Source organism: Ambystoma mexicanum, chromosome 11 (assembly GCF_040938575.1).
Source record: "Ambystoma mexicanum isolate Mex_15411 chromosome 11, UKY_AmexF1_1, whole genome shotgun sequence".
NCBI classification, from domain to species: Eukaryota; Metazoa; Chordata; class Amphibia; order Caudata; family Ambystomatidae; genus Ambystoma; species Ambystoma mexicanum.
In genome coordinates this window covers 117132947-117277125 of record NC_090934.1, presented here as the reverse complement: position 1 = coordinate 117277125, position 144179 = coordinate 117132947, and positions in this window count along the sequence as shown.

Below are 144179 nucleotides of genomic sequence, written 5' to 3'. Positions count from 1 at the left end.
CTCTGATTCATTGAGTAAAATACTGAAGGAACTGGTTGGGGTCAGCTTCAAGGTAGAGGCTGCTAGTTCCGGGTCCTCAAAATCTATCTCGGCTCTGTTACCTGATGAGAATATTGTTATTCCCGCAACCCAGGAATACCCAGCTGAGATAGGCTCGGATAAAATAAATAACGACCTGGCTGAAATCTTACAACCTGGTCAGGGGGTGAGTGATTGCTTGAATATGAAGGGATCGGGAAAGTCCGAACCTAAAATATCTAAAAGACAAGGGAATAAATTAGCTAAATTGAGGAAAAAAAACAACAACAATAAAAATGGGGCACTGAAGAAATCCTCAAGAAAGTTCTTGAGGGAATGTAATTCAGAGGTGGATGACGAGGAAGTGATAGTTGTTTCTGAAAACAATAGTTCACAGTGCAATGATCCCATAATTTATAAGGACCCTGCCGTGAAGGTTAATAGAGGTATAGATCAATCAACACAAAGCACATATACGGAGGGGGAATATGCGCTTTGTGAAATTATGAAAAAAAGAACCAAAGGGATGATATGTTTGAGATCTTTAATGTTAATCCGGCACAGGTCATCACTGCTGATTATAAGCCCCTAGACGGGGACGGTTCTACTCACCTAACTAGTCAAGTGGTAGTCATGTCAGAAAGTAAGAACAGATCGGCTGGTGAAAGGGGGATTGGTTCTGACCCGGTGAGGAGCCATGTAGGCATTACGGTTAATACTGGCCTGGGCAGCACTGATTGGAAGATCGCATCTGGAAAGGTGTCAAATGACACTCATTCAGGCACCAATCTAAAGGCTAATACCATAAATCAAGAAAAACAGGATATAGACTCTATGAGTACGACCAAAGATCACTTCATAAAACAGATTCCTAATGATGATGAGTTATACCATTCTATAATAAGGATTCTTAAAGATAAGCACTCACAAGAAGCTCCACAACCTTTGGCTGGACAACACACGGATAAGAATTTGGGGGGGACATATGTGGAGTATTTTGTAGATTCTGCCATTATAAGCAGGTAAATAAGCCCCTGAAAGAGTACTCTCACGGTGGGGTTAAGGAACACTCCAAGACCACCGGTTGCTTGATCTGAGGGACCCTGTTCGCCCAGATTTACCTGGGCTTATCCTGACTACCTTATTCAAGGATTCTGCTAACATATCTTTAAATAGGCCATTCATATTATGCTTATTGAGTCAAATTACAGACCTAAGTCTGATCACTTCTGCAGATATCGAGCTAGTTGATTATATACATAGGCCACGACTAGACTATGTTCGACTAGTGATTCCTTCACCATTGGTCAGAAATGTACTTTTGAAAGAGGCCGAGCAGTTACAATGTAGAGGGTATGATATTTTTGAATTTGTGAATACTCAATCTCAGGTTAAACATACTCTGCAGAGTAATAATAAATATGTGAAAGATGTCCTCTCCTTTAATACGGCTAGAGTAACTGAGGCTTCAGTTGACAATTTGGAAAAACAGGACTGGAGGTGGCTTGCCCTGTTGCTTCGTGAGTCCATTGATACCCTCAAACAACTGGGGAAGCCTCTCTAGCTCCCCATAACATTTTGAAACTACTGAGTTGGAATTCGAGAGGATCGGCAAATTTGTTGCATAATGCGATCCTCATGAGTGAACTTTCACAATTCAACTTTGTTTGTATCCAAGAATCGTGATCGAGGGTTCACTTATGTTGGGAGGGTTTTACTGTTTCTTCTCTATGTGCACAAGGGGGCAGGTTAGGCCGCCCGAACGGCGGTCTTATCACTGCTGTGAAGAATGATACTAACCCAAGAATTACTGGGGAATGGGTATTCTCTCATCACTTTTTAGTGGTGGGTTACATATTGAAGTTCAATGCAGCTGATGCTGCTTTTTTGTTTGTGAAGACATACTGGAATCCGGCTGCATATCCGGATCACCAACTCCGGTTAGAATTGTGTAACCTGGGCTCATTAATGGAAACTTGGTTGGCAGTAAATTCAGGGGGACATATTGTGATTGTTGTAGATCTTAATGCCGATTGTCTGGAGGATCCTTTAATCGGTGACCTATATATCTCTAACCTTGATGCGCTGCCATCTGCAGGTGGTAACTCCAAGCTTCGGGGTAGAATTTGGTCACGTTTTGCTGAGGTCTGGGGGCTGGAAATACTTACCAACTACTTGCCTACTTGGAAAGCCAGAGGCCTGAAATCTACTATCGATTATATCATCTGCTCGGTGGGCTTGTTTAATTGTACGGGAAAGTTTAACATTATCGAGACTAACCTCAGTGATCACTGCATGCTTACCTCAGAAATGTACACTTTGGGAACACAAAATGCAAAAATGAGTTATAACCATGGCCTGGTAACCAACTCTGCAGGCAATGGAATAGAATGGACCGAGGAAAAAAACACCAGTTTTACTGCCACTATGATAAAAGATCATGAGAGTTTTTTCTACTTCCAGCGGGAGGACCATTATTTGTCCTCTAAGTTAACAGAATACATAAGTAGTTCCCTTACTAAAATGGAGGAGTCTTTCAGTCACAGGAAGACTCCCAATTATCACAAGACACACATTTTTGATTTGGAAGTGCGGGTCCGTAAACGTCTGACGAGGAAAGATATCAGAAAAATCCCAAAGCAGGGTATTCCATTCTATGAACTGTGGTTATGAAAAAGAAAATAAAGCAAAGTTATAAAAACAGGTCTATTCAACACCACATTATTAAAACACAGCGAGATGATGAAGTTATCTTAAACTCTTTTTAAGAAGCTTACTCAGCCAACTTCTGGAATCTAATTAATGGTTTGGACAAACCACAGAAAGAGGTCTTCCTTAACCCTATTAACGAATCCACCTGGTTGGGGCACTTTGCCAATCTGTATCGCACCGATAAGGGTGAGGTACCGGTAACTTCGAAAAGTAAACTCCAATGGCTTCTGAACTATAACATGAGGGACATTGCAGATTTAATTTTCGAATAAAAAAATTCAGGGGCGCCTGGACCTAATAACCTATCTAACAAAATTCCTAAGTTGGACCCGGTGATTTGGGCAAAAATATTGTTTGTTCTGTTTAATAACATTCTAATGACTACAGTTATTCCTCAGTCTTGGAGGGTTTCGATTATTATCCCTATTTTTAAGAAGGGTTCACGACAATGTCCCCCCAGTTATAAGCCTATTGCCATTGCAGACCCAGAGTCAAAATTGTTCTCGTCCTTGGTTCTTATAGATATGCAGAAGTGGATGCAAGAGAAACAAATCTTGGACTTGAAACAAATAGGATTTAGAAAAAATATGGATACCGACTGTGGTGGGTTGATAATTAATAGCCTAAGAGCCAAATCCATGAAGAAGGGTGCCAGTTCAACTTTTGTCGCATCCATGGATCTAAGCTCTGCTTTTGATCTTGTTGACAGAACAATTCTCTGGGATAGATTGAGAGAACTGAAAATGCCTCCTATCCTTCTGGACATTGTAATGGCTATCTATTCAGACACGGGAATGAAGGTCAGATTGGACTCTGAGGGCACTCTGTCGAAAGACCTTAATATCCATAATGGTCTCCGTCCAGGCTGTAGGTTGGCACCCACGATTCTTAATTTGTACGTTAGTGGTGCAGATACCGCCCTGTCCAATAAAGGCTTAGTCTCCCCCAGAATACTGAACACTTACCTTTCCCGGTTGGCCTATGCAGATGATTTCCTTCTTATGGACAACACCAAGGTGGGTCTCCAAGGAATGCTTAAAGCCTTAGAAGAATTTATCAGCTCTCTATCTTTCAAAATGAACCCATCAAAAACGGTTATAGTTCATCTTGGAAGAACAAATAAGAAGCAAAATGCCTATACCTGGATATGTGGTAACAGACTAAAAGTACAGCCAGTTTTCAAATATCTGGGTTTTGTTATATCTGGTACATATTCTAGACCCTTATTTAGGACACAACTTAAACTTAAAGTGGATATTGCCATTCGACAAATGCGTGCTCTTGAATCTAAATTTGGCACATTCACAATGGTTCCACTGAGGGAGTTCTATTTGAAAAGAATCATTACCCGTTTAATCTATGGGGCGGAACTACAATCAAGTATATGTGAGGGGGATTGGTCATACATTGAGAGCTACATTTGGAAATCAGTTTTGTATTTTTTACCGAAATGCATTCCATTTGAACTAATTAAGTATGAATTTGATTTAAACTCCCTTAAGGCTTGGGCAAAATGGAAAATACTTGTGTTGTGGAGGAACTATAAGTCAACAGATGAAAGGTCTCTGTATTTCTGTGTAGGTCAGGATACAGAAAATCCTTTCATTCAAAGTATGTCGGTAATCACATTACTGAATAAACCTTCTCGGGTTAAAGAAAGTATTATAGGTTTTGATTGGTTACACACCAAAAACAAAATTGTAGAATCGATCTTGTACCATCAAGTGTGTTCACTGAACAAATGGTTTCCGGCTATGGAAATCTATTCATCTAAATATCCAAGTAAAAGAATTCGAAATGACTTCATGCGTTTTAGGTTTAATGCTATTATAACAAATCAGATTAACTCTATCAGAATGACTCTGTCAGGTTCTTGGAAGTGGTGTAGATTTTGTTGTGTTGAGGGGATGGTTGAAACTTAACAACATATCCTGTTGCTATGTCTGGCACTTAAGGCCAAAAGGCTCCTATTTTTCGGTCAGTATGTACCAAACACTGCAGATGTTAATAGGGAATTTATTTGGATGAAAATGTTACACAATAGCAATGGCAACTTAAACATCCGGGTTGCTACTTTTCTGAGAAATGTTTGTGCTCTTTTTTAATTGATATAAATTAGATTGTAATTTTAATTTAGGTTTAATATTCATTTTAGTGTGGGTAAGAATTAGTTTGGTTATGTTATGATTTGATGTATCTCTGTTCTGCGCACTAGTGTAATTATATTTCATATCAAATTATTTGAAGTGTATATTTCTTCATGTATTGTATAATGAACTTTAGAAATTGTGTTTTAATATTTTGTAAAGGTTTATATAAACCAAAACAAATAAATAAAAAAATAAAAAATATATGCTGTGTCCCTATCATGAGTGGCAAATCTTTTGTTATCAGAATCGTGACAATAACCCCAGAGAAGCCCTGCGTGTCCATAACTTTGTTTGTAAAAGACAATCCACCCTTCCTTATGTATGTCTTGGTGGCCCCTGTGTCTATCACAAAATAACATTCTCTTGGTCCTATCTTCACTGATATCTCTAGTCCCTCTTCTGGCTCTTCAGTTTTTGCTAGGACTGGACACACCCGCAACCCCTGTGGGCTTTCCTATTGGAAAGCTGTGTTTGACGGGAACGCGAAAGGATTCTCTGCCATAACGCTGACCCCAGTGTAATGGGGCACCACATTCTTTCCTAGTACCATCGCATTTCCATTTGTCTTGGGTGGTGCTGACGACAACCCTTAAAATGTCACTCTGCTCTCTGTTTCTCCTGCTGATGCGTGTAAATGTACCTTTGGGAGCGGTTGTAGTCCCTATTGCATTTGCGCTTGTTCAGTCAGTGCCTGCTGGTGCTGAAACTGCTGCACATAGAGACCTTGCTGCTGAGCCATATGGTATGCCTGTGCCTGCTGCTCACAGGGGCCCATGCGCGTGAAGTGCCCCAATGGCCCCGCATATAAAACACGGGCCCCTGAACCTGTATCCTCTCCCATATATCCTCCTAATCTCCCTTGTTGCGGTTATCCTCTTCCTGTTTTTGGAAATATCTAATTGGTACTGTAAGGAAGGCATGGTATCAAAGAGTGAAGACACCCACAAGCGATCTCAGTTCAAGGGTGTTTATTAAACTTCAATGGGTTGGTTGAACACCTGTCTAACCTAAATCTAAGGATGGTAGCAAACTACGACCATCAAATAATGATAAGGTAGTACTAGTCGAGTCTCGTATTGACGATATTGTATCTTTCCTTCTCAAGATCAAACATTCATCAGCAGTTTACCTTTACTTGTGTCTTTCACCACACGCGTTTAACAATGTTCGCTCCAGCACTCGTTATACAATGTTGCCGCTTGCAACCTTGACTTGAACACAGATGGGTCTTGCATCAGTCTCCCCAACTCACCGGCTGTGTTAATCTCTCTAATGCTTCTTTGTTTTTGGAGCCAAGGACGATAACCCGGCGGCTGCCTACCTTCCCACCTGGGATGGTTACGCAGGAGAGTCTTCAGTATCTCTGACACACAAGGCAGGAGTCTTCAGTCTGGTTTCCAGGCCTTATGCTTTCTGGTTTGAAGGTTTCTGGAAAGTAACGGTTTCTTGACAAAAAGGCCAAGGGTATTTCCCTCCTTGCAAACCCTTCTTGGTTTCCCGTCTTTCTCCCTTTGGTCAGCTGCCGACTCGAAACTGCTGTTCCTTCATGTGCTCTGCTTCGCTCAGATTGTGCTCTTGCCCTATGCTTTTTATCCGTGGGGGGAAGTTTAATGGAAGTCAGTTGTGAGTGATTGTTAGTAATTACCTGACTTCGCCTGGCCATAGTAGCAGGACATGTCAGGCACACTGCTCGGGTATGAGTCTGTTTTCTCCCAGAGTGGGCTGTCCATGTGGTAGTGTTTGTGATCACTCAGGTGATTCTCCCACACTGGCCCACCCCCAGGAACTGGATCCAAAAGCGTTGTCTGTGTCCTGGACACCGGGATGACAGATCCCTGGGGACTAGCTGGTGAGACACCTTCTGGTTTCTCACATACCCTTCCCCTTTGCGAGGTGGATATGCTAGGTCTTTTCTGGGGTCCTTTAATTTTAGGACCCTGGAGAGAGCAAGGAAAAGATATATCCTGGTGCTCTCGCATATTCCACAAGTTTATTTTCCTTCAGTTTGGTAAAGGCAGGTGTTCATATTTGTCTCCCTAATGTATCCTATACATTGGGATCGAGGTGGCGAACCTGTTATTAGGTGTTCTTTATTCCTTGTGGTAAGCTTTGGGTGAATGGTAGGCTCATGAGTTTCTGTTTCCGTCCATTCCCACACCATAGAGGTTTTGGAGTAAGTCAAGGTGCCAACAATCTGGGGGTATACATTCTCTGTGGGGATTTGGTTGATCTTGTAAGAGTAGAAAATGCAGGGAAGCCTCTTCCCACAATGACTTTTTCAGAGCGCCCAGGAATAATGGCAGATGACACCAGCCGTGATTCTCATCTGATGTTAATGTACACTGGTATCTTGGGATAGAATTCATTATCTCTGTGTACATATGTGACTAACTAGAGTTGCATTTTCTAGGTTTGCTGTTGTCACCAAATCAGCCCTTTTGGTGGTCTGTTTGCTGCCTGAATCAATCAGTGCCTTTACGGGCCTTCCATTTACTAGGACTATTTCATATGTAAACTAAATTGAAGACTGGCATCGACATATGCTGAAGGTTTCTGGATCAGCCTCTGGTCCTTCCCATTCATCCCATCTGAGGCACCCTATTTCCATAGGGTTTTCTTTGAGGGTTTTCTTTGAGATTATCAGGGTAGTGTTGAGTTAGATGGCTAGTTTTTTTACAAGAAAAACAAATTAGGGGTCACGGTTTCATTGCTTTAAGTTCTTCTCTCCTGCTTTCCTCTCTACCCATCGCGTCTGGTCTTCTGATTTCTATTCTTTCCTTCTGGATTGACTCTTTGGGTTTAGAGAGCCCTCACCCTCTATCTAGCACCTGGGATTGGGAACAGAATGTGGGTTTGTGATTGCTCTGTTCTTCACCTCTGTGTATAGAGTGAAAATGTTTTACTGCGCGATTGCAGCCAGTTTCAATAACCATGACTAGGGTAGGTCGGTTTAGCTGCAATACTGCTTTCAGTAAAAAGGGAGGTAAAGAATTAGTGAATTGCTCCAGAATGATCATTTAGATCAAGCCTTCCATGGTCTTGTTGTTAATCCCGATGGATACTGTGTTCTTAATTTGTTCCCCCAATTTGAGGGGGGTTTCACTGGGATTTATTCGAATAGCCCTTAATTTCTGTTGATAGAAGTTACAGGTTTGGCCTACCCTTTTCAGAAGTCCCTCTTTTATGGATATAAAAGTAGCCCTTTAGGTAGCAAGGTTACTTAGCTGGTAGGAGGTTTGTAGCTCACCTTTTAATAGGGGTCACAGATAAGACAAAAATATAATCTTCCCATCCCAGTTGCTCAGCTAATCACTCAAAATTCAAGAAGAAGTTCCCTAGGTCTCCGCCCTCTTGATAAGGTTGTAGTATCCCTTGAGGTTGTAGGGGTATTGTCTGTAATTCGACAAATTATAGTAAAATCTCATGTAGACGGGCTTCGGCCTAAATCTGATGGGCAGCTCGTTGGACAACTTATCGAAGGAGGAAGCCTGGTATACAAAAGACTAAGGGTAGTTAGCAATGTATACTTTGTCTGTGCCCGGGAGGACAATGATCCATATTTATAGAATGAGACAAAGCTATAATATAGATGCCAGAAAACACAGAACTCCCAGGATTGGAGTACCACAAGGGGACCAGTCACAGTTAAAAGATAAGTATCAGGTTTATTAGGTCACAAAGGTAAAAACTAATTAAATAATGCGGTCCACAGTACAAACAATTTATAACAAAGAACAAACTCGAACAGACGTTACGTGACAAGCTTGGCTAGCTAGTTAACAGTGTATCAAAATAAACACACAAAACACAAAACGGTACATATCAAATCAAGGGTGTAGTACCCTACAATAGTTAGAGTCAATGTGTCATAAATTTGTATCTCTGGTTAAAATACAGAGTATTCTATACAATAATACACATAAGAATACACATAATACAGCATCTATATTATAGCTTTGTCTCATTCTATAAATATGGGGCAGCTCGTTGGGCCATGATATCTTCGAGGTTGGTCATGTCTTCCGGGGGAGCAAGGTTTCCCTCCGTGACACTTTTTGAGCCAGAAAATAAAAGGGTCTCAACTTTTTCCGAGAGGGTTTTGAAGTCTTCTGATTCCTCTGACCTTGATCCTGATGGAGGGGAAGACCTGGGTAGTGTAAGGAAGGCATGGTATCAACAGTAAAATGGACACAAGTGACCACAGTCCAAGGGTGTTTATTGAACTTCAAAAAGGGTTTGAAAAAACGCATATCCAATCCTAAATCTAAAGATGGGAGCAAGCTACGACCAACAAATAATAATTATAATAATACAGTCCTATTGGTGTCTTGTCAAAAATAAAAGGGCCTACACTAATAAACCTATTGCCAATCCTTACTTCTAAATACAAATAGTGTGGGAAACAATGTTACGCAAAAGAAAAGTGTTCAAGAAATGATATGTCTGGATCAGTGGTTGAAGTGAGGGGGAGCGGCTGGGAGCAGTGCTCCTCTACTTATTTTCTCTCTGTTACCATTCCTATACTTTTACATTAAAAAGAAGCCATCCCTGTCTCCCGAGCATATTTTTACTGCAGGAAATGCGGGGCGGGAGGTCAGCGGACTAGTAGGTCGGGAGAGAAGGATGGTCCAGTGGACTGTTCAGTGAAGTCCACTGAACCGTCCCTCTCTCCCGACGCCGAGCTGCATAGCATTGTGGGGAATGCAGGCGAGAGGTCAGGGGACTGTGACTGTCAACTCTCAGCCTGCCATGCATTGCTTTGTGCAGAAGCAGAGCAATAATCCTCCCATTTGGTGGTGTGCAATAACGAGGGCATATCTTCCGCACTAAAAAGCGGACGACAGGCCCTCGCCTCGTTATTGGCACCAACAATGTTCTAGTTGTTATTTTGAATTTGCATTCAGCGGGCACACCACACTGTCAAGTTGACAGATTTTCCCTGCTGAAAACAAAGTCAAAAGACCAATGTATAACACACACTATCAGCCTGCCTTTCATTGCTCTGCAGAGCGTTGCTCAGGACGTGTTTGGTTGGCTGTTAATCTTATGATGACGTTTTGCAATTCGTTCCTTACAAAAATCAAGTTCTATTCAATGTGTTTGTCCAGGGTATGGGTTGGGCTGGTGGTCGCTTGCTTATATTCAGGGTGGCGTTGGGGGTATTTCTGCCTCTGTAGTGAAAATCAAAAGTTGGCACCCATGAACCCCACAGTTAAATTTCCTAATAACTGCTCAGCACAGCAGAAGCATTTATTTGCGATTAAGCAGTTTGACAAGAATATATAACATCTTTATAAATATAACCGGCTGTGCTAAAACACAAAGGAAGGGGCAGAAAAATAACGGGGTATTTGTGTGGTAGTCCGACAAAAAAAGGAACACATTTAAAAGAAAACTAGTGAATGAAAGTTTAAGCAGCATTTTTGAGTTTGTAAATGACTTTTTTTTCTATGAAAGTGTAAGATGCACATTTGGAAAACAATAGTGTGCCCAGCAGGTAGAAGGCCTACTTTTAACAGGGCTGGCCCCCACCCCAGTGATGGCCCATTAATTCTCGTGGTGTCCCTTTCAGGCCAGAAGAAGAAAACAGGCTGAACAAATAAAGCCTGCAAACACACAAATGAAGGCTGGGCAAAGGAGCACAGAGCAGATTTGTGTGTTAATTGTGCATTTGTAATGCACTTATATATCAATTAAAATGTGTTTTAAAGCGCCCACAGGGAAATGGGGAGGGAACATGTGAGTGAAAATCAAATATAACAGATCACCAAGCTCCCCGCTTCACTGGAATTTACACCATGCAGTGCTTTCTTTTGCATGTTCTCCAGGCACTCATGGTCTCATAAAAGAGATGGCGCGGTTTGGTTCGCATGAGGAAAAAGTCTAGATTGCTCTGCTGCTGCGTTCATGCATGCAGACCCCAAATGCCCTGAGCCCTCCATTTTGCATGTTTCAGGTGCCTTGGCCACCATGTACTCAGGCACTGTGCTATATGTAGCCAGTGATGCAACGGCCTAGCCATGGCAGCAGAACATAGAAAATAAACCTTGCTTGTGACTGCACAAAGGCCTGGTAATACTAAGGTAAAGTGTTTCATTTTAAGCAACTGCATTCGTGTGCACATATTTTTAGGCAATTTAAATCGTGATGGGGTGTTAGTACTTGTGTGTCAGGGGAGCGATTGGATGCGTAGGGGACAGGAGACACATTCTCATATAAGTTCTTACGTGTGTGGTTCCAGACAGGAAGAAGAGAGTCAACTACTTGTAATATTATAGCTGCACCTGAAGAGTCTCATTAGAATGTGTAAAGACGTTGGATGCCCTTACACACGTAGCTTTGCCCATCCATCCACCACTGTTTCTGAAGTTAGCCTCTCACCTAAAATGTTAATGGCTGGGCCCGCCCTGAAACTTTAGTCTAGTTGCACCTCATTGGCACTCTCACACAACACGTTCTAAAAGGACAGCAGCCTACAAAATGGAGTACTTGCCTAAATAATAAAATAACACATAATTGAAAATGGATGCATGCAGCAATGTGCTGATGTGAGTCTCATCAACGTGCAAGCGGAATACACCACTGCATGGTCCTGATTGCAGCCGGGCAGCCCATTACTTAAGAGTGCCCCCAAGCTATTGTGCACCTTCTTTTATCTAGAACTTCTTGTTACTTTATTGGGGTCATGCACAGTCGAAGGTAATTCACATGAGCAATTTAGATATGGGATTTCAGCTTATGCTCATTTAATTTATTTATTTGTTTTTTGTAATGCACTACATGCTTTGTGTTGCTCCAGAGTGGTTTGCTGGGAGGAGGGAGAGTTTCTGGGGGTGATTCTTTGGGAGAGAATGTAATGTAGGGGGATACACACCATGGATTGATATCAGTGCATTATCTACCTCGACACAACTCTCTCTCAAAAAACAGGTAAACAGCGTAGCCTCCTCCACGGCCTATACCAACAAATTGATCTATAGCTGCAAAGCTTACCTCTCCACAAGCAGCTGCTTAAATCTGGCTAGAGCACTCGCACTATCTAAACTCGACTACTGCAACACTCTCTTCATGGGCTCTTCTTAACACAACCTAAATAAACTCCAGATACTTCAGAATAACTCTCTGAGAACAGCCCTCAACCTTCCCAGATCCTACCACATCTCCTCTCACAAACAGTACGCCAATTGGCTATCTATCCGTGACAGAATCACATTACGCACCTTGGCCATCACACACAAATGCCTCACAAACTCGGCTCCGAAATACCTGGTGGACAAATTCTGCAAACACCAACCTACACGCACTACCAGATCATCTCATTCCCACAACCTGATGGTGCAGAGATTCAATCTAAAAACAGCCAGAGGAGCCAGCTTCCCAGTACTTGCCGCCAAATGCTGGAATTCCATTCCCATCCCCTTCAGACAGGAACCGTCCTTCCTCACCTTTAAAGCCAACATAAAAAATTAGCTGAGCAAGAAGTCTCTCCACTAAGATACATCACCACGTAAACTTACCACTGCTTATTTATGATTTGCCACTCTTTTGTCTGTCATGACTTATGATCCGTTAATCATCTGTCTGTCATACCAAACTCTATGCCTTTGATCTCATACCGGACCCACCTGTACCCAGGATCCCTCTCTGTTTTTTTATATTTGACTGTAACATGAATATATTGCACCTCTCTGTATGTCAGAGTTTCTCAAGCGCCCAGTTACCCCAGGGATTGGTGCGTGATACAAATACAAAATACAAAAAAGATGCGTTGGTAGGGATGGGTAGGGGAGGGGAGGATAACACTGGAGCAGTCGGTGAAGAGCTTAACCTTGCATTTTGCTGACAGCAGCACCATATGTCCTGTAATGTGCAAAAAAAAAGGATTTTTGTACTCATCATTCCTTATTTTGTATACTAGTCCATTGTGATTTACTTCCATTCATCTTTTCTTTGGCTACCACTGTTTGGAAATATATGGTAATGTCTGCTCCCTGGCAGGCACTGCAAAGTGACCCCATTCCCCTTCTTCCATTTACATTCAGACTCAGCTACTTAACATTGCAATGGCAGTAGCACCCACCTACTACACTACTATTTCATCTTTGCTTTGGTGTGGATAAGATGGTCAGCCAGGGAAGGGCCACTTTGGCCCCTTCATCTGGAACCATCATTCTCCGAATTGCAGAGCCATGCCTTTGCCTCTCGCAGCCATGTGGATGTACCACAAACAATATATTTGTATCCTCCCTGGGTCCACCTGTGGACAGGTCAAAATATGCACATACTGCTAGAACACTGACAACGGGCTGTGCAGAGCTGCAAACAGTAAAACACCCTCTGCAGGATGCCTAAAGTCTTGCATTTGCTTCAGACCCAGCCTGATAAAAGCATTCCCGGACCCGCTCTTTTGAAAAGTGTGAAGAAGTGCGAACTCAGGCTCAGCAGGGCAGCAGAGCGACTCTCCCTGGTGCAAAACAATTCTGTAGTAATTCAGATGTTTACTGAGGAATGGAGCCTGCAAAGGGTTGGTTGCAATGCAATCTTAATAAATAGGTTGAAAGAGGTTAATGTGTGAAGACTGTAGAGAATGTTATGTAATCCAAGGCTAGCCTCCCAATATCACCAGTACACACTTGTATTCGTCTAAAGTTAACAAAATGAGTACTTTTGAATAGTTATATTAATGTCATCCATTACTGCAGGATCTGGAAGCACCCTATGTTTGAACAATCTATATAAAAAGCAGTATTATTTGTGTTACCTAAAAACATATTTCTTTTCAAGTTGATGAGCTTTGGAAGCTGTGATGTGTGGGCATTTCACCAGCTTTCTACCCAACCCTACAAAAGCAGAAAAACAAAGTTGAACGGAGGGGAAATATTTGTGGTAGAACAGTGGAGTTCCTAAATAAAACACATTGAGTTGTGACAGTGACAGCATCAGGGCCTTTCAACCTTTTCATGTCAAAGGGGCCTGAAGCTACAGGTGGGCCCCGAACAGTAGCCCCCATGTTGCCAGTAATCAGTTTTGTAACACTGCAATATATTAATTTCTCTATTTTCATTCTGGGCTTAAAATGTGTACTTTGCAGAACTAGCTGTGTTTTCTCTTCCCACGGGATATACAGAAGTGTTATTATATAACTACGTATCCATTTGGAAAATGGCATGCTGTATGTGTGCAATTGAGGTGGTAAGTGATTTTATATGACTGGCTAGTAGTTTTCAACTTGAAATGTTCACCCCTGTATTACTAGCCAATGCCCCCAAGTAGCTCATAACACATTTTTAGGCAAGGGATTTTCATAAGACCGAGCAATGTATAAGAGTATCTGTGTAAAGTAATGTCTAGGAAAGGGTGTGAGTTCCCCAAGCATATGAAGAATACCGTACCCGGGATCCCACTCATGTGTGCATGCTCCTCGTAGTGCCCTAGTTTCTTAAATGCTCGACTTCCTAGCCTCTTAGATTGAGTGTGCCCTTATTAGTGTTCCACTTCTTCAACCTCAAGCTTCATTTATTTCTGGATGCATCCTGCTCTCAGTAACCTACCTGATGCAAGCTTTGTATACATTCTCTAACATGTGAATACCTGTTCTTCATTCCCTAGGGATTAATCTGTCCACAAGAGAACCAGGTGACTGAAATCCTGCCCAGCAAACCCAGGGCCAGAGGCATCCAGGAAGTATCTTTTCCAGACTGCTCAAGGTAAGAGAACATGGTTGTATATCTTCCATGTTATTATTGTTAAAGCAATTGAAGGAAGATACCCTTCAGTCTGTTCACATAGCTACAAGTCCGTCCCACATGGCTCCTGAATGTGTAGAAAGCAGCTGCAGATTGTCCACGGTGTAGCTGTTGGGGTGGTAGATCCGCTTGCCTCTCAGATCATATGTACTCATTTACCTGACATGTTTTTGTGGGCTGAGGCCTGTAGGCTGAGATTCAACACTCAATTGTTTCCAAAAGAGTACACATATGGCCACTTGGTAAGGCAACATTTCACACAAAGCTGCAGAAAAAGCAGGGGTTTTCATTAGCAGGGCCATAGCTTGCTGCAGCCATCCCAAATCTGACTCAGAGTCTATGAAGTCTACCACTATTGTAACCAGCCTACTGGAATCACTGGTAAGGTAAAGAGAAATAAATCGGGGGGAATCAGACGTAAGGGTAAATCCCTTTGCCGTGCAAATTGGTCTGCATATCTCACCCTTACATAAGAATAGGTATTTCAATATCTCAATCTGACATATATCACCAAGAGGTGGGGCTATCTCTTTCCTGAATAGTTCGACTCAGACCTACATTGTACAGGTGAATCCCAGACAGGTGAAACCCCTAACACAATCATACAATGGATTAATTAAACAGACAATAAAAACATTGTGAAATGCAACTTCAATCTCTATCCTGCTATGGAACATTAATGTATTTTACAGAACTGGATGATTCTTTTATTGGAAAAAACACATTCATGTAATAGACCACAAAACATGAAGGCATCGTTCGCCTGTGGGCGAGTGAATATTCACTCTGGGCGGGTAATAAAGGCTGTGTTGTTTGAACTTGGAGAATTGCCTTACATTAACAATGGCAAGTTACATTTATGCCTAGCTAGTAGCTTATAACGACCGTTTATAAAACGATCTTTCTTTACAAAACTATTTACATAGGATGCTCCAGTGACATCTATGGAAACAGCACAAAAGAGCTCAGATGTCAGAGTAGAAGACCCAGCAGTGGCAGAAAACCTAGGCGGGGAAAGCAGCACTAGTCCAGTGCCTGAAGGAAGAACAGATGAAAAGATTAAGGTACCTGAGAAGAAAAGAAAAATACCCTCTGAAGATGTTATGCCAGTGATGATAGAACCTTCCAATGAAAGAGACAGTGTAATGGACTTGGTACTTCCTGAAAAGGAAATGTGAGAGAGGAGGAGGGAAGAAGTGAGCCCCCTGATTGTTGGTCATGGGAACAGTATGAAAACAAATGCAAAGAATACCTTTGGCTTGCTTCTTCCAAAGGGAAGCTTGCATGCAAAATCTGTAGGGAAGTTAAAAATCTTAGAACAGAAACAAGTCAAGGTGTGCATTCTCTCTGGAATGGGTTAATTCTTCAGCCATCTTGTATGGTCCCATTAAAGAGAAACAACACAGTGCCCTGCGTAAACATTTTTTCTCCATAAGAGCAGCGCTTGCCATTTGAAAGCGATAGCAATTTTAGATGTAAGCACTTGTGAAACCATTCCTACAAAATAGGTAAACATGAATGTCCTTTCACTGATCTACCACTGGATGTCGATGTTCAAAGAATGAAGGGTGTAGATTTGGGAAGAGTGCTGCATTCTGACCACAGCTATGCTGAACTTATTGAGCACATTTCAACCACAATGTGGGCAAAACAGGTTCACCATATCTTGCAAAATGAATCAAAAATATCTGTATTATAGACAAATCCACCACCTTCAGTAAACTACTTTATTTGTATACTAGCCTGCGGTGAGAAGGAGGATGCGCCTTTGACCCTTTTCTTGGACCTTGTTGAGCTGCCTGGCAGAAATAATTGTGGATAGGTTATTGACATGCTTGCAGAGTTATGGCTTTACAGATGACTATCTAAGAATGAATTTGATTCAGCAAGTGACTGACAGGGCTTCTAACATGATAAGTCTGGTGTAGCAACACTACTTAAGATTAAGTATCCACAGTGGTCTATTTGGCTCTGTGCTAACCAAAAATTTGAGTTTGAGGTTGGCGATGTTTCAAAAGAAGTCACAGAGATTAATCAATTTAAGATTTTTTTTGACAAGCTATATGCAACTTACCATGCCTCCCCAACAAATCAACGCGAGCTAGGTGAATGTGCTTCACAAAACAGGAAATATTTGGGTGGCGTCCAGGGAAAGGTCAGTAAAGGCTGTGTGGAATAATTATAATCATTTATATTGATATAATTATAAAAACAAATTATCTGGCTTGAACAGAATGCTAACATCTACAGTATTTGTGGAAAACCTGGGGATAATGCTTGATGCCCTAACAGAACTGGGTGACTTATCCAGACAACTGAAGTGTCATGACACGATTATATGAGGCAGACCGAATAATCCAAACGCATATTGAATCAATGGCATTGTCACCTGAGGCTTATGTTACAGCTACTGCTGTCAAACAAATGCAAGTCAATGGGATACAACTGCAGCAGAGTAACACCAAAGTTTGTATTAGCATATCAAGAGCTCACTTCTTTAGGAGTTTCACAAATAATATTTACCAAAGAATTACAACAGCCATAGCATAAAATTGTTTAAAAAATACCTCCACCAGAGAGGGAGAAATTGAGTACAAACAGCTGATAGATGCAATCAAGCTTCTGAGTCCACATTATTGGCCAGTTCCTGTGGATATTCAATATGGTGATGCTGATTTGCAGGCATTTTGTGATAAGTTACATGTCTGTGATGTCCGACCGTACATCAACGCTTTTAGGTATTACAAACAAAACAAAGATTGCATGATACCTATACAATTGAAACCTCTAGCAAGTATTGTGGAATTATTTTCCACATCCACTGCTGATTGTGAGCGTGGCTTTAGCGCGATGAATGATGTGCTTACCCATTTGCGCAATAGGATGTTTCTTACTATATTGTACTGTTTAATGTTCTTAAAAATTGCTGGGGTGTCCTGTGACAGAGTTGATCCCAGACTTCATTGTAAAGACTTCATGGTTGCAAAAAGGCAGGGGAAGCGCTGATGCCACAAACTGTATGGTTCACAGAAAAGCGGTTAATGAATCAGTTTATAAGCAAATCTGGCACGTTCTGGCCAGTGAATACAAAAATGTTGTTACAGTTTTGCATTCTAACCATTTACACAACAGGTGTAAACTTTCATGATGTAAGTTACTTTCTGAGCACAAATTCCCTTTGCAACAAGACAATTGTGAATAAAAGTCCCTTAGCATCAGCGTACATGGAATACAACACAGTATCATTGCACTCTGTACCAATGCTAAATACATATTTAAATGTAAATTACAATATTTATTTTATTCGTTTTGCTGTATATATTTATGTTAGTACTACTGCCTATAAGCTTAATTAACTGCTGCCTCTGCTTCAAGTGTAAAATAAAATTACATTCAACTATTTAGTTAATATTTTTGTTGAATGAACCAAGTTCATATGTATTGTTCAGTTGCTACAGCTTTAGGTTGACAAGGCATTACTTGCCTGTAATACTCTGAGCAGTACCAATCAATGCAGCCAAACCTACATGCTTTCTCTAGAGCCAGCCGGGCAGTTCTTAGCATCCAAAATCAAGCCCTAAATGGTTTTATAGTACGATCTGTTCATTTTCTTTGAAAGGATGCCTACACATCCCTTATAGTAGTTATAGATAAGTGAAATATTGCTAAAAATCACTAGAAAGATAGGTCTGAATGATTTAGCCATGCCCCCAACAGGCCTCCTGCAAAAAACAGGAGCAGACCGTCTTAAAAGGGAGTCAGGGTGTGAACCTGCCGGATGCCACACATTATAGGCAATCCACCAAAATGTAATGGGAAAGACTGGTTTCCCTTTAATCTTCAGTCCCCCAGCTCGCATGCCCAATAAGCAAAGCAAGGCCTGGGTATTCTGCTTCCCCAGTCTTGTATGGCCCATTCGGGATGCAGGCTGGCAAACTGCAAGGTCAAATATGCCGCGAGGGTGCTCCTGCGCCTCAGTGCGCTTTTCAGTCTCTGTGGCTGTGAGATGTAGGTACTATGATTCTATCACATATGTCAGGATCCAGGAAGCTCACCCTGCTTTCTGTTTCCTATCTGTGTGAAATCCTGGAGCCAGAGGCCTTGATTGAAGAGCCTCGTTGAGATCGGATCTGCAGGAAAACAAGTAATGGGTAAAAAAAGCATTTTTGCATTTGTGTATACGTCAGATGTGAATGCATGTCTTTTGGTAAGAGGTGTCTGCGTTAGTGGGTATATAAGAATGCAGTGTGACTGGTGGGTATGGGTGCACATGCACATACAAATGTAGTGCAAATATTCTGTGCGTGTGTGAATGATTGAGAGAACCTGTCTGGGTGCATGCCTACTGGTGTGAATGTGGATGAATATGTGTTTGCGTGGAAGGTTGGGGCTTAAGTGGGTAATGGTGCACTGAAATGTTTTCTCAAGTGACATTGTGGGCAAGCAAATCAGATGAACATTCTTACATGCAGTAGCATTTATCCATCAAGATGAAACATTATTTATTAATATAAATTGGTGTTAAGCGCAAAGCCAATATAAGTGTTCCTATGAGGCCGAAATGTAAAGGTTTTCTTACTATGACATGGCATTTTGAACTGAGTTGCGAGGGCAAAGCCATCATGAAGTACATTCATAATGTGGGCGGTGGGGGCATTTGTAATGTGTGCTTCCACCATGAATATGTTTTATTACTGTGGCATGCCATCTTAAACGGACGTTATGGGCAAAGCCAACATGATGAGCATTTTCTATGTGGCCTCACCAGCCAACACGGTGCAGCCAGTCAGGACATGTTTCAAGTGTATGAACATGTTTTCCTATAGTATCTTTACTGGTAATATGGACAAAGCAAACACTAGTAAGTTCTTACTTGTAAATACTAGCATACAATGTTTTCGCCAGCATGTGCATGTATGGAAATAGTCAGCATTATTATTTATTTTTTTACAGTGGCACAAAATTGCATTGTAGTGGGAAAAGGCATCATGTAAATGGGTTGGGAAATGCTCCTGTACACTGTTAGTGACCTGGCATCAAATCTATTTTTCATGACTTACCCTAGAAATCTGTTTGTAAACTTTGTATTTTCTTTACACAATTTTATCAGAAAATGTGCTGTAAAATGCACATTCTCATGGGGAACACTCCTCATTTATTTAAGGCTCACTCGCTATGTTCGGTCGCTACCACGTATTTATGGCAAATGTTTATTCCCAATCTCGCCCATTTATAAATTCATCAGCCGCCACTGCAAACAACACCAATTTTTCTACAAACTCCATATCTCCACTACTATTTTTCCCCCACTTCGACGACTGGTCAGGATATTCGGGCTGTTGGCCTCCTTTCCCCACATTTTCAGCACGGGACAAGGCGGTACACCTAAGCTTAGCACAGTCTCTGGCATCTCTAGCACGAGGGTACAGTTCAAACATTAGCATCAGGGCCTTCGGTGCCCAAGTCGTTTTGCCTTTCAAAGTCTCTTCTCTCTGAGGGCGTGATCCGACAAACAAATAATAAGTTCCTTTCTCTTAGGATTTGACACATACTCAATTTCTCAGATGATTCACTATTCACCTCGGATCCCCCTCATCCGGGCTCAGATCCTTCTTTACACAATGCTCGTGGAATTTCCATATATCCAATTTCTTGGATGATTCATGGCTCACCCTGGACCTCCCTTAGGCGGGCTCAGATCCATTCCAACACAATGTTAACATAATGTTCAATCAGTCTCCCTCCACCGGGTTTGGCACAATCTTAATTCACTTTAACACAAGCTTACTTTTCCAAAATCTCTCAGCTGATCACCCTCGTTTGGGCTCGGACCAACATTACCTACTTTATCGTCAACTTCCTTTACTCTATTAAAATAGAAGACTTTCGTTTGTGCACAGGATTTTGCTTGACCCATTGCAGGACCACTTCGATTCACAATCCTTTGTCACTCTTTTGCTTTTTTCACCTCTCAGTTGGATACCTTACAGAGACCTTCGAAGGAGCATGCACTTGGTGCTCGACCACTCTAAGATATCGTATCTTGGATTCAAAGTTCAATCACTGTTGTCCAATTTTACTTGCGTTGGTTATCACATGCACTTCATACACTGTTTGCTTCAGTTTTCACCATCTAATGTTGCTGCCTGCAACCTAGGCTTCAACACAGACCGGTCTGGTATCAGCCTCCCCAAGTCACTGGATTTGTTAATTTCACTGGTGCTGCTTTGTTGTAGGAGCCAAGGACAGTACAACGGCAGCAGGCTATTCCCCCTGCCTTGAATATTGACACAGGAGTACCTCCGACACACAATGCAGGATTCTTCAGCCTGGTTCCCTGGTCTTATGCTTTCTATTCTCAAGGTTTTGTGAAGTAACAGTCCCTCATCGAAAAGGTCAACAGCACTTCCCTCTTTGCGATCCCCTTCAGTTTTGCAGCCTTTCAGCTCACATTAAACTGCCATCTTGGAACTGTGGCTTCCTCGTGTGCTTTGCCTTGCTCAGAGTGTGTTCTAGTGCACCACCTTTTATCCGAGTGGGGAAGTATAATGGAAGTCAGGTTTGTGTGATGGTCAGTAATTGCCTGACCCTGCCTGACCATTGTATTGAGAAGGTGTTTGTGTTTTGAAAGGGGGGGTTAGGTTCCTAAGTATCCTACCTGGTAGGATGGGGTAAAGCTGTTACAGTGGAGGGATACTGCGTCTCGCCATCTGGTGTCCCACTCCCGATCCCTGAAAACCCCTCACCCAAGTGATCCTCCCGCACTGGTCCACCCTCAGTAACTGGATCCAAAAGCGATAGCCGTGTCCTGACCACCTGGATGACAGATCCCCGGGGACAAAACCTTCTGGTTTCTCACAGTACACTCCCGCTTGCGGCTTGCACCCCTCTGCTGCCTCCCCCATTGTGAGGTGCATGGTGGCACGTGGCCCCCAGGCGGTGGCACGTTCCCCACTGGAAACCTCCCTGCTTGGGCGCAAGCCACTGCAGCAACGTTGGGTACGAGCATAGCCATCTCCATTGTATGCCTCACCTGAACCAGATGAGTCTTTTTCTCTGCCTTCGCTCCCTCTGCTTTATCTTACAGTAGAGTACTATTGTTGCGTGTATCTCTGACATCCCTTTTTGCCTCTATTCCCACTATTTCATTCAAAAGACACCTGCACGTCTGATGGCAGTCCTATAACAAATATATGGTGGAATAGTGGTATGAATTTGTTTCACGGTTTCCACATCTCCTGCGTCCAGAGCTCCTGGACCTGTTTTATATACTCTGATGGGTCTTCATCTGGCTTCATCTTACGGGACATGGCGGCACCTAAGTCTCTGAACTGTCCAGATACATTTTCCTCAACACCTTCCACACGTGAGCCTGGCAGATATTGAATGGCGCGCCATCTTGTGCATTCGTGTTTAACCTCATCCCTTTATATCCCGCTTGTTCCCATATCTTGTCCCCTTGTTCTTCTATTATCACTGCAAATAAACCTTTCATATCCCCCATTGGTAACGTCACTCTTGCAGTTTCTTTTTCGAGTGTGTATATCCATTGACTAGCCCCTTTATAAGGGAGGGATGGCTACATATTATTTATCTCTGCCCATTGTCTGCAATGGTACATAGTGTGTGTCTAAGTGTGTGTCTCCTGCTACCTTCTGTAGCAATGGAATCTGTGTCACCTATGGGCCTGTCTCTAGCCCCCCACTTTTCACCTGTGTCCCTCCTGTCTCTACCTTCTCCTTCCAATTGTGGAGGACACTTGACCAGTCCCTTCTCGACTCCTCACTTTCTCCTCTACGCCTCTGCTTCCACCCCTTTCTCCTCTCTGTCTCTGGTCTCCATTGCTGGTCTTCCCAGTCACTCATTACATCCTCCTCTGACTGTCCTCATCCCCTATTTCCATCTCCCCGTCCTGTGCTCCATCATCCATTTTACATTATATCCTTCCTGAAGTCCACCCTTTTTTGTCCGCCGCTCCCCCATCTTTGTCTTCCTACGGACTTCCTTCTTGATAGCTCTCCCTGCTTCATTAAACAGTGCATCCACCTGTTGCCGGGTGCTCTTTGCTATGTTCACTAGATACTTCCACTTTTTCTGTGGACACCCACTGTGGGTTTGTATATCCTGCTGCAGGTCTCAACGCTGGGTATATTCCATATGGTGGGGGTAGGTTGCTGTGTTTATTCCTCTCTTCTTCTTGTTTTAGCCTCTCCCCTCGTCTGCTCCTCCCTCTCTTCTTCTGGTTTTAGCCTCTCCCCTCGTCTGCTCCTCCTTTTTCACCTCGCATAACTTCTTGAGGCCCAAAATACTCTGCTCACTCTTAAACTTGTAAAATTATATTTTCATATTTCATCATGATATTGGGGTCGTTTTTCACAAATGTGATCAAGGGGCTATATTGAAAGCCATTATTCACTCTCTCCCCTCTCCCTTATGTTGTATCCTAATGGTCCCCCCTTTTTCTCCCACTCCTCTATACCCCCCTTTTCCTTCTTTCTTCCTTATGTTTGCACCCACACCCTCATTCACCCCTCAAGCGCACATGCTTACCACTCTTGCATTCTGGTCTTCTCCACAGACTCACCCACACACTGTCTGCCATGCACACTGGCCCTCTCCACAGGCCCACCGACTCACTCTGTGTTAGTACATCAGCGGCCCTTTCCATAGGGTCACCTTTACCTTAGTTAGTGCATCCATTCGCCAAATACACCCTCTACCTTTAGTGTTGATGTCCACCCCTAAATATGCCAAGCGCAGTATCATACATCGGGTACCCTTCGGTGTTGACACTTACACATGCCACAAGACAAACAAACCAAATACTCTTTCCTTACTTCAAACCCACAAAACACCACTTGAACAAATTCAAAAACAAGCAACACCCTTCTTCCCTCAATGACGCTGCAATACAATTGCCTGCACTATGCGAAACTCCCATCTAGCAAGACCGCCCCTTGGTTTGCACCGTCCCTACTCAAATCTACGACTACTACGGCTGATCGTCCTCACACCTTGAGAATGCATCCTAATCACCATAAAAAGATCCCTGCCCTCGTGGGCATGCAACCACGATACAGCAAGTTCATGCATGGGTACACTCACGTGTCCTAGAGATCCTTGAGCCCTCTTGGCCTGAACATTCCTCCACCTTCGTGGACTCAGCGCCTGTAGTTCCTCCTCAGTGGTGCACGCAGAACTGGTCTGCAGTTGCCAGACCCACGCCCCCAGGAGAGCGGTCGGAATACCCCTAGTTGACAGAGGGAACTAAGGATCTTGCTGGAGTCTCCAAAATATATCCGGGGGCCTTTGTGAGCATGCAATCAGTAATTTGCCCAAAGTAGTCCAAAAAGGAGCGTACACCAGGCAAGAAGTAACACTGTTTTTTACAGCTGGTGAAGCACAAATCAAACCGCACAGTGGAACATAAGTCGTTGATGAGAGCCGACAAAACCTCCCACTATAGCTGGATCTTTTATGCTGCAAAGACAATATTTGTATAGTGAGAAACAATTACACTCAAAGTTATGAAATGGCTTGTGTCCCACAAAGCTAAACAGTGGCGCTACGTCAAACCCCTATAGCTTAACATAGGTTTGTAAAAGATTATTGGAGGAAATTATCCTAACACCCCCTGACTGTACCTTCCCAGACATATTTCTGTGAGCTTAATTCCTCCCCAGTCCCGGTGAGTGCCTCAGTGCTCTGCTCGCTGTCCTTGTATGTATCAATTGGTTTTGTTCCCAGCGGCTACTGTCTCCTGAGAACAGTCAGTTTGTGTGTCCCTTCCCCCACCCCAATGCAGAGAGAGGTCCATACAGTTTTCTAGGTGACCTACCATACAGGTTCAGTATGGGCTCTCCCACTGCAATCTACTCACTTGTCATTTTCACCTGATTCGAACAGGGTGGCAGCGTCCTGTACAATTGCGAAACCCTACACATCATGTTCCCCAGGTCTCCCCTCAAGTACTTCCAACCTCCTTCAGTCCCCTAGAGCCTCAGGCTACTTGCGTGCATGAGGCACATATGGCGCAGCCGTCAATGGTGTCCTGTCTCCTGCCAGGAGTTCCCCCACGATCCACCATTATTCTCACAACTGGTAGATGGGCCCCTCTGGACAGCGCTGTATCAGAACTTTTATTGCACATGTATCTATCCAGACCTTAAGAATGTTGTTGTTACATTCTCTCTTTGTCAAAAGTTTAAAGTATCCTTGAACAACGCGCCCGGTTACCCTCGGGTCTGGTGCGCGCTATAAATAATAAACAAACAAACAAACAAAAGACCGCTCCACATAATCCTCCTTCTCCATTACAACTATTGCCTATAATTGAAGGGATGGATATAGTATGCCCATTGGAACCATCTAAATTTGGGAATAGGTATATGTTTGCCATTCTTGACTACGCCACATGTTACTCTGAGGCCTTCCTGCTGAGGAACAATAATGGCAGCAGATCTTAAAACAATCATGGGTGGGCTTCCCAAAATAAATCTTTGACAGACCAGTGAAAACATTTATGAGTAAGTTCATGGTGGAAGTAAAATAGATTCTACAAAATAAAACTTTGAGGACCTCCGCCTATCGCCCCCAGATGAATGGTTTAGTTGAACTCTTTAATAAGACCTTAGAAAGTGTTCTGAAGAAATTGGTAGACCCCGACAGCCATAATTGGGATATGATGATTCTCTGGGCGTTATTAGGCATCAGAAAAGCCCCCCAAACTACTGTTGGGTTCTACCCATTCCAGCTCCTATGTGGACATGTTCCAAGAGATATCTTAGACATGTTGACAGAAATGTGGGGGGAATGGGAAGAAGCCACTGTACCTCTGTCTCAAACTGCACAGCGGATTAAAGAACATATGACCGATGTGAGAGATATGGTACATTCCCACCTAGCGAAAGTACAGGAAAATCAAAAAGCCCAATACGATAGAACGACAGTAACCCAGTCGTTTTCTGTTGGACAGAAAGTATTGGTACTTTTACCCACCTCAGAACACAAAATACTGCCCAGCTGGCGTGGCCCATATGAGAATATAGAGATAACTGACCCCAGTAACTATCGAGTTGCCCAAATCGATAGACAAAATAAGACCAAAATATACCATGTCAACCTTTTGAAGGATTGGTAAGAGGACTTAGTTGAATCTTCCTCTGTGGTAATGGCCATTTTATTGTCAGAATAAACAGAGGGAACCCCTTGACCTTCCACTACAGCAACAGCAAGACATCCAAGTTATTTTGACCCAGTTACCAGATGTCTTTAGTTGTGAACCAGGAAGAGTGAAAGGAATCCAACATCACATCCACACTCCTCCTGGAAACATTCTCAACTTAAAACCTTATTGGATCCCAAAAGTAAAGAAGGAAATAGTCCTCCAAAAGGTGGAGAAAATGTTGGCCCCCAACAATATTGAACCATCTCCTTGTGGCAAATTCCGAACAATAGTGGAGATTTTGTATAGACTTTAGAAAACTCATTACTATATCCCAGTTCAATAATTATCCAATGCCATGGATTGACAACCTTATTGATCAGCTGGGGTCAGCAGTCTACCTCTCCAAAATTTATCTTGGCAAGCGCTATTGGTAGGTACCTTTAAATACCACAGACAAAGAAAAAATGGCATCCTCCACTGCTATAGGACTAATTCATTTGAAAGTCCTACCGCTTGGGGTACATGGTGCTCCTGCTACTTTCCAATGACTACTGGACCAGATTTTGCTACCATATTCCAGCTTTTGCAGCGCATAGTCATTCATAGTCAGCCCTGGGAAGCACACAAATTCCATCTTTACTAAATTACTAAACCCTTCAGACACGCTGTCCTCACCGCTAACCTCAAGAAATGGGACTTAGCCCAGTTAGCGTTGAAAAACGTGGGATTTTTCGTGGGGAATGGGTTAGTCCAGCCCCAGTTAGAAAAGGTCTGTGCTGTCCAGGAGTCACTGGCTCCAAAAAATAAAGGCCTTCTACTTACTGGATATTGCAAGAGGTTCATCCCCAATTACTCTGCCGTCACCTCCTGTCTTACCGATAAGTTAAAGAATGCAAGGAACCCAAAAGTTTCACTGGCAGAAAGAGGATCAAGACAGTTTCAACACCTTGAAATCAATTATGTGTAGTGCGCTAGTCTTAAAGGTCCCCAACTTTAATATGGAGGTCATCCTTCAGACTGATGCCTCTAAGGTGGGAATAGGTACAGTGTTATCTCAGGAATAAGATGCGTTATGTTATTTTGCATTTATATAGTGCCTTATATACCATTGGTATGGTCTGAAGGCGCTGGTAGGTTGAACGCCCTTGGGAACCGAAGTTTGAGTCAGTAGAGAGAGTAGAGAGTCCAAAGGTGCGTGTGTGCACCAGGTATGTGTGCAGCTGGTGCGGAATTCGTGTAGTAGCTGCTTCATAGCGGTAGGTGTGGTGGTTGAGATCAGGAGTATGTGTTCGCTCTGGCAGGATTAATCCAGACCGAGTGTGGCTGCATTAGGCCTGAGGGGAACGCCTGGCTGGGGGGGGTGTAACCAGCGGTGTTTACATAGCGTGATGGGGAGTGAGAGCAAAATGTTGATATGAGAACATTTATACCGAATGGTGTCATAGTATCTCTGTGTTATAGTTGAGTGGTGGTGTAAAGAGGAGAGTAAGCGTGGGGTGTGGTATGATGGGATGTATGCTCCTTCAAATGTTCCCTGCATTCGAAGGCAAATTACGTACGTCACGCAATTCTATGCGATCAAGTCCGTTCTATGCACTTTTATTCGTTATAGGTGTTCGAGATCAGGCGTTTCACTCATCCGCTCTGTACACTTGTCCGCTCTGTACGCCCATGCAATCTAAACGCTTTTCCAATCTACACACACTTCCAATCTACAAGCTCATCCGGTCTACGCGCTCATCTAGTTTACACGCTCATCCAGTCTACACGCTCAACCAATCTACACGCTCATCCAATCTACATGCTCATCAACTCTACACGCTCATCCAATCTACATGCTCATCAACTCTACACGCTCATCCAGTCTACACGCTCATCCAGTCTACACGCTCATCAAGTCTACACACTCATCCGCTCCACACACTCATCCGCTCCACACACTCATCCGCTCCACACACTCATCTGCTCCAGACACACATCCGCTCCACACACATGCGCTCCACACACATGCGCTCCACACACTCATCCGCTCCACACACTCATCCGCTCCACACACTCACCCATACTCCATACTCATCTGTACTCCACATTCATCCATGCTCCACGCTCATCTGTACTCCACATTCATCCGTGCTCCACGCTCATCCGTACTCCACACTTATCCGTACTCCACACTCATCCGTACTCCACACTCATCCGTACTCCACACTCACCCGTACTCCACACTCATCCATACTCCACACTCATCCGTACTCCACACTCATCTGTACTCCATACTCATCCGTACTACACACTCATCCGTACTACACAATCCTCCGTACTCGACACTCATCCGTACTCCACACTCATCCGTACTCCACACTCATCCGTAATACACACTCATCCGTACTACACATTCATCTGTACTACACACTCATCTGTTCTACACACTCATCTGCTCTACACGCTCATCCCCTCTACACGCTCATCCGGTCTACATGCTCATCCGCTCCACACTCATCTGCTCTCCACACTCATCTGCTCTCCACACTCATCCACGCTCCACACTCATCCACGCTCCACACTCATCCAGGCTCACACTCTTCCACTCTCACACTCATTCGCTCTCACACTCATCCGCTCTCACACTCTTCCGCTCTCACACTCTTCCGCTCTCTACTCTCATCCGCTCTCTACACTCATCCGCTCTCTACACTCATCCACTCTCCACACTCAACCGCTCCCTACAGTCATCCGCCCGCCACGCTCATCCGCTCTCCACACGCATCCAATCTCCTCACTCATCTGCTCTCCACACTCATCCGCTCTCTACCATCATCCACTCTCCACACTCATCCGCTCTCCACACTCATCTGCTCTCCACACTCATCCTCTCTCCTCACTCATCCATTCTGCACACTCATCCGCTCTGCATACTCATCCGTTCTGCACACTCATCCGCTCTACACGCTCATCCGGATTCCAACGTTCGTCTGGTCTATATGTTCGTCCGTTCTGTATAGTCATCAGTTCTATGCACTCCTGCGTTCTATTTGCTTCTCTGTATTCACGCACTCATCGGCTCTACATGCTTGTCCGCTCTATACACCTAGCCGCTCTACACACTCATCCTGTTTTGTATGTTCATCTATTCTGTATACTCATCCGATCTCCATATTCATTTGATCTATCTAGTCGTCTGTTCTTCCACTCATGCACTCTTCCACTCAGTGCATTCATCAGTTCTATACGCTTCATCCATTCTAACTGTTTCATCCACGCCATTCACTTTGTTCTTCCTCATTCAGTATGTACATTTCAGCAGTTTTGATCTCTTTATTTTCCCAATGATTTATTCAGATTATCCACTTCACTGTTTTGATCAACTTTACTAGTTTATTTCGGTTTGTCTTTCTAGTTTACATTCGAGTTTATTAGCTGTCAATTTCTCGCATCAGGTAGTTTGTTGGGTCGGTGTCATTGTGATGCTGTTAGTTTGGAAAACCGGTTGATTTTAGGGGAAGAGCCAGATTTCCAGTAGTTTGCGGAAGGACGCTAAATCCTCAGTTAGGCGGATGTGGGGTGGGAGCGAGTTCCACAGGGTTGGGGCCAGGGCTGAGAATGACAATCCGCATAGCCTGACTGAGTTTGTCTTAGGAATTACTAGGAGGCCGGCTGAGCTTGATCTTAGGGTGTGAGTGGGATGATAAGGTTTTAGTTTGTCTTGAAGATATTGAGGTCCAGTTTTATGCAGTGCTCGATGGGAGAGGCATAGGATTTGAAAGCCACCCTACGGGCTGCAGGAAGCAAGTGCAGTGTCTTAAGGGCTGGGGAGACATGGTCTCTTGGACCGAGCGCAAGTAGCATTTTGGCCGCCGCGTTTTGTGCCCTTTGGAGTTTATTCAGTTGGTAGGCGTGGATTCCAAGGTATAGGGGGTTTGCGTAGTCTAGTCTTGATATAACGATTGATTGGACCACGGAGAGTCTGTTGGGAAATGAGAGATATGGAAAGATGAGCCTAAGGGTTTTAAGGTGGTAGTGGCAGGACTTTGAGACATTGTTGACTTGGCGCGAGAGTGTTAGGTCAGAGTCAAGGGTACATCCAAGATTTTTCACTGAGTTGGAGGAGGTCGGTGAGTTGCCCATGGCGGGTGGACAGGGTAGTGGGTGCGGAAGAAGTTTGTGGTTGCCACAAACCATGATTTCAGTTTTGGAGGGGTTTAACAGAAGGTGGCTTTGGGTCATCCAGAGTTCTATGTCAAGGGGGCAGGATGCCAGGTCAGGTCGGGAGTTGGGTTTCGAGTTAGGATTTTTAGAATTAGTTGAGTGTCATCGGCGTAGTTGTAACATAGGATGTTGTGTGAACGAATTATTGGTGGGAGGGTGATCCGGTATAGATTGAACAGGAGGGCGGATAGGCATGCTCCTTGTGGGACTCCCGTGGCGACCGGTGAGGCTTGGGAGGTATAGGTCGAGAGTATCGTTATTTGGTGCCTATCTTTGAGGAATGAAGCTACCCATTTAAGAGCGGTTCCACAAATTCCTAGGAGGATTGAGTGATTGATTGTGTCAAAGGGGGCGGATAGGTCCAGAAGGATTAGTGCGGCGCATCCCGCTGAGTCTGCTGTCATCTTAAGGCCATCCCAGATTGAGGTTAGGGTGGATTCAGTTCCGTGACGGGCTCTGAAACCTGATTGTGCGGGGCCTAGGAGATTGTTGGCTTCCACAAAGGCATTTAGTTGGGAGTAGGCGGTTCGGTCAATGAGTTTGGCAAGGAACCTGGTGTGAGATGGGGCGGTAGTTTTTGGGCTCGAGAGGGTCGAGGGAAGGTTTTTTAATTAGAGGTTTAACATGAACAGTTTTGAATGCGTCGGGAAAGATACCGGAGGAAAGGGAGGCATTTATGATGGATCTTGCGTGTTTTCCTGCGCAGGTTGAAGCAAACATTTCTTTCAGTGTTGTGGCTGGGCAAGGGTCTAGGGGAGAGCCAGATGGTTTACGGGCAGATAGAAGTTTAAGAAATTGTTCTGGTGATATTGGACTAAAGGATTCAAACGTTGGTCGCGCAGTGGTTGCAGCTGGTCGAAAGGTCGGATTGGGGGGAGTATTGCCTGGCAAATGTAGGAGAGCAACTTTGGTGGCTAGAGTATTTGTTCTTTCGAGAGCTGTGTTGCAAAAGTGGAGGGAGAGCGAGTCGCATAGTGATTGTGAGGGGGTTGGGACGGTCGTGGTGCAGGCCGGGTTGGTGAATTCAGAGATGATTTTATGGAGTTCTTTGCTCGGGTTTTTGCGGTTTCGGATTCGGGAGTTGTAGTGGGCTTTTTTTGCTTTCCGGATTTCGGCCTTGTACTGATAAAGGTGTCAGGCCAAGGTGGCCCTGCTCTCCTGGGTTTTGTCTTTCTGCCATCTGCGTTCTAGGTATTTATATATTTGTTTGGTAGTCTTCAACTCGAGAGTGAACCATTTGGGGAAGAGTCCACAACGCTTTGAGGGTATGGAAGGGGGTGTGAGCCGCATAAGAGATGCGTTGAGCCATGAGTCAAAGGCGTCTGGGGTTAGTTGCTTATTGAGTTGGCAGGAGGGTGGTGGAGATTAGAGGAGCGTGTCGGCTAGGTCCGGGACGATAGTTCATTTTTTCCAGCATTTGCGGAGATTCGGAGGTTCGGATTCAAGTCTGCGAGGGGGGTCGGGTGAGCTAATGGCGAACGAGAGAATGAAATTATCAGACCAGATGATGGGGGCCTGGGGGTTTAAATGAATCCGAGTGTTGGAGCTGAAGATGGCATCAAGAGTGTGTCCTTTATAGTGAGTCGGGCCATTTATGTGGGGTTGGAGGTTAATTGCGTCTAAACCGTCAACCAGAGAGTGTGTCATAGGGTTGGAGGGAATGTGGAGCCATATGTTGAAGTCTCCAAAAAGTGTGAGGTTGGGGTGGTTTAGTTGAAGGGTGGCAATAGTGTCGCAGAGGTTGTTTGCGAATTCTCTATCATAGCCAGGGGGCCTGTAGATTAGGAAGCTGTGGGAGAGCGACGGGGAGAGGGATAGTTTAACAAGGAGAGATTCGCAGGAAGGAATGGAAGGTTGGTTGTCGATGATTAAGGCGTGGAAGAGAGACTTGCAGATGAATGCTACTCCCCCTCCTCTGGAGGGACGGTTTAGTGGGATGAGGGAGTAGTCCGGGGGAAAGGCTTCATTAGTGATTGGGCCGAAGTCGTCCGAGAACCAAGTTTCAGTGATGAAGACTAGGTCTGGTTTGTCTGCGGCGATGAGGTCAAAGATGCAGTGTCTGTTTTTTGCTACGATCGGAACCTCCCGTGCTATACATCAGCCAGAAGTTATTTCCTCGAGAAAGAAATTATGCCACCATCGAATAAGAGGCACTGGCAATAAAGTGGGCCATTGCATACCTGAAATATTATCTCACAGGAAGAAAATGTAATCTTTTCACTGACCTTTCACCTCTTACTTGGCTTAGTGTCCGAAAGGATACCAATCCGAGGATCACGTGCTGGTTCTTAGAACCTACAGCACTTCTGTTTTTGTGTAGCACATAGGATGGGAAAAGAGCAGGGGAACGTAGATTTCCTATACCGTGTTCCTATGGAATGAGATGGGGAAGCCAGCAGCATTAGTGGAAGGGTATATGATGAATCATTAAATGTTGTCACTTCTCCACGGGAGGGAACCCCTTCCCATGATGCTGCTATTTGATAGTCCCCATGGGGATTGCATAATGAGGGAGGATCTCATGGGCAGCATGACCATCTAAGGCGGAGCCCTTATAGGAACATTGTGGTTTTGAGATGAGACGAGTCAGTGGGCTTGACGGCGTGACGAGGTTGCGCAATCTTTCCTCTGCATAGTTTTGCCGAGCTAAGCAGCAGGACCCATGTCTTTCCCCCCCAAAGCAGCTGAGTAGCCGCGGAAAAAGAAAGCTGATGGACGCGGCGAAGAGAGGTGTGGAGAGGTCTTGAACTGTAAGGGGATTGACGCTCTCCTGCTCCGAGGTCTCGGTCCCGGCCCCATACTGTGCTCGTGAAACAGGGCTCTCAGAAAACGCTCAGGAGTGGGTAAGTGCGGTGGGGGAGTGATTGTCAGCAAGGCAGTTTTTGACAACTGCTAAGCCCCTGAGCCCCGGAGCCTCTGAGCTGGAAAAATGCAAATATAATTGCAATTGCGCATGTGATATTTTTATGTCGCACCTGAGGAAAACACCCTTTATTCGGTATACATAGGAAACTGTATACGGTTGAACTTGTCTCTGACTGACTCAGCTGAGGAGACGTTTGTGATATATTTTTAATACATTTGTTAAACCCTGGAGGAGTGAAGGGCGTTTGCAAGACATTGTTAGTTGCTGATTCGTCTGGAGGCTGGAGGACAACCCAGTCTACCCAATACCTGCTTGCAGGAGTGTAGAGTCACCCAATTGGTTGCAGGGATTGGATAGTGACCCAGGACTAAGGCATGCAGCAAGTGCCTATATGCACTGTTAAGTGATCAGCTACTGGGAGACTGTTGAGCTGCTCTCTTTGATCCCAGGCTGTTATCACTCTGCATCCCCAACTAATGGGCTACCCAAGTGAATACCTGTTCCAGCTGACTTTCTGCCCCTGATACTATTGGGCTTGCCTTCATTATATGTAGCGGAGCTTGCCGTCGGATATGACAAAATCTAAAGCAATTAAGTCTCGCTACAATTTGAGGAAGGGCAACATCAATAAGGAAACCACTGCACCTAAAATTAAGAACAATATGACCACTCCCATGGCAGATAAGATTGCCAAGGGCACAATTCCTGCACTTTTTCAAAAAGTGGCTCCCAAAACTAAAAACCTAGACAATTAATCTGCTGGAGACAATCCCACCCCAAGTACCAATGGAAGTCAAGTACTCGATGTGTCTAACTATGACGACATTGATAACAATTCTTTATTGGTCTTATGCCTGTCCATTCAAAAATCCATGGCTTCTACTGCAAGAGACTGTATGCCAGTAAATGAAAGAGGACAGTTAATTGAAGCTCAGGTCCTCCATGCCGATGACAGCATGCTAGCTACTTTGGAAAAGGGGCAGGAACAAGAAAACAGTAAAAGTACCTCAGCTGTTTTGCCTGAAGACACTCAATTAAACCTTCCATCTAGTTCCTCATCAGCATCTGGGAGGGTTCGCCTCTCAGTATCACCAAACCTTTCTATTGATTTAGAGGGGTCGGCACCACTGGATGAATGTGGGACTACTGAGCAGTCCCGTATTAATTCAACTCTGATAATGGATCTCCAAGCCTCGATGGGAACGATGCAGTTTGCTCTTAGAATTCTGTTGCAATTATGTGGGAGAATACATGTTAATTCTGTTCTTCATTTGGGACTGCCTGACCCAAGAATCCCACAAGAATCTCGACAGTTGGAGGATAAAGCCCAAGGTTCATCCCTTGAAGAGGAGGTCCCTCCTGCAACTGAAGAAGTGGATCCCGTTCCGCCAGCTTTCTATTCAAGGAAGCAGCGGCGTACGGCCAGGCGAGTGGCAAACAAGAAGTTACCAGTGATTATAGCTTCACCACTTCCTGCAATGGCTCCACAGCCAATGAAATCCAAAAAAGCTAGGAAAAGAGCCTGCAGAGCAAAGAAACGCCTAAGTAACCAGGCAGACACTCTGAGTAGTCGGATTCTTCCTGAAATATCTACTGAGATTTGATATGTTAGCAGTAATGATCAGGACTCAGCTTCTTCAAGCTACTCAGAGGGTGAAACAAATAAATATTCAACCCCCCAAAGAAGAGACAAAAAGCAGGCTCAGAAACCCCCCCTGGATAGAGAGGTCCTTGAGGGGCGGGATCCTATTGATCATAAAATCTGCATCATTAAAAATCTGAATCAAAAATTGAATAACAAATGGTTGACAAGGCAGCAGGTGTTGGCTAAATTACACCTTATTCCACAATTGAGTGTGATACGATTTGAGGACTTTACCTTTGTGGGTCTGGGAGTGGACGTGAATAAGGAGGATGAGGACCTATTAATTTCCAACAACTCAAAGCCAACAAATACCAAACATCCTACTAAACCTGATCTGCCAAATGGAAAAAAGGTCCAGTTAAGTGATATTAAAAACACCTTGAAATGGCTGGCAGACTCTCTTCCGATGGTTCTTCAGAAACCCTGAATCTGTACTTTGCTGAGTTGGAATACGCGTGGGTTTAACCATCTGTTGACTACAAATGGATCCCTTTTACTCATTGACAATCAAACATTCTTTTTACTCCAAGAGACTTGGCTCCTGCCCCCATTATTCTTGGACGGATCTTCATTGTACAATTCGCCGGCCAAGAAAGGGACCCGTGGACGGCCTTCCGGTGGTCTCCTAGTTGGGGTTAAGAACTCTGTTCCTAGCAGGAGGATATTGACCATCTGTGAGGAGTTTATTAGTGCAATTGAAGTTACTATAATGATAAAGCACTCTTGGGAAAAAATGCTCTTAGTTAATGTATATAACCCTCGTGGGGCCAACCATCGTGAATTCATCCAGGATGCGCTCCATTAATTATTAGGCCAATGGAAAAGTGATACTAAGTCACACTTTATTATCCTGGCTGGAGATCTAAATTGTTATATCAAAGTGGGAGGATGTACGGCTAATAATGTCTGTTTGTTCCCACATAGTGTGATGTCTAATGAATTGGAAGATGTTGAGGGTGAATGTTGGCGAGCATTTTTCAGGTGCTGGGACCTGGAAATAATAAATGGTCAAACTCGGGGTGATGGCCCGGGGAGGAGTACCTGGCATAATGGCCCGCACCTGAGTACAATTGATTATATCTATACGAGTGCAGAAGTGGTATCTACTATCCAGGTCAGAGTTCCTGGAGTGACCATGATCCTCTGATTATGAGTATGGATGTGGTTCTTGTTACCACCCCAAAGGTTTCCTGTGGCGAATTCAATGTAAACCATGGGGGCAGTCGCATTATTTGGTCTGATAAAAACATCATGAAGGCAAGTTTTGGGATTGGCCGGGGTGACGACCTCGGACCGGAAATTTGGAGATATGACGCCTGAAGAAATTGAAAGTTGGATTACTGTGTTCTCAGGTGATCATGCCTCAAGTAGACTGCCCCTCATCCATAAGGAGGCAGCTACAAATATATCCTTTGATAAGGAAATACGGTACACCAAACGTAAGCTTAGGGGTGACATACGAAAGCTTAGAGCCACTACTTGCTCAGTAATTGTAATGCATAATAACATCAGAAAGCTAAAAAATAAATATTGTACCTGGTTAAAGTTTTATAAAAAAGCTCAAAAATTGAATAGGTGGCAAGAAACAGTGAGAATATTGTGCACTAAAAACACCCGGAACATCTGGGCTTTACTGGGGGAGGCCAAAAGTAACAGGAAATTGTCAACAATTAACCCTATAGGTACTCAAGAATGGATATTTTTTCTTGCGAGCTGCAACAGCAATAGGGATTCACTGGAAGGGGTGAACAATAGTGCTTTGCAAATTGTTCCACCTTTTGAAGTTACAACTGAGGAGCTAGTAAGTACAATCAAGTACCTAAAATTGTCTCGTGCACCAGGCCCTAATGGTCTTTCTAATGCGGTAATACGAAATAATCCACAGTTCTGGGCGAGTTTTATGAAAATATTATTTGAGAAGGTTCTGGCTTAGGGCAGAATTACAACTTCATGGCAAAGGTCCATTCTGAGCCCAGTCTTTAAAAAAGGCAATAGAACTGACCCTGCTAATTATCGCCTACTTTCCATGCTGGATAGTACAGGAAAGATGTTTGCATCTCTTTTACTAAAAGTTTTGCAAGCGTGGGTGGAAAAGGTGGGGATCTTAGACTGTTTTCAGAGTGGCTTTAGGGCTGGGTATTCTACAGCACATAATTTGTTTATTATGGACTCATTAAGGAGTAAAACATTACAACCTAATAAGCCCCCTCTCTGTGCCCTTTATATCGATTTTAGGGCAGCCTTCGACTCCGTCAATAGTTGCTTTCTATGGCATAAACTAGAAAAGTGGTCTTGCCCTCCTGCTCCTATTTACTCTCTAGAGCTTCTTCACACAAACACTACAGTCCTGCTCAGACTGGACAATGGAGGTAACATGACTCGTCCTATCATACAGCGGAGAGGTGTAAAGCAGGGGTGTGTTACAGCCCCGCTGCTCTATAACTTATTTGTGTCGGATGTTCCGGAAAATCTGCGGGTAATTTTGAACTGTCCCTCGAAGGTTGGCAGGACTCACTGTGTGGTATTGGCATATGCTGATGACATTGTGGTCCTTGACCATACCTTTAGTGGGCTCCACAGATCGGCAGAAAAGCTATGGAAATAGGCAGAGGCGAACTAATTAGTTATTAATCACAGTAAAACTGAAGTACTCTTGTTCACCTCTGGCAAGGTAGCTCGCCCCTGCATGTAATTGGGTATCCTTGAAATCAAGTATACTCACTCCTATAAATATCTTGGAGTGGAATCCGATGGCAGGGGGAATTACCTGTTAAGCATCCAGGCCCGCAAAGTAAAAGCTGCCCAACTAACGGCTTTGATATATAAATTCACATACACCAAGAGTGGCTACTCCATCTGGGGTGCGCGGCAACTGTACTTACAATGTTTTGTGCCAATGGTTGTTTATGGCTTAGAATCCCTGATTAATATGAACTTGGAATGGTTACAGATCCTTGAGGGGAAGTTTTGGAGGTGAATTTTGGGGCTCCCACAATGCAGCCCTATGGCACTCCTGAGATTGGAGTTAGGGATTATGTCGCGCAAGTCTATTTTCTTGCATAAAAGAGCAGAGCTCTATATCAAGATCCAGAATAATCCCTTAAACCCTTTGTTGAAGTGTGTGAAAGAGGGTATGGGAGCAATCAAGAAATGTAAAATTGAAAGGAACATGGGTGCTTTGAGTGAAGCAAGGGGATGAACCCCGCGGTGGGGACAAGATAATGAAAGCATGTTTTACCATCTTCAGAAGAGCATCTCGCTGTGGGATTGGCAGAATAACTACGTACACTTGGTAACCTTAAAGAATTATACATTTGTGACTTATGTCCTCTATACTTTCAAAAGGAGCCAACTGTACCTAAACATCTGTCCTTCTGCAGCATTAAGACATTTTATCTTGCTAATGCGCATAAACCACCTTCCTATGCTAGTCACCCAACTATGGGAATCCGTACTCCTGGGAATTGCAAGGTATTGCAGAATACGCAGAGATCCCTCTAAACCTGAAACAGCAAGACATGTACTAACCTTATGCTCGCAGCTTTCTGACTGCTACAATAATTACCTTGGGAAATTTGTGCATAATCCAGAGTTCATGGGAACTGATGAATTCTGGTATTATTGCATTAATATATAGCACTTTTCAGAATTTGGTCCATTGTACAAAAAAGAATGGGGGACCAGGAGTAAGGGGAGGTGCCCTATAACATGGAGGAAAAGGAGTGATACTGGATTAATTTCGGATTAAGGTAACAGAATACAAACAACGACCCTGGGAGAGGGTATTCTTTAGGAAATGTAGAGATTGATTATGAGTAAGATCCTGGCCCGCTATGAGCCATGTAGGGGCTATTTGAATTTTTCTTATGGTGCTATATACCTAGAATCTGCCATTTTGTAGAAGTTGCCATTTGATTTGGTTTGGATACACGTTCTGTTCTTATTTTTATTTTAAATATGTATGAATTTGATTTTGAGATATTGAATTCCTGCTGATTAGATGAGCGATCGACTGATTGAAATAACGGATATTAATTAATGATGTAAGGAATGATTTACTTTTGCAGGAAATGTTATGTTTGATTGAATGTGTAAAGTTTTGTTTATATAAAACTGTATCACATTAAATAAATAATAATAATTACACCCCCACACACTCTAGCCTCTTCTTCCTCTGCTGATCTCTTTGTAGAGACTAGACCTATGTGTTGTTGTAAGGTAGACTAATAATAATAATAATAATAATAATAATAATAATAATAATAATAATAATAATTTAGCATTTATATAGTGCTACGAACCATCAGGCATTTGAGCGTTGCTTGATATTACCCACCGTGTGTGGTGCTCATTTATCGACCTCGGAAGGATGAAAGGCTGAGTTTGGCCCTGCCGGGAATCGAACCTGCGTCAGTAGGCTCTGCACAGATGTCAAAGCGAGTGCTCTAATCGCTGTGCTATTGAACCAGACCACTACCTTAAGATCCTGGAAAGTACTGAGACGAAGAACATCAGTATCATGGCCAACTCAAGTACTGAGACGATGTAGCACACAGGAGCAATGCTGAACAATGCTAAGATGGAACTCTAGCAGTATAGACCTCTGCAAAGGCTTGGTCCTGCTTATGGGATGAAGACTGTTGGGCAAAGTTTGTATGCAGTACCCTCTGGGAACACTACAAACAACTCTGATTACAGGTATAGGAAACCCAACCTTTGGTATAAGGTTGTACTACACAGTTTTGGTAGTGTGTTGAGCAGCCAGGCTTATCTCAAGAGGGGTCAATGTGAGCTGTAGTATAGTTACACAGAGATTTACAGTTACAAGTATTCAAATAAACTATTACACCCAAGGTTTCATGAATAAACCATTATTAATTTATTTATCAGTCAGTTAGAATAAGCCTTCTTCAGAAGGGAGCAATATAAAAGTAACACACAAATACACTCCAATACTGTACACTCTTAGTTTCTAAATCAGTAAAGACCCTTTTGGGATGGCCCACAGACACAACCTACACCCACAGGTGACTTCAATAGCTAGGGTGCTGGGGACATTAATATCTTACTGTTGGCATTTAGAATACTCTTAGAAGTTGGCAAAAGGAAAAGGTTATTAGAACAACAAGAGGCCACAAATATTCTTAAGCAGGCAAATACTTTTGGATCCCCCAAGAAGAGTCACTCAGTTCAACAGGCTAAGCCAAAGTCAATGGGCAAACGTCTTGTATAGGATGAAGCACTTCTGGTAGGTAAATGGAAAAGTCTTTGCACAATGTTTTAGAAGTCTTTGAAGAAAAGAAGAATCAAATGTAGGGCCACAAGCTGCATAGAACTTGTGAGTAGTAGAAGATGCAAGCAACTCTACAGTGAGAGGCAAGTTCTCTCAGACTTTACAGTGCCTGTGTATTGAAGAAAAAGTGCAGCAGATGACTTCTGTTCTGGTGCAGCTCTGCAGATCTCTCTGTTCCTGGGCCTCAGTCGTGGGGACAAGAGGGAGGACTTCTGGGGACTCCTGCACTGCAATGGGATGGTCACTGCTCACAACCGGCAATCTTCAAATCAGTGGCTGTTTAGTGTTTCAGCTCCTCGCGTTTACCGCAAATAGCAACACTGCGGTTCCTAGCTGTCGATATGGACTTTCCTTGCTTCTGGGGTCCCACACTCTGTTGAAGGAGCTCAGACTCGGTCAGTCCTGCTTCCTGGGAGTCCTGCATCTTTAGGCCAGCTTAAAAGCAATGCCCCCATCTGGTGTTCCTCTCCCTGGCTATACGGTTTCCAGCAGCAACTCTGTGGAAATTCAACGAGCTCTGAGATGGATGTCCAGGTGGCTTACATTGGAGTTGATTGTTCCTTCCAACTCAAAGGGAGAAGTCGTCCTTGCAGGGGCTTCTCTGTCGATACGAATTTGGAGTTTGAGCACAGCAGCAGGGCTTCAGCGGAAAAACCAACGGTCCAGGAGTTGCAGCAGGCGTCCTCTTCAAGTTCCTCTTCGGTTCCTTCATCCAGGGGTCGACTCTGCCTTCCAAGCCAAAAGCCTCGCCTTTTATTCAGTTCTCTCCCAGTCATTCCAGCCTAGCTGTCAGTCATCCAGCAAGGTGGCTGTCATTGCCATACAGTCAGCCAGCCAATCACCACAGAGTTCATTTGGGTCTCCTAGGAGACTAAGCAGAGAGAGTTTCGGGCACCTCCCTCACTTCCTGCCTACCCCAGACACCCTAAAGCCAGAGTCTGGCTTCACTCATGAATCCTGCCAAAGGCAAAGCGAATAATGAGACCAAAGCTGGTTTGGCGCGCAGAGTAAATCTCAAGAAGGACCTTTACACAAAAAAAGGAGAAATCCTGACCGGCAAACCAAAGAAAGAAGCTGCCACACAGTCGAGGACGCAAGAGAGAGCCTTCTGCTGTGGAGCCACAGAGAGAGAGCAGGATGCTGTTACACTCACCTGGTATCCATGGGGGTGCCACACGATACTGGATGGAGGTCTAAGCGCTATCCCGGACCCCTATCTGCTCGGTTATGTGCCAGACGTTCGGTAGTGCCTATAACAGGAGAATGGAGGGTTAAGATACTGGTTCTGTGATGGGTGGACTCCCACCTCCCTCTGGTCCAAATCCCCTCCCTTGGGGTTATTGCTCACCTTAGGCTTTTGTGCGTTGAACTGTCCGTCCTCTGTCTCTGTGCAGGGGTGCGTGGTTGGAGCGGGTGTTCCATGGACCTAGTTGCTTCACTGGTTCGTGTGCCCTTATGTCGGGTCGAGACCGGCTGTGACTTTGACTCTGCTTGCTGTCTTCCAGGTGAGTTATAATGTCTTTTCCGTCTTTAGTCTGTCTCTTTCTTTCCCTCCGTTCTTTCTGTCTTCTCGGCGTCTTGCTCCACTACGCTGTTCCCTAACAATGTCTCTTTTGTTTTCACAGGGATGGTTGCGATCTTGGAGTTGCCCTGCCGATGGCGAAGACCACAGTGAGTTATTGATGCGCGGAGCGCTGCGCTGTTTATTAGTGTTAATTGCTAATCTGTGTTCTCTTCTCTTCTTTGTACAGGTTGCAATGATGTTCCGGAGTGATGAGAGATCGAAGCGCTGCTTGCCCAGGTAAGTGCTATGTTGATGTTGATCTTGTTCCTTCTCCCTTGCAGGTTGCGGTGAAACCCAGAGATGGGCGAGGTAAGAAAAGCGCAGGGTGCTGCCAGGACTCGCTGCTTGCCCAGGTAAGAATTGTTATTAATGCTGTCCTTGTTTCTTTACCTTTGCAGGTTGCGGCGAACTCCGGAGATGGGCGAGGTAAGCGAAACGCAGGATTGATTCAAGGCCGGTTACTTCACAGGTAAGTGTTCTTGCTCACTAATGCTGTTCTTGTTCTTCCAGGTTATAAATGGAATCCGGATCTAGGGCTTCAGGATCGGGCCGCCGGAGAAGTTGATGAGCAGGAGCTGGACACAGTGAGCATTACGCTGCAGGAGTGCAGAATAACGCGAAGCACGTTCTGCTGTTTGGGGTGGTTTAAAGAGCCCAGGTAAAGTAGTTCCAGGCCAAGTAGTTCCAGGCCCAGCCACACCCAAAACACTAGACCGCATGGCTTGGTTCTAAAGAACTGAGCTGTGTAATAGCCCTCCATGTTGGATTAAGGTCCAAAACTGGTATTGTTTTATTCCTGATAATGAGCCTGGCGCCAAAGACACCAGGACTGACTCCATGTATGTTTCTGATGGAGTTTTAAGGCCCTTGGGGCCAGTGTGAAGGGCTTAAGCCCCACTGCTGCCAAGGGGCAGTTATACCTGAGGGGGTCAGGGGCATGGATCATGACAGATGCTGACTGTGGAAGCACAGGCAAAGCCACACTCTACTCCTAGGACAGACCGCAACAGCATTTCCCAAAGGTAGGGAATGGGTCGGGCCATTTGGTAGGACACAGAGGGGGCCAAAGAAAGTAAAGAGACACATACTAATAACCGGGGAGAGAGAAATAGATTAAAAGATAACTACAAATCCCGAAAAGAAAGTTAAGACACATTCTGTGTGGAACAGTACCTGGAAGGAGAGTACACCCAGTCTGTTCAGTTGGTCATTAAGTGAAATAGAGACGGTTGTCTCACAGAAGCAACATATCAGTGTTTGGGACCCATATGAAGTCGGGAAAGCCCTGCCAGAACAGCATTACAGGGTCTGAGATCTACATTATTTCGGGTGAGGACCGCCAAAGCAGTACACAGGGCTCAAGGACCCACAGAAGTCCGAAGAAGCACAGAGTTACAGGACTGAGGCCCAAACCAAGTTGGGGAGGTCCCAAGATAATATGAAGGTGTCTGGGACCCACTCAAAAGAGAAACACACAGTGGAGCAAGTCAGGCAAATCCCAAAACAGTCTTGTAACCATATAATAAAAGAAAGGGAGGTGCAAGAAGCCAAACCAAGGGGTCGAAGACCGAGTGCTTGGAAAAAAGATATTTTCTGGAATTCTAAGCGCTACAGTCAAGCCTAGCCGGATAGTGAACCAGACTTGAGGCGACAGTTGTGAACTGGAGAAGGAACAGGGGAAGAGACTCCCCCCTGATGCTTGGGAATTGTGTTTTGTTTGTGTTTTTTTGAAATTTACTGTCCAATCTGGCAGAATAGTGAACCAGACTTGATGCTGCATTTGTAAGTGGAAGAGAGCAGGGTGTAAGGAAGACATGGTATTAAGAATAGACAGGCACAAGTTATCACAGTTCTAGGCTGTTTATTAAACTGTATAGGTAGGTTGGAAAAACGCCTAATCTAAATCAAAATCTAAAACGGGAGTAAGCTATGAGCAGCAAATAATAATAAAGCAGTCATAGTGGTGTTTTTCAAATAAAAAGGGCATATTCTAAAAAAAAAAAACAATGCCAACCCTTACAACTAAGTACAAAAAGAATGTGGTATAGGGTTCACAAGAAAGAAAGAAGTGTTTATAAATGATAATTTAGGATGTGTTAGCTGGGGGTCTCCCTTCCCCATATTTTGAGCATGGGACAAGGTGGGACTCCGGGGCCCAGCACACACTCGAGCTATCCCAGCACGAGACAGCAGTTCCATTCTTAGGTATCAGAACCTTTGGTGGTTACATCTCTTTTCTACAAAAATTATCCTGCCTCCGAGGACCTGATGTGTTCAAAATTAACAAACAAAAAGTACCTTTCCAAATGTACGTTGGTTGATGACTTCACCCCTTTAAATCCCCAGTTCCGGGCTCCGATACACAAAGGTTCTTAGTGATATCAGGACCTTCGAGGTGAACTTTCTTGCTTCCGAGTGTCTGAAAGGTTCAAAATATTAAACAAAAGTTCCTTTCGGATTGCACTTGGGGTGATGATTCTTAACCCCTGGATCCCCCTCTGCCAGGCTCAGACCCCTCTTGAATATCAGCATCCCTCCATTGGGTTCACTCTGGCTTGTATTCAAAATATGTCTCTGTTGCTTTCTAGTGTTGGTGGAGTGATGGTTTTCCAGCCCTGGATGCCCCTCTTCCGGGCTGAGAACCTTCTCCAATGTTTGCCTCCCTCCATCGGTTTCACTATGGCTCTCATTCACACGCTTGCTCCTTTTTGCTTTCACCAATCTTTGGATGACGACTTTTCACCCTTGAATCCCCCTCTTCCGGGCTCAGACCCCTCTTGAATGTTAGCCTCCCTCTGTCAGGTTCACTAAGGCCTGGTGTTCAAAACAATTTCTCCTTTGTCATTCACAAGTCTTAATGTCTTCTTTAAACAGTTCACTGTGGACATCCCTCTGTTGAGTTCACTCTTGTCAACACATTGTTCATTGAGACCGCAGGCTTCGCCCTGTTCTATCTGCATCCCTCTTTATCTATTCTCACTATGCAGGATTCATCTCCCTTAGCTTCCCAATTACGTGCAGGTCAAAGACTTTTGACTGTACAGAGGGATTTTTCTAGACCCCTATATGTCTCGGGAGGATAGTTCAGGGGCAATGTGCTGGCCTTGGAAGCAAGACAACACAGAGCAATGCAGGATCGATCCCCAGGTCGGCGCTTAGAAATCTCTGGGTATTAAGCGTTTTACTAATAACCAATCATATCATATCATATGACCACTTTGAACTTTTCCTGGAAGCTCGCCTAGGGCTTTCTGGTATTGGTAGTTCAACAAACGTGGGCTCAGCCAGAGTCTCTCGAGTGAGCATGCACAAGTTGCCAGACCCCTCTGCAGCTGGATTTCCCTCTAGGTTCACAGTTCTTTGGACTTTTCTTAACTTGCCACTTTGCGACTTTCATTCAACACAGTTCGGTTTCTTATCGGTTCTCCCCTCGACTCACCAGGCCGTGATGAACTGCTTGGCTTTTCCTCATTTCCGGAGTCAAGGACGGTATCACTGTAGCAAGCGTCTTTCTCTGTCCTGCTTATCAGCGTTGGCATGCTCTGTGTACCGTTGACATCTGCTGCAACACACTCAGGCTATTGTTTGCAGTCTTCCGATTCTTTCCACTGAGGCTTTGCGGGTCTGTGTCGGAAAGGGCAAGGTCGCTTCTCTCTTCGTTAACCATTTGCTTCTCGCCGCCTTTCTCCACTTGAACTGGCTCTAGAGTAAGTCTGTTGTTTTCCATGGTATGGGGAAGTGTTTGCATCGGAAAAAGGGGGTGGTAGAGGTTCTGAGTCTCCTACGGGGTAGGATGGGGTTTTGGTAAACTCCGAAGGATGAGATTGATAGGATTTATGATATGATATGATATTTATATAGCGCAAAATATCTGGGTGATTGTGAAATAGACAGGAATGACAGTGATTCCTATTGTGAAATAAACAGGGTGGGATGTGGGAACGGAAGTGTTTTGTCACCGTAGACTGGGTGTTCGGAAAAGAATAATCAGAGGAATGTGGAGAAAAATAATTGGGAGTATTTGGGTAGAAAACCAGAAAACAAGCATTCTGGGAGTTGTGGTTTTCGGGTGTAACAGGATGTGGGCTCCTACTTGGTTTACCAGAGGTGTAGGGGTGGTTGGATTCTATTAAGGGAGCTCTATTCGGAGGAAGAGTGACAGATTTGATACAACCCGCACAGGTTTCAGGGATCTCGTTTTCCTCTCCTTCTTCCCTGTTATAATACTGCATCTCACGTGGGGTATTTCCCCAAGTACAACCCCGGGCTCCCCCGCCCAGGTGTTCCTCCCTCGTTCGTCCATCCCCAGGGTTGGGATCTGAGAAAGCCAGCCCTTCCCTGGTCAGCTGGAAAAGGGATTTCCGAGGTCTACTTGGGAGAATACCCTCAGGTTTCTCGCAAGGGGAGGCGACTCCCCTCTGGCATTTGAGAACTGTGTTTTGTATATGTTTGAAAGAACAGTTAAAGAGCAAAAACCTTAAAGTTAAAGGAACACTCCTTGTGTTTTCTCATCAAGAACTAAACAATTGAAACCATATCCAGAGTGAAAGAAGCCTCCTTCTGGATCAAGAAGATACCCAGTTTTCCTTAGTTAGTATAGAGTGTGAGTGTTGTATATTATTTGTACATATAGATTAATATATATAAAATACATATATGGCCTTGCTACTGTTTAACTGACATTGTAAATAATGTACATTTCTGAACACGCCTGCAGTTAACTGTAATCATAAACATGTTTACCATGTGCATTGTTTCAGATGTGTATTTGTTTACCCTGTTGCTATGTGTATGTCCAATATCAGCATGACATGTTATTGAGTTTCCATGGCAACAAGGAATCACCCAGGGTTCTAAACCATTATGTATTTAAGGCTTGGTGATTGGTCAGGGCCTCAGTTCACAACCTGGACAGGGCCTCCTTTTGTAAATAAAACTTATTTGAAGAAACTGACCTGGCTTCCAGCAAATCTTTGAGAATACTTCAGTAAGGGACAGAAATAGGACACTTTATTTTATACGACATCCTGACAGAGTGCTTAGTATTTTGGTTAAGGAAGGGCAACCCTTCATAGAGAAAGGGAAAGATAGGTTTTCCTTTTCTTTTAGTTTTACAAATAAAAGTCTTTGCCAACAAACATGCCACCACTGTGTCAGACTCGTACTTCTACACCCTTACAGCTGCCTTTGCACCTTTTGTCAGGGGTTTCTGCATTTCTTCCTGTCACACGTGGAGGGTAACCAGTCTACAGCATAATTGCTTTGGTGTCTTTGCCTGTTTCGTGCTCTTCTTCAACTCCTCTTTCGCACTCAGTCCAGATACTGCACTCCTCTTCTTGGAATCAAACTGCAAGATAGCCAGAGTGAACAAAACCAGAAGGGAGTGCCACGTAGACAAATAATACAGAGTCTTGGCACAGCAGGGTGTGGAGTAGAGGCAAAGGGGGACTTTTGCAGCTCTGACAAGTTGGGAACTACCCAGGATTTCAGAGCTCATCATATTCAGTGTGGAGAACTGTAATTATTAACGTGTTTCGACCATTTGCTCTTCTTCATGACAGGGCTGCTTTTATATATATATTTACTCTCGGATGTGATGACAACATTCACTCACACATTCAGCAATCTCCTACATCCACATACTTTATTTTTGGGGAGGGGGGTCCCCCTCAAACCCATATATATATATATATATATATATATATATATATATATATATATATATATATATATATATATATTCATCATGTTGTTATCATAGAAATTATATATCACATTGATAATAAACCAATACAAAAATTAAAACCACACAATGCCTCAGTTTTGTTATCCATTACAACACCAAATTAATATCGTCCAATGGTCAAAAAACAGAAAATGTAGGGTTGGTAAAGGGAGGATTGGTAGGGTAGGAGAGAGAGAACATAATAAAAAGGATAGAACAATACATACATTCTCGTTAGCATTGGCTGACCTCCTACTGGTAGTTATTCACCACGTGTGTGCCCTTGGATATCGGCAACCTGAAGAGTGTCTCCTCATCAGTTTGTGCATGTCACCTTAGTGATTGTCCTGTTTTGATTACCATCTCTAATTCATGTGGGTTACTTATTCCAAACTGTGATTGCATCAGGTGCTGTGATTATGGCATGCCTATCCATGCCCTAATAATATTCCCCCTCACTTTCTATAGTTATCAATTATTTTAATGTAATATGAATTACAGGCTCCATGCCATGGGTTCCTATTGTCAGAATGATTGCTTGTGCACCCGGTGCTTAGTGCTACAATCCCATCAAAGTCGCTCACCTTAATATTCGCGCTCAATTCATGGACACATATTAGGGCTCAGTCATCTAGATCACGATTCCATATTGTCCTACTATATCGATTTGTTGCTGCCTCCTGTGGGGCCCAATTAATGATGCCTTAGGTTACACTTTTAAATTTATCCTACGAGAAAGTTTCAATCCACTTTGCCCTTTTAGTATTCATCATAATCCTGTTATTGTAATTGCTCACATTTCATCGCTCCTATTGTGGCTTTTATATATGTGATATGATAAGATATGATGTGGCATGTAGAACGTGCCTGGACACAAGTGTTTCTAGGCGCTATATTTCAAGACTCCCACAGCACACAAGAGTGAATTGGCGTTCATGCAGAGGCCATGCAGGTATGGACCTGAGCGGGCGATTGCATCATATCCTTCCTATTAACCCCACTTTCCTAGCTCAACACATTCACTTTCTCATGTAGCCCACCTTCTGGCTCTGTCACCTTGGAACGTTAGCCTGGCACAAACACACAAGAAAAGTTGATCATTGTGACTTCGGCTGTCCTCTACCTGTGAAACACGTGCCTTTGGTCCTTCAGCACGAAGTGGTTGGTGCAGCCTGAATTTTGATGAATTGACAATTTGGAAAGGAAAGCTTAAATTGAACAACATATATCGTATATGTCGGGACTGGAGTCGAATTCACAAACAAAGTAAAATCGCATGTTCTGATCGCTGTACAATGACCCTTCAAAACAAAACTTAAAGTTCCAGCTCCACCAACATATGGAAGTATGCCCACATAAGAACGAACACGCTCCTGTGGGTCCTGATAGGAACATCTCCTTCATTCGTCCAAAGGATCTGGGATTCCCCAGGACTCCCTCCGGTCATTAGTCTGTTCACTGAGATGTTTCTGCACAGGCTGCGTTGAACAATGCATTTTAGTAATTGCAGGGCGTATACGGTCTTGTGTAAGGTATTTGCTGTGGTTTGCATGCCGCCGGATTCAATTTGAGTCTTACCTCTGCGGCCCTAATCCTCCGGATTCCCCGCCACTCCTGGGACTTTCCGTTAAGAGACGCTCTTTGTAGACGCTGAGTCACAGACTTGTCAACCCAACCCGTCACTTTCCACTTGTTCCTGACACTTCATTCATACCTGGTGCAACCGCGCCCAACCAATATGAACTCTCATAACCTTTGAGGGCATTCCAAACAGGGCGGTCACAGGGTTTAGTGAGGCCCACGGCAAAAGATTTGGCAAAGCCCCACTACTGTTTTTGGATCTATGTCCTTTCATTGTCAGGCATTTCAAAGCCTGCAATTTAAACGTCTATGATAGATATGATATGATTGGTTAGTTATAACGAGCTTAATACCCATGTCAGGGATCGTACCTGTGGTTCTCTGTGTCGTCTTGCTTCCAAGGCGAGCACGTTGCCCTGAGCTATCCTCCCGAGTATGAAATACTTTTTTTTTGTGGGGCCGGGTGTCCGCCTCAAACTCCTCTCATGCACCTATTTTTAACTATACCTGACGCCCCCCACTCATCTGCTCTTTCCCACCCACAAAAAATAAATAAAGTAACTTTCCTGTTATTTTGTACACGTTTAATATTGCAGGCTTTGAAATGCCTGGCCATGAAACGCCGTTATACCCTATTTTTTTACCTTGGACCAATGGCGCAACCAGCTAGAGACTCAAGGAGCCTCCTTTCATTTAATGCATCTAAGAAGCCAAATTTGGTGTTTTAGAACAGAAAATAAAAGAAAACAATTCCTGCATCTCTGTGTGAGACCGATTTAATCCTAAGGGGGTTATTCCGAGTATGGAGGTAACCATGCCGCTATTAGCGGCATGGCTACCCCCATACCGGGTACCGGGTCCGGGTTGATTGAATGAGCAATTACCAGGCCATTCCGACCTTGGAGGGCCCGGTAATTCCTCATTCATGAAACCCATCCCCATTCCCATTTGAGCCCCCATTGGGCTCAATGTGAATGAGGAAGGTGCTAACAACGGGCCCGTTAATAATGGGCCCGTTGTTAGCACCCTGGTCTGCTCGCGGGACCCGCTAAGGCCGCCTGGTTCTACCAGGCGGCCTTAGCGGGTCCCTCAAGCAGAACTCTTAATGAGGTGGTAAGGGGTTGGCAGCTCCGGCACCTTTACCAGCGCCGTTAGCCCCTTACTGCCTACCTCATAATGACCCCCTAAATGTTGTATTTTATGCAAATATATTTGTACACTTTACATTTTAAAAGGGACTTATCTGAGATACTTCCTATTAAAAGTCTATGGCCCTCATTACGAGGTTGGAGGTAACCATGCTGCATTTAGCGGCATGGTTGCCTCCTTACTGCATACTGGGCCCGGGTTCCTCAAATGAGGACTTACCGGGCAATCCGTGGCGGACCCGGTAATTCCTCATCTGAGGAACGCGGACCCGGTCCATCCCCATTCCCATTTGAGCCCTCATAACGGGCCCTTAGCTCCCTGGTCTCCTCGCGGGACCCGTTAAGGACGCCTGGTTTTACCAGGCGCCCATGGCGGGTCTAGCGAGGAGACCTCGTAATAGGGCGGAATGGGTTTACCGGCACCAGCACCATTACCGGTGCCCGTAAACCCATGCCGCCAACCTCGTAATGAGGGCCTATGTATCAGACACATGTTTTAAAGATTAGAGCATATATTGTGCATCTGAGCAGGGGCGTGTCTCCAGAGTTGTTCCCTCTCTCCATCCTCTCTGTTCAGGTTCTACTCAACAAAAACAATTGGGATGAGAAGGGTGTTGCGCAGTCCCTCTACCCCTCCCTTTCTACTCGTTCTGACCGGGTGGCCTTGAACAACATGAGCCATTCTTACAGAGCAAGGTAGAGACACAAATTGGCAGAGCTGAAAAATGCGGCAGTAACACTATTACTGCCGCATTTACCCCTCTGCCCAATCTCGAGTTGGGTGGAAAGTGTGAGTTTTCCAGATTTTTGCTCAAGGTAAAAATGTCACCCTTTCCACCCATTTTCGGTGCTATTAGCACGCGGCTAATTGCACCAAGAAACCCCCATTGGGTCCAATGGATCCAATGGGAATGGGGATTTATGTGCCCATCGCAACTCGAGATCCGGTGCAAATTGCGCCAGACCGAGTTGTGGTAACTGTTCCGCACAAACCCTAAAATATCCTTTCTGCCAACAAACGACTCCACAAAATACCCTGCTTGCACAGGACCATTTTAAGGGTTTGTGGTGAAAAAAGAAACATTTGGGGCTGCTCACAAACCAAAAAGGATTAAGGAACCCTACAATCTGTGTTCGCCAGCACCCTCGCCCCTATTACAATTCATAGCTTGACATCTCCACTGGCAGTCATCAACATCCGCATGGAATCTCCTTTAGAGCAACCACTCACCTTTATAGGTGCTAGTCTGAATAAACAAGTGCTGTTTCAAGGGCAACATGAGCAGCCCACGGGAGGCTGTGTTCTAGCATACAGGTCTCATTATGACAATAACAGCTGAATGGGTGCATAAAGAGGAGACTGACACACAGGTGGCATGATGATTGCTATAGTCTTTCATCAGTCAAAAAAATAAAGAGAAAACCTAACTTTCCCCATCTCTAAGAGGGGTTCCCCTGCCTCTACTTAAATACTAAGGGTTTGATCAGAATGTCTGTTTAAATCAATAGTCCACCGACGTGTGTCAGAATCCTACTGATGTCCCTTACAGTTAAAACAAAACTAAAGATAAAGTAGACTTTCTTGGTTCAGAAGAATGACTCCCTTCTTTTTGACTAGGGATAAAAGTTCACTTTCTGATGTTGTTTTTTTCTTGGGGGAATGGTTCCTTTCCCGTGTCAACATTGTCCTATAACACACTTTTCTTTGCCAGACACACTGATTTTCTTTTAACATTTTGTATCAGAACGTCTTTTCAGCTTTGGTTACCAGGCGAATGACTCCCTTCTCCTGGTATCTGGATTGTATAGGTCAACACAACCAGTGGGGGATGATTCCCTTCCTGTGGCCTTGGTTACCAGGAGAATGCCTTCCTTCTCCTGGTATCTTGATTTCAGGGTTTAACAATGCCAGGGGAATGCCTCCCTTCCACCAGCCTTTCTTCCACATTTACCATAATTCACAATACCAGGGGGAATGACTCCCTTCAACTGGCTTCTCTTATACTTGGTTTCCTAGTTCACAACACCAGGGTGAATGACTCCCTTCCCCTGGTTTCTCTTGTATTTGGTTTCACAGTTAACACCAGGGGGAATGACTCCCTTCCCCTGGCTGCTCTTGTATTTGGTAACACGGTTCACAACACCAGGGTGAATGACTCCCTTCCCCTGGCTTCTCTTGTATTTGGTTTCACAGTTAACACCAGGGGGAATGACTCCCTTCCCCTGGCTGCTCTTGTATTTGGTTTCACAGTTAACACCAGGGTGAATGACTCCCTTCCCCTGGCTGCTCTTGTATTTGGTTTCACAGTTAACACCAGGGGGAATGACTCCCTTCCCCTGGCTGCTCTTGTATTTGATAACACGGTTCACAATACCAGGTAGAATGACTCCCTTGCCCTGGCTTCTCTTTTATTTGGTTTCGCAGTTAACACCAGGGTGAATGACTCCCTTCCCCTGGCTTCTCTTTTATTTGGTTTCGCAGTTAACACCAGGGGGAATGACTCCCTTCCCCTGGCTTCTCTTTTATTTGGTTTCGCAGTTAACACCAGGGGGAATGACTCCCTTCCCCTGGCTTTTCTTATACTCTAGTTTTGGCAGACCTGGGTCACTCTCCTGCCAGGTACTGCCACAAAGAAGATGCCTTTGGATGGATCTTCCTTTGTGGGTGAGGGTCCCAGACCCGTGGGTGTGCTGTTTTCCAAGGGTTTCCCTCCTCACCCCTGTTCTGTGTGTTTGGAGTCCTCCACAACCCCCTCACACACTCACCAACCATCCCAGCAACCCTGTTACCTTTTGGGTTCTTGCTGGCTTTCTCCGGGTGGTCCGGGCTTCTCTGGGCTTTAGCTTAAGTCTTCCGCCAGTTTATCTAGTTCTCTGGCAGGCTGCAGCGACTCTGCAGCATATAATTTCTCTCAGCGGCATGGTCACATTTGCATGCACCGTCCAGGCTCTTCGCATGCCTGGACCTTTGGTTTGCCAGTTTTCCGTGTGGTCCTTCCTCGTTGCACCGCATAGGGACGTCCAGGCTCCCTTGTTCATGTCCCGATCAGCGGTCACTGGTCTGTTCTCCGCCAAGCAACTTCCTTGCTCGTGGTTCCTCCAGGCAGGGCTCCACAGGCAAGTAAGTCCTTTCTTCTTCTTTATTCTTAATGGATACTGACAACTAGAATGCCCATTCAGGTTCTCATCATGGCTCTTGATTGTTCCGCATCTCCTCTTCGTCTCAGTACTTGTAATGGAATTCATCCTTAGGTAGCCCCTACTCTTCCTCATATCAGGGGATCTTATGTCACTATCCCTACACAAGTACATGGGGTGGTCGCATATGTTATTGGCGTGTACCACAGGTGTAGGTTCAGGGTGGGTAAACTGGAGGGGGTCATACTGCATTCTCCCTAGATGTCTGTTCTTGTTCCCAGAGGGGGAGCTCAGCCCATGAGCTCCTCCTGCTGTTTAACCCCCCCCCCCACTCACCCCTCCCAGTAGGACTGTCGGGTAGCGGCCTTATCTCGGAATCCGTCACACAGCCAAGAAGAAGATTTACTATCTGTAGTATGCATACAGAACACAGCTCAGTAGCCATATGAAAGAGGCACATATTCCCAAGCATGGATGAAGAACTCACATTATCAGCCTGATAGAATGCACAAGTGCTCAAGCATGAATACAGGTGGGAGACTAGAAGCAACAAGGAAGGTGCACATATCACAGCATCGCCGTGGAAACTGGTGCTAAGTAACCAGGAAGGCGCATGAATCTGAACATACATTGAGAATAGAAGAGGTCTGTAGTTTTCAAGTGCTGTTGCCGTGAGGAAGTCAAGAAACAAATGACTCTGTGGTGTGCAATATATCAATGGTCACTAAAATAATATATGACACACTACACTACAGCCAATTATCCCATGAGTGAGTCTTGTTTTAAAAGTCTTCCTCTAAGAATGAAATCACTCTAAATGACTGCCAATTTTGAAAAATTTAGGTCATGGTATTTACACACTGGGATTACATGTGTTGGCCAGGATCACACACTTTGTGTTAAGTGATGAAGCTGGGATTTGAGCCCAGTTCCTTAACTACATTATTTCCCATACAGCAAGAATAAAATGTCTGTGAATATTTGAAGTCCATGAAATAATGAAAACCATGTTTTGTAGACCGGGCAAGGAAAGTGCTCAAATCACATGCTAAACCAACGTTATTGTAGGTTTAAAAAATCGTTTGAGAGGTGTATTATGCAATAGGAACATATTCATTGTTTCATTTGTCCATTATAAATGGAACTCCACATGGATACGTGAATAGACCCAACAAAAGAAGTTGTGTGATAAGGTCAACAACCCATAGTCATTGTTTGGCACAGGCTTGCACATTGCTATTCGTGACATGAAGAGGAACATTTGAAATTCTAGAAAACAGCAAAGAGTTGGTGTCCTCCTGTCTAGCACCCACTCTACTCAAATATGCTATTTGCATGTAAAGCACAGGCAATGGGCTAAAGAATGCAAACAGAATATGAGATGGCAACCCTTTTCACTAATGATAGTGCAGAACTATATTATTAATGGAGATGATCTGTTCAGGATCAGGGTAGTGTCTGGCGGTGAAACCACCCCTCTGTGGTTTCACCAGACATACTGGTCTCGACATGTGTGTTTTGCTGTCTCCAATTTGACTACCTAATCACATCTCCCAAACAATGCATCATGCTCTTCATTAGGGATGTTAAATAGACATGTGCCAGATTGATACTCTTTGCATTTGAAACTAGTGGTTTTTCTTGGGGATATGTTCTTTTGTAGTGTTACTATCAACAGTGTTTATATGCACACATTACCTTAAAGAGACTAAAGGCTAAGTTGGCCTTGCCAAGGTTGGGTACTGTGGTACAGCATATGAATACAAATCTCTGCAATGACACACTGAGCTATCTTCTTAACCATGGTGTCACTCAAACCCATCCATGTGCCTTTCAACCTTAGTCATTGCATGGGAACAGTGTTATTACGTATGATCATTATATTCAAAAGAAAGATGAAAAATCTATATAGCTTGTCCTATGGTGAATGGACAAATTGGAGTTGGAGACCTGGGCGGAGGGTAGTGGTATCCTGGACAGGGCCCAAATCGGTTTCAGGAGGGGTATATCAACCACCCTAAATGGTCTAGTGGTGAATATGCTAAGATATCATACATGGCAAACTAGTAATCCCCCTCTATATGTTGCTCCAATAGACCTGAGCAAAGCCTTTGACACCGTTGGGAGAAATTAACTACTTGGGGTATTCCCCTAGGATTATTGGCGTTTTTGATGCACTTACACGACAACACGACTATTCATATAAGACTAGACACGCAGAGCCATCTTACGCGAACAATATGAACGGAGAGGGGGGTGAGGCAGGGCTGCATACTTGCTCCCCGCCTCTTCAACCTATACCCATCTCACACAACCAATACGAACGGCGAGCGGGGTGGGGCAGGGCTGCATACTTGCTCCCTGCCTCTTAAACTTATACCTGGCTGACTTGAATAATGCATTGAGCAAGCATGAAATCATCACGCGTAAGGTCAGCTGGGTGGCCTCTGCAAAATGACGTCTTGTTATTAGATTTTGCTCCACGAGGAATGCAGCAACTGTTGGGGGCAATGAACGACTATGCATACAAGAACAAAATGGTGATTAGTCCTAGTAAGACCAGCATCATGATATTTGGGACAATTAAGAAAAGGAGGTGTTCGTTAAGGTGGCCCATGGAGTCAAAGGTTATCGAACCAGTGTTGGAAACTATTTATCTGGGCTTTAGATTAACATCATTTCCTAATGGATAGAGGACGCCTTGAAAATTAAGATCGACCAATTGGCTGCCTAGATGAAGAATATCCAGAGCAGAATTTGTAGATTCTCGCTAATTACCTTGATAAAATTCTATACGGGTAAAGTCATACAGTATCTATGTGCAATCCCAGGCATAGGCTCTTGATTGGGATTTTTTGGAGGGGAGGTTATGGGAAAATGTCCTGGGGCTGCCATTATCCTTACCAATAGCCTCGCTCCGTTCTGAGCATGGTCTCAACTCACTAAGGGCTTGTATGGAGTGGAGGTTGCTACAACTGTAGAGGTTAATTCAGATGCCGAAGGAAAACTCTCTATATATGAATATGCATGAGGAACAGTTGAGACAATCAAACTATTTTATGAGGACCCTAACTAAAAAAGTGTTGGGAATTCTAGCTAGTACTTCTAGAATAGTGGACGCCTTAATGTAAGATCCGGTACAAATGAAAAGGCAGTTAAATGAAGGAGGTTGGATTGGAACAATTGCAAGAATGCGAAAGTCAAAGTTTCATGGTAGTCTTTCTGTGTTGGATAAACCAAGAGGGGTGGTGCCTAACTATCTGATTAGATTTCCAGATTGTCGAGGAAGAAGAGCCATTTTTAGGCTCCGGTTAAGGGTTCTTCCAGCTGGGGGGAAATTTTGGCTGGTAGATCTAGGATGAGACCATTAAAGGTCTTGTGCCCTGTGTGTAAGAATGATATTCCTCAATCTCTGTTGCACATTATCATTGAATGTCAAGGACTAAGAGGAACTATGACTTCTGCATTCAGTCGATTCCCTGGAGTGGCTTCAGACGATGGACTTCTGGCACCGACTCTCATCGGAGGCATGAGACCTCTGTCACTTGAACTTGTAAAAGTACTGAAACTGCGAGATTTGCAGAATGATTATCCCTGAGGGCTGGATGGAACATGTATTTCTTTTACATCTCTTTCTGTGATAATGATTTCAAATGGTCAAGAAATGTTCTCTGATTATTATGTCTGTCCTGGTGATATATGAAAAGTCAATGTATTGACTATGGCATATTAAAAACATTTCAAATTAAAATAGTGAATGGACAAACAGGACGTGATAGAGGGAACTTCTATCTATCATCTGTATTTTTCTATAACACCACTAACCTGGAGGCTTCAGGGCGCTTGGAATGCATTACATGCTCGATGAATTTGATAGTTGTCATACCTTCATCAGCGCACAATGCATCATCATGACTTAAGATTTGTAAAAAAAAAAAGTTCAACACCATCTCTGGATGTGTCAGCCAGGGCGGGGCATCTCTGCGCGTTCAGTCACATGCACTAATGGCGTGCATAATTTCAGTGTGCAGGGCTAAGCTGAGAGGGTCGCGATAGGAGCGCCCCTTAATGACACCCCTTCTGTAGTCAGCCAGCACCCTAATGCTAATGAGCATCAGCCTGAGGACCCCTGCATCCTCCCCATAATGTGAGTGCTGCAAAGCACACATACATAAAAGAGTAAAAGTGTATGTGTTTTATTATGTGACTGCCCAACCCTGCGAGGCCCCTGTGACCTGCAAAGCCTGGGGGCAGTTTGCCCTCCAAGGTCCAGATTACAGAAACGCTGCACCGGTGCAGGTGCAAAGTTTGCACGGTAGTAGCACTAGCGCAAGGCTTGCCCTATTTTTTAAAAACACTGGGACACATTAAAAAATCATTGCAACTCGGCAAGTGAAGTTTGGCATATTAAAAGCAACAGGGCTAACATTGCCAGAGTGCCAAAAAGATGCATTTTCACTACATTTTTGCACCAGGGCAAAGTTTGCCCTAGTGAGAATACCGTGCAAACTTTGCACGTGCACCGGTGCAAAGTTTCTGTAATATCGTCAGATGCATGAGGAAAATGTGGGGAGGGGAATTCTGTGCTTTTCTCCCACATCTGTCGATTGCACACAATGCAGGTGTCCGGTTGCGATGTGTACCATGCAGATTTGCGGTGCCCGTGGCACATGACACTGCCAGAGCACCACTTAGCTGGCAATCATGCCTGTTATGTGGAAGCGGAACCTAGGGGTGGACTGGCCTATAGGGAACTCTGGAGATTTCCTGGTAGGGCCAGGGGTGGACTGGCCTGTAGGGAACTCTGGAGATTTCCTCTGCACCCTGGGCCTCTTCTGTGTGGTATTTTCACATTTTCTCATAGGAAAAGGGTTGGGCTTGCTGAAAAAGTGTGATATGGGCCACTTTGCAAGCAGTAGTGCTGCCTTGGTTCTGCCTGTCCGCGACAATACTGCATTGAAGTTTCCGAACAGCAAGAGTACCTTTGTACTACGCGCCAGCAAAAGTACTGCACCACAGCCTCTTGTAATTAGCAATGCAGCAGAAGTTATTTGGTCAGCAAGAGTGGTGCACGTATCTTTCCTGCTGCAGGAGTGTTGCATTAGTTCAGACTGCCAGAATTGTTGAATAGGGGAGCTGCCTGCCTGAAGGAGTCCTGCGTTGGACCTGCATAAGAGCAGGAGTATTACAGTGCAACTGCTTGCCAGCCAGAATTCTATATTGGAACTGCCTGTCAGCATGGGTTCTTGATTGGCTCTGACTGCCAGCAACAAAGATACATTGAAATGTCCTCATTGCAGCATTACTGCATTACTGCATTGGTTCCGCCCCCCAGAAGAATTGCTTCATTGGAGCTGCCTGGCAGAATGAATGCAGCTGCCTTTCATCAGAATCTGTGCTTTGGTGGTGGTTATTATCACTATTAGTAGTAGTATCATTATAAGGATATTTATTGAGCGCGGACCTAGCTTCGGGAAGCAACCAAGCACTTTTCAAGTTATGAGGGGGTGGTGCACAGTGAGAGAAGTGGAGCTTCAAAGGAGCAGGGAGCCAACAACAGGCAGGTATCTACAAGCCACCAGGACAGGAAACAGTAAGGGGCAGATCGCCTCTGCTCAGGTTAGGTGGGAAGTGGACAGTGTGTGTACCTAGTTGTCAGAGCGGAGCCGTTCCTTTAGAGGAGGGTCTTGAGCCCCTTGTGAAATGTCAGAGCGAGGGGGTGAGGCTGGTGTTGTCAGGGACTGTGGGCGCAGGGAGAGAAGCCCCGTCTTCTGGTTCTTCCCTTCGTGCACATGTCTTTATTTCTGGTGGATCATAGGTTTCCCGAGACACTAGCTTGAAGATATGAGGGCAACGGTGCTGCCCGAAGAAGTGCTGCATTTTAGCTGATTGCCAGCAACAATGCTGAATTGAGATGTCAACTTAGTAGGTGTGCTGCATTGGTTCTGCCTGGTACCAGAAGTGCTTCACTGGAGCTGCGTGCCCGAATGAATGCTGCACTGCAGCTGCTTGACAGCAGCGGTGGATAGGTGGCGTGCTACCTGCCAGCAGAAGTTCTGCATTGGGGCTGTTTGCCAGCAAATGTTAAGCATTGTTTCTATTTGCCTGACACAATTATGGCTTCTTTAGTGGGAGGATTGGCTCCTTTTTTGGGATATTTCCTGAATTTGGTTTGGTCTTCCATATATATTAGCTTTTAGAGGAGACTGTGTCCCCTCGTGGAGTTCCATTAGTTGAAAACATTTGTGAGCAATCTTAGTTTTTATAACCAAAATGGTATTGAGTACCACTCTGTGGGATAATAATGCATTGTTATTTCACTGTTCTGAGACCCACGGGTGTGTAGTGCTATATAAGAGATAAATTGTTATTATTATTATTATTATTATTATTATTATTATTATTTTGGGGCAGTGTCTATGTTCTTACACTATCATTATTCGCCTTTGCCTGTCCTAGATCTTTTACACTTCTGTTGCAGACCTTTCCCCAGCCCTCTTATCTGCCTGACAAACTCAATCCACCACGCCTGCAGACAGGAAAATACAGCACTACTGCTAGCCAGGGATGTCATTTCACCGAAATGCCAGGGGTTGCGGAAGTGACATCACACAACCCTTGACCTCTGATGACATCACAGGAAGTGATGAGATGTGTCCCTGCCCACAAGTGACATCACAGGAAGTGATGGCACACAATCTTTCACCCCTTGACAAAACAGGAAGTGGCATCACATAGCATTGTTCCTCAGTACACTAAGAAAAATATGGTTACGCTATCACTGTAATATGATATACATTACATACAAGAATGGGTCACCATATGTACTGTTAATATCAGTGTGTATAAACCCATATTACCGCCATCTCCTATTTGAATGTAATGCATTATCAGCCCTACGAGTAAAACCGACCACAGCGTTGGGCTTTGACTTGTCTGTTTCCACTGATGTGCTTTAGGAAACATTTATGTCTGGTAACCACGAGGGATGCATCATATTTTTTACCAAACTTTGGAAAGAGTTATATGAAATTATAACAGCTATAGAGGTGTGAATGCCTTTTTAACAGATTTTAGTGATGAAACAATTTTATGGGATGAGGTTCAATGTATTAAAAGTTATTCATTTAACTGTATGATACTAAAAGTAAAAAAATACAAAACAAAATGACCAAATTACTGTGAAAGTAAGGAGACGTCCAACACAACAACCTGGACTATTGTACATCACTCGGGCTAACCTGTAAACAGAGCATTTTGAAGAGGCCTAAAACCCAAAGTGCAGACATCCTGTGCCTGCCAAGTGTCTGGCCACAGTCTGCAAACAGCAACTGACCAACACAAGTCCAACCAGAAAAACAGAGCTTTGCCAGTGGTTATGAATGATTGGAAACCTTCCAACCATCACCTTTTGGTTTTGCTTATTTGGTAAGTAACCCATAGCTTTTTTGTTAGATGGGAAATAGAGGGTAAGGATGTGCTGCAGGTCACAGTAATTACATGTTTTTTTTTATTTTTAAATGTATACAGCGCAAGCTTCATGACATCACCCCTAGAAAAGGCCCATTTTATTATTGTCTTTGGTCCTTCACATCTTGCTTAGTGCCAGCCTCCTCCAGCTTCTAAGCACTGGAACAGAAACTGAACCCAAAAGAAGAAAGTCCAGTCACTCAGATCTAGTGCTCCAAAATGGTTTGGTAGTTTAATTTCTTTGGTTGACAGTGTTTCTACAAAATATTTTCATCATTGCTTGGCAATATCGGTCCCTCGACACGTGTTTCCCCATAGTTTTTGTGGTTACTCAGGAGGGTTACATTTTTCAATGACAATTTCTGTAAGTTTACAGTACTTGGAAATGAAATGGAAAATGTAAAAAGGAAAGGAAAGAAAAAGAAAGAGAGAGAGATGAGAGGCAGTTTCTCGGTTCATTGATATCACTTCTACTGATCTTGAGTTTGCATGTTCTGAATCATACCACACAATTTACCAATGTTAATTGCTATGGTTGCGCACATTGTCAAGAGTTAAATGCTACGTGCTTTTTTGATCCTTGGATCCTTTTGCTCTGTACATTGTCAATCAAGTATACTTTCAGTCTGTGTCAATATGACTGATACGCAAAAACAAATCAATTTGTGCTATGTATCCACTTACTATACTGCATGTGAATGTGTTGTATTCTTGTAAAGATGCGATGTTATCTCTTAGGGTTCCCCCTCTCGGTTGGCATTGCCCAGTACACAAATAAATTAGAGAATTTAAATATTAGAATTTAGATACATTGCGCAAGTTAGCTGGATCTTGCCTTGTCACTTGTAATCTACTACTGTGTTGAGAATCCACTCAAATTTTATAATTGTGCTGGTCTCTATGGCCTGCATGCTTACCTGAAGTCAATGTCTCTGTTCCTTTCGGCGGTGGTGTTTATCCTGTGTGGCTAACTGTCATGATCTCTGCTTCCAAAAGGTCAGGACTTACCCAACTCCCTTGGAAGCAGAACCATAACCCAGGTTCCGAGTGCCAACCAGTCCCAATTGGGACCTTTTGGACCCTGTCCTGGCGCCAGTGGCACCAGGCTCATAAATATGCCCAGTCCCAGCGCTGGAAGCACCGGGCTCATAATGCTTGGGTGGACTTACCTGCAGCAGACCATGCTGCTTACTTACCTGCCAGTTGAGCCCCTGATCCTCTTCTGTTTGGGACTACTTTTCCTGTTGGGTGGGGCAGGAGCCACTCCCTAGGTTTAGAACACTGGAACTCTTCTGGAAAGCAGGAACTCTTTTCTTCTAGGCGAGGCTGTGGAAGGAGACACCTAAGTACTACAGGAGGCTATTTAAACCACACCCGATGGATGAATCTCGCTTTGCGTTATTCTGCATCCTCTGCAGCAGAACGCTCATCGTGCCTTCTGCATCTGATCCTGGGCCTAAGGGAAAAAGGCTTACCTTCTTGGAATCCAGTCTTCAGCAACACCTATAAAGACAAGAAAGAACAGGTTAGCACTACGGTCTTCAGTGGCAGCGCATCTCTTACCTGGTTCATCGGCTGTCACCAACGCCTCGCGCTGCATTCTGGCATCTGAAAGACAAAGGCTTACCGACTCTTCGCATGCTCCGGAGGTCTTCGCACTGCATACCGGCATCTGAAAGACAAAAGCTTACCGACTCTTCGCACGCTCCGGAGGCCTTCGGCGCTGCATCCCGCATCTGAAAGACAAAAGAAGGTGCGTTTAAAGACGTTGGGCAACTTTATTACTCACGTGCCATTACTCCTTCCCACGCCGAATCCAGTGGGTATTCCAACACCCTTCAGCAGCTCCGAACTTGTACCTGCAATATAAAGAGACAGTTAGTGCGCTTCGTGAAGCAGACAACAAGCGCTTACTTACGTGCTTCCAGGCGCTTCTATTCTTCTCACGGGTTCGATCCTCAACTCTCTTCAGCTCGCCATCCGCCATAGCCGGAACCCTGCAAAACAAGAGAAATCATTACAAAAGACTTTTAAAGACATTTGAAGTATCTTAAACTTACCGGTCGTGCAGTAAACGGCGGACAGCAGTCCTCTGAGGTCAAGAGGCCTGCACCCTTATCCAGTGAAGAAAACTGGTTACGGCACCCTGCCCCGAGGCAGATGGAGAGCTCGGCGTTCACATACCTAAGGTGAGAGCGTTAACCTTTGGGGTTCTACAGGAGAAGAGAAAGGGAGGAAGAGAAAGACACCCAATAACCCCAGTTCATTAATCCCATATTTTCTATCTGCAGACATCTTACTCTTCGAGTCAGGCATACAGTGCACAGAGGTCCAGCCCAAAGAGCCAACCGTGTGTTACACATCACCTTTGAAGATACGGTATTCGCCCAGTCAAGACCGGCGCCTCTGCGGGAATCAGGTGAGCGTTACAATAACTCTGACTGTTCAAAATGGCAGGATTAAAATAGAGCGGCATGACATCAACACATTTTTACGTGCGTGTGATGTTACAGTGCGTGGGTTGCCATTTTGGATTGGTTAGTGTATTTGGAAGCACTAAGACATGTTTATATGTGTCAGAACTATTCAGTGTTGGTATTGAATACATTTAAAGAATCGCAATGTTATACAACATTACGTGTTTGCGAAAATGAAAAATGTAACTATCTATTGGGATAATCTGGATGTCCCATGGAAAAAAATAGTTTATAGCGGAGTACATAGCACACGTGAAGTGTATTTTGTTATCTTTAATGTAAAGTTCCAAATCCAAGAAGTGAATTCTTTCATTGCCTTCTTCCATTGTCAGCTTTAGGTTGAAGCTGTTATTGTTAAGATGTTTATGAAATTCTTTCAATGATTTTTTGCACCCTTTCCAGATTAATGATAATAATGATAATAATGTGTTATTTGTATAGAGCCTCAATCCAAAGCGCTTTACAGAGCACATATTTACACACAATATCACGCAACTGAAATTGGCACTCATTTATTGACCTCGGAAGGATGAGTTGGCCTTGCCAGGATTCAAACCTGCGACCTGCAGATCATGCTCAGATCACAGCAGCGAGCGCTCGACCCGCTGAGCTATTTTACCAGCTAGATTACCAGAATATTGTCTATGTACCTGTCCCAGTAGATTATTTGTTGACTTTCTGAAAATGCGTTGTGCACCCATGAATGTTGTAGTTCGTATGCTCCCATATACAGATTGGCATAGCATGGGGCGAATTTAGCGCCCATGGCAGTTCCTTGTTTTTGTCTGTATGGCTGTTTATTGAACAGAAAGATATTATTTGTGAGCGTAAACTCGAGCATCTGACAAATCATTTCAATTTGATGTAGGTATGATAATGACCTGGTCTGGAGAAAATGTTGTGCTGTGTGTATCCCTTTGTTGTGCAGAATACTTGTGTACAATGTAGTTACATCGAAGGTAACTAATCTGAAGTCTGATTCCCAATTGATGAGTGTTAACTGCTGGATAACATTCTTTGTATCTTTGATGAAAGATGATAAATCTTGAACTAATGGCTGTAGATAGGAGTCTATATATTCTGATATTGGTTCAGTCAAAACACCTATGCTGTTGATTATTGGTCTACTTTTGGGCAGTGTGTCGAATTGCTTATGAATCTTGGGTAAAAAAGAGATGCTTGATATAATTGGATGTTGTTGTTTCATGAAGTTAAATTCTTCATCAGAGAGAACTCCCTCATCATTCCAGTTTTTACTTAATGTGTTCCATTCCTGTATTAACCCCGGGATGGGATTATCATATCAGTTTTTCATAGCATTCTTCATCATTGATATGCATTTCTGGCATTTTTATGTAATCTTCTGTGTTAAGGAGGACAATCGTTCCTCCTTTATCTGCTTGTTTGACTGTAATAGTCATCTTTGCTCAGATCTTGTAATGCCTTTCTTTCGGAAGGTGTTAGAATGGATTTCTTGGTCTTGGATTTATTATATCTAAGATAGTTTTTCCGTCTTCTGTTACTGCCCTTTGAAAGATGTCAGGTTATCTGCTGGCAAATGCAGATAAAATGTTGATTTAGGTTTGAGAGACGAAGTTTATGCTAACCCTGTGTCTAAATCTAGGTCTGCAGCCAAGGTTTCAATTGTGTGCGTATCTTCTAATTCTTGGATGTTTAGTAGTTCCACCGTGCCGAGAGAATGGGAAATACTTAGAGCTGAAGGAATCTCCTCTTCTGATATCTTTTTCATTTTGATTTGAGTTGAGAAGAACTTTTTAAGTTTTAATAGTATGCCAAATTTGAAGTCTATATTTTCTTGAAAGTAATCAGTATGAGAGGTGGGATTGAAGGATAGTCCTTTGTTCAGTGCTGTTATCAATGTATCAATGCATGATTTTTTTGATAGATTTAATACTAGACTTTCCTCTTTTGGTAATTCTTTGATTTTGTTGAGATTCTTTGTTCTTTTCTGTCGTCTCCTGATGCTCCCTCTGCCCCTGTGATCTCTTTTTGTCAGTTTCCATCTTTGTCATTGGTTGGAAGACTTGCACTGCTTGCTGTTGTCTGTGATCTGGTTGTTATTTGTGATTGCCATTGTCTGTGTTTCTTGTATACCTCTAAAAACACTGGAACAGAAACTGAACCCATGTTGCACTGCATCCTCTTGTGCCCAAAGCAAGTGCATTGTCCCTGAGCTATTCTTCCAAACATACATATGTTTTGTTTGAGGAAGCAACAGATGGTTTACTTCAAAGGCAGAGGGCAACTTCATGTAAATTAATTATCTCACCATGCTTCTATCTACAGTGATACAGGTCTGGCAGATCTGGGTCAGACCACACAGTGCCCAGGCAGGATTGGTGGCAGACGCCACTGGGGCACACTCCTCTCAACTCAATCCCAGTGGCTCACTGGATGTGCAAAGTAGACCACAAGAAACACTGATGAGATTTGTGTTTTTGCTGTGATGTCCTTGAGTACTGCAGGCTCCTCTTACTCATTCCCAGCTAGCTAGATTTGCTACAGTACTGGGTATGAGCAGCACAGACAGCCCCGCCTCTGAGCCCAACCATTCAGGCATTCTTCACTATGGACTGCCAACCTGCTATTGGTGGTGGCTTCATGTTTTTTGCTGCAACCCTGTTATTTCTCTAGCTAACAAGATGGAGATTCCAGGTGAAAAAAGCGGCGGCACATTTAGCTGCATGTACAACCGCCTTGTTCAGGTGCAACAGAGATATCTGCTCTTGGCACTGCCTCTTTGCCCAGTGGGCCAGGGCTAGCAAGGACAGGTCTAGGGGTAGCAGAGGAGTAGTACCCTGGCTACCCTAAAATGACATCCCTGCTGCTAGCAGAGCCCTTTAGTGCAGCACCCTTTCTATCATGCAGCTCGAATGCAGCCCCCCTGCTGCCAGCCGGCTCCAATTCAGTGCTGCTGCAAACTTGCCAGAAACACCCCTGCCGCTGCTACTGGAAAGCAGCTGCAGTGCAGGACTCATGCTCATGCTGATGAACTGCTCCACTGCAACACTCTTGCTGGCGGGCAGCTCCAGCAAGCATTTCACTGCAGATGCCGCCCAGTGCTCCTGCAGACTGGCACTTGCTAATCACCAACGCTAATCATGCACCCACTCCCCCGGGATGTAATACTCGTGAATTTACCATCCGCCCAACTTTCCTTCCTATTTTTTGCAGTTTCAGAAATGTGACCTTGTATTTACATGTGACTGAAACATCTGGATGCCTTTTTTGAATATTATTTTCGAAAACATTTTGCTACTTAATACGTTTTTTGGGTAATTGAGTTTGCTTTATGGATGGTTGTATGGGTCAGAAGGGGATGGATTAAGGGATTTATAGAGGGATGAGTTAGTACGGATTGTTTTTGTGTGGATGGAATTATGTGGGTATTTGCAAAGCGCTAGACTTTTGTGGGTGTGGCCTCTTGGCTCTGATTGACGTTTGGTTGCATACTACTGCTGCGTAGGTTTCTCGTAGTTTGCATTCTAATCTAGCACACCGGGACAGCACCCATGGTCTTTTAATCATTGAAAGGGTCCCTGAGGCTATTGAGGGCCCCTGACAAGTGCCCCCGTGTTGGCAGTCTTATAACAGAAACATACTTCTTTAGTTTGGGACATTAAAGTGCGCAGCACTGCGCTTTACAGGTATCTTGCGCTTGCACTCCCAAGTGGCCACCTTCCTGTCCAGCACCCTTCTTATCACCTCGTTACCTTTTAACTCCAGTGATAATTGGCAGCTATTAAGCACCTTGCAGCAGTCTTTTGACTATTACAATTTAAGCACCGCGTGGGTGCCTCGGATTGTGTCCCCTAGCTGCCAGGCAATGGGGTCCCCAAACGTCATGTTGAAATAGGCAGAGCAATTGTACCGTTGAGAAACAGTGCTAAGTCTGTCCAATCATTTTCGCAATATGCTAAAAGCAGAAGCTATGCGTAGGGTTGTGGTGCACTGTTTGAGGTTTAGTCTGTGGCCAGTGTCGTTTGCATGAGGGATTTGAAATGGTCTGTAATGATAGCCCGAGGGTAGGTAGCACAGTGCCAAGGGGAGCCAGAAGTAGGTAGGTGCTTGGTACCTGAGTGTGGGCTCTACTTTTCTTCACTTATAATAATACAATAGTAAGAGATGATAGCAAGGACATTGCGTACGGGTTAAATGGTCCTGGTCAATCGCATAGGGTGTGAACGAGGTGCAGATTGGAGTGGAAGCCTGGCACTTGCGATAGGTTTTAAAGAATAAGATGCCAGATTGGAAGGTGTGTTTATGGGAAAGGAAACAGATAACTGTAAACTAAAAGAGGCATTTGGCAGTGGCGACAGTGCAATACTCTCTCATTGTGACGTGCTGCCATTGCTTATCATGAAAAGTATTCCCAGTAAGTAAATCATGTTCCCTAAGCAGTGTGCATGTGCGCTTGCCCAGCTTCCTTCCGATTGCCACTCAGAAGAATTTTATCAGCGCACACAGACAATTGCCATCTTCTCAAGAATGAATAAGGCACAAGCCACAGCAGTTAACTGGCATTTGCTTTCTCGCCTAATAAAACTAGATTATTCAAACTAGTCTTAATATTCTGGGAGCCTATTTCCATTACACTACTATGAAAGCATGACCTTAAAAACCTAAAAATCCTAAAACAAAACACAGCCTCAAGAGGTTAAAAAAATATGTAAAAGTGGCTCCATGAACAGAAGGTATAGCTCATATATGCCAACATATATCAGTCAAATAGCCTTCCCCCCGCCCTCCCATGACTCCAATATTTGACTCTACCACACTTGTACCTTATGGCTCCAACATCTGCCTCAATAGACATTTAGATATTACAGGACAACCTTGACTCTGCCTAAGTTGGCTCTGAGAAAGGTTACCAGAGTTGTACCTACATTCACTTGTTTTATGTTTGTTGTAATATGAATAACCTTCAGGCACCAGAATTTGTGTTACTCATGGGGCCTTAGCAATAGCGTCATCCACACTATGTAACCCAACTGTGAGCTCAAACATCTGATACTGACTGTCAGTAACCAGGCACACAAACTCTTTGAAACAGTACTCTTGCAAGTTAATGTGTTATTAAAATCATATATGAATGTGTCCGCTATGGATTTTGAGTAAGCAAATGTAAAAACTCTGTCTCCTACTTTAGCATTGCTAACATTACCCTACAAGTAGAGAGCAACATTGTAATATCATTTACCTGGCCTGCAAGGGACAAGGGATATTAACTATGCCTGGCATTACTCTGTAAGTGACTTCAATCCAGCACTCCAACTAAGTCAATGCTTAGGATGGGATGCCCAATGGAAGCCCTTATTTATATATGTTTATGTCAAAGTTCTTTAAATCTGGATGATGAACCCTTATATAACGCCCCTCTCTTTGAATCCCCCTGAACTCACTGAGCCAAGAAGTAGGTTTGTTTTGCAAATTAAAATGTTTATTTGAAGAATTGAACAGTATATATCACCCTTTTATGAATAACATAATATCTGAAAAGCACACTTATGAATATGTAGAGTGAGCAGCAATGGGTAATATTACAAGATCAACAATCTCTTTAATCAGTTAGGAGTAGGAATAGGAAGGATAAGGAAGCAGAGAATACTTTATATGATTCAAGGAAATGCAAGATGGGAAAGAATGCAACACGGAAATAAACTTGATATGATTTCAACAAAAGACAATATGATCACTCTTTCCGCTGTGATTACTGACCCTCCCCCCCACCCCCACAGTATGCAATATGAAGAAGTGGAAATGAGGGCACAAATGGTTCAGGAATACAATCAATAATGCAGTTCAATTCCAGTTCCCCCCAGCAAGCTTAGAGAAAACAGTTATAATTTTAAAACACAGGTCAAACATGCTTTTGAATGTGATTGCAATGGATGGGAAAATATGCTAAAATTATTTTAATTCACTAAATGGGATTCAGGATAAGTGAGAGTTACTTTGGATTAGTTCAGGTCAACACTAGCAATGATTCATGAATGAATGAAAACAAGAAACAGCTATTTTGACAGAAAAATGAAATTGAGCCAAATTGCAATTCGCGGCAACTTCTTCGCTTGTGTGAATCGCGATTACAGAAAAACTATAATGAATTGGAATGTCGTTTTGGGTATGTTAGAAAGCTTAGGATCTTAGCTTTCCAGGACGTGCGGTTAAAAAGTTACAGAGGTTTTTGTGAAGGTAGATTTTTCAGAAATAAAGTCAAGATTTCAAAAATGACAGATCGCGCTTTAAAGAGTAGGAATCAATATGGACTTATACTAAGGAGCTATAAAGAAGCAACACACTCAACGGGCAGCCACCAGAACCGCGGCGCCAGAGCTCTGATCTCTGTCCATCAAAACACCTGTGCCTCTTCAGAAAATATCAGCGCAGAGATGATTAGTGCTACAATTATCACAGACTTATGTGGAGGAGAGAAGAATTTAGGATAGACACAAGAGATTCTATAATGCAATTCTGGACAGGTTGAAATGGATTGAATATGATTACTTTAAACTAAGCGATGACTATGTACAGTTCTAGACTAAATACTCACTCCTAGGCTTTGGGATAGAATGGAATGGACCTCGTCAAAGATCTGGTCAAGGGTTTGGCTTCACTCGCCATCGGATGGTCTCAAGCACTGGGTTCTGCTCACAGAACGGCTTCTGGTCTGGGTCCGATGGGTTCTGTATACAGCACTGCTCTCTCTGGGTCTGGATCTTGGTTCTAGCACAGGGTTCTTAGCTAGAAGCAACACAGCTCAGCCAGGCTGTTGAATGGTTTGGTTAGGCCCCGTGGAAGTTTAGGGGTTAGAATCAGGTTTGCAAAAGATTCTGAAGCCTGCTGAAAAGGGTTCAGCTTGTGGGTTAGGCCTCTCTGCTTCAAGGTTCTAGAGTTTGGGTTCTAGAGTTTGGTTCTGGAGTCTGGATCTATCTGGAGTCTGGAGTCTAAGTTCTGGAGTCTGGAGTCCTGCAGGGTGCTTCGCCAAGAAATCGGATGATGAGTGGAAAAAAGTGTCTCTCTGGGTCTCAGTAGTCCCTATTTATGTGTTTCCAAAGTGGGTGGGGAGGCTGACTCTCTATGCCCAACCCTCTAAGGATCCTGATAGGTCAGATCATTTCCTGTCCCCTGATTTGAGACAGGAGCAGTGTGTCATATGTGTCAGATTGATCCTGTGTTTTATGGCTTAACTGAAATCCCTCCCCTTTGATTTTACATAGAAAATCTATTTTTCCCAAAAAACATTTTTCCCAGATACCCAAGTTGTTCATAATACATATACACATCAAAGATTAATTAAGGCATGTCTCTGTTCAAGTCCCATGTTCCTACGAGCTTGAGTTCAGAATTGACCACTTTTTCACGCTTTTGGTGGGTTCCCCAATATGGGTTCTGCACCAAATTTTACACAGGCATACTCACTCCATCTGAGCACATCTCTGTAATTGTTCATGTCCCTAGCATAAACATAGCAGCTACAAGATGAATACATTCCAGGGTTTAGTCTTTGAACATTGCACGGAATCCAGCTTAGTCTTAACTTGTGAGTGAATTTTCATTTCAAGAACCTCAAAGTTTCCCATTTTTGTCAGCTTGGTACAATTTGTTATAAGCATTTTTATAAAATATATTTTTGCTTTCAATTCAGTTCACATCTCAGTCTGGTCCGCCCCTACAGCTGGGCTGAGTCAGATGGTCACATGGCCTGTCTTCCTGCCAGAGCAGTTGTTGGCCAGTCACACCCAAATTAGCATCTCTATTCAGCTATAATACTCTGTCTCTTTCTCCTGCCAGCAGAGGAATCTCCTCCCCATCTGATTAACATGTCCATGCGACATCCTCCCTTTTGGTGGGAAGGCCCAAGGTGTGAAGGGTTCTCAAGGGAAGCAAGCCTTTTGGAGTTTTAACTGCATCATGTTACTTTCTGATCTATTGCAACATAGTTTCTTGTAAAAAAAATACATTTATACATTTAAAATAAGCAACATATCTTTAAATCCAGTCTTTTTCCACATTAAATCAATGTGTGGCACTCTATATGGCATTTTGATGGAATTCTCTTCTTTGGCATGGTTTGGGGTTCAATGTACAAGTTTACACCAATGGTTTTAAAACGCTGGCTTCTTGGTAGAGGCGAGTACCGGTATTACACCCATTCTTGACAGATTTCTTCCAGCAAGCAATCCTCAAAATACACTTTGTTCAGATATAGATACACTTCTGTGGACCTTATATTATGTAGATTCCTGCGGGAGAATGATGTTGACCACCCAAAAAGGAGGTTGGATCTTTTTGGTGGTTTTGTGAGCCATGATTTTAGCACATTTTTGACGATCAAGAAAACGGATTCCCAAACAGCTCTGTATTTCTTTTGGCAATCAGCATTGCTTTTTCCAAGTGGTTTCAGGCTGCTTGGTGGGTAGCCCAATGGTGGGTTTTGGCCAGTAATCTCCTGTGCTCACTGATGACATAGGCACAAAGTAGATGGTGGCCTATTTTTCAGGTTTTCACTGCGCACTTTCTGGTGATTTCTGGCGAGCAGCATGCTTTCCGGCAGCCATTATGATGTTTCTGCTGACCTGCAATGCACAGTGATGTTGCAGGGCTTGGATGAGTGGGTTGATACATCCCACAACTCGTACATTGTATTAGGGCTGCAAATATTCAGGCAGCTAGCATGCCTTTCACAGAGTATGCATCCTTTCAAAGTTTTCTGAATTCCCTTGGGCATGGGCCTTAACAAATTATACGAAAACTCTGTTATAAAAGAGCGGGTTTCACTGAGCACTTGTATAATCCTACCCAATAAAATTATGGTGGGGTATGTTTTGCTTTCAAAGTATTGTGGGTATGCAAATATCCCAGTGAGTGTTTTACTGCTGAAATCCTCACTTGTGGGGCTAGGGGTGGACCAAGGAGAACACTCCTTGCGGGTGAAGCACAAATCAGCAACTTTCAAAAACCAAGTCAGATGTTCAGCAGAACAGCACAGTGAATGAAATGTGGTGGTTGTTTGCTGAAGGATAGGAAAATCTAGGAGCAGTCCAGGAATCTTTTCCATATAATCAAGTGGTCTATGTTTAGTGCCCTTAGCATCCCCCCATAGATTTTGTTTAACTGATAACAGTGAATTGCAGAAGAGGGGTCCCTAGTTACGAAAGATGGAACACAAACTGCTGTACCTCTGATAATGCTGATATTTACAGAAAAGGAAAATGCATGTGCTTCCCTTCCACACGCTCCATAAGAAACCTCAGTAAGGCTCTTGTTGAATTTTGTCGAGGCTGTCATGAGGAAGGTTGGGAAAACTATAGACTGTATTACGTGCCCTGCCATTTCACTTTCTATGTCAGGGTTGCAAGTAGCGCTCTGATCATCTTTTACTCCCTACATGGAATCAAATGATTTTTCAGGGAGTAACAAAGTAATTTGCTTTGCCAATAGGGATACTTTATGCCTATTAAAAGATGTTCTTTTCCCTTGAAATTCCTCCTGAAGTCAGATAGTATTATTAGTAGTGTTCCATCCTATGCCACTGCTGTGCTGGCTAGTGTTTCAAAAATATCAATGGAGCTTTGTTGGTAGAAGCAGGGGGTAGGCTCATATATGTTTGTTTACTGTTTTTGTTTGGCACATTTTCCTGTTTTTACGGAATAAATATGGGTGATGGTATGCCGCTTAGCTGCAAGACTGGTTTTGAGTAAGTTTTGTCACAGCTCTGTTCACAGGACAATGTAATGTGGATGGTTACGCAGAGGCACAGGAATTCTCATCGTATTCTGTGGTGCAGTTAATCTAATGTCTTTTTTCATTCTTATATAAATGATGTTCTTCTGGCCTTTAAATTACTTCATTATAGTGGAGGTTCCTTTTATTTGCCATTAATCCATCTGGAAATATTTTATCCTGTCTAAATTTGTTGCAAGCCACATTAGTTATGATGAGTGATATTAGTTTTTTTTGTAATAAAGATTCTTTTTTTTCCAGAGGAATAAAACTCTTTCTGGAGTACTTTTGCTAGGTATTGTGACTGATCCCTTATAAACGCTTTGGGAATGATAGCTCACCAAGTATGCATGTTCACAAAGTGGATTACCTCGTTAGTCAGTTGTGCACATGGAAAATAATATGTGCACAAAGGCCAGCCATTTCTGCACATGGAGAACAATATTTAGAGGGAACATTGATGGGGAGTGCTCTGTTTTACAGCGCTACCTAGTGCCCAAAGGTATACAGCCCTGCAGGCCCCTATGTGATATAGGGCTCCGCCCTTAACTCTTTTCCTGCAAGCAAAAGGATGTGGATTGCTACCCATAGCGGACCTATCGGCACTCTCATGGCCTCCCATGTACCACATGGAGGTGGGATTCAGGGAAGGAACTTGTAAGCCTGGTCTTTCCCAGGTTCCTGTTGCCACGTGCAGTGGAGCTCCAGAAAAGGATCCGAGCCATAGTGGGTTGTTTATCAGAGGGACAGTGCAGGGAAAAGGGCTCTTTAAAAATGGTGTTTGCCTGGGAGCATGAGTGTTTGCTTGTGTGCGTGTACAGGGGTTTGCTCATTGCTTAATTTGTGGAGGTGTTTGCCAGGGCTCAGCCCTGGCACTTATTCTGAGACTCGACACTTATTGTCTCTGACTCAAATGGATTATGAAGTAATGACAGCCAGAGTATCCATCAACCCCAATGAGCAGGTGTGAGATGTAGTTTAACCCCAAATGTGTCAACACGGTGAGGAGCAGCTGTGGTGTGGTGGCAGCAATGGTGGGGAACTGCCCATCCGCAGTGTGACAAGCGTGCTAGAAAATATTTGGGCCATGTCACTTATTTTCTTACAAGTTAAGCACTGGGTTAGCTATTAGTGTGGGAATCACAGGGGTGTAGAGAAGCAGGTGAACACCTTCTCGCTGGTCTCGGCCCCTTTGCAACATCCTATTGGAATGACAGACGCAGAGCCACAATTGGGAACCCATACATGAATCCTTGCAATATTCCTGTACCACGTCGAGTATATGAGAGACGATCTGCACTCACAAGCTGACATAATGGAGGAAAGTTACCAAGAAGAATGCTCATTGCCGAGCTATCGAAAAGCAGCCATGAACAGAATGGATGTACGTGAAATTAAAGTCTGACAATAGCGAAAGAATGTCATAAAGAAGATATAAGAACATATGTTGAAACAATATGAAAATATTTAAGGATGGCGATGTAACTAAAGAACATGTATTCAACAATAAAGTAATCATAAACACGAAGAAGAATGATGTGATTCACTGGTCAATAACTGTAAATACACTGAAAGGCAAGGTACAAAAAACATATAGAAGCATGCTCATGAGAGGTATATATTCAACGTTTAGGACGACCATTAGAACAAGATGGACGATGGCTCATATCAATCAACCCAGCTACCCCAAAATACGAGCCCAGGATTTTAAAGTAAAAAGATGTTGAAGAAGTTGTTTTTTTGTTGCAAAATAGGGGAGTATGTTGGCCTAGGACCTAGGATGCTATTTCGAGAGATGAAGGAAAAGTACAAATGGAGTCCAATGAGCAGACCATGTGCGAAGAACATATGTTTCAAGATTAGGAGGAACAAGAACGTTTACAGATGCCAAGTATTGGATAGTTAAAAGTGCACAAAGTTTATATGGGATAGATTGAGCAAGTCTCTAAAGGCCAAGAAGAGCAACTGCACCCAGTATAATTGAATTAAATAGGGTTGAATACACTGTCGAAATTGACAAATTCGTGGTCTTGTAACACGTGACAAAGATTTTCGGGGACAGAGGGATCACATGTGTGAAAATTGGGGGCACATTGGGACAGAAAAGTGAACTGGGACATCCACGTTACGGAACTGGGCACTGAGAGCCACATGGGATCAACTTTTGAGAACTGAGAGCATCATGGAGGCAATACTGGTCATTAAAGTTCCATCGGAAGAGTGACATTGTTGCTGATCTGGACACTAAGAGACACAATGAGGAATGACTGAGCACTGGGAGCCAAAAAGGGCAGCACTTGGACAAGCCAGGCCACACGAGGCCCAACCTGCGAGGGATGGAGATATGAGCACAACTTGGCTAGGGAGTAAATGTGTTTCAAAGCGCACATGCTGGCATATCATTTTGAGAAAGGCCCCCTCATTTTCTTGGGACACGAGCAGCATCAAAGTTAGATTACAAGTGGCAATACTGAAATATGTTAAGATAAAACTCATCTTTTTTTAATAATATCAGCAGGAAAAGGTGTTTTACAAATGTCATATAATTATACTGTTATGTTAGCAGGATTTATAAAGCTCACGTACGCCCGAAGGCATCATGGCGCTGAGGGAGCCCCGGACAGTTTGATACCAAGGAGGAGAATTAGAATAGCAAAGTTTTCAGTTTACGCCAAAGTTACAAGTCCCAGGAATTTCTTTGGAAACAGGGTGAAAATGTGTTTTCCTTTGGGAATGTTGGTCTGTAATGTTGAGACAAGCCTCCTCGTTGCCTTTGAGCACAAGAAGCACTATATGGTATTTTTCAGTGACAACACTGGCATATATCGTTGTCACAAGCAGCACAATTTTCTTTGAGCACCACCAGCTTTGAAGGAGGTGTATTGCTGACATTTGGTGTTTATTTAAGGCTTTGAGCACTACCAGCTTTAAAGGTACTGTACTGCTGACATGCATTGTTTATACAAGCCTCATGCCTTTAAATGGGCATAAAACAGCATTACAAGGGGACAAAGCAGCCAACTGTTGTCTAGACAGGCCAGATGACTTTCTTTGGGAATTGTGACACAGTTCCCTTTCTGGTTCTGGGAATTCCTAGGTCATTGACTGTTGGGGTCAGGTGTCAGCCCGAGCCAGTGGATGTTGGACCCAGGGGTAGTATGGGCAGCGCTTAATTTGTGGGGGAGTTTGCCAGGACTCAGCCCTGTTACTTATATCTCAGCCATGGCACTTGTTGCCTCAGACTGATTATGAAGTAATGATAGCCAGAGCATCCATCAACCCCAATGAGCAGGTGCAAACTTAGTTTAACCCCAAATGTGTCAACACTGTGGGGTGCAGCTGTGGGTGGTGGCAGCAAGTGCGGGGAGCTGCTCACCCTCAGTGTCACAAGCGTGTTAGAAAATATTTGTGCCCTGGTACTTATATTCTTACAAATTAAGCATTTTATTTTTATATAATGTTTTAGTTTTATTCAAAACTTTTCATTTATCCATGACATCATACAGTACTAAAGTTCATAATACAAAAAAATCAAGGTTTAGCACACAAATTTCCCCGTTGACCATCCTCTTCAAAGTGTCTATGGTAATTTCCTTGATACGTTGAAATCTGCTGTGAATCGAGGTTATGTCGTCTTCATCATGATTATGTGATTCCAAAATTGAATTATAACCGTCGTGAGGCTCTTGTTGTTCCCTGACAGTATTAGATTCCATCTGTCCTGGCAAGTGAGTTCGTACCCATGTTTTGTTATCATTTCTCGAAACCAATTTCTTTTTTCAGTTAACGCAGGGCAAATCATGATAATATGATGGATAGTTTCGAGCATCTGTTTATTCTGACAGAATCGACAAAACGCTTCCTCTCTCAATATCTGCCTGTTACTTGCCATCAGTTCCCGGGTTGGCAGTTGGTTTAGTCGTAGTCTGGTAAATGTATCCCTAATTTGCCTATCCGGAAACTGCTTCAAATACGCAGGCAATTCATTGATAGCGCGGTTGTCCAAATCACAACGCAAATTCATCTGATATCTTGATTTCTCTGTCAGAGTGGCTATCCAATCATTTCGTTGTAATCTTTGTTTGGCACAATGGGGGCACTTCACGAGCATCTCTGTTGTTATACTGTTTAGTGCCATCACGCTTTTCATTGCATCTTTCCATAATGCTAATGCCATGTTAGCCACAGCAATGTTTCTTTGTTGGAAGATTTTGTATGCTGGGATTTCATCCCCATTGATCATTTTCCTGTAAAGATCGAGTTTTTTCCACTCGACTATTGAACTTAATGATTGTGTGGCGATCTCATGTCTAATTCTTTTAATAGGGAATGATTTCGAGAGTCCAAGGATTTTCCTCCAAAAGAGGCCTTCCAGGATATCCCAGATAGATTGGTCAAGATTAATCAAAGTCTCACTCCCATAACTCAGGATCGCAATCACTTTTTGGCGGTAGAATATGAGAATTGGTTGTAATGAGTATTTTCCAAATTGTCTGTGTATGTAAAGTCCTTGTCTCACGAATGAGGCTGTTTTGGTTCTTAGATGGGTTATCCAAGGAGTTTCAACTGCTGATTGGTTCACTAAGAGTCCTAAATATTTGATTTCAGTTACTCTGATTAGTTTTTGTTCGTTCATGTAAAACTGAAAGGGTTGTTGTTTTCTTTTCTGTCCATTCTTTACTGTGAGAGGCATAATTCTTGTTTTGGTGGTATTTATTTCTAAGTCATTATCCAGCATGTAGATTTCCAATTCCCGGAGACTCCTTTGTAACCCTAGCTCTGTTTTATCTAAGATGACTATGTCATCTGCATACATCAAGTGCTGAATCAGCTGGAGGTTTAATTTGGGTGGATTTGCCTTCTGAAAGCGAGGGGGCTCTGGAAGATCCATGGTGTACAACTTAAACAATGTTGCTGCAAGGGGACACCCCTGTTTGAGTCCATTTTCTGCTTCAATAGGTGCCGACAATTGACCTCGTTGTGATAATCTGATTCTTAGAGTGGTATTGGAATACAGTTGTTTGATGGGTTCCAATATCGTCGATGGACAGTTCCACTTCTTTAATTTAACCACAGTATTGTCCTGTTAACCATATCAAAGGCCATATGCAGGTCTATGAATGCTGCATATGTCGTATAGTTGTTGACCAAAGCCTCCTGTTTCAATAAATTCTGGATCATAAGGTTTACATGCGTACCAGTGCTTTTTGTAAATCCCGTCTGCCTGATATCAAACTGTTCAGTTTCTTTGATCCACACATTAAGTTTGTTCAAGCGAAGCATTGCAAAAATCTTTCCAATCGGATCCAGGAGAGCAATTGGTCTGTAGTTTTTCGGCTGTTGTCTATCACCTGCTTTGTAAATTGGTATCAGGATAGCTGTAGTCCATGTCATCGGGATTTGTTTCACCTTTTCAATTGCAGCAAATGGATGGATGCAGAATTTGGCCCAATCCTCTGGATGTTTCTTTATAAGCATGTTACTTAGGCCATCTAGCCCTGGGGCCCTTGATGAGTTGAGCTTCCCGATGATTGACAGTATATCCTCTAATGTCCAGTAGTGTGTCCAAGGAATTGATTCACTCTGCTCCATTCTGATAAGTTGATTTTTCAGAGTTCGTTCATAAATGGTCTTAAAATGTTTAGTCCATGCAGATTCTTCAATCCCTTGGATTAATTTGTGTTGATTTTTCATTTGCGGATTTAAAAGGTTCCACAACCCTCTCGTGTTGTTATTTTTCAAAAGGGCTAGGATTGCTTCTGCATCTTGTTGGACAAGCAATGCTTTTGCATTCTTTATCCAATTTCTATAGCATTGTTTTGCTTGTCGCATGGCATTCCACATGTTACCCTCGTTCTTTCTTTTAATTTCCGTGAGCGTTCTCCTCAGTTCTTTTTTTTTGTTTACTATTTGCAGATTGTATGCATGGGAATGACTTTTGTTCGAGGATTCTTGTTTGTGGATCTTTTGTAAAAACGGTAACAAAATCCACTCATAGTTTATTTGTTCCATGCCAGACACCTCAAGACTGATGTATGTACTAACTAGACTCTTCATTTGGTTGTCACTAATACGTAGTCGAGTGACTGCCGTATTAGTTTCCATGGGGGGTAAGTGTACTTTACTACTTTCACTATACGGTGCTTTCCATGTAATGCTGATTATTTGATGATCACTATTTTCTGATCTTGTAATATCTTGTGTCATTACAAGAGACAGTAAAGTTGATGACGTATATATATAATCTAGGGTCGCTGAAACCTTCCCATTAGTCCAAGTATGATTATTTGCGCTGGGGTGCCTTAGATTGGTACAGTAGAGCTGTCGCCATTTGTGGTTTCTTTAATCCAATTTTTCGCTGTCGGTGAGAGGAGTTTTTCCTCCATTGCTATTCCCTGTTGGTCGAATAGATGAATATTCAAGTCTCCACATAGAATTATTTCACTGTCCCTATAATCCAGCATTACTTCGTCTACAGCTGAAAATAAGGTATCAATAAATTCTTCCATCTGAATTGCTGCTTGATTCAAGTAAATGTTAAATATAGCTAATTTCTGCGCCGGTGTTTGTACCAGAGATCCCGATGTCTTCTTGGTGTTCATAATTTCTACTTTTGTTAATTGAATCCATGGTGACATATTAGTAAAGTTAACCACTTGAAAATTCTCTTCCATTTTAATCAGCGTTAGTAACCCCGCTGATGGCCGTCCTTTTGTATGGGATATTGCAGGATTCATGATCACAGTATAACCGTTGCATCCCGGCATGATGTCAATCCATGTTTCTTGTAAACATATGAACTTGTGTTTCCTTAGGTCATCCAAGTTTAATCGAAAAAGATGCGAAAATCCTCTGGTATTCCAACTACAGAGAGATAATGTCGTTTTGGCTTTTCTAATTGATGGTTATAAATTGTTTTTTCTCATCGCTTTCGTCTTGTTATTGAGTGACTCCTCCTCTCTCCAAAAAGGCGTGTGGTTGAGATTTGCTTGCTTGTATCTATTTATCACTCTTTCTGCTGAGCTGGACATTCTGGATTTAGTGTAGTTCTTGGAGAATGCACACCATCATTCGCCTGTCTCTCCTGTTTTATTGGTCTGTGCACATCATGGTAAAAGTCCTGTGAGGGTTTTCTCATAGTTGTTGATACAGCAGTACATGAAAAACCTAGTTTCGAAAAGAGAGGTGCCTCATTGATGATCTTTTCAATATTCTCTGTATTGTGAAAATGTACCAGAATCGCACCTGGATGCTCTTCCTCCATGAATTCTACTACTTTTATGTGATCTGTGGTAATCCATCTAAGCGCCGGTATTGCATGCATCAAGCGCAAAGTATTTGTTCTGTTAAGGATCAGCTCACGTTGATAGTTGTCAGTTTCCAGTTGCTCAATTCTCAATTTTGTATGTTGCTGAGTTTCCATAGGACTAATGAAAACGGGTTGCCGCAATTTAGCTCTCGGATCTGTATCTAGGCTCTTTTCTGAATGGTTGGTTCTTTGACTCCTCTCCGAATATTGCGATGTAAAGTCTTCGCCATCTGAGATTGATTCCATACTAAATCTCGACATCTCCAACTCTGAATCCGAAGTGTCTTCGCAACTAAGATCTGTATGGATAGAATCTATGGTAAAGCCTTCTTCGTAGCAGTCAACAATAATTAAGGATTGATCATTCGCTGATGCTTGCGAATCCCAGTTCCTATCTTGCTCTTCTACAGAGTAAGTTGAGAGGTTCAACAGCACTTCTTGGCTGAGTACATCTCTTTGCTGTCGGTCTACGGTTTGATCTGGTATCACATCTACCTCCGTGGTCAGATCTATGTATATCGGTTCCGTCCTCTCAACTTTTTGTGGCTTCGTTGTCTTCCTTTCCATACCAGCTTTTTTTCCTCCCTGTTGTATGATTTTGTTCTCTTTCAGAGTTGTCAAGTTTCGTAGGAAGGCTCTCGAACCATTTGTTTTCTTTTTCTTAGTTACTACTATTTTTTTCTGTGATTGTAGTGGGACGTTAATATTTATCTTGCTGTTATCAAAGATGGCAAAGTTTTCCATTAGCTTTTCAGGCAAGAAGGTCGGAGGTTCTATGACTTCATTTGAATTCCCACCTCGTTGGGTGTTGTCCGCCGTCAGTATATCTGTACTGCCGTGCACACTTTCCACCTGTGCATGCGTTATTGCTTGTGACTTAGTTTCCTTTTGTCCATTTTCATCTTGTAATTTAGCAGTCTGGGGCAGGTGCCCCTTTGCTATGATTTCCATCATACCTGCTGTCAGTGTAGCCTTTTCTTCATGATCTCTTCTCGCTATTTCAAATAGCCTCGACTGCCATTGGGCACTTGTTTCAGCCTCCTGGTTTAGACGGTTATGTATCGTGTTCATGAAAGATTCCACAAAAATCTGCATAGAGTGGATGAGAGCCAGCAAGGTCGCTTGATCTTTTTGTACATCACGATTACTTTCTAGAAGCTTCATAAACGGTATCATTGCCTGTGAAGTTACAGCTAGCAGCAGATTTTGCAAGTCTATCTTAGTCGGTGGTGCCTGCAATTGGGACTCACAGTACTGCTTGTTGTTCGGATTATTGTCTGGCCCACACAAGCCTCCAGGTCATCCACTGAATTCTATCAGCAAGACGCAGGTACAGGTAGGGGATCCTCTCCTACTTTCACCTCCTTTTTTATGAACATGAAAGGAAAGGAGAAATGAGACAAAAAAACGAAGAAAAAAAACGAATTATTATCCCGTATTCTGGTAGCTGATCCCACTAATATACGATTCCTACAATATCGTTGATATGTTGGAGGTTTCAGACTAACTCCTTGATTGAACCAACAGTTTTCTGCTGGTTAGCAGCAGGGGGAGCATCCGCAGAGAGATTCAGGGGCGGGATACCGTTCCTGTGTCTGCTGTTTCTTCGGGAGTTACCTCAGTGTCTCCACGTCTCCTCGCCTTGCAGTCGCCGTCCTCCAAGCCGGCTGTTCCACGTGTGTCCTGACCAGCGAGCAGGTAAGAATGGGGAGAGGAGAAACGTAACTGGGAGAGAGGTGGATTGCGGTGATACGTATCAGCCTGTCAGCAAAGAATCGTGAGTGCAGCAGACCAACCCGGCAACCGTTATTGCTAGCGTTGCCGGGTGTCCACACTAGAAACAGACTTTTGTATGCTGATGCCAGGCAGAGATTATTTATTCCTCATGGGTGCCAACCACGGGTGATCAGCATACGCACTGCCAACCCAACGCAGACCCAACGCTCAAGGGACAAGCACAGATGTTGGTGTGTGCGCTACCGCACGCACAGATTGAGGAGTTATGCAACAGTTATGCTCCTGAGTTCTGCCATCTGCGCACAAGTTTAAGTTAATGTTTGAGGCGTCTTACCGTCAGCCCAGAAGCCCAGAGACAAGACACTCTGCAACCCGAGTCCGCGGCCCGCTCTGCGGCCAAGTCGAGGTTATGTAGAGTCAGCTGATGAATAATTGCAATGGGAAACAGACTGCAGCTCCTCACAAGAATGCCAGTACTCCAGTGCAGACAAGAGACTCTGCAACCCGAGTCCGCGGCCCCCTCCGCGGCCAAATTGAGGTTATGTAGGGTCAGCTGATGAATAATTGCAATGGGAAACGGACTGCAGCTCCTCACAAGAACGCCAGTACTCCAGTGCAGACAAGAGACTCTGCAACCCGACTCCGCCCATTGGGTTTGGGAGTATCCCCAAGTCACTTGTGCCTGCTCACTGGCACATGGCAGTCACACTGACTGTACTCCACACAGACACGTGTCCAGTCCTATCCCACCCAATGGGCCAAAAGGACAAACCACCCCTATCTCTGATCTAGACCTTTATAATATTGTATGAGCAAGTGGAAAGTCTCCCCCTACTTAATTGACAGAGTTTAAAGCCCCACTTGACCAGACCTAAATCTTCAACACTGACATCAAAGTCTTTTCCTTTATAGGGAAACCTCTCTGTGTGACCAGAAAGGTAGCAAAGGCAGCACTACTTGAACTAGATCACCTGGCCCACTGAAGGGACTTTCTCTCAACGTCTTCAGGAACCATAGAAAACAAAGCTGTCCAGTAGATACATGGGTTTGGGTCCACGACTCTCCGAACACAAAGAAACTCGTATGAAAAGGCTGTGAATGCTGGAGAAAAAGTATCCCACTCTCGCCAATCCACGGCTAACAATGAATGAAACGATATGGAAGGTTTACCCAGCAAATCAGCACTGCATCTCTCACCCCTTTGCAGGCAGCCTCAGGGGAAATCATAATAGCAAATCTAAAACCCAAGATGTTGGAGGGATCAGATATAGGTTTGGGCTGACCATGTTATCGCAGACCAGTTATCCAATCTCATACCTTGCTTAATCGGCACTCACAGGTGAATACCATCAGAGTAGGCCTCACCCTATAGGCCGGTGGAACAAGATTGGAATGTGAATGGCAGAGCGAGGGGAGGGTAGGGCTGCAGCCTTCCCGAAGGACAAATCTATCAGAGCCAGGTTAGAGGTCTCGAGTAGCCATCATGCTCGGTTTAGATTCAGGGCATTAGCGCCCCCCCCGGGACAATGGCCGTCCTATTTGAACTGTCAGGCGACTGGAAAGTAGAGTACATAAATCCATCAGAATTGGGCCAATTAATGTGGTCCTTGAGAGAGCAAGGAGGAGTACCGCAGGTGGCCAACTGATAAGGGGGAAGCGAGGAACAGAATATTCCATGATTTGTGATACAAAGAGCAAGAGGTGATGCTAACACATCTAGTCCAGGGCTGGGGAGGCTTGGCTGGGGCGTCTGCATGTCTATTATCAAGAGGAGCGCAATATTATCTCAACGGGCCAATTTGACCTCAGAGTTGTCCACTGAGCTCATGCTGATGACCAGGTGCACACCATGTGACTTGGCAGATGTTGCGGGTAACATCCCAGGTAACTCATCAATCCAGTAGCTGGGAACCAACATTATGGAATAAAGGAACCATGTGTTAGAGGGCAGGGGTAGATTATGGTGTGGCCAATCGGTCAAGGGACTATAAGGAACATCATAAGTGACGATTTCTTTCCTTAAAACCCTTATACTTGCTTTGAACTACCAGAGAGCTCCATGTCAGTTTGGTTCTATGGGACCTTCTAACACCTTTTTTCCTTTTTGCAAACAAAATAAATCTTGTTTTCCTTGCAAAGTGGTGCACCAAGCCTTTATATGTAGAGGAGTGTTTTTATTGTCTGGTTGTCTGGAGATCTTGCCTTACACTAGCTAGAGTGAAGAGAAGGGTTTGAGACACCCATAAACTCATACCACCAGGGGAAGCAACCTCCCAGGAACTGCATTGATTCAGACTCCATGTGGCCTGAAGGCCCAGCTGCCCACCTAGCAGAAAAGTCATTGTGGAGGAGAAGGCTGAAAGATTATTTTCGTTGTTAATTACTTCTGGGAAGATTACAATTTTATTTTATTTTACTGTTGCCCTAATTGAATGCAGTTCCCTAATAAACAAATCTCTAACCTGACAAAATGTGGTATCTTTCTTGATTGATTAAGAACATTTTAGACTGTAAGGTCTCTGGGCGCTGGACATCAATCTACTAACGGAAGTAAAAGGTTTTCGCCTCTTTCCTAAAAGAGGTAAGTGAACCAAGGTTTTGAATTTGAGTAGACAGTATTTTTACGATTGGCTGTTTGAATGGCAAAGCAGCGTCCTCCTATATATGACTGTTTAATATATGAAGAATATAAAACCAATTGAAATTAACTTCTTCACTGACGAGCAGGATGCAATGGGCTGGAAAGTTACTCATAGCCCGATGGGCTAAGTTATGGAGGATTTAAAGGAAAGGCAAGCCAACTTGAATTGAATTCTGTCAGTGACCCGCAGCCATTGTAATGAATGCCGAACCTCAGGAATGTGGTCACTCTTGCAGGGACCATAGATGAGTCTGGCGACCGCATTCTGGAACTTCTGCAGTTTGTCTATAGAGTAAGGGGAAAGGCCTGCATTCAGAGAGCTGGCATAATCCAGTCAGGAATTTACTGCAGATCTGACCTCAGTTGTGTGGTAGTGTAAGGATAACAGTAGGACTACTTTCGCTAGAGGTTTTTGTCAACAGAAACCATTACTAACCACAGAATTAATATATGGTTTGAGAGACATGGTAAATTCAAAAATGACTCTCAGATGTATGACTTTGCAATGTAAAGGCAGCCAGTGACCAGAGGAAGGAGGCACCAAGATATTCTTATTCTTCTCCTGGACCCCAACTGTCCTGCGTATATTAGTGAAACAGTCCTAATTTTTGTCTTTGGGCACCAGCATAAGGAATATGCGTTTTACAGTGGCAATGCTTGCATATTCTATTGAAACATACCTCATGATTTGTTTTGGGCACACGCAGCATAATATGTGTTTTACTGCAGCAATGCTGTCATATATTCTTGAGACAGAGCTAGATGATTTTATAATCAGCATGAGCAACGTACAAGCCATTTTGTGCAATATTTGTGTGATATTTGTGTGATGAATACACTGCTGAAAACTTTTTTATTGTTTTTAAATCCTTGGGAGGGAATCCCACTGAACCCTGTTGACTCACTGCGCTCTCTTGGGACAATTCAGGGAAAACCTGCTGACTCCACTACCTTACAATTTTGCACGCAACCACTAGAACTTTCTAGTAAATAGCTCTCAATAACTGCTACACTGCAGGGGAGCTGACTTATGAATTTCCCAGGGGGTGCCCAAATATAGGAAATGACATCACCAGCAGTTATATGACCGCATTTGCACGTAGTCGCCAACTTGGTGCGAGCGGGTTCGGGGGGGGTCAGTTGCATTCCAGTAGGCCAACTCTGATCCTACTCCACTCCTCTATAATCATCCAAGTTGTAGTAGCCCTCAAAAGGCAGAGCAACACAACTAGGTTGGTAGAACGAAATGCCATCCCATCCTGTGAGTGTGTCAAACCTCAGAGCAAAGACTGTGCGTGTGTCTCCTAGCTTGGAGCACAATCTCACTAATTTGGTGCAAATCTCGCAAGTGGGTGCATGGGAATCCCATGCGTGTGTGTGGGCTGCAGACCCCGGATCACATGCTCACTTCTTCAGTGTGAAACTCTGGCCAAGGCTCTTTGGGCAAGCATTCAGCATGGGTGTCACACCTTTAAACAGTGTGATATATTGAGTGGGCACCTCACTCCTTGGAGCATAGTATACCCGTTGCTGGTAATCTCACAACTGAGCGTACAGTTTCACTCTTGGTCATCTCAGTGACCCCATGTATATTAATGGAGTCAGTCTCCCATCTGTGAAGACAATTATATTTCTGTTAAAACACTCTGAATTCTCACTCCAGTTTTCTCGATCTATAGATCCATACCATATTCATTCATTGTGTCTGCAGGGGTGATAACTTGTGCCTGAGAGAGCTCATTCTTTCATTCAGGAGAGATAAAGGGGTAACATCCCCCTGTATGTGGGAGCGGGCTCATTTTGCCCCATGGCCCCTCACTGCAGAATGAGTGAGCAGGTTTTAAGACCCTGCTGATTCTGCTATCCTACAGGCTCGAGCCTTCTATCCCTTGCCCCATCACGGCTTCCAACATCCTGAGCGGCAGCTTATGGACAGCAGGCAGCTGAGGACATGCCTGTTGCCAATTGAATGTAGCCAGATCTACTATTTAGACACAGGGAGAGTGCCATGAACCCACATTGGTGGTGAAGAAGCACTCAACATACAGAACACAATGGTATAGTGTTGCAGTCCTGCTGAGAAATGACAATTCGGTCTGTTTAGATGTAAAGCAGAGTGGCTGAGAAGTACACACACTGTGCCGTTAAAAATAAAGCAGCTGTGGTGGGTGGAAGTGCTGCTTCGGTGGAATCAAGGGTATGCAATTCCCTCCGGGGTAGTTTTGGTCATTGCCTATTGAAATATAGCAGTCTTATTGAGAAGTGCCATTAAAAGTGAAGCTGTCCAGTAGGCTGGATCAGTGCTGCCCCATAAAAGGTGTAGAAGCCTCTGTGAGAAGTGGCAGTAGTACCGCAATGGTGAGAAGTGTAGTATTTTCACATTAACTATGCTTAAGCACTTTGGGTAATAATATTGAATAGTGCTGCTACATTCCATCCCTTTAAATATATTAGCTCTTGTATAACCACAACAGTGCTGAGGTATTCTGATGATGATGAAGATGATGTTAGACTTTCTCAATAGTTCTGGTTCTGTATCATTAAATGTACTTCAGATCTTCAGAGTCTCAGGAGGATAGCTCAGGGGCAACGTGCTCACCTTGGAAGCAAGACGACATGGAGCAACACAGGTTTGATCCCCTCGTCAGCGCAACACAGGTTCGATCCCTCGGTCTGTGCTTAGAAACCTCTGGGTATTATTACGTGCATTACAAATAAGCAATTAAAATAAAAATAAATAAATCTGCTGAGAAGTGCTGGGGCTTTGTCAATAAGAGTGTAGCAGCTCAACTGAGTAGTGCTGATGTTGTCCCATCAAAAGTATAGCAGCCCCACTAAGATGAACTAGCATTGCCTCAACAAAAGCATAGTATTACAATTATAGACGCCCTGTTTAGCGAGTTAACTGAGGAGTACCAGCATTGCGCCATTTCAAATATGGCAGCCCATTAGCTCTGCACCATTAGGCCCTGCAAGGTCCATACTGGGGTCTATGTGATAATTCTACAAAAAAGACTGCTTTATTTCGGCCGATTTGTGTGGTCTTCAAAAGGCCAAATTATCACATTCTACTGCCCCCACCCTGCTAAACCCCCCCAAGAAGGTGATCCTACCTCACCCCACACTCCCACCCTCTCCCACGGTGTTACCTTCCATAGAATTCAGGTGAGTTACCCCCCTCAACGTCTCCGTTCCCCGCACATAGCATAGCATTCACCCTCACCACCTACACACTCAGAGACATGCTAACAGTCTCATTTGCCCTCTTCCTGCCACCGCCCTCCCTTCGCAGATGCAATGCAAGAGGGGTGCACAGATGTACAAATCCATCCAACCCAAAAAGATTTTTAGAAATGGAGGGACAGACTTGCTTTGCATCTGTGCCTCCATTTCTAAAAATCGTTTTGGGTTGGGTGTACCTCTACATCCGTGCACCCAGGTGCACCCAAACCACAACGATTTTTAGAAATTGTGGGACAGATGCAAAACCAGAGCCTCTTGCTTTGCCTCCGTCCCTCAATTTTTAAACATCGTTTTTCCCCAGCTTTTACCTGGGCCCAGAGGCGTTGCTAGAGGGGGGCTGAAGGGGCTATAGCCCCGGGTCTTTTGGTTGTAGCCCCGGATAGAAGCTCAGGTGCTACAGCCAAAATGCTAGCTAGCCCCGAGTCCCGCCAGTCCTGACATTAGTTTAGCCCCTGATCTTTTCAAGATCTAGCAACACCCCTGCGCTGGCCGCCAGAGAGAGACACGGTATGGATGGAACAAAGGGCCATCCATACTGCGTCTCTTCTCTAAGGCGGAGTGGGGGGGGGTGGCTCAGCCTCGACTTCATTCTTGCGGCGGGTGCCTGGGCCCCGTAGCACCCGCGTACTCGGCACCCCTGCTACACTGCTGGTTCAATAGAGGGCAGTGAATACAGGTTGTTCTGAAGGGGCGCAAACAGGCAGATTTCGGAAGCCAAAATGGCGCTCTCCAAAAGTGTGTTAATCACAGCAGAGTCCCTCCCACATGTGCAGGGGGGCATCCTTATGATAAAGGCGCCAATTAAGTCAATCTCTTGCCTTCTTGCCAGTCTCTATAGCGGACCAGGCTAATTTAATGAAGAGAAAAAGTCAGACTGGGAGATGTGGAGGGCAGAAATTACATACATAGACCCACATTTTAGCAAACGAAAACATGCCGTGTCCCTTTGGAACTTTTACATGTAGCCGGGCTTTATTCACAGGTAACACTCAAAAGTCACTGTGTGGCTGTTGTGGGTGCCACAACAAGAGCAACATAAAATGGTTACATTTTTTTATTCAATTTGGCAATGGCAGAATGATGAATGAATGACTGCACATGTGGGTGGAGTTATGAAGCACACTAAAACGAGTTAAACAACTGTAGGTGCTGCAGGCCCCTCTGAGCCTTCCCCCCTGACCCCCCAAATTTGGCAGTGGACATATTCGAGGGGTAAGAGCCCTCGGTTTAATTCATGGCCACTATAAGCACGCTTTATAGTTTTCAGAATAATTGTATTTTATCATACGGTAAGCACAGTATTTCAGTTCCATTAACAGAAGAACGTCTTGCTAGCTGGAACATTCAGTGATGAAACACTTCTGACACTACATCAAAGGAAACACAAAAGAATTGAAAGATTCACATTGACACATTTATGTTAATGGAGGCAGTCTAGTCAAGGGTTTAAAATAATATAAATAGTACTTAATTCACAAACCTTTACCCTTAAAGGTTTATTACCTTCAGTAGTGTTGGGTGCAATCTAGCCTAAATCAAAGGCAGTGATGGGGCTGGAGGGGGGGTGGAGGGGGTAGGTGACTCCTAATTGTGTAATGGCATTTTAAACGATTCAAGGCCAGTGGTTACATATAGTTTTAAGGAAGGGTTGTTAACATCTCCCAATTAGCACATCAGTTTTTAAAATAATGGTGTTCAAATGGTGCATTTTACAGCACAATGATTGGGAAGTAGGGGTAAAGATACATAACATTTACAGTTGGTTCTCTAGCGTAAAACATTTTATGTTGATTTATACTGTGAACTGATGCTATTTTCATGGTCCGCAGGCGCTAATGTAGCTGTGTGAGAAAAGTGGGTTGGTTTGGTTAGTGAGGGAGAGCGAGATAGGATAGAATTTGTGCCTATCTTTTAATGCGTGCAGTACCAGGATGAACTGACCACTGGGTGTGTGAAATATCTAGGTGTGCTTTGTTATGTGCACTGCACTTCTGAAACCATCCAGTAATTAGCATTTAACTAACAGTACATAATTTTACACAGGAGCATTATATAACATTACCAGTGTCGAAAGCATATGCCAGTATTGCATTGTAAGCTACTTCCATGAAGCTGCGGCCACAATTTATTTATGCCAGTAATGGTCACTGTAAATCACTCTCATGAAGCTGTGGCCACAATCTAGCTGTGCCAGGAAGATGGATTGGGGTATTGGCATTTTTAACAATTTAAGGTCACCAGTGGCAAGTGTGACGAATCCTGAGGTATCGTCACTGCTTTAAATCGGGAAGCCCCCATTGAGAACAGTAACCACATAGGGAGAACGCAATATTCCTTTGACCCTCCCACCTTCCCTTAAAACCCTTCTCTTACCCCTAGACCATGTGCCACAATGTACCATTCTAATACCTCTCTACTAGAGACCATTGAAGAGAAAGACACTCACATGGTATCAAGTGGCAGTAATGGGACGAGGAAGGAGACGTGAGTAATGAAGATTACTAACAGGAATTAAGGCATACGCTTTAGCCTTTGTGACAACTTGATTGGCCAGCTGTCATTCGATGGCAGATAGGGAAGAGATCAAGGGTCTCTTCATTCTCAGCTCGGTGTGGACCGAGCACTTTGCAAGGGCCATGCAGACCCACAGCAGAGAGAGGCCGACGGTGCACAGGAAGAAGGCAGACCCACGGAGGACAGAGAACGCAGGCGGCGAACCAGAGGTGAGGAAACGTACCTACCGGTTACCGATGCTGCTACGCTGGCACATAATCAGCGGCAAACTGCAGGAGAGACATGTGAATGACTGCGGAAGCTCCTGCTGAGCCCTAGAGGCCGCCACACATACTGGGAGACCTGCAACCAACCAGAGAGACACATCCAAAGCCCTACGGGTATAAGGTTGGCTAGTCTAAAGATTGGGGAGACCCAGAGAGCATATGGGGCGCAAAGCAAAGTGAAGGAAGAACACTCACTGGGGCAGAGAGACCCAGTGGAGAGGGTCTGGGACCCAACACAGAAATACATACCCTGAATAGTAACAGGGGGAATGCAAACTTTGCAAATTCAAGGGACACTAACAGACCTTGGCAGGAGAGTAAACGAAGGCTGCGGACCGAAGGATGATTAAAGCAAGATACCATTGTGAACAACCAAGTGAAGGCGGTCTGGAACCTATATGAAAAAGGCATATGCCAACCTATAAAAGGGAAAATTATGAACTTTGCAGAAACATTTCACATTCACAGACCCTGGCAGGAGAGTACACCAGGGCAGGGGAATAAAGAGAGATTGGATAAAAGGAACACAGTGATTGAGCACGTGAAGAGGGTCTGGGACCCAGGTTGGGCAAGTGTTCCACAAACTATATTTAAGAGGAATGCAAAGTGTACATGTGCCAGCAACACTCCGAGACCTTGGCAAGAGAGTAAACCAAGGCTGTCGGTGAAAGAGAAAGCATAGAGACAGAACTGGGAACTGAAGAACGTGGTGTACTCTACTTGCCAAGAGAGTGGGCAAAGAAGATGGGTATAGAGCATAGGGTCTGGAACCCACAGCAAGTGAGAGAAAAATCCCAGCACAGCTTAGAAGAGAGAACTAGGCTATTGTACCTTGTTGCAGCCCTGGGAGGAGGGTCTGCTCGCAAGGAACACTCTTGTGTAACACTGGAAAGGCTCTGGGGACAGGGAATCAACCCCCATTTGGAAATGGAAAGCTGGGCTGCAGGGCGGCAGCTACTAGACTTTTTCGTTTTCGCCTTACATTATGTTTAGTTTGTGAGGGAGAGGTTAGGATTTGTACACAGGGTGTCCAACTTTACTCTGTACTTCCTGACACTGACCGCTTCATTAGATAGTTTTGTTGAGGCAGGGAAACCCCTCTTAGAGGTAGGGATAGCTAGGATCCCCTCACCCATTTTTGTTGAGAATAAACGTTTTCTCCAATCAACATGCCACCCTTGTGTCCGTCTCTTAATCCTAGACCCTCACACAAGTTAATATTTTTAGTGGAGGGGTATTAACATCTCCCAATTAGCATGACTGATTGGTTGACAACATTTATTAGGCACTTTCTTACAGAATAAACTGTCTCAAAGCAACCAACTCAGCTGTGATGAAAGTAGATAAGTGAACCACCACCTGGATAACTTAACAGAAAAGATGGGTTTTAGGTTCTTTCCTGAACTTAGCTAAATGGGATGTTGTTTAGGGGGTATGCACATTTTATTGTAAAAGAACATACCTTAGTAACTGAGCCCTCTTCTTTCAAGTGTAGAACGTTTGAAGTAAGGAACTATCAGTGAGTTTGTCTTAAACAATTGCAACCAGGGATGTCATTTCACCAAAATGCCAGGGGTAGCGGAGTGACATCACATGACCCTTGACCTCCTGATCACATCACAGGAAGTGATGCCATTTGATCCCACCCTGAGTGATATCACAGGGAGTGATGTCATTTGACCCTCGCCCGAGAAGAGGTTGTCTACTGCTCAGTTGGCGATTCTCAAAACTGAGGACTTGGGATTAAATCCTAACTGTGCCACTTAGTCAAAATTGTGTGTTCTCTTAATTGGCAAGTTAATTAAGGAATACTTTGAGAGCAACAGCGAGAATGACACTGAACAATCCGTTCATTCGCTGTCTTCCCACCTGCCCAGGCTCACGCTGGCAGCCCAAAACGTTATAAGCCTAGTGTGTCCCCGCTGTGCCCATCCCCACACGCTGCATCAGAGATGGAAGTGTAATATAAATCATTGGTATGCTGTACCGCTAGTTCATTTTCTTTTTACAGAGCGTACCTTTAGTTCAAAGGCTCAAGAAACACGTCCTGGGCTGGACTCTTTCTTTCTCCTGAACAAAATATAGAATCGGCACAGGCGGACATTCAAGCACTGCCAGTTTCCCAAGTCACAGCCAGGCATGAACACACACAGTGGTTGTGGCTATACAGCCTGAGCACCTTAATGACTTGAAAAATGCATTTCCTTTATCAGTGGCAAAGCCTTTCATTTGCATGATGGAACTCACAGAGCTTGCAAAGCACCAGTACCTTGGAAATTCGACACAGTTCAAGTGGGTAACACAAAGCACCCACTAGCTTGACATGCATAAAAATAAAATTGATTACTAGACAATGTTGTTAACATCGTGAATAACAACGAGCTGGAGGTTTGTGACAAATAATCTCCATATCTTTCTGAGCTCATGACACAACTTATTTTATTGCATGTCGAAATAATCGCTAAAAGTACAGTGGGGTTATCTAGCTTTTTCAGGTTGGCATTATCTTGCATTCCGGGACTACTAGTTTACCATTCAGGAAGTGAAAATTAAAGCCACACTGATATTCATTTGGCTTAATTTATCTTTGTTGCAACTGTAATGTATGCACTGTGCATACATTACAATTGCGACAAAGATAGCCACTGATTACAAGACGGCCAGCCAGCAGGGAGCCCGCTGGGAGCTTAAAAAGTAAATGCCATTGACTGAAGAACAGTGGGTGCACCCCAGAGTGGCCATTTGCAATAACCATGACTGTTAACTTAAAGCCACAACTTTTGGTTCAGTTGTGGCAGCCAAAGGCCCACCACTAGACTTTATCTGGTAACTCGACTGCTAAAATGTAATGCATCAGCCAGGCTAACATGTATAGGAAGCCGTTCAGGTCAAAATTACACCTTTATGAATGTGACATATTAAAATAAATACACATGCCTTGAAATGAATAAAGCATGCACTGAGATGACTGTGATATGTATTGAGATGACTATAAGAAGTATTGAAATGAGTATGACATGTATTGAAATGAGTATGACATACATTGAAATTCAATGAATAAGACATGCATTGAATTGAATATGACACCCTTTGTAATGAATATGACACACATTGTAGTGAGTACGACATGCAATGGAATGCATGTGAGACACATTGAAATGAGTATGACACCCATTGAAATTAATATGAGACGCATTGAAGTGAATATAACATGTATTGGAATGAATATGACATGCATTGAAATGAATATGACACACATTGAAGTGAATATACCATGTATTGGAATGAATAGGAAATGCATTGAAATTAATATGACATGTATTGAGATGACTATAACATGTATTGAAATGAGTATGACATGTATTGAAATGAGTATGACATGCATTGAAATTCAACGAATAAGACATACATTGAAATTAATAGGACACCCATTGAAATGCATATGACACACATTGAAGTGAATATACCATGCATTGGAATGAATAGGAAATGCATTGAAATTAATATGACATGCATTGAGATGACTATAACATGTATTGAAATGAGTATGACATGTATTGAAATGAGTATGACATGCATTGAAATTAAACATATAAGACATACATTGAATTGAATAGGACACCCATTGAAATGCATATGACACACATTGAAGTGAGTACAACATGCAATGGAATGCATATGACACCCATTGAAATGAATATGACACACATTGAAGTGAATATAACATGCATTGAAATGAATAAGAAATGCATTGAAATGAATATGACATGTAATGAGATGACTATAACATGTAATGAAATAAGTATGACATGTATTGAAATGAGTATGACATGCATTGGAATTCAACAAATAAGACATGCATTGAAATGAATAGGACGCCCATTGAAATTAATATGACACCCATTGCAATGAATATGACACACATTGAAGTGAGGACGCCATTCAATGGAATGCATATGAGAAACATTGAAATGAATAGGACACACATTGAAGTGAATATAACATGCATTGGAATGAATAAGAAATGCATTGAAATAAATATGACATGTATTGAGATGACTATAACGTATTGAAATGACTATGACATACATTTTGTCGTAAATCTCCCCCGTCTCACCTGGGATCGCTTCTTGCTCTGTTCCGTGGGAGGATTCCTCTTGTGGACGGATGGGGTCTTACATAGGCTCGCTCGAGTCTCGTCCAGCTGCAGAGCACGTTCAGAGTTCCGGGAAGGCTGCTGTTCCAGGATGTCCAGGGAAAAGGTAGCGGTCGCTAGGAATAAGGATTCCGGGAGCAGAATAGAGGGAAGGGGTGAAAGGAAGGAAGAAGGAACCAGGAACTAGGAATAGTGGATTTGCCGAACAGCACACACATGTCAAGTCACTACCTAATGATAGTATTGAGACGCGCGGGGCCGCAGGGGTGTGGCCAATTTATAGAATGTGCCGTGTGCGATGTGAAGGCTGGTGCGAGACAAGTCGCTTGCCGCGGCCATGTTGGGAGTGACAAAGAATACAAGCCTCGCCGCGATAAGAACCAGGAAGTCCAGAAGGGGCAAGGTCTATGGGTCATGACACATTGAAATTCAACAAATAAGACATGCATTGAAATGAATAGGGCACCCATTGAAATTAATATGACACACATTGAAATTAATATGACACACATTGAAGTGAATATAACATGTATTGGAATGAATAAGAAATGTATTGAAATGTATAAAATATGCATTGAAATGAGTAGGTACTGGATTGGAATGCAAGTGACACCCATTGAAATGAATATGACACACATGGAAGTGAATTTAACATGATTATAGTTTACTAAAATTGCAGCATTGAAAAGCATGTGATATTTTTAAACCAATCAAATTGCAGTTCAAAGGAAACAGGAAATATAAACTTTGAAGCCTGCTCATTCATTGTATTTAGTGCCCTGGTTTAGCATGGCTTTAAGAAGTGTTTACAGAGGTAATATCATGCTATTTTTTTATCTGTGTTTTCATGTTGAAGCATCATCTGATGATCTTTTGGATTATATAATTTCTTTAAAATCATGCTTCAATGCTTCAGAACAAGCGTTGTTGTCTGTTGATATTAACCTTTTGGAACATCTGCAGAGCAAACTTGAAAGTCATTTGGAAATATGACTTCCTATTTTAACAGTCTGCACACTTTCTGAAACACTGGGCTCCATAGGAACCTTTATTTTGGAAGAACTCTGTTAATGTACATATGTTTCTATTACAAATATTGAAAGCAAGATTACCATTTTATCAAACATTCCTGGAAGCACGTTTTGTACGTCCACCACAATTTAAGGTGTAGGAAGGCCAAGGGGAGTTACGTTTTATATGTTTTTCCTTCTTATAGTTGTGCGACAGAATACTGAGCAACTCTTTTAAATTCTCATTCTGCAGGTTTATTGTTTCAAAAGTAAATATTGAATACCTATGGGAGATTGGATTTTCCTGGACATCAATAGCAGCTTCTTTAAGTATAAGTCGATCTACGCTTTGTAGGAGAAGATTCGAACTGGGCTTGTCTACATCTTCTGAGTCTAGATTTACAGATATCAATGAAGCAGAACATTATAAACATTTTAAGTTCAACACCTAATTCTGGTGAAAGCTATATATGTGGAAGTCTAAGGAGCAAGGGACTCAAAGATGGAGAGTGAGGAATAGACTTCGCCTTCTTGACCCTATTGGTAGAGCCATCAGACAGCGAACAGCTATTCGATAACAGGTGTACCATGTTGGGGGTCCAAATCATTTATGGTAAGACAATGTTTCTCATATGTAAGGAAAGTGTACATATTTTCTTAAACATTACTTCATGTGTATCTTTTTGGCATGTATTTTATATTATATGTAGAGAGTACAGAGGATGTGCATATAATGGGGGATCTATGGTGCTGTTCAGCTAGCCCGGGGGTCTGCAACCTTTGGCTCTCTAGATGATTTGGACTACAATATCCATGATACATTGCTATTGACTGTGGTGGCTAGAGATGATGGGAGTCGTACTCCAAAACATTTGGAGAGCCAAAGGTTGCAGACCCCCACTTTAGCGACTCTCTCCCAGAGCTGAGAGCGCCAGGCACCACCAGTAATATGGCACATTAGCACACCAGCTTCACATACCTAGGGTCAGTGCATGTCGAATTGTTCTTCAGGCAGGTCATGGGGCCTACTGCAGTAATGGTCCTTCATGCTCAGATTCTCCAAAAAAAATCATGAGTGCTGAGATCAGAAATGCTGAACATAGTTTCCAGGATGTGTTAAAATAGATTACGTACGGAGGTACATATACCATTTATGAGGTACGTAAGAAATGCGTAGCAACATACAATAACAGTGCAGTTAGATATGTGTTTGATTGATGTATGCATCAATGGGGTCCATAGGTGGATTCAGAGGACACATTTCACGGGAGTGATGAATGCAGTGGTTCTGAGGTCACAGGTATTCAGTCTGATATGTTTTGCACCGTTTGGAGTCTGGCTAGTGACTTTTTGTGAAGGCCAGACTAGAGAGCATCTGCAAAGACAAGCTTCACCCCGACATCGTTTATAAGCTATAGCTCCTTTGTGATTTTCATGAAGCAAAAACATTCTTCTGAGCGGTTTCAATTGTAACAATCCTTCTTTAGTGACATGAGCGACTTGCATGTTCATATCTAAGTTGATGTCACGCTCAGGGCTAGACTTTTAACTGAGTTTGTGCATCCAAAAGGATCCCCAAAATAAAGTGGAAAATGGATAAAGTAAAGGATTTCAGAAAGTATTGTCAGCAAAGTACAAAGCATTTCTCTCTTGGCCCCAGTTATGTTCAGGTAACCATCCCCATTAATTTCTCAATGCCCCCTTCCGCTCAACACAGTGGAAATGTGTTCCTAGGGGCTTGTGACTCTTAAACCTATTTGAGTGTCTTTAGCATAGGAATAGAAAGGGAGAATTGGTCATTTAGCAGCCCCATTAATTGGATTATGTATATATTAAATTATGTTGATGGCTGAGAAAAGGGGATGATCCCTCATGGATGCCGAAGGAGATTTTACCAGATTTTCGAAGAACGTTCTTCAATTTCATTTATTGTTCTGTGGGAGATGGGTGAACCAAAATGAATAAAGATGAATACATAAAAGAAATACAATTCTGGCCCACACCACCAGCAGCATCACATTAGTGACCCCTTATGATATGTCTTCCCTTGTCGCAGACATTGTGATACTTGTAAGGTACTCATGGTGGCAACAGTAAGGACAGACACAAGTGGTCACAATTCAAGGGTGTTTATGAAACGGTATAGGTATGTTGGAAAGATGCCTAATCTAAACCTAGATGGGGAAAGAGGGGGAAAGAAAATATTACCAATCCTTACTTTAAATGCAAAAAGAAGTGTGGGATAATGTTCCTAAGAAATAAGGAAGTGTTCAAAATAATAAGTCAGGATGTGCTAGTCAGGGTCTCCCTTCTCCACGTTTTCAGCACAGGACAAGGTAGGACTTTGGAGCACAGCACATGCTCAAACATTCCCAGCACGAGCAACCAAACAATTCCGCTTTCAGCAATCAGGGCCTTCAGTGGTTAAGTCTCTTTTTGACAAAAAAGTCTCTTGCCTCCGTAGACCTGATGTATCAAAATAATATAAAAAATAGTTATTTTTTCACATATACATTGGGTGATGCCCTTTCCACCCTTGGATCGCCCTCTTCCGGGCTCGGACCCTTCTCTATTGTTAGCCACACTCCGTCGGGTTCACTATGGCTTTCAACACAATCTTCTTTGTGTCATTCACAAATCTTAATATCTTGATAAACAATTCACTGTTCACATCCCCCATTCACCCTTGTCAACACACTGTATTTTGGGACTTTAGACTTCGTCCCCTTTTTATCGGCATCCTTCTTTCGGGTTCACTCTTGCCAATCTTGTCAATCGTGCCTTTCTCATTCAACTCTTACAATGTGGGATTCATTTCCCTTATATTCACAATCATCTGTTGGTCAAAGACTTTCGACTGTACAGAGGATTTTACAAGGCCCCTGTATGACCACTGGGACCCCATTTATCACAGACACAGTATTATGGAGGTTTACGTTGGATAGTTTATTGATAGTGGGTGGTGATTTTAATTCAAAAATTGATAATGACTTGCCTCCGGAGCTGCTTGATGACAATGAGGAAAACTCATTGGGGATAAAAGAACCCACAATGTTGGACTCCCAGTCATGTTTTAACGGACTACAGTTTTTTACTTGGCTTGTTGAATAGGGATTATGCTCTATTAATGGCTGGGTCCCCTCTGACAATCCTGCTTAGTTTACTTTTAAAAACTATCCACGGGCAACCACCACTGAGTACTTCTGTCTTTCTGTTAACAAATGGATGATGAGTGATGATTGTAAGGACATTAATGATGTTTTTATTGACCACCACCCGGTAACCTTGCGCAAGTGGACTCATTTTCAAGAGGGAACACATGTTATTTCCCATTTGATAGTCAAAGAAATGAATTGCAATAGTTAAAGAAGACATAAGTAGGACATTATATATACAAATGTGTTGCATTTAGAGATATTTTTAATGGTGTCTCTTATCCCAAAGTAATATTGAAATCAATTGAAACAATGGCTGAAACAGCCATGGGAGTATATGCAAGGGAATGCAAGAAAGGGTGGCAACCCAATCGAGGACGGCATGTAGAAGGGATAAAGATATCCGGTCCGATAGCGCAGCGAGTAGAGCGCTCGCTTTGACATCTGCGCAGAGCCTGCTGAGGCAGGTTTGAATCCCGGCAGGGCCAAACTCAGCCTTTCATCCTTCCAAGGTCGATAAATGAGCACCACACACCGTGGGTAATAAGCAGTGCTCAGATACCTCAGGGTTCGTAGCACTATATAAATGCTAAATTATTATTTATTATTATTAAAGAAAACCTTATGGTCTTGAAAAAGCCAAAGGCGGGAAGAGTGTATATTATTAAAGCAATAGCAAAGTACAAGGAAATACAAAGAATAAGAAAAGCCAAGTTAGAGTAAAGGGCATGGAATGAACTGTTGGTGGCTGCTGCAAATAAAAACTCCAGCAAATTCAGGGGGATGGTGGCAAAAAGGCCCATGCATACATTCCAGCCAAAGGGGAATGTAACAATTGTGGAGGACAGGTTACGGGTATCCCATTCTTCTGCACTCTATAAAGGAAAAGGAGGTGAAGTCGCAAGGAGCCAAATAAACATTGGCTTGGAGTTTGCATTGTTGGGACAAACTTCCAGGTATGCCAGAGAGCCACTAGGAGTTTGCGGACACTTGGAAGGCCAACACCTTCCTCAGGATAAATGGAGGACTCAGTCAACGGCAAGTTCAAACTGCGGTTTATTACAAACAAAACCAACAGGGATAAGGAAAATCCAGGTGCAACTCAACTTCTCCTGGCTGGCAGGCCAGTTTTGATACAAAATTATGTCACTGCTCCGTCACTATTTGGGCCTCTCTCCAAAAACCCATCGACATGCGGAATTGGCCATCAGGAGCCTAATAACCTAGATGGTCACCTATATGTGTTATTCTATTGGCTCTCCCATGTCAGGTGGCTGACCTGGTACATCTCCAAGTCACTATCTATAATAATGTTGCAGTGTAGGGGTCTTAACATTGGTTCTTGCCCGTGGCTACCCACCCCTAGGATACTGACCTGTGGTTGGCTAGAGCTTATGTCCCCACGCCTGGGATCTGCAAATATTCTCAGCTCTCTGTGTACCTTTTCAAGGTAATAAGAAGGACTATGTGTCTGCATTGTAACTTGTGTGTACCTCCTTAGTCTATGAGAGTGCTCCTTTGCTTGGTGCAACACTTGTATCACATTGTAGCATCTTTGTTGCAGCCTTCTGACTGGTAGCCTGAGATTGGCTCCCTTTCCCAGCGCTGCTCGCTGTCCGTTTTTGTGCGTCTGCTGGGTCACGTGTTCAGACACCACGAATTTGAGCTGTGCAGCTCATAATTATGAGGAATTATTCGTATTTACTGCAGCTGGTGCTTTTGTCATCCAAGGAATGGAATGTCATCCATATCTTGTTGCATTGGCAGCCGGTCCTGTCTCACACGTCTTGCTCACTGTCCAGCCTGAATTCAGCTCAGCTCGGCTCTTGCTGAGAGGCCTGTGGCCTGCTGTAATTTTCCTAAACTATTATAATGCAGTTTCTAAAGTGTCCATGCTATACTACATTCTCCAAAGGGTAAATTTGTACTGCACCTGGTCTGTATAGCTGGTTGTGGGCATATGGCTGGCTGAGAAGGTATCTTCTGACATATTTGTGAACCATCGGTCCGTTGGGGATTCGTCCGAAACAGAATGGGTGATTGCGGTGTTTACTGGCCTTCTTCTGTGTCATGAATTTCGTAGGAGGAGGGAAAAGGGGTAGGCTTCCCCATCCATCTTCAAAATTGAAAGAGGTGAGGGAAGTGATTTTTAGCCAAGTCCATAACCGTTCACCTGGCCTGATGGAATTCCGGCAGATTAGTTTTAGAACTTGATAGAGCTAGGGGCCCTTCTATTCACTGTTGTATTTAATACGATCCTGAAGAGTGGAATTGTTCCCGATTCATGCTAATTGGCTATTATGCCCCCAATTTTCACAAAGTGAAATAGAGCATGCCCGACAGCATACCTACCAATTTCTCTACTGGATACCAGCATCAAAATATTTGGGAGGGTATTGCTTGGAAGAATGGAGCATTGGGTTGCATCAAATAACATCCTTGTGGACATTCAACTGGGCTTTTAGTGCACGATTGGGTATGGGAACAACAAGTTTAAAATCTTTGTCTGCTGTGTAACTTTTCACTCTATATAAAAAAAAATACCTATTCATTTGGCCTTTATTGACCTGAGCACTGCCTTTGATGAAGTTAACAGGGTCATACTGTGGGATGTTCTCAGGTCCTTGGACTGCCCTCTTGATGTCATCAATATTTTGAAAGAAGTTCATTCTGATTACAAGGCCTGTTTGAGAAGCGGAATATTTGGCCATTCCACTGATTATTTCCCTGTGTACACTGGAGTTCGACAGGGGTGTTTTTAAAGGCTTTATAGAGCGCTCATAGTCCCAAAGGCATCTTGGTGCTAAAGCATCAACCACAACTACACAGTCTGCTATACTTCAGACGAGGAGCGTTTTCAAGAGGCACATGAAGTGTAGATGGTTTGGATTACCTCTCAAGATGAAAGGAAAGTTATTGCATAAAAGGCGCGGCTGCCAACTCTTGGGAGGCAGACTCTGGGAATAGAAATCAAGCAGGCATTTGCTGAGCGAAGAGCTGGGTTTGGAAGATACAGGGAGAATTTATCCCATAGGTAATCTGCACTTTGGGACAGGAGGCCCGATGAACTAAACAAAGGGCCTTAAACTCCATACGTCTAGCGATAGGAAGCCAGTGGAGGGAACATAGCACTGAATTAATATGGGCACCGTAAGGAGAGTTAGTGGCCACGCTGGCTGCCAAATTCTACAGCAGCTGTGGTCGGTGGATCAGTCCCAGTGGCTGAGCCAGAACCAAGGAGTTACAATAGTCTATAGGGCTCACAACCAGAGAGACCACCACCAGAGGTCTGAGATAACATGGCAGTAAAGGGAGAACACTACGTAAGCCTCAAGTGGAAGTGGCCAGCCATACACACTGTACCGCTCTGAACGGCCATGAAGAGTATGGATGATAAAATGTTTGAAAGGAACCAGGGTCCTCCCAAGCCGCCAAACGCTTTAGAGTTAGGCAAGACCTCTTTAAGGAACTATAATGGACTAGGGAGTAGGAGGAGTACTGGGAAGGCTCTCTTATGCAGATATAATCACAGACATGGGCAAGCTCTGAAGAAGGTAGTTATTGTCTAAATATAAGGCACAATTAACTATTAGCTCCTTCCCAGAAGGAATGCGGCCTGTGGGATTCTAAATATTGTATGCAGTGTTTATCACTATGGCTAAGCACTGGTAGCACAAATTCACCAGCTGTCTACTGTCCGTCAAGGGTCCATGCAGGTTAAAAATGGGAATTACGTGTTCTGTGCGACAAAATGCAGGATGGGACAAATTATACAAATGAAGTGTGAAGGAGACTACAGTGCCCAGATAACGTTAGCAGGAGGAGTAGACTATGGATAGAATAATTAAAAATTATTTATACAAATGTTTAGTTTTTCCTTTGGGCTACGCCTCAAAGTTTATAAATTCTGCAGAGCTGCAGTGTGTTTTTGCATAGGAGGAAAGCATGAGCTACAGTGTGTTCTTGCAGGGCTAGCCAAATGTAGAACAGTATGCCCTGACAAAACCACTGTCAACGAAGAAAGAAGGCTTGGAGCATCCCTATTATGGAAAAAGGACGGATGGGGATGAAGCCATGATCCATATCCAGTGACACCACCAGAGCTAGCCAGGCCTATATAAACCCCTGCCTCAAACCACTTTGGCAGGAAGGAACAGAAGAGGGACAGGAGAAGACCGTTCAGGCAGAAGAATGTCTGCTACCATCCTCATTTTGTAAGATTAAACTTGTTATCCTTACAAGATTGCTTTTTGGCCTTATTCCCCTAGAGGGGTGTATTTATTCTGGTGTGAGCGTAATTAGGGACACCCTTACAAAAGTAACCCCCAGATTTTTGACCACCGACACGGAGAGGAAAATCACCCAGTGCCACAGGCCAGAAAGATGGGGACCAAAGAGCAGGATTGGGAGGGGAGCCCACCACCAAGACCTCAGTCTTGTCTCCATTCAACTTCAGCCAATTCCTACCCATCCAGTCCCACACGGCCACCAGGCACTCACTAAAGCGCAATGAGACCTGTACCTGGGTCAGATCTAATCGAACAAGGATTGGGTAGAGTCAGCATTAGAGTAGCACCTAAAGCCAAAGGAGAGGCTGAGGCTGACCAAATGCTGGATGTACAAATAAAAAAATGAAGGGGACAAGGAAAAACCCTGAGGGACACCACAAGATAAAGAGCAGAGAGCAGAAGTAAAAGAGGAAAGAGATTGGCCTGTGTCTGTCAGGAAGGAGGAAAACCCGTCCAAGACAGACCCGGAGAGGCCTGCTGATACCAGACGGGTCAGCAAGACCTGATGGTCGACGGTGTCAAACGCCGCCAAAATATCTAACAATATCAGTGCAGCCATTCCACCACCGTCCACCAATCGAGCCAGGTCATCAATGACAGAAAACAGGACACTTTCCGTGCCTCATTCCAGATGAAAACCTGACTGAAAAGGATTACAAAAAACAGTGCTTTCCAAAAAGGACAAGAGAAGAGGAGAAACCAGAGATTCCAGGAGCTTCATGAATAGAGGTAGAAGTGAGATAGGACAGAAGATGGAAGGCTGAGCAGGATCAAGTTAGGAGTTTTCAAGAAGGGGGATGACTATGGCCTGTTTCACCTCCACTGTTATAACCCCTGACTGACAAGACAGATTAACTGCCTGGGAAACCTGGGAATTTAAGCACAGAGTGATGTCGTTAAAAACTGCCAAAGCCATGAGATCTGAAGAGGAAGTTGATTTAAGCTGGAAAACAGCCTGCGGTTTAAAATCGATATTAATGTCCTGCATAGTGCATTAATTGCACTAAAACCTGATGTTCTGCGGTTACGGTTAAGGTTCTTCCCTGTATTAGTGCTGATGACGTGGTGCTGGTGGCAAGTACCCCCATAGCCTTACAAAAACAAATCGATGGCTATACACTGTTTATGAACTCCCTTGATCTAAAAATAAATTCGCAAAAATATGCTATTATGTTTTCTTCGAAAAATATGAGAGGAGTTTGATTATTTGGGTGTCTGTTTTTTGTCATACTTAAAGGGCATAGCCACATTGGTAAAACGCTCTTAAGAATGAGACAAAGGCTGGGGGTGGTCTCCAGATTTATGACAATGTATAAGGGCCAGCCGCTGGACTGGATTTTGAGGGTCTATAATACCTAAGCAGAAGCCACGGTAAAATTTGAAGCCTCATTATGGGGATATGGTAAAATCTCCAGATTACAAACTGTGGAAAACCAAGAAACTGTTAGGCTTGCCCAGTTCAGCGCCCACTTTTTCATCACAACTAACTCAAAGTTTCATAGAAGAGGAATTACAGCTGGAACCAGTGTTGCACTGGCTAAGGGTGTGGGCTAATGATAGGGCTACGCGTACACAGTATATTATTACAGCACTTGTAAAAAAATCTTAGGCCCTCAAATACCATGGTTACATTTTTGTAGAGGAGCAGGTGGAGGCCTCTATCTAGTCGCCTCCCTTTTACCACTGTCCTATTGGAGTGACAGACAAAGGGATACCATTGGGAATCCATGTGTGAGTTAATGTGACATGTCTATACCACGTTGAATGTATGAAAGACGAGATGCACTTAGACAGCCATTGAGGAGATATCCTCACGTTGAGTCAATGGAGGGAAGTTACCAAGAAGGATGTCAATTACCTAAGTGCAAGGAAGCGGCTCTAAGAATCATGGATGAATGTTAAATTAGAATCTAATGGCTATGATATGATGTCATAAAGAAGACATACAAGCCTAAGTCAAAACAATATGAAAATACTTAAAACCCATTTTGCAACAGAAGCGCTAAGAGAAACATTTACAAAAGATGAAGTTATTGTGAAAAACAAGAAAATTAAGTAACGTGCAGACCAATAACTGTAAATATGATGTACCACAAGGTAGAAGAAGCATATAGAAGCTTGCTAACAAGGGGTATATATAACGTTTAGGATGGCCATTGGAAGAAAATGAACAAAGGCTTGTGTTGAAGAATAATCCCAGCTACCTCAAAAACATGCCTAGGGTTGTAAATTGAAGAATTAATGAAGAAGCTGTTTTCATGTGCGGAATAAGGGAGTACGTTGGCCTGAAGTCAAGGAGGCTATTCCGAGGGATGGGCGCAAGGCATAGAGAGGGGCGAATGAATAGACCTCGTGCATGAGACAAAATTCTACAAAGATTAGATAGGCAAGGACATTTTCTGATGACAAGTATTGAACAACCATGAAAGTAAAAGCCTATGTGAGGTGGAGTGAGCTTATCTCTAAAGGCAAGAGAGGGTAATCACACCCTGGTTAATTAAATGAAATAACAGAAATTGAGAGGCAGAAATTGACAAAATCGTGATCTCCCGACACATGATGAAAAACTCAAAACAAAGGCTATTCATTGGAGCTCCAAGTTAAGATAGTGGTGAGCTCACACTCTCTCGAATATCCCAGAACAGTGAGCAGACTATGAGGTCAACTACAAATGATAAACCTTAGCTAAGGAACTGGTTGATGACATACGATAGACTAATTGGGAAACAAAGAAATTGATGCAGCTTTAACACCTAGGTTTCACTGTGTTCACGTGTTGCTAAATGAGCCGAAAGTCCAAGATTGGAAGGGTTGCCAACCAATCAAATAAGGTCTGCATTCATATAAAATGTTGCAATTTTCAGTCCACTGTCATATTCTCTGCTATAATCAGTATGTGACATGCGTAGCAGTAGCTCAGGGTGTGTCCTATAGACAAGGGGCAGCCAATGAGATATTAACACTTACGTTATTCTATAAGTAGATATGTTCTCCTAATCCAATCCCTCCCAGCGTTAGGTTTTTGTGAAATGCCACGTAGGATAACATCATGAATGACGTACATAAAACTATATAAACTCTAAGCAAGCAAACTTTGGTGCGAAAAAACAAGCATCTACTTTGATAGCTGTATTTCTCCCTGTTTTCTTTCATTGAGATTAAAGCAGTAGTTTACCAACTTTCTTTAGTCTATCCAATTATTTGGTCTGTGATAATTATTGGTTATTCAATCTAGCACAAACAAGACGCTTCAAGGTGCTAGAGCACATTATATTAAGCAGACTTTTACGAGACTGAATGCACACGCACTGTTTTCACAAAGCACGATATTAGATGTAAAGTCACATCAGTATTATACAAAGTTTTTAATTGCACAGTCGAAAGGCAGACGGGAATCGACTGAGCTTGTAATTACTTCTAATCATAGGATTGCAGTGCTTTCGAGTTCAGGTACCGTGCAGACCTATCTGACATGGAATAGTACATTCCATGATAGATGGTTGACTATGAAAGCATGTTTTAATGCACTGCCATTGAAGCTGTTACTGTATAATGGCAGGATCAACCAGTTGATAAAAGTTGCCTGCTGTGTATTGAACCATAGAGAGAGGCACAAACAGAATGAACACATTCTTGAAGGAATTACGTTCCTACAAAGGTGGGAAGTGAGAGTTAAAGGCAGACACCCAAAAAAGGAAGCACCATTGATTGAAGGCAATAACGTTTGCAGCAAGCCTTACAGGCCCTCCTGGAAATTAAGACACCCCAACCAGTTGGGAAGGAGGAAGAGCAGCTGACAAAGAAGTATATTTATTTCTGAGCTTACTTCATTTAAATCACCTGCTTGTATGCACCAAACTTGTCAAGTGGAGATTCGATAGAACAGTGCCATTGTATTACATGGATAGCACAATCTCATGTCCTAAAATATTGGATTCAAGGGTCCCGGTCACCCAATCTTATATGAATATTTAAAATGTGGCGAAGTCTTCTCTTGTTAGTAAACCATATTGGTGGCTGGTGCTGTGCTTTGCACTTCAATCATTCGCTCATTCACTGTCATTATACTTCTTGCTGTAAGTACTCTGATTGGTGAGGTACCTACATTATTATGCAAATGTTACCCCTATCTTCCATCATAGCATAAACACAAGTTATACAATGTGCTGACCACACTTCAACATTCCATCATAACTTAAATTAGCTTCTATTTGTAAAGTTTAAAAATGGGTGTCGGGCCCTCTGCACATTATGCCTCAAACAATAGGCTTTTTCAACGCAGTGTCACTTCTATTTTTCTGTTTTTGAAAGTATGAGATAAATATTGATCATTTTAACTATCAGTGTGTATCTTTTTCAGGCACATTCACAGTAACCACAAGCTCATACACTGGAGGTTTGTTTTCCATGGCTGCATCGATGGCTACAGCAGATCTGTTATTTATGTACAATGGAATACCAACAATCATGCTGCGACAGTTCTTAACCTCTTTAAAGATGGAGTATTCAGAGGGTCAGGGCAGACATGGGTGTTGAAAACGTCCTTGTTGCCCGTTACATGATTCACAGGACGGCATGTAGAAGGGATAAAGATATCCGGTCCGATAGCGCAGCGAGTAGAGCGCTCGCTTTGACATCTGCGCAGAGCCTGCTGAGGCAGGTTTGAATCCCGGCAGGGCCAAACTCAGCCTTTCATCCTTCCAAGGTCGATAAATGAGCACCACACACCGTGGGTAATAAGCAGTGCTCAGATACCTCAGGGTTCGTAGCACTATATAAATGCTAAATTATTATTTATTATTATTAAAGAAAACCTTATGGTCTTGAAAAAGCCAAAGGCGGGAAGAGTATATATTATTAAAGCAATAGCAAAGTACAAGGAAATACAAAGAATAAGAAAAGCCAAGTTAGAGTAAAGGGCATGGAATGAACTGTTGGTGGCTGCTGCAAATAAAAACTCCAGCAAATTCAGGGGGATGGTGGCAAAAAGGCCCATGCATACATTCCAGCCAAAGGGGAATGTAACAATTGTGGAGGACAGGTTACGGGTATCCCATTCTTCTGCACTCTATAAAGGAAAAGGAGGTGAAGTCGCAAGGAGCCAAATAAACATTGGCTTGGAGTTTGCATTGTTGGGACAAACTTCCAGGTATGCCAGAGAGCCACTAGGAGTTTGCGGACACTTGGAAGGCCAACACCTTCCTCAGGATAAATGGAGGACTCAGTCAACGGCAAGTTCAAACTGCGGTTTATTACAAACAAAACCAACAGGGATAAGGAAAATCCAGGTGCAACTCAACTTCTCCTGGCTGGCAGGCCAGTTTTGATACAAAATTATGTCACTGCTCCGTCACTATTTGGGCCTCTCTCCAAAAACCCATCGACATGCGGAATTGGCCATCAGGAGCCTAATAACCTAGATGGTCACCTATATGTGTTATTCTATTGGCTCTCCCATGTCAGGTGGCTGACCTGGTACATCTCCAAGTCACTATCTATAATAATGTTGCAGTGTAGGGGTCTTAACATTGGTTCTTGCCCGTGGCTACCCACCCCTAGGATACTGACCTGTGGTTGGCTAGAGCTTATGTCCCCACGCCTGGGATCTGCAAATATTCTCAGCTCTCTGTGTACCTTTTCAAGGTAATAAGAAGGACTATGTGTCTGCATTGTAACTTGTGTGTACCTCCTTAGTCTATGAGAGTGCTCCTTTGCTTGGTGCAACACTTGTATCACATTGTAGCATCTTTGTTGCAGCCTTCTGACTGGTAGCCTGAGATTGGCTCCCTTTCCCAGCGCTGCTCGCTGTCCGTTTTTGTGCGTCTGCTGGGTCACGTGTTCAGACACCACGAATTTGAGCTGTGCAGCTCATAATTATGAGGAATTATTCGTATTTACTGCAGCTGGTGCTTTTGTCATCCAAGGAATGGAATGTCATCCATATCTTGTTGCATTGGCAGCCGGTCCTGTCTCACACGTCTTGCTCACTGTCCAGCCTGAATTCAGCTCAGCTCGGCTCTTGCTGAGAGGCCTGTGGCCTGCTGTAATTTTCCTAAACTATTATAATGCAGTTTCTAAAGTGTCCATGCTATACTACATTCTCCAAAGGGTAAATTTGTACTGCACCTGGTCTGTATAGCTGGTTGTGGGCATATGGCTGGCTGAGAAGGTATCTTCTGACATATTTGTGAACCATCGGTCCGTTGGGGATTCGTCCGAAACAGAATGGGTGATTGCGGTGTTTACTGGCCTTCTTCTGTGTCATGAATTTCGTAGGAGGAGGGAAAAGGGGTAGGCTTCCCCATCCATCTTCAAAATTGAAAGAGGTGAGGGAAGTGATTTTTAGCCAAGTCCATAACCGTTCACCTGGCCTGATGGAATTCCGGCAGATTAGTTTTAGAACTTGATAGAGCTAGGGGCCCTTCTATTCACTGTTGTATTTAATACGATCCTGAAGAGTGGAATTGTTCCCGATTCATGCTAATTGGCTATTATGCCCCCAATTTTCACAAAGTGAAATAGAGCATGCCCGACAGCATACCTACCAATTTCTCTACTGGATACCAGCATCAAAATATTTGGGAGGGTATTGCTTGGAAGAATGGAGCATTGGGTTGCATCAAATAACATCCTTGTGGACATTCAACTGGGCTTTTAGTGCACGATTGGGTATGGGAACAACAAGTTTAAAATCTTTGTCTGCTGTGTAACTTTTCACTCTATATAAAAAAAAATACCTATTCATTTGGCCTTTATTGACCTGAGCACTGCCTTTGATGAAGTTAACAGGGTCATACTGTGGGATGTTCTCAGGTCCTTGGACTGCCCTCTTGATGTCATCAATATTTTGAAAGAAGTTCATTCTGATTACAAGGCCTGTTTGAGAAGCGGAATATTTGGCCATTCCACTGATTATTTCCCTGTGTACACTGGAGTTCGACAGGGGTGTTTTTAAAGGCTTTATAGAGCGCTCATAGTCCCAAAGGCATCTTGGTGCTAAAGCATCAACCACAACTACACAGTCTGCTATACTTCAGACGAGGAGCGTTTTCAAGAGGCACATGAAGTGTAGATGGTTTGGATTACCTCTCAAGATGAAAGGAAAGTTATTGCATAAAAGGCGCGGCTGCCAACTCTTGGGAGGCAGACTCTGGGAATAGAAATCAAGCAGGCATTTGCTGAGCGAAGAGCTGGGTTTGGAAGATACAGGGAGAATTTATCCCATAGGTAATCTGCACTTTGGGACAGGAGGCCCGATGAACTAAACAAAGGGCCTTAAACTCCATACGTCTAGCGATAGGAAGCCAGTGGAGGGAACATAGCACTGAATTAATATGGGCACCGTAAGGAGAGTTAGTGGCCACGCTGGCTGCCAAATTCTACAGCAGCTGTGGTCGGTGGATCAGTCCCAGTGGCTGAGCCAGAACCAAGGAGTTACAATAGTCTATAGGGCTCACAACCAGAGAGACCACCACCAGAGGTCTGAGATAACATGGCAGTAAAGGGAGAACACTACGTAAGCCTCAAGTGGAAGTGGCCAGCCATACACACTGTACCGCTCTGAACGGCCATGAAGAGTATGGATGATAAAATGTTTGAAAGGAACCAGGGTCCTCCCAAGCCGCCAAACGCTTTAGAGTTAGGCAAGACCTCTTTAAGGAACTATAATGGACTAGGGAGTAGGAGGAGTACTGGGAAGGCTCTCTCATGCAGATATAATCACAGACATGGGCAAGCTCTGAAGAAGGTAGTTATTGTCTAAATATAAGGCACAATTAACTATTAGCTCCTTCCCAGAAGGAATGCGGCCTGTGGGATTCTAAATATTGTATGCAGTGTTTATCACTATGGCTAAGCACTGGTAGCACAAATTCACCAGCTGTCTACTGTCCGTCAAGGGTCCATGCAGGTTAAAAATGGGAATTACGTGTTCTGTGCGACAAAATGCAGGATGGGACAAATTATACAAATGAAGTGTGAAGGAGACTACAGTGCCCAGATAACGTTAGCAGGAGGAGTAGACTATGGATAGAATAATTAAAAATTATTTATACAAATGTTTAGTTTTTCCTTTGGGCTACGCCTCAAAGTTTATAAATTCTGCAGAGCTGCAGTGTGTTTTTGCATAGGAGGAAAGCATGAGCTACAGTGTGTTCTTGCAGGGCTAGCCAAATGTAGAACAGTATGCCCTGACAAAACCACTGTCAACGAAGAAAGAAGGCTTGGAGCATCCCTATTATGGAAAAAGGACGGATGGGGATGAAGCCATGATCCATATCCAGTGACACCACCAGAGCTAGCCAGGCCTATATAAACCCCTGCCTCAAACCACTTTGGCAGGAAGGAACAGAAGAGGGACAGGAGAAGACCGTTCAGGCAGAAGAATGTCTGCTACCATCCTCATTTTGTAAGATTAAACTTGTTATCCTTACAAGATTGCTTTTTGGCCTTATTCCCCTAGAGGGGTGTATTTATTCTGGTGTGAGCGTAATTAGGGACACCCTTACAAAAGTAACCCCCAGATTTTTGACCACCGACACGGAGAGGAAAATCACCCAGTGCCACAGGCCAGAAAGATGGGGACCAAAGAGCAGGATTGGGAGGGGAGCCCACCACCAAGACCTCAGTCTTGTCTCCATTCAACTTCAGCCAATTCCTACCCATCCAGTCCCACACGGCCACCAGGCACTCACTAAAGCGCAATGAGACCTGTACCTGGGTCAGATCTAATCGAACAAGGATTGGGTAGAGTCAGCATTAGAGTAGCACCTAAAGCCAAAGGAGAGGCTGAAGCTGACCAAATGCTGGATGTACAAATAAAAAAATGAAGGGGACAAGGAAAAACCCTGAGGGACACCACAAGATAAAGAGCAGAGAGCAGAAGTAAAAGAGGAAAGAGATTGGCCTGTGTCTGTCAGGAAGGAGGAAAACCCGTCCAAGACAGACCCGGAGAGGCCTGCTGATACCAGACGGGTCAGCAAGACCTGATGGTCGACGGTGTCAAACGCCGCCAAAATATCTAACAATATCAGTGCAGCCATTCCACCACCGTCCACCAATCGAGCCAGGTCATCAATGACAGAAAACAGGACACTTTCCGTGCCTCATTCCAGATGAAAACCTGACTGAAAAGGATTACAAAAAACAGTGCTTTCCAAAAAGGACAAGAGAAGAGGAGAAACCAGAGATTCCAGGAGCTTCATGAATAGAGGTAGAAGTGAGATAGGACAGAAGATGGAAGGCTGAGCAGGATCAAGTTAGGAGTTTTCAAGAAGGGGGATGACTATGGCCTGTTTCACCTCCACTGTTATAACCCCTGACTGACAAGACAGATTAACTGCCTGGGAAACCTGGGAATTTAAGCACAGAGTGATGTCGTTAAAAACTGCCAAAGCCATGAGATCTGAAGAGGAAGTTGATTTAAGCTGGAAAACAGCCTGCGGTTTAAAATCGATATTAATGTCCTGCATAGTGCATTAATTGCACTAAAACCTGATGTTCTGCGGTTACGGTTAAGGTTCTTCCCTGTATTAGTGCTGATGACGTGGTGCTGGTGGCAAGTACCCCCATAGCCTTACAAAAACAAATCGATGGCTATACACTGTTTATGAACTCCCTTGATCTAAAAATAAATACGCAAAAATATGCTATTATGTTTTCTTCGAAAAATATGAGAGGAGTTTGATTATTTGGGTGTCTGTTTTTTGTCATACTTAAAGGGCATAGCCACATTGGTAAAACGCTCTTAAGAATGAGACAAAGGCTGGGTGTGGTCTCCAGATTTATGACAATGTATAAGGGCCAGCCGCTGGACTGGATTTTGAGGGTCTATAATACCTAAGCAGAAGCCACGGTAAAATTTGAAGCCTCATTATGGGGATATGGTAAAATCTCCAGATTACAAACTGTGGAAAACCAAGAAACTGTTAGGCTTGCCCAGTTCAGCGCCCACTTTTTCATCACAACTAACTCAAAGTTTCATAGAAGAGGAATTACAGCTGGAACCAGTGTTGCACTGGCTAAGGGTGTGGGCTAATGATAGGGCTACGCGTACACAGTATATTATTACAGCACTTGTAAAAAAATCGTAGGCCCTCAAATACCATGGTTACATTTTTGTAGAGGAGCAGGTGGAGGCCTCTATCTAGTCGCCTCCCTTTTACCACTGTCCTATTGGAGTGACAGACAAAGGGATACCATTGGGAATCCATGTGTGAGTTAATGTGACATGTCTATACCACGTTGAATGTATGAAAGACGAGATGCACTTAGACAGCCATTGAGGAGATATCCTCACGTTGAGTCAATGGAGGGAAGTTACCAAGAAGGATGTCAATTACCTAAGTGCAAGGAAGTGGCTCTAAGAATCATGGATGAATGTTAAATTAGAATCTAATGGCTATGATATGATGTCATAAAGAAGACATACAAGCCTAAGTCAAAACAATATGAAAATACTTAAAACCCATTTTGCAACAGAAGCGCTAAGAGAAACATTTACAAAAGATGAAGTTATTGTGAAAAACAAGAAAATTAAGTAACGTGCAGACCAATAACTGTAAATATGATGTACCACAAGGTAGAAGAAGCATATAGAAGCTTGCTAACAAGGGGTATATATAACGTTTAGGATGGCCATTGGAAGAAAATGAACAAAGGCTTGTGTTGAAGAATAATCCCAGCTACCTCAAAAACATGCCTAGGGTTGTAAATTGAAGAATTAATGAAGAAGCTGTTTTCATGTGCGGAATAAGGGAGTACGTTGGCCTGAAGTCAAGGAGGCTATTCCGAGGGATGGGCGCAAGGCATAGAGAGGGGCGAATGAATAGACCTCGTGCATGAGACAAAATTCTACAAAGATTAGATAGGCAAGGACATTTTCTGATGACAAGTATTGAACAACCATGAAAGTAAAAGCCTATGTGAGGTGGAGTGAGCTTATCTCTAAAGGCAAGAGAGGGTAATCACACCCTGGTTAATTAAATGAAATAACAGAAATTGAGAGGCAGAAATTGACAAAATCGTGATCTCCCGACACATGATGAAAAACTCAAAACAAAGGCTATTCATTGGAGCTCCAAGTTAAGATAGTGGTGAGCTCACACTCTCTCGAATATCCCAGAACAGTGAGCAGACTATGAGGTCAACTACAAATGATAAACCTTAGCTAAGGAACTGGTTGATGACATACGATAGACTAATTGGGAAACAAAGAAATTGATGCAGCTTTAACACCTAGGTTTCACTGTGTTCACGTGTTGCTAAATGAGCCGAAAGTCCAAGATTGGAAGGGTTGCCAACCAATCAAATAAGGTCTGCATTCATATAAAATGTTGCAATTTTCAGTCCACTGTCATATTCTCTGCTATAATCAGTATGTGACATGCGTAGCAGTAGCTCAGGGTGTGTCCTATAGACAAGGGGCAGCCAATGAGATATTAACACTTACGTTATTCTATAAGTAGATATGTTCTCCTAATCCAATCCCTCCCAGCGTTAGGTTTTTGTGAAATGCCACGTAGGATAACATCATGAATGACGTACATAAAACTATATAAACTCTAAGCAAGCAAACTTTGGTGCGAAAAAACAAGCATCTACTTTGATAGCTGTATTTCTCCCTGTTTTCTTTCATTGAGATTAAAGCAGTAGTTTACCAACTTTCTTTAGTCTATCCAATTATTTGGTCTGTGATAATTATTGGTAATTCAATCTAGCACAAACAAGACGCTTCAAGGTGCTAGAGCACATTATATTAAGCAGACTTTTACGAGACTGAATGCACACGCACTGTTTTCACAAAGCACGATATTAGATGTAAAGTCACATCAGTATTATACAAAGTTTTTAATTGCACAGTCGAAAGGCAGACGGGAATCGACTGAGCTTGTAATTACTTCTAATCATAGGATTGCAGTGCTTTCGAGTTCAGGTACCGTGCAGACCTATCTGACATGGAATAGTACATTCCATGATAGATGGTTGACTATGAAAGCATGTTTTAATGCACTGCCATTGAAGCTGTTACTGTATAATGGCAGGATCAACCAGTTGATAAAAGTTGCCTGCTGTGTATTGAACCATAGAGAGAGGCACAAACAGAATGAACACATTCTTGAAGGAATTACGTTCCTACAAAGGTGGGAAGTGAGAGTTAAAGGCAGACACCCAAAAAAGGAAGCACCATTGATTGAAGGCAATAACGTTTGCAGCAAGCCTTACAGGCCCTCCTGGAAATTAAGACACCCCAACCAGTTGGGAAGGAGGAAGAGCAGCTGACAAAGAAGTATATTTATTTCTGAGCTTACTTCATTTAAATCACCTGCTTGTATGCACCAAACTTGTCAAGTGGAGATTCGAGAGAACAGTGCCATTGTATTACATGGATAGCACAATCTCATGTCCTAAAATATTGGATTCAAGGGTCCCGGTCACCCAATCTTATATGAATATTTAAAATGTGGCGAAGTCTTCTCTTGTTAGTAAACCATATTGGTGGCTGGTGCTGTGCTTTGCACTTCAATCATTCGCTCATTCACTGTCATTATACTTCTTGCTGTAAGTACTCTGATTGGTGAGGTACCTACATTATTATGCAAATGTTACCCCTATCTTCCATCATAGCATAAACACAAGTTATACAATGTGCTGACCACACTTCAACATTCCATCATAACTTAAATTAGCTTCTATTTGTAAAGTTTAAAAATGGGTGTCGGGCCCTCTGCACATTATGCCTCAAACAATAGGCTTTTTCAACGCAGTGTCACTTCTATTTTTCTGTTTTTGAAAGTATGAGATAAATATTGATCATTTTAACTATCAGTGTGTATCTTTTTCAGGCACATTCACAGTAACCACAAGCTCATACACTGGAGGTTTGTTTTCCATGGCTGCATCGATGGCTACAGCAGATCTGTTATTTATGTACAATGGAATACCAACAATCATGCTGCAACAGTTCTTAACCTCTTTAAAGATGGAGTATTCAGAGGGTCAGGGCAGACATGGGTGTTGAAAACGTCCTTGTTGCCCGTTACATGATTCACAAAAGAGGATTAAACTGAAGTATTTTTATTTGTGGTCGAAGTGTTCACAATCAACGTATAGTTGTTTCCTATTACTCATTTTTGTTCTTTCCGGAGTATTTAGATCTTTAGAATGAAATTGATATTTTTGCATTACAGTATAGTTACCTGCCAAGAATAAATAAAGTCTACCTTGCGACCTCTGACCTCTAAAAAATAAAAAAAGTAAAAAAAAATATTTTTTGGGGGGGGGAATGCAATCTCCTGGGCTGTGGCCAGCACCATGTGGCTCTTTACTTCAGGAGTGGCTGGCTTTCTTTTTCAGGACCTTTAAAAAAAAAAAAAGAAGAAAAATAAGAACAGGAGTGCCACAAGTCTAACACTTTCGGCACTGACCCTAAATAAGAAAGAATAGGAATACCAAATAATGTGTCTTTTTGGAATTCTATGCAATAATTGCTAGACTCATTAAGGGTTTATTTCAGGCACACTTCAGGTGGCGAGTCACTGATTTAGTCGGTTCTTGAACGCCTCAACTCAGCCTTTCATCCTTCTGAGGTTGATAAATGAGTACCAACACAGGTTGGGTGACATTGGGTGTTTATTTTTTCTATATAAATCGCTTCAGCGTAAATGCTATATGATAACACATCATTATCATTTGGTCATGGACGTCTGCTTGCTTTCACAGTAATTTGATAAAATGGGCCTATACACACAGATCTTAACAATACATATGGCGATACATTCTTGTATGAAATTTATACATCACATTATAGTGATATTGTAACCATATTTTTCATAGTGTACAATGCTATGTGATGCCACTTCCTGTTTTGTCAATGGGTGAAAGGTCGTGTTCCATCGCTTCCCGAGATATCACTTTGCGGTGGGGTCAAATGACATCACTTCCTGTGATGTCATTAGGGGGTCAAAAGTTGTGTGATGTCACTTCCACTACCCCTGGCATTTTGGTGACATGACGTCCCTGTCTACAGTTGTGGACACGTGGTATTCTCAGTGCTGCATCAATGTTAAATGTTAGACACATTCTGCAATGGATATGATTATGGTGTCGATAACTATGGATTTTCATTCACTCCACAAGCAATTAACTCTGTAGTTGTCCCAGAAAATGCTTAAAGTTTGAGTGAGGAAGACTTGTTGACATTATAACAAATAATAGACCCCAATGCCTTTGACTCTAATCATGGAGTAGACATTTTCATCAACACATGTAATTTAGTTGCAAGCCAGAATTTTAATGTTGCCAATGTTTAATGTTTTGCTGTCTTAAACTTGCTGCAACCTGCACATTTGTCCTTCACATCCTGTATGTTTGAATTCGGAAAATGTGCATCATTAGCATGCACATTATAACAAATAAATACAAACGTTCGCTGATTCTTTTTTTAATATCGTTTATTGACATTAGTAAGCATGCAATCCAATATGAATTAGCTAACATTCAGAAATTGTGCTCGAATGTATAAAATATGTGACAAATCTGATAATGTCGTCACTGACTCTCCTGAAGGAAGCTTCTCCTATGTGTCAAGGGAAAGGCAGAAGCTACCTGACTCTGACCCTGGGGGTGGCTATCTGCGGGAGGATCACATGGGGGAATACCAACTCCATGGAGGTAGAGCTCCCATATTACAAAATAACCTGAAGACCTTAACTCCTCATGACACTTATACGCCTGTACAACATATATATATGGCCTATTGGAGCATAGAGGAAGGAATCCCAGGTTTTTTCTGCCAAATACCCCCTCCTCATATAAGTACTGAGACCAGAAAGAGAGGAGGAGTAATGAAGATGACTAGTGGCGGGAAGCCAACACCACGCTCTAGTCTTTGGAAACGTTCAGCTTCTGCCGGGAAGTTTAAAACCGGCACCTCTGATGCTAATGAGGTAGCGTGGCAGAGTAGAAGGCTGTCAGTAACCAGAGAGAGCGGTGCAGAGGACCTGAGATAGCAGAGGAGAATGGCAGCGCAGAGGCAAGGACCGACGGCGTGAGGAGAAGCCGTGTTTAAGGCAGCCTGCCACCTGGTAACTGGAAGGCAAAGAAGCTGCCAGATGCAGGAGAGACCCGAGCCAAGACGTACCCTCCTTTTATACTTACTTGGTCCAGTGTCATACCTGTGTTCATTCCTGCCTCTCAAGTGACAGAGAAAACATAAAGTAGAAGGGTTGGAACAGGTTTTTGAGGCACACAATGACATCATTAGCCTGGAAGAGTGTATGGAAGGAAAGAGAAATGATAGCAAGGTATGGCGAGAGAGTGACCATTAAAGAATAAATTGGAAGGTGAGGAAAGATGATATGAGGTCAAGGATGAGTATGGAAGAGGTGTGGTGTAGAGGACTGGGAAGATGTGGTACCGGCAGGGCTACATCAAATGGTTGATATGGCCAATTTGAGGAATATAGGTGTGGCGCAAACCTAAGCAGTCCTGTGTAAGGATTACTGGTGGCCAAATGTTCATAAGAAAACAGAAAGGAATGTGAACGTGTGTGTGGAGTGTGAGGAATCAGGAAAAGGGTATCAAACGTATATGAAGCCTATGATTGGGGAGGAATTCCCAAAAGGGGCGTGGGAGGTTGTGGCTTTTGAAATATTGTGGCCTGTGTTCCTGGCTAAAGGAGGATCATAGGTCATAGTGGTAATGGTGGATTTATGGTCCAGGTGGATTGAGGTGAAGATTGCAAGAGTGGTGAGCACAGAGTCTATCATCAACTTCATGGAGATTGTGTTTGGAATGGAGGGGTATCTGAGTAGCATACTCACAGACAATGGAGTGCAGAGTGTCAGCAGGAAGATGGAAAATACCTATCAAATCATGAAATCAAAAACGAGATCTTCTTCTGTCAACAGAAAAATGGGTGGAGGGAAAGGTAAACAGCTCTATTATGGAGGCTGTAAGAATGGCTGAGGTGTGACGGAAAGGAAAGAAAGAGGCAATAGAGGAGAGGGTGAGAGTACTGAGAAACTCTGCATGTACCCTTTTGTGTTGATGAGGGTTCAGAAAGGGAAATACCATGGTGTGTCCTCCATGGTTGAGGTCACGGAGGGTAGACATAAGCATGGAATATGTACAGAGGAAATAGTGTGTGAAGTGGGGAATGATAGCAGGAAAGGAGTGAAGGGATGTGAGTTTAATGTGGGTGAATGGATACGTGTGAGGAAAGCGGGGATATGGCATAAAGGTGAGTGTTTATGGAGTGTGTCAATGCAAGTGTAAAGGGTATTGAGTAGTGCCCTGGATCTACAGGGAGGACAAGTGTGCAACATTAATTGGGTAGTGAAGGTTGGCTATGGTATAAGTTTGAAGGAAGGAAGGAAGGAATGTTGTGAGCGGAATGTGTAGCATGGTTTCTAGTTCTGGATTTCAGTTTGTGGAGTGGCATTTGAATGAAGAAAGAGCACAGTGAGAAGGTGGGGTATGTCTCTATATGAGCTAAATGACCTTGTAACTGAATAAAGAAGAGTGAATCCTTACCAGTGTCTGCCTTACAATTCTAACACTATGTGGAATCTATGCTACTGCTCCAATCTGCACCTTTATCCATTCTTCCCCAAAGCTCTAATTAAAAGCTAGCCTGATTCATCAGCACAGTCATTGTTAGTGCTGGTCCTTCCTCTGAGACTGTGTCCTGTTTACCTGAGGCAGGGATCCCACATTTAAAGAAGAAGTCTGCTGGCATACTACTTGAAAGTGCTTGTTTCCACTGAAAATGATTCTTTCAAAATCAGTGATTTATTTAACGCTTTGTTCTAACTGCAAGTGTTCCTGGCATGTCCTCCCTCTATTCTAGCACTCAAAGCAGAAGGGAAACACTTTGTGAGTTTCAAACATCTCATTCAAATATGAAATACAATTTCACTTTAACTGAGATTATGCTTGTGTGTTTGTGTCTCTCTCGATACAATCTCTCTGGCCAGTTACGCTAGGTCAAGTTTGTTTCGCAGTCACACAAGTGTAAAGCATAGCCTTTTTACAATGAGCTCACATTTACATCCCAATTAAACATAGTTTCTTCTTCAGAAGCACCTTTTAACTTTTCCACTGCAAGTCATTTACACTAAAGCCTAGTTCCTGTATGTATTAATGCAACAGGTTCTATGCCAGCCTCCCCAAATCTTTCATACCCAGTCTGCAACTTGTCCAAAATATCATGGCTTGGACCCTTTTACACTTAGATACTCTGGCCTCCGTCTCTACTGGAATAGCACATAGATTTCTAGGTGCTGTGCATGGACAACTGTACTTTGCATGACTTTTGTCCGAGCTTTCCCTTCAAAATATTTCAGCAATAAATGACATTCCTGGATTCATAAACTGTTTATCATCACTAAAGCTGCTAAAGCCCCAAAGGCCCTTCATTCCACATGTGTTCCAGCCCCACAGCTGCGTAATGATCTTCCCTCTCTCCTTCACTCCGTGTCTTATAATTTGACATTTTGCAGATTACTGAAGACCTTTTCCTTCAACGTGATTTAGCTCACTCTTTCATCCCACTTGTTAGCTGGTTAGTGCTATAATGACAAGAAGTCCTCCAGTATGAATTGTTAAAATAAATGGAACCAAAGACTATTTCCCAAAAGCAAACGGATGCCAAAATCTGCGAACTATGCTGCTTCCTGTAAGTGCGAGGCAGATGGGTAAAGTGTAGGGAGAATAAAAGACGAATGGAGAATACTTCAAGTTTAAGTGAGAGGCACCTGTAAAAGAAAATGCAACATTTGAGTTATGATGTCTGCCTCTTACTTGCCACCATGACAAGGGTGCACCTGCAGGAAGCGAGTAATCACCTGCGCACTTAAGAGATAAAATTCGACATCTTGGACATCTGAGCACATTTCACTTAAATACTAAGTTTCAAAAACATTAAAGATGATTATGCTTTCATGGAGAGCTGTGTCTGCTGAAATGTAACTGCCCAAACAATATCCTCATAGCGCAAGTGTGCGAATTTGAATAAGCAAGGACACAACTAACATTCGCAGTTTTGGCTCAATGCCTAGATTAGAGAGTCCTGGAATGGGAGAGAGGGCCAGACCTCACAAAACACAAAGTTCCAAACATAATTTACAGGGTTAGAGGCTACACTTAGACTTCAGAGTCCTTCACGGTGGAGGAGGCGCCCAGGTTCCACAGCGCAATAGGTTTCAAACACAGCAGGCTAGGATGGAGACTACAGCGAGATTTGAGGTTTCCTGTGCAGTGGGAGAGAGGCCTAGGTTTCACAACACAGAAGCTTACAAATATAATATGAAAAATGGAGGCTGTGCCTAGATTTGTGAATCAAGCTACACCTAGATTTGAGAGTCCTGTTTAGTCACACTTATAACAAACAAGGTGGAGGCAACATCTAGGTTCGAGAGTCCTTCACGGTGGGGGAGGTGCCCAGGTTCCACAGCGCAATAGGTTTCAAACACAGTAGGCTAGGAGGGAGGCAACACCTAGATTTGAGAATCCTGAATAGTGGGAAAAAACACTTCGGTTTCACAACACAGAAGGTTTCATATATAATATACAAAGATGGAGGCTTCACCTTGTATCCTGTATAGTGGGAGAGAGGCATAGGTTTCATAATGCAGCAGGTTTCAGAATATAATACAGTATGTTTAGTATTATAATAGACACAGATGCTGTCACACCCTAGCCTCCTTCTCACCTGTTTATCCTTTATTGAGGTCTTCTTGGGTACTCCTTCCTTCTTCCTCTCCGATCGGGACTTGTACAGCGAAGGACGCAAGTCTTCGGGTTCCAGTGTGAGGAGTGCCGACTGCCTAGGCAGGGTTGCGCTCAGTATCCAGGAAAGATGTCACGGAAAAATCCAGGAAGGAATGGAAACTGAAGACCAGGCCTAACGGGTGCCGGAATGAGGGAGCCCATGGCACCGAGCACGAGACGGATTTGGGGAAGAAGGGGGAATGCCTTTACCGAAGCGAGGTGGGAAAGAGAAGGGATTCCTGGAAGGAGCAAGCAAAGGTAACTGGAAGATAGAAGGGACCGATACACACGCCGAACAACTTGGTTCAGTAGCGTTGAGATGCGCAGAGCCATCAGGGCCTGCCTAATTTCTAGGAAGCCGCGTGTAGCGCGTAGACACTAGACAGCAGCATTCCCGTGCTGTCGCCCATGTTTGGAGGATCGCCGACCTGATGTTGCGGTGCATCATGGACCACAGAGTCCAGAAGGGCCGAAATCGGTGGTTCATGACAGATGCTTTGATATACATAACATTTGAGAGTACAATTTATAGTGGGAGATTGCTAGTGTTGAGTGTTACTTAAGGGAGTGAGGCAGGTAAAATTTGCAGTTCTATCCTAATAATCACAGTTCCGTCCCAATGCGGCAGCCCCCAGATGTGGCTTGAGGTAAAACCAACAGTAACCAAAAGTGTGCCGCAGGCCAGTGTCCACAACACCATCCCAGCTTAGCTCAGTTGATAATTCAGCGGTCCTCACCCTTTGTAGAGCTAGTTAGTAATGGTAGCCTGGCAAACTATGTTCTGAGGTAGTGGAAGGTCGAGTGACGGGGCTTTCTGGAGTAGAGTGATTGCTCTACTCCCCACCCGTGCCACACTTACTTTGGTAGTTGCTGCTGGTTGACGGCTAGCCACTGGCTTCCCCTGCTGACACCTGCAGAAACAACCTGGAGCCACCTCTGTTGGAGCCGCCCTTTGCCTTGGGGTCCTTAGCCGCAGGGGCTACATGGGCAGAGGGCTACCCTGCGGTGTCCTTTATGAGAGTTTAACGGACTAATCAGGTTGGGTGGGAGCCCTGGGAGGTGGGATAATAGGGACCAGGAAGCGGGCAGGGGAGAGGGAGACCCGCAAAGACAGCATACTCTACGTGCTTTGTAAAGCACTAAATTAATTTTTAGAAAAGCAAGCTATGGGGCTGGCTCACCTTGCCTGGGAAGCAGATGGAAATGGCGCAGATGCAGCACCAGCAGCCAGGTCATTAGGCCTGTGTTTTGGGCAAATGGAATAGACCAATCAGGTTGGGTGGGAGGTCTAGTAGGTGGGATAATAGGGACCAGGAAGCGGGCAGAGGAGAGGGAGACCCAGGCACACAGCACACTCTACGTGCTTTGTAAAGCACGCAATTAATTTTTAGAAAAGCAGGCTATGGGGCTGGGGCCTGGCGACACTCACCTTGCCTTGGTAGGAGTGTAAATGGCAGGAACCCCAATCTTAGCGGGCCATAATGGTTTCCAAAGGGCCACACAAAGAAATATTGTGCCACCAGTGAGAACTGGATTGAACGCACTGGCAAAGAATAGTCCGAGTAGCACAACATTAAGGAAAAAGTGAAGGGGACCCTAAAGGTGAGAAAAAAGGGCACCATTCTCCTATTCAGTGCGCTTTCTCTGGGCTAGCCACAAACTGGGCAACTGCTCCCTCCTCCATTTCAAGCTTTTTTTAAACAGCTCCACAGAAGCTCTCCACTGTAAAACTCTACTAATCCTCTACTTCCATTCCCTTCTGCTCACCTACCAGTACTGTGATAAACAAACATCTGCTTCTTTACGATCATATATCTCTCTAACATTTGCACATCATGAGTGTGCAAACTATTAAACCAAATCACTGCGCACCTTCATGAGGTCCAACTCCCATAAAAATGGGGAATTTGGGCACGCAAGCAATTACTTGCGTAGGATTTACAGTTTGGTGACAAAAAGTAGTCTAAGAACCACTGAGAATATCCATTGTGCAAAATACTTCTGACTTTTAGGGACTTCAATCACATAAACTGCCCCCACCCACCTTTTGATTTTGCGAGTCACAAGTGGTTGCATGTGAGCCATTAATGCGAGACTGTAAAGCACAGTGTAAAGTGGGGGATATAAAAAAATCAATTTATGCTACTTGAGTCTTGTTGGCTAATTAGCTGAATAGTACCTCCCTGAGCCCCACCGGTATAGCTCCCTTCCCTATAGAGCAAATGCTTGGAAGGGCACCCCGATTCTCCACCCCACAACTAAGCACTCATCTCCAGAGGAGAGAGGAACTTGGTGTGTTCCATCACGATTCCTCTGTATCCTGGCTATCTCCATCATCCTAAAGTGACTATTGGCATTAGCTCCTCAGGACGGTGGACTCTGGTCATCGATTGAATGTGGTGCCCCTATGTACCCATTAATATCCCCTCCTCACTAGCATAATGAAGTGGTTTTCGCTTTTGTTTGCACCGTACAAAAAGCCTCAATATATATATACATGTTTGGCCAGAGAGCAGGAGGCCGTTACATACTCAATTGACTGCCAAGGCATAAAACTATAACCTTTTCCTCCCCACAGGCTCGGATTGGTCCATAGGGCAATAAGGCAAAGCCCAAAGGACCGGCCTGACAGGTTAGTGTGGGCCACTTTTCTAGGCCAGTGTTGGCCACCTTAATTTATTGGTGCAACAATGCAGCTGGTCGCACAACAAAGAGATTTCAAAATGTTCAATTTGTAACAAATAGTCTAAAAAAATGCCACCCCAGATACTATTGAACCAATTTTGATGCTGGTGATTTGTGAATGGTGTAATGTGCTTTGCTTCCAAGGCATTGCTTTAAATAAAGTATTATTTAAGCACATGAAATGCAAAGGGAAACATTAATAAATATCTATATCAACTAAACCTGTGAAGATGTGCTCAGTTGCGTAAATTGTCCACATCCCAGTTTCACCATTTAACCAAAGTGTGTGATCCTGGGCAGATCATTTAATCAGACTGTGTCTTATCTGCAGCTCTGTGATTCACTTCAGAGCTTATGTTAATATATCATGCTGTTATTTTTAAAAAGCGTTGCTCCTTAAATACCAATGGTGCAATTTAGGTATTTTGCCACTTGGCTTACTTATGGCAACTTATTCTAAAGTCACTTCCATGGTACCTTCAAGTATCAACGACAGATGATGCTCCTTGCAATGCCCTTTTCTGAAGCCAGTACTGTTGGTGCAATCCATATGCACATTAGGAGGTTGGCATGTTTTTTGCCCCACAGCGCCTGGACAGAGCTCTAATAGATGAGTTTCCTGCATCTGTAATGATTCTGCAGTTTTATTTGTGTTATGTGTTAAAATACCATCTACCACTGATCTTACCAAAAAAGTAGATTGGGGCGGTGGTGGGCAGTTTGTGGGCATGAATGAGACTATATCACCCCCACTCATGCAATGCTGGATACTCCCCTGGTGCTATGTGGCTGTGCACAGGACAGATTAGGTCACCAAATATACCCTGTGCACAGCCACAGAGCACATTATATCAGCATACACACATGACGCACCTTCCTTTGCTCTGGACCTGGAACGAACTACCGAGGTGCACTGGCAATGGCATGTGTGAGCCCCCACCTGCACATGCGAGTACACGAGGGCACGTGCAGTTCATTTCGGGGCACCACAGGCAGGAACACCGTGCGCAAATCAAACACACCCAGGCTGGCTCCGGCTGCCAGGCTGGATGGATGATGGTGACATTATGTTGCCATTTGATTATGTATGTGTACCCTTCTCCAAAGAAAAGAGGCCCGATGTCCCAAGGCCTACCAAGGAAAGTCCTGGTAGGCCAATCCAGCCCTGCCTCTGCTCTGGGCTTACTCGATGTAACTGCAGGCAAAGGAGGACTCATATGATTGGCTGACTATATCATGTGCTTTTCAGCATGTGTTATACTCACAATTCAGTACACCTTATCCATTTCACTACATGTTATATTCATTTCAATCTGTGTCATAACAATTTCAACCCAGGCTATATTCATTTCAATGATTGTCATATTCATTTCAATGCATGTCATATCCATTTAAACGCAGGTTGCATCAATTTCAATCTGTATTATATTCACATCTATCGATGTTACATTAATTTCTGTGGGTGTCATATTTTTTTCTCTGCATGTCCTATTAATTTCAATGCGTGCTGGTATTACTGGTAAACTTCTTTACTCCTAGTCTTACTCTTCCTCATCCTAGTACTTACCTTTGAGTATTTTCTGTGCTCACTGGAACTCTTCTCTTTGAAAGCCCTCCACTGGCCGCCCCTCACCTCCCAAGAGGTATAACCTCCCAACCAACCAGCCCAGTTGCAGTTTTTCCAAGTGCATTGAGCCACCACCATGCAAGGAGGCGAGGACAAGGGAAGACAGACAGGCGATCTTCAAGGCATAGTACATTCAGATCATGCAAGTGCAAGACAGTACAGGAGAGGAGGGGTGGGTGGGGGGGGCAAGTGCAGGGGGAAGGGGGAGTCCAAGTGCGACCAGTCAGTAAGAAGCTGAGTAAGTTTTGAGAGATGCCACTTTTATGGGTTATTGACCAAGTGCAGTAACGATGAGGCAAGTGTAAGGCCCCGAAACAAGTGCGAGAGGACTGGCGAGGGTGCCCGGGACCTGTGAGACTCTGAGGTGCACCTGGCAGCCAGTCTGCAAACTGTGCGGAAAAGGAGGGAGAGAGGGATAGAGCGGAGAGAGAGGTTAGCAGGGTAGAGGGAGAGAGAAGGAAGCGTAGAAGAGGAATGTCTTAAGGAGTTTCCGGAACTGAAGGAGATCAGGCTCAAGACAGAGGGCAGCATGGAGGCTATTCCATAGGGAGGCCCCTCCTGAGGATAAAGATCTCCCTCCAAATCTCTGCTTGGAGAACCGGCTCCCTCGCAGACGGTTGGAGGTAGATGAGCGGAGGGCTCGGGAAGGACAGTAATTAGGTAGGCATTGTTGCAGATAGTTCGGCCCCAGGCCCCAGAAAGCCTTGTGGACAATGCAGAGGGTCTTGAACTTGATCCTTGCAGCCACAGGGAGCCAGTGGAGGGATTTCAGTGCCAGAGAGATGTGGTCCCTGGGCTTGAGGCCAAGGATATGTATTGCGTTTCTGTCCTGGATGAGTTGCAGAGGGCACAGAGCAGAGGCAGGGAGGTTGAGAAAGAAGCTATTGCAGTAGTCCAGCCTTGAGAGAACCATGGCTTCGAGACAGTGAGTCGCTGGGGGAAGGTGAGAAAAGGAAAAGTACCTCTGAGGAGGTGCAGCTGGTAGTTGGACTTTTTACAGATGTCTGAAATGTGAGTGAAGGAGAGAGTGCAGTCGAAGATGACCCCATTGTTTTTTGCTTCACAGGTGGGTGCAGGTGCAGGGCCAAGGGAAGCCGGCCAGAAAGAGAGTGGGAACGCGGGAGCAGGAGTCCCGATGTGAACAATCTCAATCTTCCTGGCACTGAGGCAGAGGTCGTTTGCAGCACGCCATGACTGACTTGCGGACAGACAGTCAGATATGAGCAAGGTAGAAAAGGCTGATCAGGGTAGCCTGAAGGAGAGTTGCGTGTCATCAGCATAACACTGAAAGTTAGAGATGAAAGTGTCAATCACACAGGCCAGCGCAGCCATGTAGATGTTGAAGAACCATGGGGTTAGGTTAGAACCCTGGGAAACACTGCAGGTTGAAAGATTGATAGTAGAAAGAAAGGACCAAGTTCCACCTGGGATGCGGAAAGGAATGAGGTTACCCACACAAGAGCCTGACCTGTGATTCTCAGGGTGTCACTGAGACGTGCAATCAGGATGTTGTGGTTTACAGTGTCAAAGGCAGAGGAGAGGTCAAGTAGAATGAGGATAGGGGGGTGTTAGTGTCGAGATTTGAGAGCAGATCTTCACAGATATTCAGAAGAGCAGTTTCCACGCCTGTGGATGCTCTAAAGCCAGACTGGTGGTCCTGAAGGCAACCAGCCGATTCATTGTGGAGGGTGAACTGAGAGATAGCCAGCGTCTCTCAGAGTTTGACCAGGAAGGGGGTGATCGAGATAGGGTGGTAGTTTGCTGGAATGGTGGGGTCGGCAGAGTGTTTCTTAAGCAGAGGGTGCACAATGGAGTGATTAAGAGAAGATGGGAAAACTCCATTGGCAAAAGAGAGATAGCAGAGATCAGCCAAGGCTGGAGCAGGAGAGTCAATGTTGTCCTTAATGGTTTTGGAGGGGGACGGGTCCACCTGTTTGGATCAGGCCTTCATAGACTGGACTTGTCTGTCAACCTCATCAGGTGCAATGGGAGTGAGAGAAGAGAGGAGAAGTGGTGGAGGGGGAAAGGGAGGCTCCAGAAGTGTTGGTGTATGAGGTGGTGTGGAAGTGAGGGAGAAAAGGATGTCTTAGGTTTTTTCAGTGAAGTGTACATCCAGGGCCGAGCAAAGGTCCTGGGTGGGTGTGACAATGGAGGAGGAGGAGGAATAATGAAGATTACCAGTAAGTAATCTGAGTATTACCTCCACGTCCCTCTTTCTCATCCAGGTACTTACATTTGAGGAGGAATAATGAAGATTACCAGTAAGTAATCTGGGTATTACCTCCACATTCCCTCTTTCTCGTCCAGGTACTTACCTTTGAGTTGTACCAAAGCAGAAACAGGAAGGGCTTCCTATTTCCAGAGCTTTGCCCCCTACCGGAGTGGACCAGGAAACCTGGAAAGCCTGAATGGCCGACCACTGAGAACGGAGAGTAGAGACCACCAGCCCCTTCTTCGCCCCGTCATGAAGAAATTGAAAAATGTCTGGGAGGCCACAATTCAGTGCCAGAACACACGTCAGCCCAATGACAGTCAGAGGACTTAAGTGTATAGGACTGATGCACCCTCTGGACCATCCCAGCCATTGCAGCTGAAAGGCCTAATGCCAGGTGATCCCTCCTCTCAGTTTCCAGACCCCACCCAACAGATGGGAGAGGAGAATGGGTACATTGACAACTTGCAATGGAGACGGCCACCTGAGCAACACCCAAGGAGAAGCTAATTGCATCTCCAGAAGGCCCGGGAACCACCCTCTCTGAGGCCAGTAAGAGAGCACCAGGATGAACACGTGCAGAGATGATCTGATTGTGCTGATGACCTGCAGAATCAGGGGATTTGGAGGAAAGGCATAAAGAAGCTCTGGTGGCCAAGTCAAGGGAAGAGCATCCACCTTGCCCCCAAGCCCCGGGGGGCAGAGTCCTCAAGCAAAAACAGGAAAGTTGAGAGTTGCAGGGGGAAGCAAAGAGGTCCATCCAGGGATGCCCAAACCACTGACATACCTCCTGAAAATCCTTGGGATGAAGAGACATCCACCCTAGGACCAGAAAAACCCTGCTGAGCGGGTCCGCAGTCACATTGTCCACCCCCCCAAGATATGGACCGCTCTCTAGGAGACCACTTGTGCCACTGTCCAGTTCCAAATGGACAAAGCCAGATCCTCCAGGGAGCGGGACACAGTACCCCTCTGATGGTTGATGGAAGCCAGAGCCGAGGTGTTGTCTTTCAGAACCATAACATCATTCCACTAGATCGAAGACCTAAATACGAGCAAAGCCCTTAGAATACCTGACAACTCCTTCCAATTGGAGGAGGCCAGCTTGAAAAGAAAAGAGTTCCAGTGAGCACGGAACGTACTCAAAGGTAAGTACTATGAAGAGGAAGAGAGACATGGAGGTAATGTCTTATTCATTCAAATGGATGTTATATTAATTCTAATGCATATTAAATTCACTTCAATGTGTGTCATATTCATTTCAATGGGTTTCATATTCATTCCATTGCATGTCCTATTCACTTCAACGTGTGTCATGTTCATTTTAATGGATGTCATATTTATCTCAATGCATGTCCTATTCATTTCAATGCATGTCTTATTCATGCCAGTGCATATTATATTCACTTCAATGTGTGTCATATTCATTTCAATGGGTATCATATTCATTCCAATGCATGATCATATTCATTCCAATGCATGTTATATTCACTTCAACCTGTGTCATATTTATTTCAATGGGTGTCATATTTTTTTCAATGCATGGCTTATTCATTCCTGTCCATGTCATATTCATTTGAATGTGTGTCATATTCATTTCAATGGGTGTCCTATTCATTCCAGTCCATGTCATATTCACTTCAATGTGCCATATTCATTTCAATTGGTATCATATTTCTTCCATTGCATGTTCTATTCATATGAATGCATGTTTAATTCATTCCAATGCATGTTATATTCACTTTAATGGGTATCATATTAATTTCAATGTGTGTCATATTAATTTCAATTGGTGTCATATGTATTCCATTGTATGTCGTACTCACTTCAATGTGTGTCATATTCAGTTCAATAGGTGTCATAGGGCCTCATTACACGGTAAGCGGTAAGGGTTATTCGGTACCGGTAAGGGCACCGGTACCGGTAAACCCTTACCGCCTTACTACGAGTTACTTTTGCGGGACCCGACCTTAACGGCTGGTTTACCAGCCGTTAAAAGAAGGGTGCTGCAAAGGGACCTCCGTGCTAATTACGGTACCACAATTTGCGGTACCGTAATTAGCTCCTTCCCCATTCCCATTATGCCCTATGGGGGCAAAAATGGGAATGGGGGAAGTGCCTTGGTGAATGGGGAATTACCACCCCCGCTCACCTTGGAGTAGGGCGGTAATTCCGCCATCCACTAAGGCGGACACGGTAAAATACCGGCGGCAACCATGACGCTAATAGCGCCATGGTTACTGCCTACCGTGTAATGAGGCCAATAGTCATTTCAATGCATGACATATTCATATCAATGCATTTCTTATTCATTCCAATACATGTTATATTCACTTCAATGTGTGTCCTAATCATTTCAATGTGTCTCATATGCATTCCATTGTATGGAGTACTCACTTCAATGTGTGTCGTATTCATGTCAATGGGTGTCATATTCATTTCAATTGGTGTCAAATTCATTCCATTGCATGTTGTACTCACTTCAATGTGTGTCATATTCATTTCAATGGGTGTCCTATTCATTTCAATGCATGTCTTATTCGTTGAATTTCAATGCATGTCATACTCATTTTAATACATGTCATAATCATTTCAATACATGTTATAATCATCTCAATACATGTCATATTCATTTCAATGCATTTCTTATTCATTCCAATGCATGTTATAGTCATCTCAATACATGTCATATTCATTTCAATGCATTTCTTATTCATTCCAATGCATGTTATATTCACTTCAATGTGTGGCATATTCATTTCAATGTGTGTCATATGTATTTCAATGGGTGTCCTATTAATTTCAATGCATGTCTTATGCGTTGAATTTCAATGCATGTCATACTCATTTTAATACGTCATAATCATTTCAATACATGTTATAGTCATCTCAATACATGTCATATTTATTTCAATGCATTTCTTATTCATTCAATTGCATGGTATATTCACTTCAATGTGTGTCATATTAATTTCAATGTCTGTCATATTCATTTCAGTGGGTGTTATATGCATTCCATTGCTTGTGGTACTCACTTCAATGTGTGTCATATTCTTTTCAATGCGCGTCCTATTCATTTCAATGCATGTCTTATTCGTTGAATTTCAATGCATGTCATACTCATTTCAATACATGTCATATTCATTTCAATACATGTTAAAGTCATCTCAATACATGTCATATTCATTTCAATGCATTTCTTATGAATTCCAATGAATGTTATATTCACTTCAATGTGTGTCATATTCATTTCAATGTGTGTCATATTCATTTCAATGGGTGTCATAGTCATTCCATTGCATGTCGTACTCACTTCAATGTGTGTCAAATGCATTTCAATGGGTGTTCTATACATTTCAATGCATATGTTATTCGTTGCATTTTAATGCATGTCATACTCATTTCAGTACATGTTATAGTCATCTCAATACATGTCATATTAATTTTAATGCATTTTCTATTCATTCCAATGCATGGTATATTCACTTCAATGTGTGTCATATTCATTTCAGTGGGTGTTATATGCATTCCATTGCATGTCGTAATCACTTCAATGTGTTGCACATTGATTTCAATGGGTGTCATATTCATTCCAATGCATGTCATATTAATTCCAATACATGTTATATTCACTTCAATGTGTGTCATTTTCATTTCAATGGGTGTCATACTCATTTCAATGTGTCTCACATGCATTCCATTGCATGTTGTGCTCACTACAATGTGTGTCATGTTCACTACAAAGGGTGTCATATACATTTCAATGCATGTCATATGCATTCCATTGCATGTTGTACTCACTTCAATGTGTGTCATTTTCATTTCAATGGGTGTCCTATTCATTTCAATTCATGTCTTATTCATTGAATTTCGAGTTATGTCATACTCATTTCAATGCATGTCATACTCATTTCAATACATCTTATAGTCATCTCAATACATGTTACAGTCATCTCAATGCATGCATTACTCATTTCAATGCATGTTGTATTAATTTTAATATGTCACATTCATAAAGGTGTAATTTTGACGTCAGAATGACCACTTACTTGAAGCTGGATCAACAGTATCTTTGAAACAGTATAAAGAGATAAAAATGAGTGATAGGTTTTAGATGGCATCACTAATGCATTATATTGGCAGTGTATGTCGTGTCTGCTAACAGTGTGTCGCTGGTAGATTTTGTCGCCTTCCACTACTGTCAGGTTGTGCTGTTTGTCAATGCTGCTGTTGTATAAAATGTGCATGAGCTAGAAGAGTGGGACATGTGTCACTGCCTGCACTTTGTGCTTTTTTTCTGATTTATTTTTTTATTTGATATTAATTGTATTACAATTTTTACAAAAAAAGGACAAAATCCAGTAAATCCATTCAACAGAAAAAGTTCCTCTTTCGATAAACAAGTCTTCCAGATTCTAAAAGTGTTTCAATGTTCTTCTTTAGGTATAGTTCCGTTAATATTCTTAAGTTCCCTTTGTGACCTTTTTGTAATCCTCAACCAGGCCGATTTGTTTGAAAAAGAGAACTACGGCCACGGCTCAATCGGTTCTTTCTCCACCCATCAAACGAGCCCACGATTCCTCTTCCTCCACTATCGTTGAGGATCCCAGGAATTTCAATAGGTAGATTTCTCTTGCTTCTTGTGTGCCTTTGCATGTCAGCAGAAGGTGACGAGTTGTTTCCCGGTGGTAAGTGTCGCAAAAACGACACTTGTCCGTTTCAGCAAGACCTCTTCTGAACTGCGTCTTGTTGGTCTTTAGCAGGTTCAGTCTAATTCTGAGAAATGTATGGCACAAGCGTTTGTCTGGGAATTTTTTCAGGTAACCTCTAACGTCATTGATTTTCTTAGGAATGTGGGGAAAGTTCTGAGTTAATTTGTAAGACATTGCTGTGTCTTGTGTTTTAATCCAGTCCAATTCTGTATGTGTTTTCGCCACCTTAGTTGGATTTTGTATTAGAGTCTCTCTCGTCAGGGCTACCTCTTCAAGGACGTTTACACAGCTGTCGGCCCATGTTGTTATCGATTTGTTTTTTCTGCTATCTAGCTCTTTGCTCAGGATCTCGAAAACGGGTGCTGTTGGTTTCATTATAACTTTTCTGCAAAGCATCATAGTGGTCCTCCGGATAGACAGTTTCATGGAGGATAGGCATAGTTCTTGTCTAAGTAGGCCTATGGGGACCGACATCGGGAGGCCCAGGACTTTCTTCCAAAATAGACCTTCAAGTCTGTCCCAAAGGTTGCTTGGAATTTGCAGCATTGCTTCCGTTCCATAGGTTATACACGGAACTACTTTAGCTTTGAAGAAACACAGCACTGGTATCTTAGAGTATTTTCCGAACTTTCTGTCAATCACCCTTGCTTGGACTATCAGAGTCTTTGTTTTGGCTAATAATGACTCTTACATTGGGAGTTCTATGTTGCTGTTACTTAAGGTTACTCCCAAGTACTTGAAGCGCTTTACGATTTAAATTCTTTCTTTCTCCACGTTCCATTTCTCTTTATTAGCTGATCTGGAGGATGTTTCAAATGCCATGATCTTAGTTTTGCTCTAGTTTAGCTCCTAATCGTTCTCATTTAGGTATTTAAGGAGGGCATCCAGTTGTCTTTGTAGCCCCACCGCTGTTTGGTCTAACAGGATGATATCATCCGCGTACAAGAGTCTCTGGATCTTCTCACCCCCTAATGACGGGGGAAGCATCTGATGGTACTGAATTCCTCTTCCAGGTCGGCTATGTACACGTTGTAGAGGGCCGGGGCTAACGGACAGCCCTGCTTTACACCACGAGCGTTGCAGATTGCCTTCGAGAGAGCTCCCTCGTCCTTCAGGCGGACTCTCATAGTAGTGTCCTCGTATAACGCCTTTATTGGTGCCAAGAGTTTCTCCGGGCAATTCTTACTGCTCAATTTTGACCAGAGCCGTGCCCTATTGACTCAGTCAAATACCTGTACTAGGTCAACAAAGGGCATGAATATCCGTGGGGCACCTTGTTGAACTTTCGATTTGAGGCAGCATAGCAGAAGAATGTTAGCAGTGGTGCCGATGTTTCGCTCAAAGCCCGTCTGGAACCGATCTGTGTTGGAGGAGTTTTTTTGCCAGCTGTAGAGCCCGTCCAAGGCACATGAGCCAAACACCTTGCCAACAACATCTAAAAGGGCTATGGGGCGGTAATTCTTTGGATCTTCTTTATCTCCCTTTTTGAAGATGAGGACGACGTTAGCGGACTTCCAAGATGAAGGGACTTTGTTGTTTAAGTTGCAGTTGTGGAAATTCTGTCCAATGAGGGGGGCACAAGTGTCCACGTTGGTTTTTAAATCGATATTTGATATGCCGTCCGGCCCCGATGCTCTCAAGTTTTTTATTTTCATGATCTTAGGTTTAATTGACTCTGTGTCGCAAGGAATTTCCCACGCTGCCGCTTCTTGTCTAGAGCTTTCGAAAGGATTCACTCTTCGGTCTTTTATACAGAGTCTCTAAGAACTCCACCCATTGTTCTTCACTCACATTGTCATGTTGGTTATTGTAACTGACAGATTTATTAAAGACCAGAACTCTTTGCTGTTTTTCATCGCGAGTGTTCTCATCATTTTCTCGGCATCTAATTGCAAAAGCCTTGCGCAGTGTTGTCTCAACCAATCTTTATAATGTCGTTTGGCTTGAAGGAACCTTTCAAGCGACTTATCTGACTGACATTTTCGCCATTCGTTGGAATTTTCTTAAGATTGCTCTCTGCAGCACCAAATCTCTGTCATAGCTGTGTTTATGTACTTCTCGATTAAGATCTCCTCGAGGCTTTGTTGTACGATATGCCTTCCGTAGCGGAATGTAATCCAGATTTGTGGGTTTGCTTACATTCCCAATTGTGCCCTTTGAGTTTCTGTTATAGGCCCTCGTGATGCTACTTATGCTTTCTGCCGTTAGTTTCAAACGGTTCTCTCTAGGGCCTGTTTCTAGACCTTGTGTCAGGCGATCCTGCCCTGGTCATTTGGTCCAACAAGTAGTTTTCAGTATGTCATGGTCACAATGGGCCGTTTCTTCTACTCTAAAGGATTTGATCAGGCTCAGCAGGTCCCTTGAGACAAAGGTATGATTGATTGTTCTTTTTTGGTCGACTCTTTACCACGTCGGAATTATCTTGTTTTTCTTAGATCTCAACCAATGTAGATTGTGGAGGTCCCATTTGTCCATTAGAATTTCCCATCTTTTGCCTCTCTCCCCTGTGGGTGAGGTTGCCTGGTTTGTTTGTTTTTCGCTACGTTCCAGGGAGCAATTCAGGTCTCCATTTATTATAATAAGGTTTGTTAGCTGGATTTCATGCTCTTCTTCCAACTGTTTATCAATTTGTTGTAAATATTGATCAGTGTCGGACTAGGCAGGATTCCAGTATGTGTTGATGATTAAAGTTTTGTGGGACTTCTTTCCCCTAGCGCCCATGTTCGTTTGCGACCCTAATCTGGTAGCCTGGATGAAGGGAGAGAGATGGACTTCGTTGAGATGTTGTAGACCGCTTCCTGATCTGACTGCTATGAGAAGGCCAGCCCTCGGCCGTCTGGCTTTTCCCTTCTGCGCAGGGGTAAATGTTATGATGTAACCATCCAAATGAGGCTTCGACACCAACCATGTCTCCTGTAAACACAGGATGTCGAATATTCCCAAATTCACGTCTGTACCCATTGTCAAGTGGGAAAATCCTTGTGTGTTCCAGCAGCCCATAAGGAGATGGTGTTGGTTATCCATCTCCCCCTTTGGGGGTACTCCCTCCACTGATTGCTAGTTCTTGCTTGAATGTTTTTGTGTTTTGGATAGCCATAACCGTTTGGACTGCGTTGCTGGTGCTTTTTCTTCTTGGCCAACCACGCCCCTGGCGATTCTTGATGGGCTTTGAGCTAATGTAATCCTTATTTTTTCCCCAGGACCTTTCGGCCATCTTTCTGGTTTAGTTGAAGTTTTTGCATCCACTAATCCGTTTTTTACTTTGCTACGTGAATCTCCTTCCAACTCCCTACTACGTTGTTTTTGGTTGTCCATCTTCCGATGGTCGTACTGTTCTGTTCGTGTTGAGGTTTTGGCGCTTTGTCCATGCGTTGCACTCTCGTTATCTTCGGACGGTCTCCTTTTCGATCGACTAGGCAACCTCTTCTCAGTCAGCTGGTCATTCTCCGATATTTCTAACAGGTCGTAACCCAGGTACCTCAGGTTATGGCTCTCTTTCTTTAAGATGTTTGACATTATTATTGATGGAATATGTAGATAGGCTCGGTCTTCCCTGCCCTTCTCACAAGGTTCAATGATTTTTATATCTTGTGGATTCAATTGCCGCAGGTTCGGTACTTCGTTGAAGATGTTCAATGTTGAGGTCCAATTTAGCCTGAAACTGTCCTGTTTTTTTCTTATTCTCTCCATTCTGAAAATTTTGATTTTGCTCTTAATGCGTTTCCTCGACGAACCCCTTAGTCTGCTCCTCACTTGTGTCACACGATACTTGACGTTTGGACTGTTCTCTCGCTTTGTTATGGCGATTTGGATTGAGGAGTCACAGATTTGTGGGTTTCTTTGTCCTTTCTCTGCACTGGTCGTCTATGACTGTTTCCAATTCCACATTTTTCCGATTCAGGTATGGATTCTTTTCTTTTCTTCTGGGTCTTTGGGTAGCAAGGTTCTAGGGCCATTCGTTTTTCTTCCAGTGGTTTATACGAACACTTACTATTCCTCTCATCTCTATGTAACTTGGTCTTGGAAGCAGTTAGTCCTGGTCGTTGTTAATGACTGCATTCTCCGTTGTCCTCGGTATAGCCGCTTCTGAGTCTTCAACCGTGTAGGTACTTAAGTTCATTAGAGCCTCGATAGAACCAGATTCCTCTTCCACTTTCTCTTCTTCAGAGAACTTCCATTTCTCGATGTGGGTTCTGTTTGATGTTGGCCGCTCGTCACATTTCTGATCTCCGATTTTCCGCGTTGCTACGGCAATGCGCCTATCCAAAGCTGTGCGGGTCAAAGTTTTTAAGACCACTCTCTTATCTTCACCATTTTCAGGATTCAGCCTAGTTTTTACTGCAGTCTTGTTTGCGAGTTTAGATTTCTTCATGAAGAAACTGTCAAAGTCTTTCTGTTTTGTATTTGCTGTTTTATCTTGAGATTTGGTACTCGGTGCAATTGGGGATGTCGCCTGAGTTATCTCTAGGTCAACCAGGTTGATGCAGCCGTTGTCCTGAGTGCTACAATTTTTTTCCCTAGCTGCTTGCACACTGTTTTTAGGTGATGGCGAGGATATTGTCTGGGTTCCTTGTGTTTTACTCTCCAAATCCAGTGCACCTGATGTACCTTGCCCTCTTGTATTTTCTTGTCTCGCTTCTCTAGACAGTATGTGTTTTTCTAGGTATAAGATTTTGGTGTGCATTAGAGCCATGACGGCTGTTCAAGGCTTCGTAAAGTTTACAAAAGGGGGCAAGAGCAATCGTCACTGTTGACATAATTCCCATTAAGTCTACTTTCTTGTTGGGGGTGTCTCTGGAACTTCCTTTAGAGATGTTTAGACCTCTTTCGTTCCTACCCGGGGTAGGACAGGTGTCGGGTATATTTAAGATTGACTTGGAGGCAGTGTTTGTCACTTCCCTGCCGTGCGGAGGGCTCAGGGGAGCAGGATGCTGAATGGGAGGGCGGTGAGCGGGGGCTTCACTAGTATGCTTTTCCCACTTTGACCCTTGGTCAGGCTCCACATATGATGATAGGTTATTTATAACGTGCTTAATACCCAGAGGTTTCTAAGCGCGGACCCAGGGATCGAACCTGTGTTGCTCCGTGTCATTTTGTTTCCAAGTCGAGCACGCTGCCGCTGAGCTATCCTCCTGGGACAACTCCCAACCACAACCACCGGTAGAGATGGTCCTTTATAGATGTTAACATTCAGGTCGGAGCTCAGTGCCACTGGCCCTTTTGCCGGTGAAATTAAATGTGGAAGAGCCACAGAAAAGGGTGCAGGGGGTTTCCCAAAGTGCCATCTCACTGGCGTTCCTGACGTCGATGAAGGACCCCGGGTGACATGTTTGGTTCCTCTATCCCTTGTGACAGCTTTGGTATTGCCGCTGGTGTAATTGCCTCTTCAACTGCCACCCAGCCTTCTAAGAGCTCAGTGTCTGTGATTTCTTTAGGTGGCAAAGGCGTACTTTCACTTCTTTTCATGAAAAAGTCTGCGACATAGTTGAAGATGTTGGGATTGACTCCTTTGTTCTTATGGCTTGAGCCTCTATAGTACGGTTTTATTGAGTTTTTCCCTGTTTGCTTTTTATTTTATTTTGAAGCAGTTGTTGCACGTTCCTTTCTCTTTTCTGCTTTGTGCCCCTCAGGGTTAATAGGTTGCCAGCAGGGGGCAGACTCGAGGCCCTGCAGCTCCACCTCTCTGACTTCCTCCCTCAGATCCGACGAGTCTGCACACGCAGGGATCTCTTTCAGGAGCACCGCCGCACCAGCCTCGCTCACAGCCAGGCAGGCTGCTTCAAGCCCCACCTCCTCCTCTCTAGGGCTGGCTGGCGTGCAGCAGCGGACACCCTCCCTTCCGCTCAGATCCACCCCCGACCCTCGCCCTGACTCAGGAGAGAGCCCCGTAACCTTGGGGCGCCCCCCCTCCGCTGTGGAGCCTTGTTGCCCTCCACCTCCCGGAGTGTGGATCAAAACCTCCACGGTCACCCCAGGGAGCCGAGGCACCAGGCAGCTCGGCGGCTGCGAGGGAGTCTCCGCCTCCTTCAAGGATTCCGACTGCCCCGTCTTCCCGCTGACATACCCCAACTCTGTACAACCACCAATATCACACACCGCCTATCGCTTCTGTATCGACAGAGTCATGCCCACAACCAGAGCCGGTCCATCCGCACACCCCCGACAGCCAAAATATTGAAGATGTGTGTGCTCCTTTTGACACAGACCACCCGGTAACAATCAATCGACCGGCTGATCCACAAACTGAACTCGACACAGCAGTGAGCCCAAAGCAACTGGATCCCTATCCGGACCGAGCTGTCACAGACAGCGCACCGAGTAATAATGACCATAACCAGGAGACAAATCAAATCAAATCAAATCGCTGCACAACATCCGCAGTTGACCACTTCTCAACTTGACATCGGTGCCCCCCACGGAACATGGGCATGAGGACCGTGCACTGATTATTGATAAATCCATCTGCACCTCGCTGGAACGCTTATTTGAGCATTCAGGCAATGCATCGCTCGCGTATGCCCCCAGTAAGCAAGCACTCCCTCCACCTCACCCCGAAGTCCTCCCAAAGCTGTCTGGCAGAGCAACTGAAATGCGACATTGTGGAATTAAAAACAAAGATCAGGTCCTACAGAAACAACAGTCCTCAGGAGCTACTACCAACCGCGCTTCTCCAGCCCAACTCACCGACCCATCTTCCCTGGCTGAAATACAAACCCCCATCGACAACCCAAAGCCAATTATGCACCTCTCACCTGAATCACTAGTGGCTGCCCTTACCATCTCTGTCACTCTGTTTACCAAACTATACAAATCCCTTCATGATGCCTTGAAAGACCAAGGAACAATACTGGCTATGACCCACACCAAATTGATCGGTCTAGAAATGTTCACAACCAAAGTTCATGAGAGACTGGATAAAGAGAATGAAACTTCACTGACTTGGCGAAACATATAATGCAAACTTGCACACCGCGAAGAACATGACAAATCATCTCCTATGATGACAGATATAGAAAACTGCAAATGGATGCCCAGACTCTATCTTGCTACAAAGAATGGCAACGAAGCACATGTTGTTCAAACCGCCCAGACAATTGCACAACCAAGATCACAAACCTGCCGAACTTTCTGCAATAATGATAATCCGGATTACCATACCAATCGCACCTTAGACCCCCAGACCACCACACAGAGCATCAATCCCTCACCTAACTAAGAGGAGACACCAAAGCAGCCCCTCAACAACGCACACACCCTCTCTAAAGAAGGTTCGCACCAGCTAATCCCGCTTAGCAACACCTCTATCCTACAAGCAACGGATATAATTCCCATCCCCCCAACAACAAAGATCTCAACTCAACACTGCACAGACAACAAGCAACCAGGTGCCGAAACAATACACAAACAATTTGCAATATTTAGCCATGAACCCAATAAGAAGACCCTAACAACGACAGTGCTACCCACTGAAAAATAAACCCGAAAAATTTACCAACTACTAAAACAACCAAATACAATGGCTCCCGTACCTTCCTAAGAAATATAAGAATGCCACAATCAAAGGACACACAGAAAAATATGGGGAACCTACAGACTAATGTGAGTAAGCCAAAGGAACCAATGGCGGCTGCGGGCCACAACGTCTTACCTGTTCAGCACAATGAAGCAATGAGCCCGACCTCTGATGAGTCCTCAAACCAAGATGACCTAAGTGACCTAGTGGAAGCAATAAATGCCCAGGAAGAAAGGGAAGCCAAGTGCCAAACAACAACAAACCCCTCTGAGATATTTAATTGCCCGCCTCGACCATCAGACAAAAGAGCTATATACCACTAAGAATCAGCATCACCCAATCAACGGCTCAGCCAACTACATCTTTTGGAAAAATGACGAACGCAGTAAACTAATACAATGCTGAAGACTGGTCTTGGCTGGCAAAGGCACTGTTGCCAGCGCCCCCCAACCAACCCTTAGAGCCAAGCCGTGCAACCCAAGAACTATTTGACGGTCACCTCATGGAACAAACAGTGTTTTTCTCACCTCCTTAATAGCCATACACCGGGGCTAGAGAACTATGACATAATATGTCTACAGGAAACATGGGTGAGAAACACCCCAGTATGCGACATATATGAATGCTACCTAAACCATGCACAAAAAGGCGACACAGATAGACCCTTCTCTGGTCTGTTGACCCTTGTCAAAAGAGGCCTGGACCTATCTGTGCAAAACTTACAGAGCCCGAACCCTGACGTACAACTAGTATCCTTGGGAAAAACATTGGATAACAACCGCAAACATATAATGATGCTCTTATGCAACATCTACAATAACGTAGATGAATTTAACTACGACCAACTTCTTGATGTAATCTTGGATAACATCGACGCCTCTAGATCAGACAAAAGAGCCCCCACATCCTAGTTTATGGCGACCTAAATATGAGGTTTATACACGACCACGGCACAATCATCAACAAAGAGTCCTTATTTAACAACACCCATAAATGGATAACCTGAACCTCTGCCTGCGACCTGCATATGCTAAATGACCAGACTTCTGGGGACATACCAGGGAAACACACCTGGCACAATGGAGTGAACTCAGCATGCATAGACAATGCCTTTGCTTCTCTAAACCTCTTGCAAACCATATCAATGCTCAAAATGCCCTCTAGCGACCACAGTCTCCTCTAAGTATCCTGCAAGATTGCGACGCTGAGACAAATGAATACATCTGACCATAAATTGCAGACGGCCCAGGGAAAAAACTGATTATGGATCAATTCTCAATACATTAATAGCATGACCCAAACATTAGACAGACACATCAAACTGAAATGTGCCAGTATCGATTATACATAGCTCCTGAAATTATTCACAGAGTGTGATAATCGAAATTCCAACTCCCTCCTTAAATCTCGTCACTCATACCACCCCCCGGTAGTAGAATCCAAAAAATCACTGCGGAAAGACTTGAATGAAATCAAGACAAAGAGGGCTGCAACAAATAAAAAAAGAAAACAAAAATAAAGAAATTGGCAAATTACGTCCAAAGCGTTGAGGGCTCAACATGATGCAGAGACAATGCTAAAAGCCATAAGTAACGCAAATACTAGAGGCATATCGGAACTACTCAATGATGATGGCAGCTTCCAACCAGACACCCAATACACCAACTTCTCTGAAGAAGCTTGGATAATACACTTTACTATTCTGTTTGCCCTATCAAGCACAGCCTCACCAACTGCAACCCCAACAAGCACGGGACCTTTGTCATTCGAATGCTCACTCCCTGACATAGAAATGGCTATCAAAACAATAAACCGAACCCGTGCTCCACGCTCTAATAAACTCACAAACACCATGCTGAAAGCCCTTACCAGCGAATGGGCCAATCTCATTTTTCTCCTCTGTAACCAGATTAAACGCCTGAGACGAATACCCTAATTCTGGAAATGAGCAATCACCATTCCCATTTTTAAAAAAGGGAACAGGGAAGATCCTCGAAAATATCGCCCGATAGCCCATTTAGATATCATGGGAAAAATATTTGGAACCATTCTCTTGCGACATCTCAACAAAACGGCTACTGAAAATGTTTGTTTCGATTGTAGACCAACCGGATTCGTGAATGGTGTGGGCACTCCATTGAACCTCTTCATCCTGAATACATTAAAGCTCCAGACGATCAAACAAAAAAATGCTACTACCTGGCATTCAACGACCTGGAGCAGGCATTTGACTGTGTTAACAGAGAGAAACTATGGGCTAAACTAGATAAATGGGGTTGCCCAAAATATCTATTGAGCGCAATCATGGCCATGTATTCTGACGCAACTATTGAAGTCAGACTATTAAAAAAAGGAGAACTGTCGAAGCAAATACCAACATTCTGAGGGCTTAAAGAAGGCTGTCCCTTGGTAGCGACAATACTCAATCTATACATATCGGACCTGCAAGACAACCAAAAAGAGGTCATAAAGTTTCCACCAAGAATACAAGACAAAAAGGTGCCCTTGTTTCTCTATGATGACGACCCGGTTTTTGCAGATAAAACCCTGATAGGCCTACAATGGAGACTGAACAAGTTTCTACACTATACTGCTGCCAATGACTTAAAAATAAATGTCCGGAAAACCTATGTAATGGAATTGGCAAGCATGGCCAAACAACCACAGGTGAAAAAGAGTGGATTCACATGGAAACTAGCTGAAGAAAAGATCACCAAAACTAACTCAATAACATATCGGGGTGTGATGTTCAACAAATCAAGAATCGACATAGAATGGCAGACCCTGTTCCCAACTAAAATCAAAATTCTATTAGCCCAAGCAAAAGCCATCCTCAGTCGATATGGAGCCTACACTATAACACCAGACATACCCTTTTATAAACAAAAGGTAATACAGATAATTACATATGGTGCTGAGACAGCTCTATCCCTACCATGAGAAATCTGTGCCACCATGGAAGGTCTATTTGGAGAGGCCTGCTCCAGCTGCCGAACAGCCTACCCATAGTGTCGATCCGATACAAGCTTGGTCTCCAATCGATGGAATCAACTATACTATGGAAAACCCTATCCCTCTATAGGAAAGCCATGATGATTAACCATGACCCAGCACTGGACATTTTCAAAAACTCAGGCTACCAAATACTGATCCAATAATTCAAGAATGGGAACACATTTGTGATCTCTTGCTTGATGCCATCGGAACCACACTCAACACATTGATTCTCAATCCTGATGCAGTTAAAAAGAAATTAAAAGAATATGACTGGATATCAACCCAGGAACAAAGACTCAAATACAAACTGACCATCACTCACAACTTGGAAAGGAGACCTATCAACACAATACCATCATACATGTCAAAATTTCCTACCCGCTACTAAAGAAATCAATTTTTACGTTTCCGTCTCAACATCTTGCCCACAGCGGAAGTCCTTCAATACAGGAAACAACTCAAGAAACAAGCACCGTGGTGCCGGTTCTGCAATGATGGGACCACCGTATTATCACTATTTCATCTGTTAACAGAACGTAAACTACTCTGTGAGAGCAGAACCTAGCACCTTGCCAAATTGGTCATGGAAACCCCCACTCTAGATGCCATAGAATGGTGCGATTTCCTCTGTCTTGGAGACCACATTACAACGATTCTAGTAACAATTAAATTCCTGGAAGAAAACATTT